Raw genomic sequence first — 144,179 nt, forward strand, 5'->3', positions numbered from 1 at the left:
GCACTGGGGAGTGAAACAGCAGGTGGAAGATATTCTGTCACTCTCTCTCTCTCTCTCTCTCTGGCTCCATCTTTGAAACAAATACATAAATGTTTTAGAGTGAAAGAGAGGGGGAGAGAGAAAGAGATTGGGCATTTCTAGCTGAAAAGCTTCTTGAAAGATCTTTTGCTTGGCCTCCTGGCTTTTCCCTGCTGCTATTTAAGGAGTTGAGGGTACTAGGTGTGATTGATGGCTGGGTGCTTCAGCTCTAGACCCGCCTGGGAGGTTGGGTTCCTCTTGCTTCCAGAAACATCAGTTTTGCCTCTTCTATGCCAAGCCAATCCCTTCTTGCTAACCAGACCCAGTTTAAGCGTCACTTAGCAGACACCAAACCCTGGGCAGATGCGATGGAGCTCAATGCATACAGTTGATTAAAGTGCCTAACTCCCCCTGAACCAGATGGGGAGGAGGTGGGGGAGCTGTAAGAGTGCTCTGAACAAAGTGCCTGTTACAGGCAGGGAGCATAGGAGAACCAGTGTGCCAAGAGGGAAGGAATTCTGCAAAATGGGGGAGGGATTGCTGGGTGGCCGCGGGTAGGTTTGCCGAACCCCAGACCAAGTTTCTGCATGGAACAGCCACAACTCTGTGTTGCCACATACACACAGAGAGGCGTGTCATGGGGCAGAAATGCGTCCCGTTCCTTGTCAGACACTGCACAGTGCAAGTCCTCTGCTCAGAATGCGTTTATTCTTTAGATGGAAGAAAAGACTGGGGCTCCTTGGAGAACAGCGCCAAGGAAGGGTGTTCAGATTGTTCCAGGGGGCGCCCCTGCTGACCCCCAGGAGTACTTGAGGTCGGGGAGGAGGCATAGGGATCTGAGGGCTTGGGGATCCTTCTCCCCCAAATTCAGAAATAAAGACAGTGACTCCCCCTTAGTCCTTCTCATCGTGGGGCACTGTGTTGGGCAGGAGCATGCATGGGTCGACTAGGGAACCCCCACAATTATTCCGTTCAGGACAACGATCAACTCTGTTTGCATAAGGGGAAACTGAGGCACAAGGATTCAAACTGGCTTCAGAGACCAGTAGTTCTTTTCATCTCGTCATGCTCAAAGCCAGCTTGGTGTTTGATGCTGGGTGTTAGGATTAAAAAAATATATATCTTTTTTTCTTGAAATTTTTTTTTTCCAGATAATACAACTCAAGCCAAAATAAATAATTGGAAGCCCCAGCTCTGTGAGGGAGGAGAAAGGCATTGTAGTTGTTGAGCCTTTAACGTTGTGCTGACCCAAGGCCAACAAGAGTTTCTTTTCTTTTTTTCTTTTTGTTTCTCTTTTTGTAACAAATTGGCGTTTCTGAACGCTAGGGGCTCCCGGATTCTCTGCTTCGAGAGTAACTTTTCCTTTTAGGATTTTTTTTTTTTTTTGGAAGGGGGTGGGGGCAAATGTGGCCTTAATTATCCTACGTCTTAGGCAGCTTAAGGAAGGGGCTGTGCTTTCTCAATCCCTTCGGAGCCAAGTAAGGAGGTCCCTGGTGCGCTCTCTCTCCCTCTCTCTTTTTAAAGGCTCTCGTGAAATAAAAGTGCAGAAAACAAACCCGAGCGACCACAGAAACAGTCGCCGCGGCGGCAGCAGCAGCAGCAGCAGCAAAGCAACAGGAGGCGGCGGCCGGGCAGGACTTGGGGCAGGCGCTCGGAGCTGCCCTGCGCGGCTCCCATTCATAAGTCCCCAGCTGCAGGGAAGGGGCCGAACCCAGCGGTGCTCCACTCGCGCCCCGCGAACACAACTCTGCACAAGTTTGTGGCTCGGGCTCGCGCTCTCCTCCCCGTGGACTTCTGAAGGCTTTGGAGAGAGAGTTCGGCAGAGGCGCCCGGAGGAGCACAGACCCGGTCCGCAGCCGCACGCAGGCAGCCGGGGCTGCATCCACCGCCGCGCCGCGAGCCAGGGCCCAGCCGCTACCCTTCGGCCGGGAGGCGACCCGCGCCCGGGTGTGCGGCTGCTGTCGCGGGACGTCTTCGCGGGATCGGAGGCTCGCTCCGCAGCCAGCGCCATGCAAAACTACAAGTACGACAAGGCGATCGTGCCGGAGAGCAAGAACGGCGGCACCCCTGCGCTCGGCAGCGACCCGCGCAAGAGCGGCAGCAAGCGGGCGCTGCTCGTCTGCCTGGACCTCTTCTGCCTCTTCATGGGTAAGCCTGCTCCCCTGGTGCCCGGCCCCATGGTTCCCGGCGCTCCGGCCTGGACTGCGCCCCGGCCCGCGCCGCGCTGTCAGTTCCCGGGGGGGGCCCCGCAGCCGCCCCTGGAGCTTGCGCGCGGCTACGGCCGCAGGGCTCCGGCCGTCCTTGAGCCCACCGATTTCCCGGCCTGTGAATTAGTGACTGGGTGAGCTCCCCGCGAGCCATATCCAGCGTAAAGCTGGCTGCTCCGTGGCGGAGAGCCCGCGTGCAGCCAGGCCCTCCGCCCGAGTCAGATGGGTCGCCCCAGCAGCCCGGCTCCTGCCTGGAGACGCGCTGCCCGCCCCGGCTGCGAGTAAACATCGGTTGTCGCTGGCGCCCGGGCTGGCCTGTCCTGTCCCCCCAGCACACCCCATGCGCTCCCGGCGGCGCCCCCGCCCCCCAGTTGCGAAGGCCCTGGGTACCGTCTCGATAATCACCTCCCCAGTACCTGCTGCATGCCAGGCGGTGGGCAGTTTCGCGAGGATCATTTTCACTAGCCGCCGCCCTGTCCCAACTTGGTGCGAGGAGGATGAGGAGGCCCATTTTACCGACGCGTACGCCGAGGTCTTGTTTAGGCGCCACAGTGTAATTGCACTGGCAGAAAGTTGGGGCGGTCATTTGCTTCTGTTTTCCAAACTATTTGTGAAGTGCAGCTGGGAAGGGGGTGGAGTGGGTTGAGTTAAAGGAATTGGGAGTGGGAGGTCGAGGAAGATTCACGAACTTGGGTGGGGGGGAAATGAGAGAGGTTTTGATAGGAATCCACAGGAGTTCCGAGATTGACATCAGTGTAGGACATTTTACTATTGTTATTTAGGTTCATTTGTGAATGAACCGTGGTGTCATGTAAACGCAGGGGACTTGTCATCAGAACCCCCGGCCCTGCAGCTCACCCGTGTGCTGCCTACCTGGCCTGTTTCCTACTGATCTGAATGAGTTGATTGCAAGAGATGCTCTCCAAGGCCCCTTCCTGCATGGAGAACTCGGATTAGGTCCAGGAGCTGTTCTGCCAACTCTACTAACTGAAGAAACATCTGTGTTCCCATTTCGGTTCCCTTAAAATAGAAACTCCTGCAGAGAGACTGGAGGCTCCTTTGAAATGGGTTTATCCCTATAGGGCCTGCAAAACCCATGACTTCTCAGAGAGTTGTCCTGCCTTCACAGCTCCTTTCTGCTGTGCTGGCCTGGGTGTGCAGTGTTCTCCTGTCCGTTGAGCTCGATTCCCCCCGCCCCCCCGAAGAGAGTCAGGGTGACCAGAGTTCTTAAACACCAAGAGAGACAGCTGAAGGGAATCCTGTGCTCTGTGGCCCAGGACTCAGACCCAATGGCGCAGGTGGCAGATCCTATCCCAGCCTCTCAGGCTAGCAATTCGGCATTGAAGATGCTTTGTAGAGGAATTGTCACTGGGGGGCCTCCTGAAGGCCACTGGCTTACTGTCATACACAATGGGACAGATTAGCATTTAAAGTCTTGTAACCAAGCTATTGAATTTCTAAAAGGCTGTCTTTCATCCTAGGGGAATATGGGGAAACACTCCCCTTGGAGAAGCTGCTTGCTGCAAGCTGGCCCGGGCTTTCCAGGTGAAGCTTGGGCAAACGCAGGCTCCTTGTGCTAGATAACCTGCTACCCTCCCACCCCTCAACCCTGTTATTAGGACAACAGGGCCGGAACATGCTTGACAGCCTTTGTACAGTTTCTTTGTCCTCCAGTCTTCACTCTTCTGATTTCAGAAGGCAGTCCCAAGAGATGGTGTATTCCTATCAAAAGAATAAGAAAGTGAGAGCTTGCAAAAGGGACTTCCCCGGGAGCTGTTAGGGTAGCCAGGGACACACAAATGCCCAGCGGGTTCTGTTGGGATGCAAAATGTGAGTAAGGGGCAGGATGCGCCTGCAGTTCTTCGCTCCCCCCTCCCTGAGTGAATGTTCTCAACCTGCCTTCTGGTCAGGCTTGTGTTTGAACAAATGATTTGTTCAGCTCAAAATGCAGTCACCTCAGGCCCATGTATTGTATCCTACAGAGCTTTGAGCCACCTGTTTTCAGGGGTTATGTGTCTTGCCATAAAAATTGTGGCAACAAAGTCATTTTCAAAGTCACCTGTTGACCAAAGTTTCCCCTGAGCAGGGGCCAAATTAGAATATCACCCATAAAATGCCTTCCTGACACTTCTAATGGGGAAAGACTGCTAGTAAGACAAACAGCTATCTTGAGATATTTATGCGAAGGAACTCCTTGGCTTCCAAAAGAAAAAATAATAGCACCTCATGTGATTTTAATAATCCACACACCACAGCCATAAAAAGAATCGTTTCTACTTAGTACACGTTTTGCCCAAGACTGTCAGTATGATTTAATTTTTATATAGTTTATTGATCATATGGTCTGGATTACAGAGCACTAATATATTAAGAAGAGAGACAGTTTTCTATTTGCTCTCCCCTAGGAATATATACCCAGCTCCATCTCCTAGTCTCTGGTTAAAATAAAAGCTGATGTGCTCTGTAACTGTTGTGCAAGTCGAAATGCACAAGTTTAACCTGTTTCACATACCTGTTTGGAATGTTCAAATCTAGAGGGGAAAAAAAAGTCCATTCTTGTTGGAAGGCCAAAAGAAGCTGGTGTCACACAACCTTCAAAAGGAGTCCGCCTCTTGCTGCAGAGCTATTTATGGGAAGGAATTGCTTTGAAATACAATGATTGAATCTTTGCAGGATACTTTTTTGTGAAACTGAGTCTATTTTTATGGCAATCTAGTGGTTTGCATCAGCTCGTGCTTTTTATGCATTGTTTCTGATAAATGGGGCTACGCAGGGGCAGAGACTTGATTCCCAGACAAAAGGGAAGTACTGATGGTCTTGTTAAGCTCTGTTAGCCTCAAGGATAAACTACTTTATGTTCTCTTCGCTATAACCCTAGGAAGAAGTGATGTCTGCTTTATGGACCAGGAAACCAAGTTTCCAGAAAGGGCAACACAGATGTGCATTGCAATCCCCGTGCTGCCTGATTTGAGCGAAGTGCTTTCCTTACATGATGGCAGTTGGCACCTGAACTCATCAGGAGTATGTGCAGCTCAGATTGCAGAAATCCCTGCCCTCTCCTCAGTGGCCAGTTATCCATGTGTAGCAAAGCAGGTGGATCAAGGTGGTCAACTCCTTTGGCTCAGAGACAGAAATTTTGGGTGGTAACCAAGAACACTTTTGGACATTTTGTGGCTGGCAATTAAATGGGGGATAAAATTCTAGGCCTTGTTCCCTATAAGGGATAAATAAGAGTAACTGGATATTTGTATGAAACTATTATTTTCTAGGAGTGAGAGAAGGGCAATAGGATGTCTTGAAGAGAATGCGAGACTTGAGTCAGTATCTAGTGGATAGGTTGTGGATATGTCGGTTTTCTATGGATTTCAATGGTGCAATGACTAGTTGGCTGGAATTATTTCTGATGTGTATCGATTTCTATGGAGAGCAATGGCACATTTGTTGAATATGTCTATCTCATGCATGCATGCACTTTGTTGAACTCTTCAGTGCTCTGGGAGTCATCACAAAAATGAGCAGGTGAACCACATGAGTTCCAGTTTGTTCTGCAGTTACGTTGCTGTGCAACTTTGTGGAAATTCTCCCAACATCCCCAGGCCTCACACTTTATGAATTATGTAAATTAGTGGAAGGGACTGGAGTCTTTGACCCACTTCTAGCTCTGAGAATCTTTTGAGTCCACCTTGGCAGATATTTTGATGGAGTAGCTTGGACCATTTATCATTAAGTGAATTGCTGTTTGCTTGATCAAAGACTATAGCTGAAGTGAGTTTAACTTGGTGTTAGTTCTAGATGGAAGACCAGTGCTCTTTTCACCATAGTTAATCCAACCATACAGGGCAATTTGCTAGATTTTTCATTGTCCAAAATATGTCCTTTTACCTGCTTCCTGATTTTCTTGGTAATGAGAAGCAAACAAGCAAATGCAGTGATGGTTTTCTCTCTCTCTTTTTTTGCTCAATTGTTGTCATGTTCATGAAGTGTGTGTTTTAATAACTCCGTGGGTTTTTACTAACCTCAGCTACCATGTGAATCACAATAGAGAAACAGATTTTCCATTAATTAGCCTAATATCCCTCATGGCTTGCAACAAAGAAGGGAAGCTCCACTTAGTAGACAAGCCCTACTGACTTTTCTATTTCCTCTTTTTCCAAATGCTTAATTGTTTTCATTTGCTTCTCTCATTTCTCTTTCTTAACATGTTCTTCTGCTTCAGTGATCTACCAGAAGATAGCTACTTTTGTGGGAGACTGCTAAAGCCCTGAGTTGGTGGCCTTTTCCAATTTTAGCCCTTTGGGTTGACTGTCAGTTTTTGATTCCTGCTTTTCCCCTTCCTGTGTAGTTGTTTGGGCTGGCAAGCCCAGTTGGTCACAGCTTGATGCTAAGGAGACTCTAGAAGGAGCTGCTTCCCTGTGTAGACAGCTACATTTATGGAGAAAGCCTACCCTGTCACAGCTCTGGTCCACCTACTTTTCTGGAGGAGCAGACGTTTCTTTGGGGGACAGTTACCATGTCAATGTTTTGTAAACTCCCTCAATCTGACTTGAAATCGCCAACTCCCTGCTGCAATACTCAGGTTCAGCAGGCTTTGGGCCAGTTCTGTGTTTTAGAAAAGCCTGCGGTGATTCTTATCAGACTGATTTTAGAATCACTATGTTGTTTAACAGACGATGTGTTAATAGCTATTGAATTACGAAGTGGCCTTTTTGTATCCCACAGTGAGTGTTCTGTCATTTTCCCCATTGTTAGGTTGTCTGAACTTTTCTGGTTGGTATTTGTGGCCAGTGCACCTGTCTTTCAGTAAAGATACCGAACCTTGCTAGAATTCTTTCCAAAGGAAAAATTACTTCTGGGTGAAGGACTGTTGGTGCAAGGTCTTAGTGTTGTCTCTAATTGCTATAAGACTAAAATCTTTATTTATTTATTTAGTTTCTGCCCCTAAACTGAGTTCTATGCCATGGGAGTTGCCAGCCAAATGACCACCTTTGATAAATGAGGTGTTGAGTCTAAATATTTTCTTTTGAGATATTGAAGTTTGTGCATGAGTGCAAGGTGAAACAGGACTAAATTAGATTTCTACAGAGAGCCTTTAAAAGTCAAAATTTAATTTAGCCAAGTCTCATAGAAACAATACCTCACTTTGGATTTACCCAGGTCTGAGTTTGAATCCTGACATAAAGCTGATGCCCACAGGTGTGGTGTGGGAAAAAGTTTTGAGCCTCACCAGGCTTCAGTTTTCCTTATTTGTAAAAATAAGCAAACATGAGGGACATCCTTGTGGTGTGAAGTGCAGCTGAGATGAAAGCGCTCTGCAGAGTTAAAAAGCACTGAATCGTTACCAGGTGCAATGTTGTCATTCTCAGAGCAATGGTCCTAGTTTTCTTCCCTTCTCAGTTTCCTTACTCCTCACTAGGTCTATGCAATCCTTGTTTTTTGGCATCAAAGTTGTCTGAAATACGAGGACCGTCCTAGGAAAAAACCAGGCAGAGAGTACGTAAATAGTTTCCATTCACTGAGGAAAGACAGTGGCAGGTTTCCTGACCTCATGGGGGGGAAGTTGAAGTTCATGAGCCTCCTGGGCCTTGTGTGCTGGCATTCATCCCTTGGAAAGGAAGCTGACCAGAGCCTCTTAAGATGAAGATACCTTAGGAAGGGCTGGGGAGGATGTGGACAAATGGTCTGGTTGGAGGTCCACCCTTATCTGTAGCTTGACAACCTGGAAGAAAACCTAACTAAAAAGGCCAGCCATGATTAGAAATGACCAAATGCTCGTTATTCAGGGAAAGGAGTAGTGTGCTAGTTACCATGGTTAGTAGTCAGGCAAAAGTTACGAGGTATTGATATCGGGAAGAAACTGCAACTCAGAAAAGCAGAACTTACCCAAGGGTACCCAGCTAGTAAGTGGTCATCATGTTTTCCAAAGTTCTTGTCCTTGAGAGCTAATGTCTTGCTGTCCACTCCTCTATGAAATTAATGTGAGAAAAGTGATGGAACCTAAACAGATGCAACATATTCTACAGGGCTCAGTATAGATTATAGATATGAGTCTGAACTCAAACATCCTATTGGTCTGTGAAGTACAGAGTTAGACATAAATGATTAGAAAACAGCTTAAAGTGTGATGGATTAACCTCTCTCTGGACATAGTAAGGCAAATAGCATTGGGGCAATTCTTCACTGCCTAGATTCATGAAATTTTTAGACTTTGCAAATACCTTGGAGATTTCATTATCGATAATATCAAGGTCAGTTTTTAATGTTGGTCAGCAAGACAGGCTTTTTTGGGCCACGGGACAGGTGGTGGTCTGAGGGAAAAGCACAAGTTTTGTCATCAGGCTGATTTGGAATTTGTTTACTGTTACTAGCTACGTGAGTGTAACTGTGTTATTTCATCTCACCAAGGCCTAGGTGTTCTTGTTGATGGGGATGATCCGCTCATCATGAGAGTGTGTTGGTGTGGTGTGTTGTGTATTGACATTCCACAGGCTGGTGTGATGTCCACCCTGACACCACATCCCGATCAATGGTCTCAGCTCAGTTGGGACCTGAGGCTCCTTAGGCAAGCTAGAAATTAATCAATGACATGGAAAGAGTAGCACCTAGAACTAGGCTAGTTGATGTTTATTTTTCTGTTTGAAATGTGCTATCGTTCTTGAGGTAGGATTCTCTAGAGAGCTCTTTTTGTCTGTATCAGTGAAAGAGAAGACAAACAGATTTAACTTAATTGGATTTAAAGGAATAGGCAGTCTTTTGGGCATGTTATTTTTCTCCAAACTGGTACTTGTTCTAGAAAGAGCTTATTGCCAAGGGATCACTGTTAATTGATCTAAGAATGATCGGGAGCCACCTGTCTCAAGCATGCCAAGAGAATAAAGAACCTGTGCTGCTGTTTTTGCTTTTCAAAACTTTTCAACAACCTTTGAATTAGAAATGATTCCATTTCAGGTTGAGTGTGAGTCTCAGATTAAATATTTTTCTCAAGGTCATGAATTAATTAGCGGTGCCAACATTCACAGGAGGGCTCCACCAGGTTCTGGAATCTCTGTATGACACCATTTGTCCGTAAAGTCCAGGTTAAATCACAACATATAATCTTCATTAAACCCCCAAATCTCAGAAACAACTAAACACAGCACATACAAGACATGGTCGAAAATCTTTGAAAGAAAGCTTGTTGATGTCTGCGTGCTTTGAAAGTATGCATTGCAATCAGGGTATTATTGATGGTAAGTGTGTTTTTGAGGTTTGTCAGAAATTAACAAAATTATATGCCTGGAGAGTTCTACAGAGAAATGCAAATCAATGTCAGCACCTTGTTATAATAAGCGGGATGCTGTAGTTCCGGTTTATGCGTTCCCAAAGCACATAACAGGCATGATCATGCTGATGTGAAGGAAGCTGTTCATATTGATGGTTTCTCTATACCTGGCCCCCAGTTAATTTGTGGTGTTAATCAGTGCACTTTCTAAAGACTGTCTAAGTAAGCCTGTGTTTGTACTTGTCTTGCAAATTTGTATCTTTTCTTCTGCAGATTATCTTGAGCACCCACTGAGTGCTAACTCTGAGTTTCCTTGCCCCTAAGGAAGCCCTGAAGGCTGGTGAAAGGAAAAGACAAAAGGACTTTTGCTAGCTGATTCCACCTGACCCTTTAGGAGGGGCCTAGGGCAACACCGACAGGTGTAGTAAACTTTGTGGGCCTGGAGCTGCATTCTGCAATATAGAGAAAAGTGGAGAAGATACTGCCCAGCAGGGAAACAGCCGCAGGTGCTCTGACGGGGAAGCAGGGAAGAGGTCTTCAAAATGCAAAATATGAAGAAAAAAATGCATAGATTTCAATTTTTTCCTTATACACCAAGATATACTTCTCTTTAAAAAAATATTCTTTTGTGGGCTTTTAAAGGTACTTTCCTAAAAATAACAACAAAATAGTAACTCCCTATGTAGGAACAATGACTAGACAGCAGGGGCTGGATTTAGGTAGTGTGTGTTTGCTTTGTGTTATGGGGGAGAGAGAAGGAGGAGGGAGGCTGTTAAAGATGAGGCTAGAGAGCCGGGTTGAAAAGGTGGGTGTACATGGCAGGCCCTTAAGTTGAACCAATGGAGAAAAGAGTTTTAATTTTTCTTCTTAATGTGGAAAATTCTGTATAGATACCAACCACAGTATGTACCTAGGTGTGGAATTGCTAGAAGCTGCCAGTTTTTGTTTGTGACATCCACACTATCTTAGAAATGTGTTAAAATATGTAAGGAAAACAATGTGTGCTTTTAACCAAAGAATGGAATGCACATATTTGTGAAACGTTTTGGGGAGAGAATTGATCTGTCTTGATTAGGGTTTGCAAGAGTCACTGGAGCCCAGTTTGAAGCAGGTGAGAGAAGCGAGAAGGGCCTGGGAGCAAAGAAAAGGATGGGTCAGAAAGGCATTCATGTCCTCCCTGGAATAAGGACTCTCCCTTCACACACACTTTAAATGAGATATGTGTAAGAGAATTACTAAATCCATGTGATAAGCTTACCAAAGGCTTCCACGTGGTCTTATTTCTGTTGTTGTTCTAAGATGTTTAGTTACTTTTGGAAATTAAGGTTTGATTTTTTGAAGAGGCAGAGAGGAAGCTCACACCCCCTGCCTCACCCCCTCCCAGATGCTGACAATATCAGGAACTGGACTGGGCTGAAGCTGGAAGCCGAGAACTCAGGTTAGGTCTCTCTTAGGAGGGGCAGGACCCCACGTGCAAAGCCATCACTACCAACTGTAGGGTCTGCAATGGGAGGTAGCCAGAACCAGGGCTGGGCCAGGGTCAGAGGCAGAGCACAGGCCTCACAGGCAGCCTCTCAGCAGAAAAAAAGCCTCTACCTGGGACTTATCTATTTTTCAAATGTCCCTTAAAGTAAATGAACTGAAATCCTCTTGATGTGGAGAAAAGATTTTTCTTGGGTTGTGATAATATTTTTTGAAATGGCTTGATTGTGATATAATTGACATACCACAGAATTTATGCACTTAAAGTGCACAAGTCACTAGATTTTACTAATTTTCACGGAGTTAGGAAACCAGCACCACAGCAAATGTTATAGCATTCTCATCATGGCAAAAAGCAGCTGTGTTCTTAATGACCAGTGCTGTTCCTGCTCTTCCTGCCCTATCCCAGGGCAGCCACCAATCCACATTTTTTTTTTTCCTCTGTATGTTTGCCTATTCCAGACACTTCATGCAAGTGTGACCATACAAATGTGATTTTTCACTAAACAAAATGTTTCTGGGGCTTTTTCGTGTAATAGCATGTGGCAGTACTTCATTTTTTTCTTTTGCTAGGTAACTCATTGTATGAAGATATCCTATTTAGTGTACACATTTGTCCCTTTTTTGGATAAAGTTATCAGGTTTATTACCATCTTTTGGCTAAGATGGTTAATGTACCATGAGCGTGCATATACATTTTTTCATTTCTCTCCCTTGGAAGCTGTTAAATCACATGATAACTCTGTGTTGAAGAGTTTCCCATAGTAGCTGCACCATTTGAAAATATCTTAAGATTAATTATAATATGTAAGGGAAGAAAACTCACAAAAGTTTTACTTAAGATCTTTGCAATTAACATATTCATGAAATTCATGAAATCGCATAATGTCACTTTGTTCTTAGGGGACTTTTCCACAAAGAAACAAAATTTTTAATCAGTTTAGTAAGGTTGCTGGATCTAAGATGAGTGAAGAGAGAACAATAAGCTGTCTGAAAAACGATGCTGGGTGGTCAGCCAGATCCACTCACCCGCTGAGTTGTGCTGCCACAAAGCAGGTGTGACCCGCTGGCATTTGTCTCAGCAAAATGAACAAGGGATCTTTGGTGTACCTTGAAAACTGTCAAGAGTGAAAGCATTCAACTCTGGGTGCCCTGTGCTGCAGTGTATTTAAGACCATGAAATAAAAATCTATCTTCAGTAACTGGTAAGGCTGACTCTTCATCCTTCTAAAATGGAGACTTCGTTATGCTCTCAGATACTAACCTGACTACACACAGACCTTTTAGATTCATGTGCTGGATACTGGGCAATAATAAAGAGGAGAAAACCTGAGCATATATTATGAGGAAGTAAAAACCAAGTTGCAAATGCATGCAAAATTATGCCAAAAATAGTATAACAGGGTAAGGGAGGGTATTCACCTTAATTTGTAGATGCTTCACTTAATCTTTTTAGCAGCAAAATAAGGTCAATGTCAGTAACTTAGTTTTGCAGCTCAGAGAAGGTAAATGATTCCCCTAAGCTCACACAACTAATTGTGCTAGCACTGGAATTTGAACTCAAACCTAACTCAATAATGCCAATTGCTAACAGTTTCTGTGTGTTCATGCTGTGCTTTGCAACCAGGCTGAGCACTGTACATGCATTCTCTGATTCAGGAGCCTGTGTGTTACTCTTCTCTCTCTTTTCCATATGAAATTGACAGAGGATAAAAGTAACTCCTTGGAGACCGTGCACCAGGTGGAAATGAGAGCTGGGTTTGGGAGTCTCTGGTGGACTTAATTCAGTTATGTTCTCCAAGCTCCAGGAGCCACAGCTTAGCCCCACCTTCCCTTGCAGGCTTTCGCAACTGCAGCATCAAGTGAAGGGTTATCCAAAGTGAGTTGAATTTGTCATACCCACTGTGGGTTCTCTCAGCCCACAAGATGTGTTCTGACAATCCTGGGCTATCCTCGAATAATTTCAGTTCCTCAGGTTGATGTGCTTCTTCCACTAATTCTCAAGGCTGTTGCTAACTCCAAGCATTAGCCTTGACCAACACCAATGAGAGCATCAATATCACTTGAGATGTGAGTGACACCTGTTAGTTCACTCTGTTATTGCTACAAATGAAGTCTTGACACTTTCAGTGCTTTGATCAAGCAAACAGGAGAACTGATTTGAGATGCACTTTACTGAGGAAGTAAAGGTTCCTTCCAGATGTCACGGAGGAGCAAGAATGAGTTTGGGGGTTCTTTGTGAGGAAGATTGCACACCCAGAATGAACCTACATTCCTATAAATTAGAAGGAAAGTTGCCCTTGGCCTTGAAGCCCCCTGGGAAGGTTCCCTAAGGGGAAGCCGACCATGAACTAGGACTTATGTTACTCCAGGGAGTAGTACTGAGTCATTCTGTCAGGGACCCTGGGTTCCATCAGCTGTCCTTACTGTCTGATGTAAGCTTTGTCTGGGTCACACTGAGAAGTGGTGAGCTGCTCTGGTTAGTGGCTGCAGAAGCAGCTTGCTCATTAAATGCAGTGAATGGAACCTCCACCAGTAACCTCTTCTCCGCAAATGACCCACATTGTTGTAGAGTTAGCAACCACTGACAGGAAGTGGCGGGCATGCTTCTCAGCCACACGACAGAGTTTATTAGACAGTTGCCCAAAGTAGCTGTTTTGGTCAATTTATCCTCTGTAGACTTCTCGGGAGGAAAGGCCAAATACATTATTCCTCATCATTGCATTTTTCTTTCTGTCGTCTTGGTCTGAATGGATATTTGATTAAATGCATAGAAGCTTTTTTTAAAAAAAATAATGGCATACTGTGCTCTTAGACAGGAACTGCCAGCAAGCTGAAATTTTTAAAATATTTCCAAAGGTGCTACCAACTTACTAGAGGATCTTTTGTTTAGCCTTCTCGTTTAAATATGTTTGGAGAGAATCCCTCTTCCTGTGACACTGCAGGAGGGATGGAGGGCTCCACTCATTGTTGTGAAGGATTGTTCAGAGAGCTCCATCCTATAGGTCTTGTAAGAACACGGAATTCCCCAGGACTAGCTGGGAAAATAAAATATACTTCTTGCCTCAAAGCATTGGAAATACAAGGCTTTCAATCTTGGGGAAAATAAACTATCTTGAGTTTTAGCTCTGGTTTTTCTAAAGCCGCTGGTGGAATTGAGGACCCTTTAATTATCCTTTGCCCTTCAATTGGTTGTTTGCAGTTGTGCTGGCCCAGCTGTGAGACACAAGGATTTGTTATTAATAATGTCTTTCATCAAATAGTTCTACCAAATGACAGTGTCTGTACCTGAGTGTTCGGATTTAATTATTGTTTCTTGTCTCAGTTAATTTTTCTCATTGTAGATCTCTAGTCCCCCAGCCTCAGAAAGCAAACAAAATGAAGCACCAGATCAACACACCCGGAATATCATTTTTCATATGTCAACTGGAAAAAGGCTGGAAAGCGGACATTTTTGAACACTTGCACTGTAGTCAAGAACATGCATGAATCTCATCAAATCGTACAATCCCAAGGAGAGTTCTTCCTCTAACTGCTTTTATGTATCAGGTTATCTTTACTCATTAGGGGCTGAGTGACTGACTGGCAGGGAACCTTAAAATAGAAATTGGTGGTGCTCCTGGTATCCTACCACCCAATACCCAAGCCCCTTCCTTTAAAAGAGTGGAGACTGGCCTTTGAATTTCCATGGGCTACTAAGTGGAAGTTGACATGAGTGAGCAAGCCAGAACATTTTTAAAGGAAGCTATCAGGCTTTGTCAGGTGCTCGAGTTTGATTTGGGGCTTCAAGCCTTTTCCCCATTTCAGAATTTCCAGCTTCTTTGTAGTGTTAGAGGATCAAGGTTAAATTCTGAGCCTTCAGGCTGGAGGGTAAGGGCATGAACTTGACGGAATACTTACTATGACAGGCAGTGAGCAAGGGGCTTTTTATGCACTATTAACTTACTTGAGTTTCACAATAAGGCTGTGATGGAGGAGGTTGGAGTTCGTTGCAGTTCTCTCAGAAGCAGCTCAGCAGTGCCTGCCTCAGCTTGTATGGGTGTGTGGTGACACGCCACATTAATAATTTAGCCAGTTAATCTCTAGCCGGGATCACTTACCAAGATTCTAGGGAAAGTACTTTTCTAGAATCGGCTTGGAGCTGGTCACTTGGCCCAAGCTCCCACTTTGAGAAGATACCAGATTCTCAGTTCCAGTGCTACTGGGAGCCCTTAGGAGAACAGTGACAAGGGCGCCATGGGAGGAGAAATCTTTGCTGGATTTGCTGGAGGAATGGGGTGGGTTTTCTGCAGGGGGGGATAGCAATTTCAGATTGAATTGTTCATTCTTCTGCTTATCAGTCTTCACCAAAGGAGTTAAAAAGCCAGAGAAATGCAACATGGGGAATGAAGGAGCCTGCACTTTGGCAGAGGCTCCGTGTATTTCCCAGGCTTTTGAAGGGCTTCTATTCAGCTGGGATTTGAATGGGGGTGTGATTAGCATGAGAGCAAGTGTATAAAGTAAGTCCTTTTTTCTCTCTTTCCTAAAAGAAGTTTTGTGGCACTTTTCTTTTTTTCCTTTCTGACAGAGTTGGCATGAAGCTTTGACAAACAGAGCCATGGAAAAGTTAAATAGGACTTGTATAGCTCTGTCACACTTAGGATGCAGGACAGCTGGCCAGAGACGCTCACACCATTGGAATCATGGCAAGGGCTGTCCCTCCCGAGTGGAGGGCAGATGAATAACAACACCCTGCTGGACCAATGGGAAAGGACATCCTTGGCTGTTGATCATTCTCTATTTTCAGGAAACCACAGAAGGGAACATTCCTGGGAGGCAGCCACCTATCTTCCTTCTGCCTCAGGATTCATTGAGATAAACACCAAGTGTGGAGGGTGGTAGAAAGACACACCAGAAGTGCATCCCGCCCTCAGGGAGCAGGCGAGAAGATGCTAGGTATATCCCAAGGAGAAATACAGCGAGGTGTCTTGAGCTGATAATTCAAAGAAATGTGTAAAATGTGGGGTCCGAGAAACTTCTTGATGCTGCTCAGGGCTCTGGTCCCAGTTTTGCTGTATTGACTTGGGTGACTTTGGACAGACTGTGCTCACTTTCCAAGTCAAACAAGATAGAAACAGTAAGTAGGTTTTTACCTTCTTTACTGGGCTGTTGAGACCAAAGGGTACAGTGCCTGTGTGTCAGCAGCGGACTTTGGATCAGTAAACTCATTTCCGTGGAGAACATAGCATTTTGTTTTCTTTATTCCCCCCTTTTCTCTTCCATTTGGGTGCAACCATTTCTTTACAGGTTTTCAATTTTTTTATTTATTATTTTGAAATATGGGCAGGCAGAAGGAGAAATACAGTGACCTATCCACTGGTTCACTTCCCCCAAATGCTCACAGAAGCTGGTCTGGAGCCAGGCCTAAGTTGGAAGCCCAGAACTCAATCCAGGTCTCCATGTGCATGGCAGGGCCTCAAGGACTTGGAGCCCTTGCGGGCTGCCTCCCAGGGTGTTTGGTGGCAGGAAGCTGGAATCGGGAGCGGAGCAAGGACTGGAACCCAGGCACACAAATAGGATATGCGAGTGTTGCAAGTGGGGTCTTCACTGCTATAGCAAACACCAGCCCCTGGTTGCAGATTTTATCTCCTAGGGTGAGTGTCCTCATTCGTACATCCTTTATACAGTGAGTGTACAAGAGTCACCTGCTGAAATTGCATTTCTGGTCACATAAACCCTTCACAACAGGACTTGGAAGACCTAGCAACTACAGAGTACCTTTCTTTGTTCAAAGGGACTTCAAGGAGTTTGTGGAAAAGTAAAATTTGAAAAGGAAAAAAAAAGTCTATTTTGGTGCAAAACAATTGAAATTCTTGCCAAGTTTTCTTATAAGTACATTTCCTTCATATGTAAGACCCATGATGTACCTCAGTTACCAACATTCTTGCCCTTGTATAATCTTACCTCTTAATTCTATGTTTCTGTACGGTTTTGGAGTGTCTTTGAGATCTTTTAGAATCTGGCTCTCATCTACCCTTTTGTGCTCGGTCCTTTGGGCTGCCCTTCCCCTCCAAGTTCCCACTGCACACCTTCCTCCCAGACACCTGCGTGCTATGGCCGTTCCCAGTGTATTTTCTGCCATGTCTTCCTGTCAGCTTGGCGTATGTGGCTGGACCCAACAGTCACTCAAGAGCGCCCCCTTTCCTGTTTTCCTCCATGCAGGAACACTCCCTGGAGCTCCCATAGTACTTCTGTTGAACTCAATAAAGTAGAATTCCTTGGTGTCTTTTATAGTTTTGTACAAATCTGTCTGAATAGTTCTTGAATGCCTGACATAAAATAGGTGCTCAAACACTTTTATAGAGAAAATTTTAAATAAAAAGTAATTTTAGAAAATATATACAAGAAGCAAAAAGAAAAAAATAAAATTTTATAGCCCATAATACCACAATCTTGAGGTAGCCACTGGCACAGCATTCTCTTTTTCTATAAATAGATGAGCTATTATTAAATATAATTATAAAGGTTAACACGGGATGCTTAATACCAACGTCCTGTAAGTCAGTGTGATGAAATGGAAAAAAATCCTTCATTTACTAGACTTTGGAGCAGACCATAATAAAATATTAACTCACCTGAACAAATTGGGAGAAAGCAACTCATTTAAGAACTGCTCCATATTTTGAATTCAGTGCTGTGTTAGCATGATGTTTTGATCTTGGTTAGCAAACTGAATTTGTGCTGTCATGACTTTTTACCAGTGTTAAACCTACTTTAAAAGGTGTGTCTGCACTTAGAAGGAGGGTTTTTTCTTAACCGCGCTTTGCCTTAAAGGCTGCTCTGTATAGGGAAAGGAAAACTGTGTGGAAAGACACCCAACCTCAGAGGGGTATCTGGGCTGAGTCTCCCCTTCGTCATTCACTTAGGGGCTTGTTTTGGTGGGGTAACTTTCTGTGGGGCTCTTGTTGCGGTATCTGTGAACGTGGTCTCGTTCTCGTTACCACTGGGGTGCTGCCTTTGAAATCCCCGTGGCTAACAGAGCACACTGAAAGTGGGCAGGGCAATCATCTTTCCCTTTCCCCTCTTCTCTGTCTGACCTTATTACCATACTTGTTCTCACTTTTAGCAGCTCAGAAATCATCGATTCATGGGGAAATTCTTTAAACATGATCTATCATATATGTGTCTGTTCATTGGGATCAGCTTTGCTTCTCACAGTATGGAGAGAACTAAAATACCAAAATGTGTGATTCAGAAGCGCAAAGAGCTAACATTACAGCGCTCTTAATAATGTATTCCTCATGTGCCAGATGTTTTATTCGATCCTCATAATGCTCTCACAAAATGGATATATTAATCCAATTTTGCAGATGATGAAACTGAGACATAGAGAGGTTAAGACTTACACATTAACCTTGGGCCTGTGTTTTGTTAGCATGTACTCAGTCTTCCCACTCTTGCCCCTAGGAAGGCCCAACCCCTTTTCTTGGATGATAAAAGACCTCTGCTTAGCATTTCCAGTAGTGGGGTCTCCTACCACTCAGTTCTAATGATTCACAAGGTTTTGTTACTGTAGCATCAGCCTTCCTGTCATTTTAATCTAACATCACTTACATTTGTTACAAAGTTAGTAACTACTAGTGTTAATAATAACATCCATGTAATGATTAGGCAACACCTGAAGAAATGGTGGTGATCTCAACAAACGGGCACTGAGCGGTTTTAATGTGCTACATACGCACTTTGCTCCGTGACAGTCATCCTAGGAACAGGCCACTGCTGGGCAGGTGCAGCTCCAGAATTCCATAGAGAAGTAGCACAGAGGAGGCAGTTATTATTAACCTTTGTTGGAGCAGTGCAACTGGGGAGAAGGCTTCCAAAGGCAGTGACATCAAGTTGTTTGAACGGGCAAATTAGGAGAATTTTGTGTGGTTTCACCACCACGGAAGGCACTGCACAGACAGCTCTTTCCGCAGGGTGGTTTTACGATGATCATCTTTAGCCTAATCCTAGAATGCAGGAGGAAGAGGAGGAGGGATCCAAGCATCAAGAATTCTCTCTTGTCCATTCTCATTTATAGATGGGGAAATTCGGCTCAGAGAAGTTAGGGATCTTTAAAAATGGGTAAAGTCCACAGGAAACAAAACACTTACCATCTGTAGACTTAAGTTCAAGGCCAGTTAATGCTATAGTTAGAAAGAAGCATCTCATTACACTGTGAATTTGGTTTTTTTTTTGAATCAGAATTGGTTCCTGGTGTTAGTCACCTACAAAGCCTTTTAAAGTTTAATGTAACGTGCCAAAGCACAATAACACATTATTGGGGAAACAAATTTAAAAATCTGATTATCTTAAAAGGGAAGGACTTTTAGCTTCCAACTCTACTGTCCAGAAACTTGTACTTTAAACTGTCTGTGGCTCCTGTCTACCTCATTTTGAATGCACAGGTTTTCTCTATAGCATTTAAATTGATGTTACCGCTTCCAGGAAGCACCGTACACATGCTTGCATCCTGGCCTTTGTTCGTACTCTTCTTTCTTCTGCTTATGGGAAGATCATCATTCTTGAAGCCGACTCCTGCTCATTCTGCCCTCCTTATGACTCCAATCTGAGGCACTTTCACATACTGATCACAAGTTATTTCAGTGCTGACACTAGTCAGTGACCTAGAACAAGTCATTTGACTCCCTTGGTCTAAATTTTCTTACCTAAAGAAAGGGCAGTTGAATTAGATGGCCTTTGTGAGCTACAGAGGTCAGGTGTAAAAATATTCAACCCTTGGGACATTGCTTGGCTATGGGAGATTTGTTTTTTTTTTTTTTTTGGACTCACTATTTATTTGAAAGGCAAAGTTACAGAAAAAGGAGCAGAGACAGAAAAAGACCTTTCATCTGCTGCTTCACTCTTCAAATAGTCACAAAGCCTAGAACTGGACTTGCCTAAAGCCAGAATTCCAGAGCCTACAGTGACTTGAACCTGTGCCCATTTGGTTTGCTGGCATTGCAGGCAGAGGGTCTACTTGCTATGCCACAGTGTAAGCCATTAGAGGTGTTCATTTTACAGAATTGTCAGGTGCAACATAAGAGGAAATGTTGAGATACTGGCTATAATTTTAAATGAGTTTTGCAACTTAAAAAGCCAGTCTAGGGGCTGGTGCTGTGGTATAGTGCGTTGAGCTGCTTTTTACAGCATTTGGTTACATATAGGCACCAATTGGACTCTTAGGTATTCCACTTCTAATCTTGTTCACTGCTAATGTGCCTGGGAAACAGTGGTGGACAGCTTACGTGTTTGAGTCACTGTGCCCACATGGGAGGCCCAGAAGAGGCTGTAGCTCCTGACTTCAGCCTGACCCAGCTGTTGTCATTTAGGGATTGAACGACTGGACAGAAGATCTTTCTATTTCACTCTGTCTCGTCTTCATTCTATAATTCTGCCTTTCAAGTCAATAAATAAATCTTTGAAAAAAAATACACTTTGTTTTGTTCTGTTTTGTTTAAGGTTCCAGAGAAATAACATGTGTCTTGGGACAAGATAGTTCTGGATTCCAATCTTTGACTCATTGTTGGCTTGTAACCTTGCTGATAACATGTGGCAAGTGTTGAATCTTATCTAAACTTTAGTTTTGTCGTCTGCAAAATTGGGGGCAATGATTGCTGCTTTATATGTTGCTTGGGGATTGAAAGATGCTTGTCAGACAGTAGGCTCTTTGACATAAATAGACGCTGACCTCCAAGTGTTGGGAAACTACTTCCTGTTGTAAGTGATTGGCAAGTTTTGGAACAGATAAATGCATAGGAGAGTGTGATCTGGGATTATTGTATGTGTAATGAACAATGTATGGATTCGACACAGTTTATCTGATCTTTGTAAAGTAACTTGGACGCCCTTCCAAGAAATCATGGCAGCTGCACAGAGGTGGCTACCTTTTCATCTGCACTTGCTAAAGGTGTTTTCCAGTTGGGAGGAAACATGTTGGAAATTTGTCTTTAATGCATTCCAGTGTTCTGAGGCAAAACCTGCCTGGGAGATTGAGCAGAGCATATTAACCTATATCATTTAAAGTTGATTAAAACTATCATCTTAATTAAATACATGAGAACAAGAAGTTCTCAGTCTTCTGGTAGCAATTAAGGACTAAAGAGTCAATTTGAAGTTGTTTTTGCTACTCTTAAAATAATACTCCTTCTCCTCCCTCCCATGGAAAGAGTTTCTAGCTATAGACATGCCCTCACATTGAGGTTTTTGCAAGTTGTTAAGGACCACAAACCTGCTGGCAAAGTCTTCAACTGCCAAGGCATTGGAGTTTTCAAAAGCAAGGGGGTTCAAGCTCAGGATATGCTGATTCGGAAAAGCGAGTCCAAACAAAGGGCCTTTTGAGGCAGGAAACTGGGCTTTGGCTTCAGCACAGAGCAATGTGGGATTGGAAGAGCGCCCTGGGACTGGCCAGGGAGAAGAGGGGCTGTGAGATCGATGGAGGAAGTATAACATTTCTCCATACAGCGAGGGTTTCCATTTCAAAACCCTTAAAAGTGTTTCAGAAGCCATTATCTTTTGTCTGTCAGCCTCATCAGCAGACTGAGAAAATGTGGACTTGACAACATTGTCTGTCTTTGAGCAGAAGAGGGAAATGATTCTGTCATTCCCCTGCTCACTTTGCAGCCTTGAGTAGTCCTCCACTATATGCTAGGTTGAGGTAACCATGTGAGTTAAATGGATACAATTCCTACTCAAGGACTCACAATCAAATTGAGCTAAACTTGAGGATTTGAAGGGAAAGAGACTGCCTCTGTTGTTTATTCCACTTTGTTCCCATGCACATGATTTTCCACTCCACGTCACACCCATCAGTTACTATTTGTTTTCATTTGATTTGAAAGGTAGAGAGAAAAAGAGAGATTTTCCATCTTCTGGCTCATTCTTCAAATGCCCGTAACAACCTGGGCTGGGTCTGACCAAAGCCAGGAGTTTGGAACTCCATCTGGCTTTCCCATGTCAGTTACCACTTGCTGTCTCCCAAGGTGTGCATTAGCAGGAGGTGAGAGCAGAAGGGTAGGAGCTGAGCCCCAACCCAGGTACTCTGGTAGAGGATACTGGATCCCAGTAGGGAACTTACCTCTGCTGCACCACGTGTAACTCACTGGTTTGAATCTGGTTTTCTCTGAGGAGAAACTCGCTCCTCACCTTCACAGAACTTAGCAATAAATTCACCAGCTGTGAGTGTGGCAACAACAGTTCTGTGAGACGAGGGCTATCAACCTACATGAATACCCAATTACTATATCTCAAAGAACAAAAACAAATTCTGGTGGATTCCATTTTGTGTTTTTTTCCCTGCTCTTCATTTTTGGAAATCTAAACCTTAACTTTTTAGCAGAACTCAAGATCTGCTTCCAGGTCACACAGAGGTGGGGAGCGGGGTAGGTGAGACACTAGCCATCACAAATAACTCAGAACCATTGCCTGCAGCACTGAGATAGAATCTACTGACACTGCCCCTCCAGGGAGAAGGGCATGGCTCTGATTCAGACATCTCAGACAGTAGGAAAACCAGTTCCTCTGTCTCAAGAGGGTGAAAGGGACCACTTTTGTAGATTAGTGATGTCCATACATCGGTTATCACCCTATTTAAAACTGCTGATTGTGTACCCTGAATATGATTCAGTGATTAGCAAATACTAACATGCTTGAATTCATAGGCACCAGGGTCTTGGACCTGTTTAGAGATAGCCTAACATTACAGAAGTTGCCATGAGCTTCAGGGTGGCCTTTCCCCCAGTTGGAGTTCACACTGTGGGTCATATTTTTGACAACTAAACCTCATCAAGAGAAGCCACAATAGCTGATTAGTTACATTCAGAAGCGTTTTTGATGAGTTTATAAATGCCCAAACTGTGTGCGAATGTTTTCTCTCGAGTTGGAGTCTTTGCACAAGTAGATTGAGATTTGGGGAAAATATTGTGTTTCTATGTACAATAGGAAGTATATAGATAATATAGACAATAAACATGGGTTCTGTATGGAACAATAAAATCCGAAGCCAAAATCTTTTACTTCATTTGTGTTAGTTCCTAGCAGAGGGCCTACTAGATCTAAGTGGCTTTAGAAAAAGGGAACAAAATCAGAGTCCACTAATGTAGTTCTTCAAGACTTTGGCCTGAAAGGTAAGTTTGTTTACCATTACTGATGCTTTAAATGGTATCATTTAGCTTTGGGAAAGACTTAGAAATTCATCTGTTATCTGCCACCTACCGCAAACATGATGACCATTTGGGCATGTCTCCTTGGTGTCATTGTGTTTGATTGCCTTTTGGTTATTGAGGTCCGCAGACATGTGGTTTCTATGTGACTGATAGTCTCCATGATTCAGATGTCCTTATCTTGCCTTGACTAAGTGGCCCTTTCACATCATTCAGAATTAAGCCTCACCCTTAAACACACGGAGTTGCTTTTTCCTTTTTCACTCCATTTTATTCCCCGTCCCCTCTTCCCCCATGAGAAGCTCTCTGGGGTGGATTCTGGTGCCTGCTGTGTTCACTTGCTGGGGTATCTGTACCGAAGGTCAAACTGTGGGGACGTCGGCGATGAAAATGTTTTGTGTCACAGCTCTGCAAATCCGAGATCAAGAGGGTATAAGGGGATTCTTCCTGGGAACTGGGCGGCGAAGCTAGTTCCAGGTTTCTGCCTCTGACTTGGAGAAGGTGGTCGTTGTGTTTACATAGTCCTCTTCCTGTATGCCTACAAACATGTCCCTTTGTCCAAATTTCCCTACTGATGAGGACACCAATTCGACTGAATTAGGACCCACCCTAATGATGTCATTTTAACTAGCTTACCTCCAGCAAGACCCTGTCTTTAAATAGGCAAATATTCGGAGGTAATAGAAGTCATGACTTCAACATCAGAATAGCCACATAACCACCTTTCCCATTTATATGTGAGGAAATTGGGGCCCAAACCAAATCACTTGAGACCTGACTCTACGTTGGTCCATTTTCATTGCATCTGCTTTCCTGCTCGTGAAATGAAAATGTCATGACCAAGGGGCAAAGTTTCCCTTCTCTAAATTTATTTCTGTGAAACCCTATTTGATGGTAATTAGCTGCTAGCTTTAATCAGATTTGGCCTGTTGGAACCTGGCTCACGATGTTATTTAACAATATTAAATAAGCCAGGGGAAGGCGTTGTGGTACAGTTGATTACGCCGTGAATGCTGCCTGCATTCCATAGCTGAAGCTAGGTCAAGTCTTTGCTCCTCCATTTTTTGTTCAAGTTACTACTAGGACATCCTGGGAAATAACAGGAGCTGGTTCAAGTGTATGGGCCCCTGCCACGTCTGTGGAAGAATTGATTGAATTCTGGGTTCCTGCTTTGATCCGGCCTAGACCTGGCTGTTGTAGGCATTTGGGCAGTGAACCAGTAGATGAAAATCACCCCCACACCCTCTCTCTGAAATAGATGAAAGAGAGAAAAACGAAGTTAAGTGTCACAGTTAACTAAAACTTCTGCTTGCTGTAAAACATTTGCTATGTCTATTGGAAATAGATTGCTCCATTCTTATTTCAAGGTACCGGGCTCTGGAGTGACCTTGGGATTAGAGAGCAACATGCCATTCTCTGGCAGTGGACACATTCCACTGGAAAATAGTCACTATTAAATACTGACCATTGATTTTTCTCTGTTGTTTTCCATGTACTTTATTTATTTGTGAATTCTTATTTTTGGTTCTTCGTTTGCTTTCTTTCCCATCCATGGCTATGGTGAGCTGACACATGGACACTTAGGCTCACACACACACACTCACCCTCCCAAAGGCCCCAGGGAATAACATCAATAAAAAAAAATAACCAGTGAGTGTACTGAGCCAATCCACAGCACGTTTGTGTCCTTGCTCAAAGAAAGGAAGCTTCTGCAGCGTCATTGAGTAGAAGGTACTGGATGGGGCCTGCTCAGCCTTCTCCACTATGGCTGCAGCTGGAGCCTGAGGGTGTCCCCTGGAGTTGTCCCCCGGTGCATAATCACTTGTACTTCTCTTTTACTATGTGTCACTGGGCAAATGATGATTTTCCCCCAATTTCCTCACATGAATACAAAGCAAAGGGCTTGCACTGTTCTTGCTGCCTATCTCCCACTGCCCTTAGACTTTGCTCATTGTAGGGATAGAGGAAATACTTACTGGAAAGTGAATGATGAGAGTAAATATCACCATGAGACAGAGATGGAGACTCAGTACAGTCACCTGGGGAGTCCCTAGGGACATTGCATTTAAGCCAGTGTGGAGAACATAGAAAATCCCCCAGATATTTTCCACACTGGAAATAAGCAAACATTGAGAAGACTTTGGTATTTTAAAAAAACTTTACCTACACCAGAACACGTGGTTTGCTTGAGTTGAGTACCAGCTGTAAACTTCAGTGATCCTTTAGGATTGGCTACTGATGCCATTTTAAGGTTGGCCAGGAAAGGTTGGCCACTGGCTCAGTGTTACAGGACTAAGAAGAGGCAATCCAAGCTTCAAAAGCCAATCTGTCAGAACCCAGAGCGTGTGCTTTTCTGGTCTTCGTATTTCCAATTATCTCTTCAAGTCTCATACACAACCAAAGGCATGACAGTTTTCATGATACAAGTATACTTTAAGAAGTTTCTTGGTGAAGGAAATTAAAGAGTTAATTTTGTTACTAAAAAAGGAGACTTGAAATCCATTCTTATGAGATATCTTCAGAAAGTTTGTGGAAGGTACATGTTGTATAAAAATGCATGGATTTCAATTTTTTTGCACCAAAAATAGACTTTTATTTTAATTTCCTTGTTCCAAGAACTTTTAAAAAAAGATTTATTTTATTTTTGAGGGGGAAGTCAAATATACAGAGAAGAACATCTTCCATCCGTTGATTCATTCCCGAAGCGGCCGCTACAGCCTGAGCTGAGCCAATCCAAAGCCAGGAGTGAGGAGCCTCCTCTGGGTCTCCCATGTAGGTGTAGAGTCCCACTTTGGATTGTCCTTTCCAGGCCTTCCCAGGCCCCAAGCAGGCAGCTGCCAGGATTAGAACCGGCATCCATATGGGATCCCAGCACATGCAAAGGGAGGACTTTAGACGCTAGGCTACTATGCTGGCCCCCCAAAGACTTTTTTTCCCAAAAAAGCATTTTTAAGAGTTCTTGTACATATTTAGTTAACACTTGTATGTGAAATGAATAATGAATGTATTTATAGACCAAGATACCTGTTGCCTCTCTCTTTCAGAAAGCATCCCATTCCATATTCATCAAGGTAACATTTATTATTATCTCTGCAGGCGCTGGATGGAGCATTCACACAGTCTTCTTCCTCTCACATCACTGTTAGGTTAGGATCCCGGTATGTCTGACTCTAAAATCCACCTGCTTGAAGAAGGTTCACCATTACTGCTTTTGCTGTTGTATCTCAGTTGCCAACACACAGATTGCCTTCTTAATCCACTGAATTCTAATCTAGACTTAGGTGCACGCCTGGTCGGGCTCTGTGTTGCGATAACCCTAGGGAGTCTGAGTGGGGAGACTCCAGCAGTTGGTTTCAGAGAGGTGTTTGAAGCCAAAAGGCGTAGACACTCCTGGAGAGCAGGCAGTGTTTATTTGAGTTGTGCTGTCCAGGACCTGCTGTGGCGTCATGGCTGGGAGAGGCCTTAATGCATCTCATTCAGGGTGGATGGGGAGGCATCTAAAAATGCAGAAGGCTTTTCCTGGGGAAGGTGGTTGGTCACACCTCACTGAGCAGGAGTCAGCTAACTAAAGCTTCTTACGCCAGCCCATCATGCGCATGGCCACCAGAGTGACCTTTCCAAACACAGCCTGGCCACACCGCTCCCTCCTTCCATAGTTTGAGTCTTCACTGTGTATCCAGCACTGTGAAGAAGATAAACATCAACACTGATCCTGCTGGCTAGGAAATCAGACTCAGTGGAGAGCTGTATGCATGAAACCAATGAGGCTACTTCCAAAAGTTCTCTGGAAAATGGCGCTACAAGATGGCAGATGTTGTTGGAAATCCAGGCATAGTTTATTTCATGGTACACATTTTCATGAACTTTTTGATGATCCTTCATTTGCATGGTTTTCAAACTTTTGTACACTAAAAGAAGCTTATTTTTTCAGTGTGATTTTCTTTCAACTTTTTTTTTGAGGTTCCTGGTAACTTTAGCGTCAGTTATGTTGACCAACACTTCTTAAACAATGCACTGAAACCTCAGTTTTTCGGGGGTGCATATGTTTGTGGTGACACTCAAAATTAAAAAAAAAATTGATGAAAGTTTCAGGGTAAAATGTTCAAACAAAATGTCCTTGGAGATCTGACCTCCTTGTTCAACTTCCTCTCTTTTTAATAGATAATAATAAGACTCAGCAAAGCAAAGGGGCTTTTTAAGTCACAAAAATAATCCAGCCTGGCTCCTGAGACCAACCCAGAGTGCTTCCTGCTGCTCAGGAGGCCTTCTGACTTCTTCCCACTCTATTCCATTGCTGTCTATAGACAAAGCAGTGTCAGGCAACTTCTCCCTCTTGTGTCTTGAAACCATATGTTTCCCAGGGCTTCCTCTTCTCCAAGGATAGGCCTCTGATATTTGGCATTTGAAGTCATCTGTTCTTGACTCTGTCCTGGCAAAGATATTGGAAAACTGAATTCACAACTAGGCAGACAAGAAAGGAAGAGAGAAAGTGACATTTTGTGTCCTCACAGCAGGGAAGCAGAGGGAAGACCAGGTTTTCTATTCATATATGGAGTTCTATGAGGGCAAGAACCGATGACCCAGAACATGTAAGTACACAGCAAACGTTTGATATTTGGTATGGCCTAAATCTGTTTGGCACATCCATATGAAAATTCCATGTTGTATAGTTTATAGATCAAGTTTTTAAGAATCCCCTTGTATTCTTTTTTTTTTTTTTAACGTTTTAGAGCAATGATTCCTAAATGACCTTGGGATAGAATCTTATTGAAGGCCATACGGAAAATAAAAATTTGGAGTGGATGCTTAGCTTACTTGTTAAGGTGCTGGTTACGATGACTGTATGCCATAATGGAGTATCTGTTTCCTGACCAGCTTTGGCGCCCGACTCCAGCTTCCTGATGATGCACACCCTGGGAGGCAGGGGATGACACACACAGATTCCTGCCACCTGCAGGAGCAACATGGATTAAGATTCTGGCTGCCATCTTCCATCCAGCCCAGTCCTAGACATTAGACATTTTGGGGAATGAGAGAAAGGGTGTGTGTGTGTGTGTGTGTGTGTGTGTGTGTGTGTGTGTGTGTGATTTTTTTTCCTTTGCCTTCCCCCAAAAACTTTCTTGGAAAGAAAAGAATTCTTGAGCTTTCCCCTGAGAACTCTAATTGAATGACTGAGTGGGTCTGGGCAGGAGCTAGGTTTTTTTTCCCCCTAAGTAGCTCAGGTGCTAGTGGACAAATCTGAGAATCCCTATTCTTAGGATAACCTTGTTCAATCTCCGATCTTACTCTTTAAGGCAGACATGAAAATGTGCACCAGCTTTCAGATGTGAAACCTTACCAGAACAACAAAATAACAATGCATAGAGAATATGGAAAGGATGTTTCCGTGACAATTGGCTGGGGTGCCTTATGTGAGATTGTGAAGAGCGATGCAGAGAAATGATTTGCAAGTCTAATTAGACCTGCTCCCCATCTCTGAAACCTGCAGCTCTAAGCCTCCTGCTAATTGGCAGTCCCTTAATAGATGAGGACTTGGCATCGGCCTTGCATGTTATTATAAACCACACACAGAAAAACCCAGTGGCTGAGCAACTCCTGCCAAGCCCAGGCCTGGGTTTTTGTGAAGCTTTTGAAGTGCACTGGCCTTTCAGTTTCTTTGGGGGGGTGGGTGGGGGGTGGGGTATAGGCAGTGTACTGAAAGGCATCAGACCATTCCTTTGGATGGGATTTATGAAGGGCGAATTTGTTAATTAATTCCCCCAGATCTGTTCTGTCATCTTGATGGACAAGCAGGAACCCACATATGCAGCTCTGTTCTCAGCAGCTCTGAGAGTGGTAGGGGAGATTCTTCAGGACTCTGTCTTCCTCCCAGGAATCTCAGTGGGGAGAAAAAGGAAGAAACTTGAGAGCACACCTGTCCCTGGGAGGCTCGGGAAGTCCGCACAACAGCCTTTCCATGCTGCAGGGCTTGGTGACAGAGAGGGAAACTGAGGACCCAAATGTCCCCTAGCCTGGTGTCACAATGCCCTGACTTGGCAGAGATGGGAGAAAGTTGCATCTTGGTCTGCTAAAGCTAATTTGATGCTGTCACAAAACACAGCAATATCGACTGTGTGTGTGTGTGTGTGTGTGTGTGTGTGTGTGTGTGTGTGTGTTTCTTGGGTGGATCATGACTCGCTTTTCAGAAATTTTCACAGAAACATACATGTTTGCATCTGTAAATGATGTATGTGCTCTAAAGACTCCTCCCCTCATTTAATGGAGTCCTCATTCTGAGGTGAGTTGACACACAACAGTGCAACATTGAGCAGAGGGACAGAGAGAGAGAGAGAGAGAGAGGGAGGGAGGGAGGGAGGGAGAGGCTCTATAAGAGGAGGCCAAGGCTGGTTGGTTCCCACAGGCACAGTCCAGTGTCCTCAGGCCTGTGGGTAGTTCAGGGCCTTGCTCGTCCCTGTCATCCTCCCAGATGCCCACTGTGGATCCTTCCACTTCTGTTCAAGTCGGCTTCCACAGACAGGGGGCTGTCACAGAGGCTGAGATTTTCATTTCTCTGGCAGACATACCAGGCAGCCCTCGTGGCAATACCATGGTGAAGGGGAGTAATGTGATTTGGCATCTCGCCCTTTAAAAAGTGCATGTGTGTGTGGTAGAGGGGCTGTGGGAGAAGGATGGGCAGAGAGAACAGTGGGGGCTTTGTAAGAGAGAGGTCAGGTGGGCAGGGTCATGAGGGAAGGGGGTGGAGACAAGGCCAGGACCCCCCCATTGGGTTTCCCTAACCTCTTCTCCCCCTCCTCTGCTGGATCTGCATGTGTTGAGAGGTTGTGAAAGAGGAGGCTGGGGGGTTTCAGTTTTGATTGGGAAGAAGGATTCTAGACATTTAGTCCCTCTGAGGGAAGCTGGCTCCTGTGCTGCTTTGCAAGGATTAAGGACCTGGCTTCCAGAACCATTGAAGAAACAGCCCAGGAACTGCCCTTTTCTCTCAACAGCTGAAAAATGCATCACAGAGCATGGCTTCCTGGAGAGTTTTGGCAAAGGAGCCTCCCTCTGAAACAATAGGGTTCCTATAGCAAACCACCTATGAGTTATTTACTGCAGTGCCTCTCTGGCAGGCGGTATCTGAAGGCTTACACTGGGTTACCCTCGTCGGTGGGGAGGGGTGGCACTGCAACTGAGGGCGGTCCCAGAGCCCCTGAATAGCTACCTACAGGAAGAAAGCTGCCACCTCTTCTCAGCCGTGGTCAAAAGGACTTAAAGAGTGAGCTGTTTTCCATGGGAAGTCAGCCTGTCCCAGCGTCATTCCCTGTTCCACTGTGCTGTGACCTTGTCCCCAATCCTCAGTTCCGGCCTTTGTGTAATTGAACTTGTTCTGCTTACCTGCAAATGACTTTTGGGCAGGATAAAGGAGGCACAGTTTAAAAGCTCCTCCTAGAGCTGTATCCAAAGATAGATATTTGGTGCCGTCTTTAAGATGTCATTTGGGTATCTGCACCCTATACCAGCGTGCCTCGCTCCAAGGCCTGGCTCGAACCTCTGTTCTGGCTTCCTGCTAATGTACACGCTTGGAGGCAACAGTTGGTGGCTCAACCACCTAGATGTGTTTTACTCATGTGAGAGCCCCGTGTTGAGATCCCAGCTCCTGTTGTGCCTCTTTCTCTACCTAGAAAATAAAATCAATCGATCAGGTGATTAATTTTAAAGGACAGCATTCAGTTTGTAGAAGCCAGTGTTAATTCTTCTGTTGCTCTAGCCCAGCCCACTCGAAATTTTGCCAACTACTCTGTCAGAGTCATGAGCAGTCAAACAGCTTTTATCTAAAAGTCTGCAGATGTGGTGGGCTGTTTTGTGGAGCTGTGCTATATAAACGAACATATTTGAGCTCTGGAGATCTCTACTGGGCCAGCTTCATTTCACAAACTCCAGAGTGGGTATCTCTGACGTCAGCTAGGGTAGGTAGCATTAGGCAGAAACGAAGACTACCTGGGTAAAAGACCCTCTACACTGCTTGCATGAACAATGGCACAGTCCCTAAGACACCTCCCAAAAGGATTCCTTTCATTTTGTACCCAAAGTGAAAGAGCCTTAAGGAAAGTGAGATACTACAATCACATGGTTGGTTCCCAACAGAAGTGACACTGAGCAGCCCAAGTTACTATTATTCTTATTGGTAACTTTTTGCAATTGTTGACAGCTATTTGTTTTTAACAACATGTTGGCAATAGAAACTTAGGCAATACTCCCAGACTCACTTGGGTAATCATTTTTTATGTATTTTCCTTATTATTATTATTATCATATTCTTATCATTTTATAATATAGTTCCATAGGCCCTGAGATTTCCCCTACCCTCTCCTTAGGTTCCTCCCCGCACTGAGTTCCCCCATATTATTACAGCAGTATAGTTCCTCATAAACAGTCCTAAGTCCATTATTGCAAGCATGGACAATGGCAGAGAGTCCAGCATCCCATTGTCAAGACACATCCAGCAATTTTACTGGGAGTCCATCCTTGATCCAGAAGTAGAGATGCACACTGCACCACGTCCTCACATCTGGATGTGTTAGTCTCCACTACACAGTCACTATAAACCCCCCACTTGGGTAATCTTAAGGGTAGCATATATTTCTTTACTGAACCAAAACCTCATGTTGAATTATCTTACCTCCTAGGATATTGGCCAGATTAAATCTGCTCAAACCATGGGGCTTGCCATCATTCAGGAGGCAAAAAGTTGAGAAGTTTGGTAGACCAACACACAAAACCGAATGGTTCCCAACAAGCTATTGGCCCCAATTTATTTCACTTTACAGCAACGTAAATAAGGAGTCCAGTAGAAAAGTTTCTCCCCTGAAAATTCTTCCTGATTTGCCTGTAATGATAGCTCCAGCTGCTAGTTGATTTCATTTTTGGCACACGTCTTTTCAGCACCTATGCTTCAGGCACTGGGTGGGCTCCCTAAACTACTTGTCTGTTCCTCCAGGGGGTTGAGGGTAGAACAAGTGTGGTTTTCTTAACTTCTAGAGGGAAAGCGTTTTCGGTCTGAGGTTTTGCTTGTTGTTGGTGTTGTTGTGGTGAAGATTTCAGACTTGAGTGATTTGCTGGCATTTTTAGGTGACACGTAGGAGTCTCTGAAGTACATTTACGGTGTTGGTCAGCACCCAGGGACGGCATGCCTATGAACTGTCAGTTGAGTCACAGCAGTGCTCTCGCTGAAGTTCTTGTCCTCCTGCTTCTGAGGAGTTCTTCCCAAGGTAGTCACGTTTGGAGGATGATGGGCCTCCTATAAACTTCTGTAGCCCATGGTTCTCTCATGCTGCCCTCACCTTCCTGCCATCCAGTGGCATTTGGAGAAACGAGGGGGGCCTGCAAGCAAGCCCTGGATGTCTAGGAGAGAGGTTCAAGTTGTATTTTAGTCAGGTGTTTAGTAATTCCATTCCCTTCCCAAATATTTCTGAAATGAAAATATAGCCTGTAAGGAGGAAATCAATTACAAATTCAAAAGTGATTAGTGGGCATTTAGGCAGAAGGTCAAAGGGATTATTTTGGACTTTAGTCTTTTCGGCTTTCAGGACTTGTATTCAGTTACAAAATTACATCCTTGAATTATTTGTGCAGGTGGCAGCTGTCAGGTTTAAAGATGGGTTCTGTGCTTCACAAAAGGAACATTGACAGAGCTGGGAGCAGGCAGTATGCTCCTGGGGTGAGGGTTGTCTTATCCACAGCACATTGGAGTGACTCCAGTTGGATTCAAGGCGAGTGACGGTCCTTGTCTGAGCTGACACAGCCCTGCCCAGGTTAGTCCAGGGGCCTCATGGAGGAAACCAGTTACGCTCATTGATTGGCATCGTATAAACAGCTGAATGAAGAGAACTTACGTTAGTTAAACATCTGCCATATGCTATTTCATCCTCATAGCCCTTTGGAGTGCCTGTTGCATTCGCTTCTTATGTTTAGGGTTCAGAAGTTAAGCAACTGGGTGACGATTGCATAGATTGTGAAATGGTAAAACTAGTTTTCAAACCCAAGTCTGAGTTGGCTCCCCTGAGTTCTGGCTTCCACCTCTTCCCTGGAGCTTTATGAAGGAAGGGGTTTCCAAGAGCATTCTAGCCAGTGGGTTGGTGTGTACTGAAATAGATCCCTTCTTCCTTGGGGCAGTTGGGTGGGGTAGCCCATGGCAACTGAATCACTTAGCTTAGTTCTGAGTGCCCTTTATAGTATTTTCTAATAATTTCGCTACATTGAAAAAGGCTGGGAAGCTCAAGATTAATGATTTTAAGAGTCATCAAGCCCAGCCATCCATCTGATACTTGAAGCTGGTTGGATTCCCCATTAGCAATTCTTAATGGAATTGTCTACCCTGTATCAGGATGGGTGAGATTGTGTCGTATTTTAGGGGGTTGCGCTAAAAGGAAACAAAACAAACTCAGAATTTGAGGTATGGAGAGATTCGATTAAAATTCAGAAGGATATACAGGATCCCGCAGGTCATACAGTGTAGTTGGTGCAGAGTTGGCTTCTGAATTTGGGTTTGTTTCTTATACATTCAATATAAATTTGTTGAGCATTCGTTAAGTTTCAGAAATGTTCTAAAAATGATTCTGGGAGAAGATAGAAGATGAATAACAAACAGACTAGTCAGGAGACTAACAGGAAAGGAATATGTGCAATGCTAGACATGGTAGAGCTTGGTCTTCCTATGTTTTAGAGAAGTGAATAACATCTAAAGTTTCTTGTAGTTCTAAAACTTTAGTAGTTCAGCATATTAATAATATAGACCTAATTCCACTTTGAGTAAGCGTTCTCATAGGGGCCTGGCACGGTAGCCTAGTGGCTAAAGTCCTCGCTTTGCATGTGCTGGAATCCCATTTGGTTCTAGTCCTGGCGGCCCCACTTCCCATCCAGCTCCCTGCTTGTTGCCTGAGAAAGCGATCGAGGATGACCCAAAACCTTTGGGAGCCTGTACCCATGTGGGAGATCCAGAAGAAGCTCCTGGCTCCTGGCTTTGGATCAACTCAGCTTCGGCCATTGGGGCCACTTGGGGAGTGCATCATCAGATAGAACATTTTCCTCTCTGTCTCTCCTCTTTGTATACCTGACTTTGCAATAAAACGAAATAAATCTTAATGAAAAGGTTTTTCAAATTAACAAATATCTAATTGGCTCTTATCAAGTCCCTTCTCACCAGGCTTTTACTCTTCAGAATGAAAATCTATCAGGAGGGAGCTATTCTTGTTTTAGAAAACTATTGCTTTTAAAAATAGAGCTCTCTGATATTACCTCTTATTATAACATCCCGAGGAGTTCAAGGTTGTGTCCATTCTTGTCTTTTGTAGTGTTCTCATGTGATTTACAGAGACACGCATCATTTACCTGGCTGGTAAGGGAAGTGTCAGTTCTGGTTTCACCACCAGCCATGTGGAGTAAACTTGCTGAGGATTTTCAACAAGGCTAGGCTTCAAGTGTTTGTTCATTTCCTTCACTATGTGATCTTACTTCCTGAGCTTCAGCTCCTCCATGTATAAAATGCACAAATTAATTGCCTTGCATTGGTGACTTGAGTTGGATTTAAAGCTAAAAAAAAAAAAAAATAGGTTGGAGTTTCACTGTGAGTTAAAATTAAGATATGCACTTGAGCAGACACACACATGTCTAATGTGGCCATTGCCTATTGTGGAAGACATTGTTAAACCAAAAGTTATTTTTATAGGTTCATCCAAGAACTCTTATTCTGTAGAGCAGGGGAGCAGAGTATCCAGTCCATAGGTGGTTTAAGATCCTTGAGACCATTTGGTTGGCTTTCCAGGATTTGAAATTCAGTAAATCTATAGCAGGCTAATTAATTAAGTTGACAGTGTTGTATGGACCATGAATTATGTTATAAATACCCAGATGGCCCTTGGCACAATAAAGGGTTCCCCTGCAAAGCACAGATAGCAAAGTTGAATGTTTGGTGGGTCATGACTCAGTGCAATCAGGTGCAGGAAAATGGACAGTGTCAGCTTAATGAGAAATGGGACCAGCATGCAGCCTTGGTGCCTGGGAGACAGTGGGGAATGGTAGCCTTCTGAAAGACTTGTGCCCCTGCTAATGGGAGGCAGCCATGGTTGTCACTGCCTGAGTTGCCGCATGTAATAGAACTGGTTAAAGAAGCTGGAAAGCTAGCCTGTTATTAAATGTTAACAAGTAATTTTTTAGAAGTGCTGAACCTTGGGTGGGCCAAACAGAATGTCTCTTCATGCCAGATTTCGCCATAGGCTGTCAATCTGTGACCTTTGTTCTGGAATTTGTCCCATATAGTTTTCATGGAACACCTTAGAGTGCTCTGATGCCTAGGCTTGCCCATCCACATGATATTGTTCTCATGGGGCCTACACAAATATCCTCAACACCTCATTTTGGGCACTGCATCTGTCTCCAGGTTTACCTTTTGACTACCTTGAACTTTGACCCTCTCAGGTGTCTGATGTCCTGCCAACCCATGTATTGTTTATTCTACTGCCATGGGAGCATGGTGTTTTTTCACATACTCAGACAGAATAGTTTGGACAGCAGAACATATGCTGATATACTGATGAGTGCATGTTTAACTCTTGGAAAACCAGGAGTACTGTTTTTTTCCCTTCATCTGCACTGTAGACTTACCTTGTAGAGACTCTCATGTGATCTTTTGAGGATATAATAACATGGATTCTATTGTGTTATTTCTTCTCTGACTTTGGGTACAGGTCCTGCTAACCCCTGTCAAAAGCCCTATTTTTTTTTTTCCCCAATCCCAAGAAATCTTTAGAATTACATGATTTTATGAGTGTGCTTTTCTTGGGAGTCAGATTTCATTTGGGAAGTAGTTGGTGGGCCTATAGCTACTTGAGTGAACCTTGGACAGAACTCTGATCATATCTCATCCCCGCTTAGAGCTGCCAATGGCTCCTGTTACATACAGCAGCAAGAAGTAACATTTACTGAACAAGGCAATTATTGGAAATTTTACACATGGTTTCACAGTCCTCACAATCACCTCCGTACACCGAGAACAGTTGTACAAAGTGCTGTTGTACAATGATGAAATGACACCCGAGAGTGACTTGCTCAAGGTCATGCAATAAACATGACAGCTAATGGAAGTGGGTGATGAAATACTGCCAGCCCGACTCCAAAGCTCAGAATAAATATGAAGATAGGAGCAGCTTGTCCATTGAGAGTGACACATTAGCAGAAGAGATACTTGGCTCTTGAAGGATTCAGTAGAGGTTTGGAAAACATTACTTCACAAAGTTGTTAGGGAAGTCAAGTGTAGTCATGTTGGAGCTATGGACAACTGTGCATGTGTCTGTGTGCTAGCCCTGGGCAAATTCTGTAAACTCAGAAGTGTGGGTCCTGGGGGCGAGTGAGGCAGAGTGCTTGAATCTGTAACTCCAGCTCCTCATTTGAGGAGGAGCTTTCCTTTCTGTCCTTGTGCGGGGCAAACATACACTTTTAAGACTTTCATTTTGATTTCATAAATTGCTAATACCTGTATAGACATAGTTCATGTGCAGTTAGCAAGAAACACTAATTTACCCCATCTCTGAATGAAATCTAGAATCAGGTGGTGATATTATATATTTTATTTTATTTGGGATCCTCCCCCAAACTCCCACCCCCCGACAGATTTTCCCCATGTTGCTACAATAGTATAGGCCTTCATAAGGAGTCACAATTCCATCAGTCTCTTATTTAAGTGTGCCCTGACATTACTAGTACAGTGTCAGACAGTATGACATCCCATTGAATGCTATTATATTATCTTGGTGAGACGTCTCAGCAGAGTGGATAGGGAGGCAAATTATAACTTTTCTGACCCTTAATTCTTCAGCTATATGGTAATAAGTCATCTGCAGGGCTGCTTTGAGTGTTAAATCAGTTGATATATGCAAAATCCCTAGGACATATCTAGGGAATATATAATGTAGTCTGTCCTTTTTTTAAAAGAGGAAGGAGACGATGAAAGAGAGGAAGAAGATCTTTGGAAATAACTCAGCTTTCTCTGGGGTGATGGAATTGTGGTCCTGTTGGCTCTGGTAGCTATGTTTTACTAGAAATAAAATTTCATGTTTGTGAAATAAGAGGAATTTTTCAAAAGTTCATGGCAAATTCGTGTTATGAAAAACTATGGATGATTTTCAAAAGATTTTTACAGCAAAGTCAATGTGTCCTTTTAAAATTAATTTTTCCACAGACATTTTGAAGCCCTCACATAGAAAATAGTGATCAAAAATGATCTGAGTCTCAGTGAAAGACAGGCACCATGAGTTATTGGTCAGTGAATGTGGGCACTCTTTCAAAATTCGACTGAAAAGGTCCCAACGGCCAAAGCTGAGAATTTTAAGGAGGCTCATATTAATCAAGCATTTATTAAACAACAATGTTCTCTGAACACTTTCGAAGTAAGAAAGGGCATCCACAGTGCTTCCGAACAGCCACATGAGACAGACTAAAGACAGCTTTCCTTTGGTCACAAAACCCGAGACCTGTGCAGCAGGAGCTCAGCACATCTTCTTGCTGGGTTGCCAGCACCGAGCAAGACACCCAGGGCTCAGGAGCTCTCTGTCCACATTTGCCAGGCTGAACCATGAAGCCTTGGGCAGAAGGTCAGGGAAACCAAACGGCAGGATTAAATCTACCATCAGTTTCTTCATTTCTACCGTATAGTTGCTTTTGGTTCTGACAATCTTCTTTTTGTGAAGAAAGGGCCTGAACTTTGCAGTACTGAAAAATGAACTTTTGTCAAGAAAAACCTCTAGACCCAGAATATTGCCTGTTCACACCAGCCAAAAGCAAGTGTTTTTCATGGCAGCCAGTTTCAAAGGTGAAGAAACGCCTTCATAGTAACCTTAGTTTTGTCTCATCTGGACTGTGTCCAGTGAAAAATCTGGACAAATATTGTAAACCAAAGAAAGTTTGCACACTTCTAAGACCAGTAGCAATTAATTACTTTAAATAGAAACTCTGTCACCTATAAGCAACGTAAATATTTGTATTTTGAGCCTCTAAGTGGTAGTTGGGTTGACCATTCTGGCCTTAAGCTATTAAAAAAAAATCCATTGGCTGTATTTGAACAAGGAATACATTTATAAAGAAAGGGAGGGTCAGGGCATGGAGTAAGCAAACATGTGCCAAAAGGAGGTCCTGGGTTCAAATCCCAGTGACCAATTTACTTGCTTGGGAACTTTGCGTAAGTTATAAATCTTCTGACCTGTTTTCTGTTGGGTGTATATGAAAATACTGACCCACAAGTCTTCATAATTGTCATAGAGTTACCTAAACCTAAACCTCTTGGAAGCAGAAGTCCAGCATCTTTTCCTTACGCGAAGGTTCTTAAGAAAGTTCATACAAGGTACATATTATGAAAAATCTATGCATGAATTGCAACTTTCTTTTGCACCAAATAAATTATTTTTTTAATGTTTTTCTTTGCCAGACAGGGAGAAAGAGACAGACAGCCAAGTAAACACAGACAGAATGATTTCCCATCTGCTGGCTCACTCCCCGAATGCCTCCCACAGCCAGAGCATCTGGCTAAGCCAAAACTCCATATGCATCTCCCAAGTCAGGACCCACCTACTTGAATCATCCACTTCCTCAAAGGGTTCACATTAGGAGGGAACTGGAATGGAGAACACAGCTAGGACTTGCAAACAGCTACTGCAGCTGGGGTTACAGGCTTACCAAGCAACCTCTTAACCACTGTGTCAAATGCTTACTCCTAAACCTATCTTTTAATTCCATTATAAACAGACTTCTTAAAATGGGCAGTATTTCTAACATCTGGTCCACACTGGTGCCCTTAGCTAAATCTGAACTTTTGGTGAGCTGCTTGACCTTTGTGGTCCTCAGGTTTTTTTTTATTTGAACATCAGGAAGCAAGCAGTAGCTACTCAGAATAACATTGCAGTAGCTTCGGTCAGAGTCCTATCAGCTGTGTGATCTGAGTCCTTAGCTAGACCAGATGCCTACACACAGAGTCTTCATCTAGGAGTTTTTGGTGATTTTCTTTAAGTGTTACTTTAATATTACTTTTGCAGATGTTGGACTTGGCCATTTTCAAAATAACTACATACAGATCTGTTTTAAGTGGAAAATTGTACTATATCTATAGGAGAGCTGTGCAGCCCCTCTTTGATGCTATAATTTTGGCCCTGCCACAAGTGCGCCATTTCTCCCTCACATTCCCATCCCTGCTATCGTCCTCCCCTTTCCAAGTACTCGCTAGAAAACACTTTGAAAGGAGGAGGCTGTGTTTAATTTTGTGCAAATGTTGATGCTTGTGGCTACAAGGAGCAGGGCTTTGAGGCTGGGTCACTTTGGTAACACTTCCCACATGACTTTATCAATGGGTGGGCCAGGAAAACTTATCCCATGTTGTTTTACACCCCGCCCCCAAACCACCCAACCTGACCAAGTGTTAGTTTTTCAAAGCCAGAGAAGTTTCAAAGGGCTGAACCCAACACAGAGGCCTTTCTTCATGCTTTGATTTTCTGCCCATTAAGTGTTTGTCGGTGAGTTCAGATTTCCCCTCCTCTGCAGCCTTCATGTCCCAAAAAGTCCCTGGAGGTATAGGAAGTTAATTGATCCTTGATTAAAAGAAGGGAAAATGCTGTGCCTAGGTCTACAATCGCCAGACATTTTTTGTTTTCTTGTTTTGTTTTGTTTTTTGGTTCTGCTCTGCAGAAATCTCACAATGTACCTTTTATTGACAATAAATTCCCAAATATTGGCTTCCGAGTTTTGATATGATTGTGTGAGATGCTTCTGTATCTTCATCAGCATGTATGTGGCACATGGCAAATGTAAAACAAAGCTTAGCTAATGCCACTGCCCTGACTGCTCCAAACCAAGTATTTTTAACTTTTATCTACAGAGGTTAAAAGCATGTGTTAATATTTATAGGTGCTTTCTTCTCTTTGTCTTATGTGACTCACTGTAGAAGCACCCAGGCTCTAGATTGTTTCAACTCCACCCAGCTTCATCATTTACTTGCAGGGTGACTTTGGTAAGTCATGTTAATCTCTTTGAACCTGGAAGTGGCTTAATGTATTAGCTTCTATGGCTGATTCTCCTACCAGTCTGTGGGCCACTTGAACCCAGTGGGTTAATCAGTGCCAAGAACAGAGAAGACAGCTAGAATGGGTAGAATGCAATGGTTTAAGTGAGGAACCTTAATAAAATTTGGGCACATAATAGTTGTTTACTAGATGTTAGTATCATGCTCTGTGCTTCTTTTCCCATTTCTTCATTACATTGTCTACTTATATACTGTTTCCTACTTTGTAACAAAGTTTAAAAATTGTCCCAAAGAGGCCAATGTTGTGGTGCGTAGGGTGAAGCCACTGCTTGTGACACCGGCCTATGCTATAGTAGCAAGTTTGAGTCCCAGTTGTTCTACTTCCAATCCAGCTCCCCGACATTGTACCTGGAAAGTAGAAGACGATGGCTCAAGTACCTGGGCTGTTGCCATCCACATGAGAGGCCCAGCTTGAGATCCATCCTCCAGGGTCTAGTCTAGCACAGTCCTCTCTTCTGTGGCTATTTGAGGATTGAACCAGAAGATGGAGGCTCTCTCTCTCCTCTCTCTCTCTGCTCTCTCTCTCTCTCTGCTCTCTCTCTCTCTCTGTGTGATTCTGACTTTAAAATAAATAAATAAACCTTGACAATTGTAAGTAAAGATTGTTTCATAATACTAAGTTTTCATCAGTTTTGTGACTGTCAGTTCTGGAATCCTTAAGTTGCACTTTCTTATTTCTAGAGGGTGTGTAAGCCCCTAGGTTCTAGAAACCTCTTCTAGTCACATAAGAATAGGCTCAAGCTTTCCATCTCATGTAGTGTACCTATCTCATGTAGTGTCTTTATTAGAGAGACCTTTTGTGCTCTCAGTATATCGTATAGTAATGTCGGTCACCACACTGAAAGTACATTCATGCACCTGTTTTTGCAACTTTCTTACATCTTGATGCACTTGTTGAGGGCAAGTGTTATGATATAGATCACTCGAGAATCTCATTGTCTAACACTGGGAATTATCTTTGGATGAATTGGTAAGGGACTGCAGGGATTGGTGACAAAGATGGTGCCCGTGTTGGGATTCAAAATACTGCTTTGGAAAAAGACAATGTCTTCTCTGTGTCCTGGAGTGGCATGGCCTGCTATTATGTCTCTTGAGGGTAGCTGCCCAGCTGGGGGGAATGTTTATACTGTTTTCATCAACTGAAGGCAACTTGAACTTATCCTCTTTTTGGAGCAAAATCAAGAGTTGACTGGCATTGACCCCAGTAATACTGCAAATTTGTGGGAGAGAGAAAGCCATTGGGTTTCCTGAATACTATCTCCATGCCTTTCAAGAAAATCAACAGGGAATATTCAGCTCCAACTTCTTAGCTATTTGTGGTCACCATCCACATAATCAGAACCGGAAACCCTCTGTAAACCATAGGCAAAGAAAGAAGAAAAAGGATTTGTATTCTTCCCAGTTGAAGAGAAGGCAGAGGAACTGATCAGAGTTTTCCCTCCCAGCCTTCTCTATGGGGCCACAATGTGACCCTGACCCACTCTGCTGAAGTTGCCCTGTCTTTCTTCTAACTGAAGCTTCCTGCCAGGGCTACGGGTCTCCTTCTGCTGGACCGCATGCTCTCGGAGTGCAGGGCTGGGCCACCTTTGTCTCCCTCTCACTCAAGATACATAATCATGAATCAAGAAATGAACAGATAAATGAACTGGTGAATCCTAACTTACTCCATCATGCCAGCAATCTCAAAATTTGGGTTCCTTTCTCCTGGAATTAGATCATAGTTTTAGAAATGTGAAATCACTTGCTCAAGTAGTAGGGTGCAGAATAGAGATCATTAACCCAGTTCTAACTCCAAAGCCCTTTTATATGTGCTTTATTGTCCTTAGAAACATATGTTTTACAGGCCTATCATGTGAACGCTATTAAAAATAGAAGCCGGAGGCCTACGAGAGGAGCACAACTGTAAGGAACTCGGAGTCTGTTCGCTTCCTGAGTTTATTAGCAACGCTTTGGCTCCCAGGCACCGTGGGGTCTGCAGCCAGGCTCGGCCTCGAAGCTGAGGCATTTTTATCAGGATGTGTGGAACTTTAAAAAGCACACTATTAATATCATACCCCTGGCTCCTCATCTACTTTTCATGGCCAACTCAGTCTCCTTTCAAATTGTTTGAGCAGTGCGATGAAGATGGTTGGGGCACCCAGGATATCTCTCCCAGGGCCCTGACCCAAAGAGATCAGCTGACAGCTCTGGAGCTTTTCCCCAGCGCTTCCCTGCCCCCACTGCTCCACGGCTGAGGCTGAGTTTGCAGCACTGCTGGTCACAGCCTCTAGGGCCCCTCTGTGTTTACTTTGAGAAGGTCAGGCACAATACCGTGGTGTGTTGCCATTTTTTCTTTTCAAAGCACTTGTATGAATTTGATAAAGTAAATTGTTGTTCTAGCAGGAAGCAGTTAGGGGGGTCACAAAATAAATAGCTGTAGAATTTAAATAAATTCAAAGAATAAAACCAAATAAATCCATGTGTATATGCACAGTGATCCATAAATATCCTTCTTTTTTTTTTTTTTTTTAAAGAAAGTGAGCAGTTTCATAGCTGCGAGGCTGGATCAAAGTAATTGAAAAATTGTAGAGTTCTTGTTCCATGTTTGTTAGGACAGTCTGGGCCTTCAAGCAATGTGACATGAATTTAATTCTTTTTGAAAAATGTGAAAATGGAGTTTTATCTTTTAAACCACTGAGTACCTTGTTTTTGTTTTGTTTTGGTTTTGCAGACGATGCATTTCACATGGGGATGAAACCAATTTGCAATGTTAACTGAGGGATTAGGCATTTGGGGGTGGTGGTAGGGGGTAGACTAAGAGGCCCTGAGCTAAAGATCATCCTTCAGTCTATTCTCTCAGGAGTGCTTACTGGATGCCTTTGAAAGACCCCTTGTGGACATGGATTCAAAGCAAAGATGAACATCAAGTACCCAGCACGCTGTGCATGCACTGTTTGGGGGCTCTTATTACCATGATGTTTTTTAGATCTTCCTGGGTCCTGAGCCTTGGTGGCTCACTTTTATTTTGTGAGGTGGCATTCACATTTGAGCAGTCGGAAAGGAGGGTTATTTCAGTCTGAGAGGGCAGTAAGAACCCAGTGTCTAGTGCCAGCTGTATGAGAGTGTGTGAAGAGGAGCAGGCCAGGAAGCTGGAGAGGAGGCGTTTAGCTCATGCAGGTTCCTCATTTACGTTTGGAGACTTTTATCTCACCCTGAGCAATCCACTGGAGAAACTTCCGCAAGTCAGGAACATGCTCACGGCCAGAATGCTTCAGGAAATAAAATGGTAGGGGTATATAGGACGCAGTTGGGGCAGCCGACCAATGAGGAGGCTGTTGTCATGTCTACTTGGTGGTTGTAGAACTGTGTGTTGGGCTTTGGGACTGGAAGAGTCTTTTCCTGGCAGGTGATGGCATCTCTCTGCCATGACCTTTGGGAGAATTGCATCTGAGCTGGCCGCTGATAACCCACAGCAGCTGCAAGAGTCGCCTGGGGCTCAGGGTGCGTTGGGCTCCTTTCCAGGATTGCAAAGAGCAGGGCCAGGCTCAACCCTGATCAGTTACGTTGGTGACTCTTTGAACAGTGAAAGGAAAGAGGCTCCATGGAACTAACTGAGCAGTTACCAAGTGCCACACACTGGGCTTTGATATATTGGAGTAGTCGTGCAAACTTAACGTGTGGGAAGAGAGGTGAAGTAGAAACCAAAGGTCACGTTGCCGGGAAGTGGTGGGACTAGTATTCAAGTCCAAACTATCTGATTCTAAGACCTGGATTACTCCATGTAGCAAAGCTTTAGGATGAAATAGTTAAGACTCAGGAAAGGAGTTCTCTTGAAGGCATAATGAGCTCTCGTATTTGAAACTATACTAATAATTTTTGTAAGTTTGTCTGTAGTTTTTAACAGGGCATTGTACAGCAGTGGGACAACTCTTGTCCTGCTTTGTCCAGTGTCCTCCCTGCTCCAGTCTATTCAGCAAGAGAAGTAACCAGTTCCCCTCTTCTGATGAACAGAAGAGAGGGTGTGTGGAGAGAAAGCATTCTGTGGGCTGTCAATGGTTCACATGAAAGGAACTAATGATATGATCAGCGTGATTTAGCATCACTGTAGCTTCTTCCTCTTTGTCTTCCTTGCATTGATGTTTTCCTCTTTCCTTGTTTTTTTTCCGGCTCTGACCAGCGGGCTTGCCCTTCCTCATCATCGAGACCAGCACCATCAAGCCTTACCACCGAGGGTTCTACTGCGATGACGAGAGCATCAAGTACCCCGTGAAAACTGGCGAGACGATCAATGATGCAGTCCTCAGCGCTGTGGGGATCGTCATTGCCATTCTTGCGGTAAGCATTCAGACCGCCAGGCTCCATCCTGTCCATCCTGTCCGCCTGCTTCCTGTAGTGTAGGATACACAAGCCAACAGTGACAGGTAATGTGCCAACAGACTTCCTCCCAGTGCAAACCAGCCAAGCCAGCTCATTTGATCTGTATTCTTTATTTCAAGTAGTTAATACTATTAGAAAAAACTAACATGCTTTATCCTTATGACATTCTGGTGAAGTTTAGATACTTTTCTCCTACCAATTAAAAAAATGAAGATCCATAGAGGAAAAATCATTTACTCAAGGTCACATGGGTCATCAGTTGGAAAGTTGTCTCTTATCCCAGAAACTGAGCTCTGAGCTACCGACCCTTACCAGCTATGAAGGTCATTACCTTCTCTGCACACCTTCCCAAACTGCCCTAATGGTGAGAACGTTTGTGATATGCTCTGGCATGTTGTTTCGTTCTCTTTCCCAGTGGTCATGGTGACATGTGTAATTGGATTTGGAACTCAAAGACATGGTCACTAGACCTGGTCCCCCACTCACCAGCTTTGCTTCACAGCCCCACAGTTAGGCAGAGCTAGCAGGTCTATAAGCTTTGTGGCTGAGTGCTGATTCATCAGAGCTGTAAAGTCCAGACTTGCATGTCCAGGTCTATCGTTATGGACTGAGGATCTTACAACAATGAACTTTGACAACGTCTAGATTATTTTTCAGCAATAGTAGTAGCTCTACAGGAGCTAGGGCAAATTCTCTCTGAGCTCTGCTTGGAGGGTCAGCACACTGATTTGGACGTGTTCACTTGGAGCAGGTCAAGGATACGGTCACTGAAATCCAATCTTGTCATTTGGGAGTCCTGCGTTCACAGCTGTTCACGCCACACCTCCAGTATTTTTTAAGTTTGATCTTTACCTTTGATGCTCTGCCATGTGGGTCAAAGGGAACGGCATCATCTCACCAGGCTCATAAATTCTCTTTTGAGGATCCTGGAATCACCTTTCTCCTGAGCATGATCTGGGCATTTATCTTTGGCATGTATTAGGTATCCCAGAAAAAGAGAGCTAAAATCAGACCACTTAAATGTGGGATATACAGGTTAAACCACTGCCTTTAATGCTGGCATTCCATATGGGCACCAGTAAGAGTCCCGCTGCCTCAGTTCCAATCAGCTCTGCACTAATGGCATGAGAAAGCAGCAGAAAATGGCCCACATGTTTGGGCCTCTGCACCAACATGGGCGATCCTAGATGCAGTTTCTGGTTTCTGGCTTCAGCCTAGCTTATCTCAGGTGTTGTGGCCATTTGAGGAATGAACCAGCAGATGGAAAATCTGTCTCTCCCTCTGTCTCTCTGTAACTCTGCCTTTAAAATAAATAGTAAAAACAAAGCAAAAACAAAAATGACTTAATGTGAAATACGTGCTATTATTCCCATTATACAGATGAAAAGTATGAAGCTCAAAGTCTACAGCCAATAAAAACTGGGCTTCAGGTCTGTACTTGACTTATTCTGAAGCCCTCTTTGCATTTGCTGACTTAAATCTCAGGATGGCTAACCAGTCCAAATGTACCACTCATGGGGATAGGCAGTTAACTTGTCTTGCCTACTCTGGATCAAATAAATGTAAGCTGCTGATGTTACGTGAACCACATTTCATGAAGTTTTTCTTTTGACTTGTTCACTCTGGGGGTTGACTGTAAACTTTGAGACCCTTCTTTGTTTTTTAATAACATCGTAAACTAGGCGCACAATCAACAGTTTGATTGCGGGGAAGGGGGAAGGGAAGCTAGGAGAATTCTTTCCAACCTTTAAAAGAAAAACAGCCCATTGGCAACTGTAGTCATTTCTAAAAGGTGGACTAAGGATCTTTGTGTTCAAAAATTGCAAAAATGAAAGACCTAATTTTACTGTTTGCTCCAATTTGACAGTTGTGGAATTGAGTTCTCTAGGAAGAATGGCCTTTCCTGAAAAAGGCATTTGTCCTGGAAGGCAAATAGCTACATAATATCTTGTGCTTAGGTTTGAACAGGTGTTTTTGACAGTTGAGGATGTGTTAACTGAATGCCTTCAGGGAACTTGCTAGAGTGTGATAAGAATGGCACCATGGCAGGTATGGTCAAGTGCTTGCCCCCGTCTCTCCATGGGATCCCTCCCTACCTGCTTAGCTGGGCTGCTTCTGGGCACAGCTCAGTGCAGTGACCCCAGTGCTCAGAGCATCTCCCAGGTGTGTGAGGCACCTGACTGGTTGCTCTAACTCTCCTTATCCTCATCTGTAATACAGGAATGAGCTGCTTGTCTTCAAGGCTCTTGCCGTGGCAATCCAATGCTGTCATGTGGGAATATGCCTCTTGTAGCAGGGATCTCAAAGGAATGCCCCAAGCATTTAGCCTGAGTGGTGCTGGGTTTCTGACTTGAGTTCAGGGTGGGTACAGTGAAATGCTGAAGGCGCTTCTCTGAGGGGCCATGCTCTTCTTCTTTTCTCTTCCTTCCTTTCGTCCTTCCTTCTTCTACAAATCTGGGGCTCAGCAGCTCATCCCCTCCCGCTTGCCAAGGCCACCCTTCTCCTTTAGAGATGCCAGCATTTCCAAGAAGAATTTGCTCTTGAGAGCTCACTTGTGGCTTGCTGACGTTTTAATTAAAGTGCTCCTTGACCTCCCTGGTTTCCTTGAAACAGTCTTGTGTTGCGGCCTTGGGTGTTGGGTGGGCAGTAGCATTGTTTCCGCATCCTGTACAGTGTCAGCAAAGTACTTTTTGATGTGACGTTTTTAGAGGTCGAGAAACCATAGGCAAGAAAACTTTGCAATATTGTTATCCTGTGGCGTGTGTCCCTGCGTGCTAGAGAAGCACATACATTGTGTTGATACATTTGGCCCTGGAAGCAAGTCCGGACCTGGGTGTTCCCGAGTTCTCCCTTTAGCATGGGCTTCTGCAATCCTCTCTTGTGGGACATAAGGCAAATCAATCAATTCTGTTGAAACTCATTAGACTCATCTGTTAAATGGAGATGGCATACTTTTTTTTAATTAAGGTTTTGAGAACTAGATAAACTGCTGGATATAAGGAACTGAGTGCCTGCACACACAGTATACTCAGTTAACTGCGGTAGAAATGAGTGAACAATCAAAAAGCAGTGAAGTGATTTAGCCAAGGGATCATACCTGTTAAAACCAGGATAGGAACTCCAGCGTTTAACCCCATGCCTCCTGCTCTTTCTCTGAAGTGAATTCAATGGCTGCCAGGTGTCTTCACTCTCACACCTCTTTGCAAAAGGACTGTATTCTCCTGATCCTGCTGTAATGAATGCTCCTACTGGAATCTGACGACTTGCTTACCCAACTGAGCTGCCACGTGTACTCACAGCACAGAGTCAGAGCTGAGACCTCAGCAGCACAGCCTTCATCAGGTCTGGAAAAACTGTACAACTTAAATTAAAAATAACAGCAACACATTGCTTCTTTCCCCTTTGTGATTGGCCGTAGGGCCTGGGGAGACACAGAGGCCTACAGATCAAAAGTGAATCATCCTGCTACTTGCTGTCCTGGGCCTTCTCTTGAGAATGTGAGGTTTGTTGAAAATACTGGCAGAAGCCCCACCTGCTTGGGATGTTCTTGCTTCTGCTCAACAGTTCCTCCAACAAGAAAGTGGAAGTGTGGCAGAGGAGACCAGTGACTGAGGTTTTGAGATGCAGATCACCAGAAGTTATGGAGAAAGCAGACACCTTTCTGTGGCAGGAGTGATGGAAAATCCTGGTCATTTTGACTCTTTTTCAGATGTATCTCAGATTCTGGAATTATGGCATAATGGGAATTCCTTCCAAATCCACAAAGCAACAGTTCCTATCCCAGCCTTCGAAGGCTTGATGATTCTAGCAGCAGTGAGATTAGCAGCAAACAGAAAAACAGCCTTTCCTATCTCACCTCCTCTCTTTCATCTTGCACTGTATTATTGTAGATGATTATGGACAAAGGTTTTGATACAGCACAGCTGCTCAGTATTCTTGTTAAGTCTCTATGGGCTCAGTGCTTGCCCTGGTCAGACCCTGAGAGGAGTTTATATACATTTTTAGTATCTAAGGCATCAAAAAGCTCTTCCGTCCCAGCTCCAGCTTTTATCGGACCCCCTTCAGAATATTCCTAACTAGAGCATAAGCTCACAGTTCACCATCCTCTGACTTTGGTTCACATTTCCAACTTCTGTACTCCCTTGTCCTTCAGTGTCAGGCAAGCAGTGGACTTGGCGCAGCACTTTCCTTTTCTGTCAATGACTGATAACAGTTATCTAATTCCATGGGCTTGTTTTGGTTGTCAAATCAAGTGCCAGTATGTGTGTAGTTGGTGAGGGTGATCCTTTTCATTTCTGTAGGACTGCACAGCTTACCAAGTGACTTTTATGTATACCGTCTCTTATTTGCACCTACCAGTGATCTGGGGAAGTTTATGGTTACAACTAAGACACCAAGGGGCTCTAGGGTATTGAATGACTCTCCCATAACTCATGAGTGGCCGGGACACACCATGGGTCCCCTGCTTGCAAAGCCAAGGCTTTTAAAGCACTGGCATTCATGACTGCCCTGCAGTCTGCCCATTGTCTACAGTCACTCACCAGAGCTTCTGATGCGTCAGATGCTGAGGACGCAATGGTGGGCTTTAGCTTAATTAGCTGGCTGTGGTCCTTCATCATTAAACCACCAGCAGCTGCCCATGCTGAGCAGGCAAGCAGCCCCTTGATGGAAGTTGTAAGCAGGTGTGCTCTGGGTGATAGGTTCTGGGAGAGGTTTGCCCCCAACACATGCTAAGTACTGCATACACATCAAACACACCTCTTCTATAGGTGTTCCTCAGCTGTCTGCTTTTGCTCCCTCACTTCCTGAAGGTCTGCAAGAGTTCTGGGGCCACATCTACCCCTGCACTTACCTTGCTGAGTTGTCTTGCCTGTTTCTAACTAGCTTATGAACTGTACAAGGATTGGATTGAACTTATCTGTTCACTATTACTTGCCAGGCACAAGAATTGATACTCTGTATAGTTTGTTAAAAATCACCAAAAAATCCCCAAATTGTGGAGAGAAATGTCAAAAGTTTTAGACCAGAAGAAATAAGATCTTTGGAGCAGGGAGAAGTTATTCTATGGCTTCCTGAAATCTTCACTGTGCACTACCAGGCACACGGATAATGCCCAGGATTGCATGCTGTTGCCTTGTTGGAGAGACAAGAAGAGCTTAATACCCCCTAGGACTTGGATATTCGGGATCAGGCTTCAGTCTGCCCACATCTGGACTTCATTAGTTCTCCTCCCCACCCCCATCTCCCTTTATCTGCAAAAGCTCTGCCAAGAAAACAAGGGGCCCCAACCTTGCCTCCTCATTAAAGGTTAGTTGAGTTTTCTCCCCTGAAAAAAACAGAAGTTGTGTTGGCCCAGCAGTGTGTTAGTGGGAAACGCCAGTCCTCCAGTTTACAACCAACTACATCATCTGTCCAATTACTGAGACCACCAAGGGAGAGAGGCCATATTAATCTTCAACTCTGTTGTCCCCTGCTCAGATGGCTACCAAGTGTTTTGGAGACTATCTTATTCCTGGGCAGGACATGGTGAGGGTGAATCTATATGTGATTGAACAAGTGCAGGCACTGGGACTGCATTGTCTAGGATTCTATTTGTTCTGTGTCCTCACCAGCCCTATTCGTTCTCATGCCTGCGAAGATATCACAACAGCAATTCTCCCTTAGTTGTATACCGCTCTTAGGGGTTCATGACTATTTGAGGAATCTGTCTCATATAGAAGTGAGTCTTCTTCAGTTTACCAAGCAAATGCAACTGAAGAGTATGTTCTGTGTGCATCAGTACGTGTTGGAGTTGAGGTGTAGCGTTAGATAACACCTGTGAGCTATCTAATGAAAATGTCTTAAATCTTCAGTATGAAGCAGGGATATTTATCCCATTTTACAAGGGAGGGAGGACAATGAGGCTTGCAAAGCTGCAATGATTAATTCCAAGTTCACTTAGTACATGGTAGCAGAAATTGAAACACAGGTCTGTCTGACTTGCAGGCCCTAGTTCTAACGAAGGCTCCTTCCATGCTACATGCTACTGCTGTTTAGTTAGGTAGCTGTGAAAGTTTGTATCTTCTGGCTTAACAGTTAAATGTGTGGAGCAAGACAAAACATCTAGACCAGTAGGCTGCTGACCACCTAAGATGAATTGTCTGTACCCGTGGTTTCCATGAAGTGATTGGTATAGAAGAGGGCAACCTCCTGTACATAGAGAGATGCCTGGGAGTACCTCCACAAGCAGTCATGTGGTTGACACATGGTCTTTAAGCTGATATATAAGACACGTATCTTGCCCTTGGAGCTTATTCTATAAGCGGGGTACAAGGCAAGAATAAAAGGCTGACTACACTCTGAGAAGAGAAATACAAAAAGAAGGGGGTCAGGACAGGAGACGGTGGTGGATCCTGGGAAAATGAGGGCTTCAAGGACAAAACATGACAGATGTTGCAGATTGTCTGCGGTCTAAAGGGAAATGATCAGGGACTTCAGGAGCCCCTTTAAGACTGTTTTCATCAACCAAGGCTTCATGGTCATCATTTAGTATGCTTTGTTTCATTCAGTTATCACAACAGTCTCTAAGTTCCTGGTATTGTCATCATCTTCATTTTTACAAATAAGAAAAGCAAGGCTTAGAGAGCTTGGTTGCCCCACAATTTGTAAATGAAAAGGCCAAAACTCTAGCCCAGCTTGTTGGCACTTGAGTCAATTCAAACCACAGTTTCTCAAACTACAGTGTAAGGGAGCAGATGAAGCTTATGAAGTTGGGTAGAAAAACAAGATTGTGGCAAAGCTGGAGATCTCTGAACATTAAGGCATTTTTATTCCAGGTTGGCTACTGGAGATTGATGATTTAAACCAGTTTGGCCATATCTCTAACAGAAAGTTGAGGCCTGGACCATGAGAGTGGCAGTTGCAGGAGAATAGAAAATAATGGCATAAGAGCCCTAGTGAAAATAGAATGAACACAGTTTCATGACAGTGAGATAGGAGAGAGGAAGGGGTCCAGGATTTTTGGTCTTTGCAGGTTCATGTGTGGTCCCTAGAGCAGAAATAAAGGGAGGAGAAGGCAACAGCAGGAATGGGTGTGAGCTTAGCCTTGGTTAGTTTGATACCAGTTTGATATCCAGTTGGGAGACTGAGCCAAAGCTTGAAATTGGACTGATAAGGATAAAAAGTAGACTGAAATTAGAGAAAAAGAATGACCTTCCACTACATCACAGAGGTAGTAATGGGCGCTATCCACTGAAATCACAACGGAAAGGCAAGGACACACCCCTCTTGAAGACCCACCCACCCTTACATAAATAAGCTAAATAAGCCAGAAGTAAAACCACTCGATGAAGGAGAGAGCAGTTTAGGAATGGAAGGAAAATGCAATGGATGAATATTAAACTAGCCTAGGAAATTCAATGTCAAAAAGAGGTGAGAGCTCTTAGAGTAGGCAATTCTACAACAAGAACAGCCTAGAGGCTCTCATGTGCCCTCACAGAGCTGCCTGTCTGGAGGCCCATCTGGAGTCCTGATTTGGAGGAAGGTGTGTTGCTTCCTGCTTTGTTGCCTGCTTCCTAAGGGCAATCTGCTGACTTAACCATACACAGCTTCTGTTATCTGAGCGGCCCCTTTGCTGCTCACCCTCCCATGGAGCTCAGACTCCATGGTGGCCTTACAGCCATGTCCTCATTATCTCTCCCAGTCTGTGAAGTACTGATCTCTTGCCAAGAGGCTTTGAAAACTGAGAAGAGAATCAAAGGTTAAATTTCCAATCAATTATTTCCAGTTACCGAAGATAGCACACTTTATCACATCGGATTTCACTTTCTGCTTCAGAGAAAAGACAGGTGCATTTCTATTTCCATCCTTAGAAGCAGGATCCAGATACAGAGATGTTCCCTTTCCCTTAGGATTGAGAAAAAAAATTGACAAAATATTTAATGATTCTGTTTAATCCATAACTTCGCATAACTGAGATGAGAAAGACCGAGGACTTGTCTCTGCGAGCACCTTGCAAGGAAACAGGACCTTTCCGGATGTTCTCGCTGGACACTGAAAATGTTGTCTGCTGGGACTGCTAAGGAAAAAGCAGCCTAAAGCCATCAGCCTGGATCCAGGAACTGGAGAAGGTCCAGGCTGCCACGTCAGTGCCGTCTGCCTCATTTCTGAGGAAGGCTCACGGGCTTACTGGCCCTCTCCTTGAACAGGCTTAATGTGCTTCTCCTGAATTCCCTTTAAAATGGCTGGGAATGCCTTTCTTACTCACAGCATGTTGTAAGAAGCCAACATACAGTAGATGTGAAAGTCTTTGTAAGCTTTCAAGTGTGCTGTGCAAATATTGTTATCAAAGCAGATCAGAATGCAGGGAAGTTTGTCCTTCCATCCCAGAAGGGGAAGAAAATGACTTCTCAGCATCTAGTTAGGACTGTTGGGTGACATGACATCGAAACAAAACCAATTAAAAGGTACTACTTTTCTTGAGAAAATGTATAAGTATGATGGAATGCTAAAAACACACAGAACTCTCCTCTTTGTTTAGGGTTTAGATATCCATTCCATTTTGTTCGCTACCACTGCAGATAGAAGTGGTCAAAACCAACATTATCCATGCCTACATTTGTTGGCTACCCTGGAGGGGTAATGCACATTCAGTTTGGAATATTCCCTTCCAATGAGCTCTCAGAAGAATCTGGAAGAGGTATTCTCTGTCAAGTATGTTATCTAGAACTGTGAGTCAAGTCTAAGGATGCTGACGCTAATATCTGAACTACTTTACCTTTCTATTAAAAAAAAACAAACAAACAAAAACAAAAAGCACTTTGGGGCTCAGCATGGAAGCCGCTAAAGTCTTTACTTTGCACTCACCGGGATCCTATATGGGAACTGGTTCGTGTCCTTGTGGCCCCAGTTCCCACCTAGCTCCCTGTTTGTGGCCTGGGAAAAGCAGTTAAGAACAGCCCAAAGCCTTGGGCCCCTGCAGCAGCCTGGGAGACCAGGAAGAAGCTCCTGGCTTCTGGCTTCAGATTGGCTCAGCTCCGACCGTTGTGGCCACTTGGGGAGTGAATCATCAGACAGAAGATCTTCCTCTCGATGTCTCTCTTCCTCTCTGTACATCTGACTTTCCAATAAAAATAAATAAATCTTTTTAAAAAATCACTTTGGTACTTAAACCAAATTTAATTTCGTAAGTACTGTTAAAGATTGTGATTGCCTCCTCCAAAATAGTATTTCACAAGCATCAGTGGACCAATACAGAGCATATGCTGATGTTTTGTATTTTATTCTCATCCTTTCTCCAATGGGAGGAGGGGGAGAATGTCAACACTTGTGGAGGGCTCTCCTTCTAGGTGCCAGGTATTTGCTGTATCTCCTTACTGAATTCTTGGCAGTCGTGCCAGATAGACAGTTGTATTATGATGAGCACATCTAAGTCCAGACAGGTGAAGTCATTTGCCTAAGGTGCTAGAAGGGATTCAGACTGTACTGGCTCCAAAGCTCATGCCTCTTTCACCACCCCGGCTCTGTCCTTTCTAAAAGTCAATCTCCGCCAGTCTGCACATTTCCTCTCTGAAGCCTGTCAGTGTTTGTAAATACGTGGGTAGTTCAGCTGTTTACCACCAGCAAAGACAGGAAGAGGAGCCGACTGATGGCTGGAGACAACCTGCCTGTGAACTGCAAGCGGCTCTCTGCCGACGACTGATCCCTTGCCGCTTAATTGCCATGCTGTCCCACTTTATTAGTTTCCAGACTCTGTGCCAAGTGCTCCTCAAGGCAGGTAGGGGAGAATGGGCCTGTGCTTGCTGGCAGCCTGCCAACACCACCCCCCCACCCCCCAAGAGTGTCTTGCTTGGTGTTTCAGAAAGGGATCGACTTGGAAGGCCTGTTTCTCAACAGTGACATTTCCATATCAGAACCTTGCTGACTGCAGCAGAAATGAGGGCCTTGGAGGGCAGGGGCAGGGCCCTTGCAGGGGGAGGGGAGGGAAGAGCTTATTTTATTACCCAGGAATAAAAACATTGTGAGTAATGAATAAAGTCCGAAAGCAGTAAATCTGGGCCTGCAGATTTAGGTGTGTAACATGTCGGGGAACAATTTAAGCCTTTGCCTCTTCTGTAGAAGTGAGGTATTTGAGCTGCCTTTCACAGCCTGAATTTCATTAAATGGCCTTTCAAGGGTTAGGATTACAAGAAGCTGAGTCCGGCTGCTTCATAACGATGATTTATGACTGTGTTGTCGACTCCACGACCCTCCTGTACAAGGGGATAGAGAAAATACATAATTTGTTGCTCATTAACTCCAAAATCTGTCAGGGCTGCCCCAGAAGCCATGTGGTCCTGGAGTCATGTGTCTGCTAAATGGCTTCAGCCTGGCCCTGTCCTTGAAAATATGGGATCGCCCTTCTGCCATGGGAAATGATTTTAACAACAAGAGAATAATAAAGTTATGATGATGCCATTGCTGTGGGTCTTGGAACTTGAGAAATAGAATACCTGGTCTCTACGTCTAATTTTGGCACCTACTCACTTCCTTCAGCTAAGTCATTCTCTCTAAATGTCTTGATGTTTCCATCAGCAGAATGGGTGGATTTTGCTCAGCGTTGTGCATTAAATGAACTAAAGTACAAAAAGATTAAATCTAAGAGCTGGCTGCTTTTATAGATATCTCTTTAAAAACATTTATTTGTATTAGAAAGACAGATTTTACAGGGATAAGGAAAGACAGAGAGAAAGATTTTCCTTCTGCTGCTGGTTCACTCCCCAAATGGCCACAACAGCCAGAGCTGCACCGATCTGAAGCCAGGAGCCAGGAGCAAGGGGCTGCCTCCCCAATCTCACACAGGTTCAGGATCTCAGGGCTTTTGGAGCCATCTCCTCTGCTTTCCCAGAGCACAAGAAGGGAGCTGAATCAGAACCGGAGCAGCCAGGGCACAAAGGGACGTGCCAGCACTTCAAAGTGGAGGAGTTGCCTGTTGGGCCAAAGTGTTGGTCCTATAAATATCTTTGTTAGGAATTTGAGCTACCGTAAAATGTTCCTCTGTCTTTTAAATCTACCTGTAAGAAGCAGCAGCACTGTAATGGACAGTTTATTATCAATTTAGGTTGATAAACTATTGGAGTTGAAAAGAGTCCCTGAATTGTCAACCAAACCTCTTTCAGATGAGACAAGCAGAAAGGTGACTCCCATGATGTATATCTAAGGCCACTGCTGATAGACTGGCGATAGAAAACCGCATCTTGCTGGGTATCAAGCAGGAAGTAATGCTGATTGGTGCCCAGGCTGAGTCCACTTAGAGTTTTCTTCATTGTTGTCTGTGGCATGATCCTGGGAGCTCAGGAGTGACCCAAGGGCAGGGGATGTGTTCTTGACCTTGGTTCAGCTCCTTACCTGTGGTAATGGCCACAGGTAGCTTCCCCTGGGGTGCTATCAGCTGGTTGCAAAGACCTGAGAAAGGCAGCCTAGAAGAGTTGAGGCTGAGTTGGAAGCAACAAATCATGGAGTCTAGTACCACAATTTGCAAATAAAGAAAGCAGCATATCCCAAATTTACTCAGTGAGTAAGGACAGGAGTCCTGGCCACTTGACTCTTTTCACTCAGTATTCTACTCCCCCTATATAAAGTTATGTGTGTGACTTATAAAAAATAAGAAAAAGTAGAGAAAACATGATTGTGGCTATAAACATCTGGAACTTGTTAGCCTGTAAGGTTACATAGGGTAAAAGTATAAACAGGTTCAAAAGGGGAATTAGATCATGAATGGTAGGAAAGAATGCAGGGCGGATAGTCCGTCCACCTGGGTCTAATCTTCAGATGTGAGTTAATTTGGGCCTTGGTTTTTCTGTGTATAATGGCTCCTTTCATTTCTGACTTGCTGTGCTTCTCAGATTTTAATCTCTGCGACGTGTTATCAAAGGGCTTTTGGTAATATTTAGGGGATACTTCTAATTTTGCAATGAGGCAACTCTTAAGGGCTACTATCCTCCCTCTTATTATTAGTTCCTTTACCCCACAGTCTCTGAGCACCTATGCTGGGCCACAGACTAATTCTCCTCATTCGGCAAATGGCAAAGCTAGGCTACCAAATCTCTCTCATAAAAAATCACGCTTGGTGTAATTTGGGAGAATAAAGTATAGCACTTACAAACATAGAGCATTTAGCAACACAGAATCACTGTGTCAGTGTTGGCAGTGGCAGGAGCCGTTCTTGTTCCTGCACCTGCTCATTCCTGCCCATCCAACAGGGCTGTCCTTCCGCTGGCTTTGGAGCCTGTGAGTGGATTGCTCAGGCCCTGCCCAGCTGTCCTCCCCCACTGTGGAAGAGTCACGAGAGCCTTTGCAGAGGAGTGTCCAGATATGCCAGTCTATTGCTTCCCTTGTGGTCGTAAACACGCTGTCTGCTTTTTGAAAGGGCAAGTGTGGCTCATCATTGCGTCCTAAGAGGAAGTGCGAAAGGGACATTTGTGGTGAATGATGAGTTGACCATTGCTGTCCCCAGGCTGTGGTTGAAGCCAGGAAGTGCTGTGGAGCCGAGACAAGGGCAGTCAGCAGCATGGTTGGTTGTGCATCACCAAAGTGGAATTGATCCTGGGCTGCATTAGACCTCATTAACATTCATTCCCCTTGAGGAGCAACTCTGGGTTCTTTTCTTCCTGTGAACACCAGCACTTTCCAGTGAGGAGGGACTTCCTGTCTTAGGATGAGTTGTGGATTGCACGAAATAAAATATCAAAGGGAACTAAAATAATGGAAACATGGGATGAAAAGCTAAGTTTAATTTTGGTGGAAAATCAGCTTTGAAATCCATAGATTGGTTTTTCACGATACTCATTTTCCATGAACATCCTCAAGATTCCTATATGCATGGATTTCAGAATATTTTTACACCATAATAAAATTTTTAATTTCATTCTCCAGAAACTTCTTGATGAAGCCTTGTATAAAAACATTAGTTGGTATGTACTAAGTATCAACACAGTAACTGGTATCAACTGGCAACTGGTATGTTAGTAGTGACAGCTCTCCTCCCAGCATCACGTGGGACACCCAGTGGGAGAAAGGAAGAACATGAACACCATGACCCCCTGATGTCCTGTAGCACCTGTACAGCCAGGCATGCTGGAAACAATTCACAGGCACGGAAGGGCATGGCACAAAACATTTCTTTGATTTTAAACCAGTGTACTTGTCATCACTCCACAATCCCAAAACGTAAAAGGAGAGCATTATCTGTAATGACTCATTGGGTCATTTCCCATCACTGTTATCACATATTCTATGAAGGTATGAAGGCTGCCTCCTGCAGTGAGGAAGGAAGCTGAATTTGCAGAGGTTGAATTCCTGGGTAGCAGAACCTGGATTCAAACCTAGAACTTGGCCTTGATGTGGTCACGTCTTCCACACCTACCACAACTCGGCGTTAGCACCAGGCTCAGGCCTCCATGGGGTCAGCTGATTGGTGATCCTTCATCCCAGATCCTTGAGTTCCTGGTCACTGCCAACTGTGTCTTTGATTCTTTGCCTAATTGCTTTGTATATAAGTCATAATACCTCTTCTTTAAAAAGGGTTTAAGATTATATGTGCGTACATGTGTGTATATTTACATATGACTGTATTTGGTCATGTATTTTCTTGTTGTAAAGGCCTTGTGTGGCTTTTTAAAAACTAAATAACCACCTTACATCTTGTATCTCTCCTTTCTTGCATATTTGTGTTTATATACTTTGTAAATTGAAGATTTAAATTTTTTAGACTATAAACTACAGCTGGTATTCTTTATTCTTTACAATATTAGTTTTAATGATGAGTACTGAGCCTGTCTAATTTTTCTATTGGTTTCCTTTTAGATCATCACAGGGGAATTCTACCGGATCTATTACCTAAAGGAGAAGTCTCGGTCAACCATTCAGAATCCCTACGTGGCAGCCCTCTATAAGCAAGTGGGCTGCTTCCTCTTTGGCTGTGCCATCAGCCAGTCCTTCACAGACATTGCCAAAGTGTCCATAGGGCGCCTGCGTCCTCACTTCCTAAGTGTCTGCAACCCTGACTTCAGCCAGATCAATTGCTCTGAGGGCTATATTCAGAACTACAGGTGCAGAGGCGATGACAGCAAAGTCCAGGAAGCCAGGTGAGACATGACTCCTTCACGGCCACAGATGGCATCTCTTTGATGCTATGCACTTCAGTAAGCATTAACTGAGCCTTGGCCCATTCGGTGCCAAGGTAAGCACCGGGCTATGGTTTAGATGGATAAATCACACATAGCCCCTGTACTCGAACAACTCAGAAGCAAATGATTGAGATAGATTTATAAACAAACTGTTATCATATAGCTTGGGTGAGTCTGTTGTTCACTAATTCTTTTGTTTATCCATGCATTCCTGGATGCCTACTGTATTCCAGGCATGTGTCCAAAGCACATCAAGTTTGCAAAAGTGAACGAGACACAGTACTTACTCTCAAGGCAGGGAAGATCAGAGATGTGACTATGACTCTCTCTTACTCTTGCAGGAAATCCTTCTTCTCTGGCCACGCCTCTTTCTCCATGTACACTATGCTGTATTTGGTGGTGAGTACCTTCCCCCTGCTCCAAGCAGAGTTCAGTCCCAGCTTGAATCCCTTCTGATGTCATAGCCCTTGGAATAGCTAGGCGTACACCTTATCCTGGAATCCTTGAAAAAGAGGCTAAAACTAGAAAAAACCAGATTTCATTGTGGGCTCCACCACAACCTTGACATTAGTGGCTTCCTTTCCAGGCTGTTTCCATCTTCCAAGTAGTGATAGCATTTGCCACGGGTGCTTGATAAGGAGCATGCATCCTTGCTAAAGTGGGAAAGTGATGACTATACTTGGGATAAAACATGTTTTCTGAAACATTTGCAAACTCGTTTGATTCTTAAAACAATCTAAACTATATTTTCTCTATTGTGGAAAAAGATGATTAATTAAGGCTCAGAGCATTCACATGAACTGCCAAATTTTGCATAAATGCCAGATCTGTTGATTCACATTCAAGGCTTCTGATCAAATGCCAGGCAATGTTCACTTGCCAGGCCTCCCCCCACTCTATCCATGGAAACTCATTGTTATCTGACTACAAGGGGTGGCTCTGGGAAATACTTCCACAGCCTTGAAAATACACAGTTAAAATACTCAGCTGACATCCCATTTCTCAGGTGCAGCAACCGAGGCCCAGAGATGTTAAACACTGTGAGGTCCATCAGCTGGGGCTAAACACGTGACTTGAGTTGGCATGTTGCCCTTCCCTCTGCCGTGTCTGCTCTGATTTCCTGGAGCCGTTTGAACAGTGCCGGTGAGGGCCCAGCCCCCCTCCAGCTGCAGGACAGCCAGCTGCTGGGCTGTTTTCCTTTGTCAGTTCAGTGCGGGCTTCCCTGCCTTTCCTCTCTGCTTGAATGAGGCCCCAGTGCCAAGGCACTTCCTGCTTTCAGCTGCCTTCATGGAGTTCAGAGAGAGAAGGTGCTGAGAGGTCAGACGTAGCTCAGAGGAGTGTAAGCGATTTGGCAAAAAGAACGTTTTGATTTCAACTTATTTGAAAAATAGAATTAGGAATTGGAAAAAGCAACAAGAGAGGTTGTGTTGTTATGTTATGTGATTTGCTCCCAAGCCTTTCCAAAGCTGGAGGCACTGGGCTTCCTGTTACCTACGCTGAGAGGTGGGCCCCATCTATAAAAACATTGGCCCTGGCGCTTATTTATTCAGGGATAGCACTGACCTCCATTCTTCTTTTTATTTTGTTTTTGTTTTGCTCTTCGAGAGAATAATTTAGCACAGAGGCTAGGCTCTGTGCAGTGTGTATATTTTACCCAGGGCTGGAAGCAATTTTACAAATGTAATTTCAGTGTTTTGTCGAGGAACTTGGGGGAGTAGGGTATGTGTTCATTTTGTATGTGTTCTCTTCATTTTATTCCAAAAGAAAAGCACTAGAGAATTACCGTGCACCGTGTCCTTCCCAGCTGCCCTGAAGGTCAAACGCTGACTTGTGTGGGTGCCTTCTGTGTTTCTAGCTTGTGTTGCAACATTTCTTCTCTGGGTGACAGGAAGTGTGTTTAGATTAAATATGTTTTCAGATACAAACAAATATACAAGCCTAATTCTAAAAACTGAAAGGAAGTTCTGCAGTCAGTAAGAGACCAGAGATACATGTGAAAGCTTGACCTTATGACCCCAGTGTCATGGTAGAGTCTCCTCATTGTGTTCCTCTATCATGGTGATAACAGTAATAATAATAGGAGTAGTGATAAAACTGTGTTCCTCCCAGATAAACTTAGCATACCTCTTCCTGACCCTGACTTGAGTTTTCCCGGAAGATCCGCCTGAAGACATGCTTTACACGTCCCTCCCTCTCACCCTGCTCCGTTACCTGCTCAGCAGCTCCGACTCCAGCAAGAGGGCTCTGAGGAGTGATACATGAGGATGCTGCTGAGTTGAAGATCCATGGGTATCTCTAGGAAGGAAAAATTGCTGTGCCTTCCTACCGCTGGAAGGAGGGAGGGTAGATAGATGCCAAGGAGAGAGACTCCTACACCCATTGCAATACTACACCCTGCCCTGCTGTGTGCCCTCTTGGGAACCCTTGCTAACAGACACACATTCAGCATTCTCAGTGAATAGATGCCCATAGAGCCACATATGAGTGTGCTGCGTGGAAAATGCCCACTTTGAAAAAAAATGTGGGTTTCATACATTTTGGGCACCAATTAAGCTTCTGTTAACTCAAACTTGTCCATGAACTTTTGAAGTCCCCTCTTTTATATGTACAGCTCCACCTTCATGCTTATCTAGCTTTTACCTCTAAAATTAGGGGAAAAGAATGAGGACACAGTCCTTTGCCAAGGCTTGCTTTTAGGTGCTGTTGCATAGAAGTCGCGGTCCTTATACTGTCCAACTTGCAAAACTTTCCAGAGAAAGTTTGCTGCGCACCCCCTGTTGCCTGCCAGCGGAAGTGGGACATCCTGCTGTCAGTCAAACAGACCCTTGGCTCTTCCCACTATGGCTGTTGTGTTGAGTTTCAGGAAGTGCTGGGTTTGAACTGGATCCTGGCCTCCTCCAGTGGCTCCTCTCCCACCACTGCAACCCCAGCCGGCTTTTGTTGATGTGGCCTGGTGCTCACACCTTTCCTGGAGGGGTTGGGAGAACCCATTTGTGTCAGCTGAGTGTGTGAGTGTAGCATTGTCAACTTTTGCCTTGAGAAGCAAGAACGTGAACTCCAACTTGCTGTCCCCATGGCTCGCGATGAAGGGTTGAGTGCCTGCTGAAGCTTTAAAGGCTCAGGTATGGTTCTGGACAGTGGAGGCAGTCAGGCAGGGCTGCTTGGCAGAACTGTGGCTGCTTTCCTTTCTGCACCCCAAAACAAAGAATGGAGTTAGATTTGTCTGTTTTTCAGCATTTCCACAGTTCTATTTGAAGAGGTTTGCGCTGCCTAGAACTGGGAGACCATCAGGGACAAACTCATGCCTACATTGCCATAGTGTTCAAAGAGAGCACATGCCAAGGACACCAGCATTTCAGCCACCATCTGCTCCTGCCATGGTTTTGAAGGGTACTTCAGATTAGGTTTTAATTTTCAAGATGGCTAGCTTGGAAAAAACATGGCCCGGACACCCAATCATCTGGGCAAGGAAGCTTGAGAATGAGGTTAAGCCTCGGTAGAGATGAATGGAAACCTAACAAGAAAAACCTCGCAGCATATATAAGCATAAACTGTTTACTACTTTTGGGCTTTGGCCAACATCCCAGAGGGACCACATCTGAATGGGTCCTGCAAGTCATGGACAGGAATTGAAGATGATGTGGCTGTCTGGATAAAATAACAATGCAGACAGGCATCAATTCACACAGCACATCTGATAGTCTCTGCTACCTCTTGTAGCTACTAAGATGATTCAGCCCTGGGTTCTACCCTTAAAGAAACTCACCTATGCATTTTGCATCCAGTAAATATTTAATGAGTGACTATTATACCCCCAACATCATGCTAGGAGTGGGAAGGTGGAGATTAGAAAGGCATGGTCACAGCCTTTGGGGAAAGAACAATGATAACCTTGTACTTGATGCCTAAAGGTTGAGGAGCAGTACGGGCTATTGTGAATGCTCAGACTCACACTCAAACCAGCCTGGAGCAGAGGGTGGCAGAAGCCAAGGAAGACTTCCAGCATTGATAAGCATATAGAGATGGGGGAAACAGAAAGAGTGACCGGTATGCAGGTGTAAAGGAAGGTGATGATTTGGGGAAACTGCAGACATTTAGTTCAGTTGAGTTTGGCAGCTCGGAAGAAGCAGGTGGTATCCAACACACTCAAGAGCTGGTGAAGCCTTTGGATCCGCCTCGTGGGTTGGATCAGACAGCAGCAAGGTCATGTCAAGCCTTTACCCCAGCAACTGTGTTCTTGCCCTGGGAAGCTGCACCTTGCTCCCTTTGCCTTCTGTAGGTCCCTTTTTCAGAGAGGCTTTCTCCAAGCACCCTATTTAAAATGACAGCCCCTGTGGCGATTCTGCTACTCCCTGTCCCACTGGGCAGCCTGACTTTCCCTCCAGGTTCTAACCATTTGGCATATTAAATACTCATTTGTTTGTTTAGTCTGTGACAAGGAGCTGTAAGCTGGGGGGAAGGATTTTTGTTTCTTGAGTTGCTGCTTACTGTATCCCACTTCCCAAAACAGTGCCTGGTGATTGGTGGATGGATGGGTGGATGCCCGAGTGAGTTCCAGGTCTTCTGACACTCAAGCCTGCACTCCTTGCTGTTCATGTTGAGACTTTCTGTTGTCTCCTCCTCATGAAGGGACCACCTGATGTGGGGAAGACCTCTGCTTCCTCTTTGTTGAACTCTTTACCTATTGGCTCTTTCCTGTGCGGTTTTATGAAAGTCATTTGTGTGTTGGTCTCTGGTACCAAGGAAGCAGCAATGTGGTTGTCCTTTGATAGTCATGTTCTCTGTGTTGAGGTTTTTAGTCATTGAGGTTTTGTTCAACATTTGGAATCCTGGAACATGGGATCTGATGTGCCTACAAGGCATCCCTATGGATCTTGGCAATATTTGTTGAGATCCCTTGCAGGAATAGGATGGCTATGTGCAAGAGAAATCATCTATGGTAGCAGATACTGTTCCTGCTTCTCCCTGTCCCACCACCAGTCTATCCAAGTACCTGCTCTGTGCCAGAATCTGTGTAAGCTCTTGTAACACCACAAAAGCTCATGATTTTGGGTGAATAGCAAAGCCAATAGCTGGAAAACAGCTGTGCAAGACCGCCCCTCTGCAAGCCCCAAGGCAGGATAATGCAAGGGGTGGAGCAGAGGAAAGGACTATAGCCTCGGTGGGAAGTATGCTAGCTCAGTGCCCTACTGTTGGCCTCACATCAGCCTGGTCAGGCTTCTCTGTTACCGGCTGCAGGCCTGTGTTTCAGGTTGAACATTTTGGTGGTTGACTGAGCAATTTGAAGTTTTAGTATCCCCTGGATGTTGTCCTTTAGTCTATCATAAATATGTACTCATCTCAAAGTGCTTCTTTCCTTCAAAGATGTGGCACAATACAAAAACAGATCAACACTTGGCATGTAAAGTAGTCATTCATTAAGAAGTCTGGATGGTTAGGAGGTGAGAGCATGGACTCAAAGACGCAAACATACTCAGTGTAAATCATGGCTCTCTTGCTGTGAGAAAATGGCATGGCCTCTGTTAGCCTTGATTTTAGCCTTATTACCTTGACTTCTCCATCTGAGATGATGGACACATTAGTGTCTTTTCTGGGACTACTGCAAGCAATGTAACTTAAAGCACCAAGTACAGCATCCAGAACAGTGCTCAAGAAAGGTTAAATTCCTTTCTTTCCTGATAGTGGCAGAAGACCAAGGTTTGGTTTTCTCCTAAAGCAGGAAAAGTGGACCAAAAATTTGTCATTGGTCTTGGGAGCAATTCTAATTCTACATCATATCCATGAGTCACCAGGTACACAAAACCAAGCAAATGGGAGCCAGGGAGGAGAAAGTTACTCCCTGGATGTGAGTGAGCTAGAGCAGCTTCCAGGAAGAGAGTAGGCAGAGGCCCAGGGGAGGACAAAAGCCTCCTTTTCACTCTTACCTGGGCTGTCCCTTGAGCAATGGAAAATGGAAGAGAGAGGACAGTACAGACCTGTTTCACCAGTATGTAAATCAGGTAAGGAAACACAGGTGACTTAACAAGAACAGGGGGTATGATTCACCCACACATCTGACTGCTGGTTCTGACCAGAGGAGCAGGCTCAATGCAATCTGAGGAGGTTTTATTCAAAATTCACAGGACTGCAGTCTTGGAGCTAAGTCAGGAAAGACACAGGAACTCTGTGAGTTGTATGTATCGAGGATTTTCATGCAATTATTGGAGGGGAGAGGAGGCAGACATAAACCCTTCAACTGTCACCAGCAGTTTTATTAGTACAAGGGATTTTTTTTTTAAAGATTTATTTTAATTAGAAAGGCAGATTTACAGAGAGAAGGTTCACAGGTTCACTTTCCAAGCCAGAGCTGAGCTGATCTGAAGCTAGGAGCTTCTTCTTGGTCTTCCATGTGGGTGCAGGATCCAAGACTTTGGGCAGTCCTTTACTGCTTTCCCAGGCCACAGGCAGGGAACTGCATGGGAGCTAGAGCAGCCAGGATACGAACCAACATCCATAAGGGACCCCAGCACATACAAGGTGAGAACCATAGCCCATAGACTACTGCGTTGGGCCCAGTAGAGAGGAGTTTTAAGATCATATGTATATATGGAGCATGCATTATTCGTATCCGTGCCATGCAGTTTTGAAAATTACAGATGCTTGCAATGTTAAAAAAAAAAAAAAGAAACAAACCAATCTCATATTACATATGAAAAACAAAATCAGAGGAGCAGCATGACTGGCTCAAGGCATGCAGCTGATGTGTAGCAGAGATTCCAATCTAACCTTAACTGTGGCATCCCAGTGATGCCTGGAAATGAATCCCAGATCCTGAGCCTCTGGAGCAGAGGTCTTTGTACAGCTTGGGTGAGCAAACACAGACAAGGCAAAACCTTAGAAAGCAGACTGTGAGAGGTAACTGTCACTTAGACTTTCTGATTTTGTCCATCTCTGCTCACCCTTTTTCAGGGTGTTGAGGATGTTGGGAGTCCCCTTCAGGCATTCTGAGCCTTGGAAGGTGTCCTTGCTCTTTTGGTTAAGGATAAGACCATGGCATCTTCCTGTTCAACATTATTTGACCTTCTCTCTTGAACAATGTACACTTGCCTTCTGTGGATGAATGGAGCTCTAGGACTACCTGTTGTGATAGACTCCAGAAGGCATGTATATACTGATTACAGTGAGGTCCCAGCTCCAGCTTGGGGTGACACGTGCTTTGAACCAGCAACACCCAGTCCAGTTAACCATGAGAGTGGTGTGGGCTGCATGGGAGAGCAGAGCCTGTGATCAGTCTTGAACCCTCGTGGCACCACATGACATCCCAGATCAGATGTAGCCACCACGTGGAAAGTCATTTTGCAATCTCCTGTAGTAACGCATGCTTCATGGTGAAATTACAGTCAGTAAATCTCTTCCAAGGCAACAGTGTCTTTGATTCTGAAGTCTTGGGTGTTTGTCCTCTGCAAGTTTCTTCCCATGTCTTTTCTTTTCATCCCAACCACCCCACTAGGGAGATACAGTTCAACCTATTTTACGGATGAAGGCACTGAGACTTAGAAGGGGTACAGGACACCACTCATTCCAAGTGGCAGAGCCACGACAAGAATCAGGGTGACCTTTGCTTCACAAACTATGATCTATCCTGACCTTGACACATCCCTCCATGAGTGTTCTGTACTGATGAATACCGCAGAGCGGGCTTGAGTCTGCTGGCTGGAATCTCATGTTGCATTGCTTCCTAAAGGATTTTTCCCCCCAAGGTCCCCTATTTCTTTCTCATTCAGAAGCATTCCCTTCCACCCTTCCTGAGGCCTCTTCCTCTCCAAGTTCCTCTCACATAGGCATTTTTTTTCCCTCTTTGATTAAGCCCCAGACTTAAGTCTCTGAGTCAGTGCAAGCAGTGATGTGGGCCTTGTCCGGTTGGAAAACCCGCCCTTCCTCTGCCCCACCCTGGTCTCCAAGGCCTGCGACTGAGAATCTGCATGTAGCAGGCAGAAGAAGGGCTGGAAGAATCTAAACATTTTCTGAAGACCTGTGGAGTTTTCAGAGAGGGAAATTAGAAGCTCCTGGGCCCAAATTAAGACAGATGTTAACATCTGTTATCAACCAGTCCATATCACAATGGCGTGAAAGACAATGATTGTGAAGTTTATTTTCTTATAAGCAAACTGAGGCTCAGTGAGCTTTTTCCAATGGAAGCCTATATGTTCTTTCTGCAACCTTTCCCACACCCATCCACTGCTAAGAACAGCTGCAGGAAGGCCAGACCATGATTCTTGTGCTGCCGGCGAGCCTTGGAGCGGTGGTTCAAGCATCATGCATCCCTCCTCCCAATAGAAAAACTTCTTTTGATTCACAGTAGCAAAGTCTACTGATGGCTCCATTCACCAGAAATGAAGGAGTAAACCTTTGGCCTATTGCTTTAGTCCTTAAAAAGCATTTTTCAGGGTATTTAGTGTCTTACTTAGGACCATTTCATCTTTTAGGATTGTTGACAACACTATTTTCCAGTTGTGATTCACTAGATGACTGTTCTAGAAAAGCAGTGATATGAGGTCTGATAATTCTTTTTGTTTCCTGTAAGACTTCTCAGGGATTTTTATTAATCTTACAAGTATTCGAAATAACAAAAACAAGAGGACATCAGGTCTCCTGATTAAGACCAGATTCTCCAGTGTGATAGTCAGAGCGCATCAGGAACTGGCCCGAGCTCGCCTCTGCAGCTCCATTTCTCATCACCCATGGGATGCCATCATCTTGGGACTGTTTGAAGTTTGGGCAGCTGTGATGGCAGGTGTCTGCAGAATCCATATCTGCCTCCCTTCCCCTTAACTCCCAACATGTGTCAAGTCCTCTTAGAGATCCCAGTCAAGTAATCCTCTTCTTTTGTAATTTACCTTGGCCCCAAATTTCTTTCATGACTTCTTTGTTTTCATATGACCCTCATCTATATGCTCCATGGAGCAGGAATTCCACATCTCGTTTCTGTGTACCTAGCATTTGTCATGGTTCGTAGCGTCTTCCTTTATTTTTCACAGGCTAGCACCATAAATTTCATCTTTTATTTTATGTTAGATTCGTTTATTTTCAGATTTCTTTTCCAGATATTTTAGAGTATCTGTGGAAATCTAATTGAAGTTACACACCAATGTCTCAATTTACCAGTTGATTTTAGACTTTCTTGCAAAAGATTTCAGCTCTCTTTATTAAAATTGGCCCTTTATTTCCTTTACATAATAAATGTCCTATGTGGTTCTTGGTAAATTCATCATTTGTCATATTTGCTTTCATGATTTTATCTCTTCTTTTAGATGTTTTTAAGCGGATCATTATTTACACAGAAAACCATTAACATTTAACACTTGTTGGATAGCCAACAACATCAATACAGGCGATTATCCATTTTTCAGTTATAACTGTTAAATTTTCCCAAACAATCACATAACTTTACAATGACTAGAAACTTGCCTGCTGTTTTTTCTGGCCTAGCTTTTTAGAAATAGTTGCCCCAAGTAGCTGAGGATGCAGTCCTCCATTACTCCTGCTCGGCCAGATGGCGCTGGCACCTTCTCCTCCTTGACCTCCTGAGGGCTGGCTGCTGGCTTGCCCCTTCCTGTCCATAGGGAGGAAGGTGTTGGTCTTATCTCCGGAAGGACAGGTCCCACCCTTGCCACTGCCCAGGGTCTATCTGGAGGCCAGCCGCCCCTCCCTGCAGCTCTTCCTTGGGAGCTTTGCTTTGCAGGAGGAAGTGGCCCTGGTCCTCTGCTAGCCTCTTCTCCCTCCTTTCCCAAGTTCCCACAGGAACCTGGGAAGTGGCTTGTACCCGGAGGTTAGAGCGGAAACGGCAGTCAGATAACTCTGAGGGGACAATACCCACTTGACGTCATTTCACTTCAACCTTTTTGCTTGAGCCTGAGGTGGTTTTTGTTTTCTTCCATATTTCCTCAGGTTGCTCTTCTGCCAGTAACTGTCCCTCTCTCTTTGACAGTTTGTGTGTGTTTCCTGATATTCCAGCATGGAGTCAGTGGCTCCCAGTGGTGTCTCAGGACCCCGCCCTTGGATGGAGTCACCTCGGGGATGCAGAAGCACCTCTTGTGACCATAAGGCTCATTCCCTGTCATCGGGATGTATTTTATTTCCACACCAATGCTGAGGGGCAAAGAATACTGGGATTATACTGCCACAACTCTCACAGAAACAAACATATACATATGCTAAAAGAGTTATCATTAAAAAAAATAATAATAACTTTCCCAACCCTGGTGATTCTTCTCTCACTTGATTAAGAGGAAACTGATAGTGATCAGGTGCCTGCTTTGGACCAAGTAGAATACTGAGATCCCTAGATCAATGCTGCTTCTAACTTTTTAGTATACACACCAAGACTCAAGCCACAGGCTTAAGGCCAAATCCAAGTTGAATGCTGCATTGAGACCATGCTGACCAGGATTTGGATAGCTCCATGTGGCAGAAATGCAGCACGTGTCGATCTGGTGCTTGTGGGTAGGATGTCGCTCACTGTCTTGTGTTGCCTTCTCCCTCCAGCTGTACCTGCAGGCCCGCTTCACGTGGCGAGGAGCCCGTCTGCTGCGGCCCCTGCTGCAGTTCACCTTGCTCATGATGGCCTTCTACACGGGCCTGTCTCGCGTATCTGACCACAAGCATCATCCTGGTGATGTCCTGGCGGGATTTGCTCAAGGCGCCCTGGTGGCCTGCTGCATAGTAAGTAACAGCTTGTCCTTAAAATGCCAACACAAGTCCTCGACTGTCACTTGTGAAATGTTCCCAGCTCAGGGACTGCAGCCAGGAAAACCTCGTTCTTAACGTCCACTTGGTATCTGAAGAGTCACCCCCAAATTCCTCAGTCAAGCAGAGTTCCTGTTCAGCTGTGAAGTTGGACCTGAGAGTCTTTAAGTCTTTGTGTGCGTGTGTGTCTGTGTGCACGCAGACGCTGGTTTGTGCTCGTAAATCATTGCAAGGCAAGAAGTCTTAGATCCTGTCCAACTTGCTCACTTTGCAAATGAGGAAATCTAGAGAAGGCACTTGCCCCAGGTCACATGGCATGCATGGTCCTCTTGAATCATGCATGGAGGCTCATGTTCTGCTTCAGTAGCCACTAGCCACTGGAGTCAGCCTCTTGGAAGGCGGCTACCCTTCCCACCATGGCCTTGTGATGACTTAGTCACATCCTGAGCTCTGTGTGAGCTGGAAAAGAGGAGATTTTCTGAAGGAAATGCCCTCTCCCAGCCCACAACCCTTGCTCAGAGTTCTTCAAAGACTAACCTAGGGGCAGGCCTCATACTGCTGTGCCTCAAAGGCACGGCTTGTCCTTGTGGCTGCTTGCTCCCTGCTTCCCAACAGGCCTGAAATGCGGCCTACCACCTGTCTCAGTCTCCCTTCCTAATCTCTGCCTGTCCAATCTACTGACAGTTCAGAGGGGCTAACCTAGCAAAGCTGTGTGAGCACCTGCTGTGGTGCTGTGCCTCTCAGGCTCCTCCTCCCGGGAGCTGGCCCCAACCCAGCAGGAGTGGAGCAAACAGTCAGGGCTGCGTGTGTGAGCAGCACATATGGGGGCTGCACTGCTGCTAGTATTATCCATGCTCATTCACAGGAAAAATGAAGGACAATAGCGAGCTGGAGCCTAGCTCTTTGTCCTGTCCGGGTTTTTGAGCCTGGCCTATGTCTCCCTGTGGTGACGTCCCTTACTTTCCACTGAAACAGCACTGGTCACAATGTTGATGTCACCATCCTTTAGGCTGGGCATTCGTGGAGCAGGGACTGCATATATAGCACACATATTATTCTCCCTGTGTCTCAGTGCGAGTCAATGTGTCCTCAGTAAGTGAAAGGCTAGGGTCCATGAGTGGCTCTAACCTTTCTGAGGTACATTCCCTGGAAAGCACAGGTGTGAAGCAGACTCACTACCTTTGTTCACAAGCTGATCCCATTGTAGCTACTTAGGGCGGCCTGGCAGGGTGCTTCAGCAGGTGGGACGGATCTGGTCCAGTGTAGTCCAGAAGAGGGGATGGGAGTCAGAGCCTTTGGAGCAGGGACCATTGAAGAGAACAGCACCTGAGCAGCTTGCCAGCCTTGATATAGGAAGGCTACCCTAAGGACTGGCTGCTTTCACTGCCTTGCTTGCTTTGTTATTTTTGTTGTTGTTTTTCTTTTTAAAGTAAAGGCCAAAAGGGAGAAAAGGGAGCACGCTGTTAATGAGAGCAGCTGTCACAGTCCAGCTTGTTTCCTGCGCCTGGTCCTTTAATAGGAGCTGACAGTGGGGGGTGGGTGTTTGCACTACAGGGTAACCCTTTCTTGACAGTGCCCTTCTGCGCACCCCTCTCTCTGCAGGAAAACATCTCAGGGGCCCTGCTGCTGCTGTTGCCTTCTCTGTGCTGCCACTGCCCTAATTGGGAGTCTCCTGTACCCCCAATTAAAAAAATTAGAACGGGAGATGGGGAGCCTTCCTAGCCTTCCTCTCTTTTATGTCCTGGAGCACTGGCCAGAAGCAATTAGACAGAATGTTCAAGAGGAACAAGGCGGATTTGCAAGAAAGGAAATGAGGGACCTGACTTTTATCCTGTTTGGCCGTTGCTGATGGAAGCCTGGGATAGGAATTGGGTCTCAGTGTTTGTAAGCACCTATTGTGTCCCGGCACCTTTCTAGATATTGTCTCTTGCTAGCCCGAGAAGCCATTTCACAAATGGGGTAACCTCAGAGAAGACACTCAAATTTTGCAAGAGCTGGTAGACAACTGAGTCACACCTCTGCCCCTTAACACTCTGCTAAAGGTCAGCTGGAGTTGTTACCTGAGGCTCCGTTGTATGCACAAACACATACACAGCCATTTAAATGTGTCTCAGGGTGCGTTCTACACCTCCAGGCACTGGGTCAGAGAAGCTCTGTAACCGTGTAAAGGGGTGGCCACTCCATTTACCTGTTTTTTGCCCACTCCATTATGAAGAAGAAAAAGCAAAGCCTGTCTCTTATTTCTTACCTCTCTCTGACTTGCTTACTGCCTGGGCCAGGTGCACAGTAGCTCCCCGTGATCTCAACTGCCACAACATCACAATACTGAGGAATCTGCTTCTTTGACATCCAAAATGATAGGGCAGAAAATTGCCTGTGAGTTGTTTCCACTCAGCGGAACAGGTTCTGGGGCTTCTCAGCTGGGAGAAGTGGAGGCGACCCACCCACTGGGGAAGGCCAGCCTGCAGCTATGCCAGCTTTCTCTGCCATGAAGGCATAGCAGTGGCTCAGGTCTCTGGCTGAACTGGAGATGAACAGGTCCAAGAGGAGTTGTAGAGAAGTGAGGGACGTCTGACAAAGTCACAGGCACCTGCAGGAGGGATGGTGGGGAGGAATCGGGTCTCTTTGCCCAGTGGGGAAGTGACGGTTGTACTTCTCTGGCAGTTCTATGTCCTCTACACAAAACTACGACCTACCCTAACAGAGCCAATCTTTCTTCTTACCCATGAGAAGCTCCATCAGATGTTTCTTGAAATAGGGAGACATCGTTGAAGTTAGAAAGATTGAGAATAAACAGGAAAATACAGCATGGTACAAAAGCTACTTCCCCATGGTACCAAGAATGCCAAAACCCATTTCCCAACCTGTCAAGTATGCTCCTAAGCCAAACTTACACATACCCCCACACCAGTTCACTTGACAGGTGCGAAATCTGAGAGCCCAGCACTGCATAAAGCACCATACACAGTGGGCTTCTCTCCCTCAAAGCCCACGTTCAAGTTTCTGAGAATAAATGGGGGCAAGCGGGCGACACACAAGTCGCTTAGAGAAATGGCAGAGTCTCCAGGGCTGACTCAAAGGCTGTCACAGAGCAAGTGTGTCGTCCCCCTCTCCCCTAGCTTCTATGGGCCTTCATCCTTGGCACCCGCCACATGCCTCATTCCAGATCTCCTTAGACAGCTGGCTTCCTTGGAAGGAGCGCAGTGCCAGGTTCACCCCATTCGTGGTGAAACCTCTTTAATGGTTGTTTGCAGCTGCTACAGCAGGGTTCCACAAGCTCAGGGACCTAAAGCAACACAGGCTTATTTTGTTACGATTGTGCCAATGCAATAGGAAAATGGGGCTCCTTCAGTAAAACCCATTGATTCCCTTTGGGTTGATTTCAGTGCCACCTGGAAACAGAGAACTAGATGAAATGCCCTCTTTCCAAAATCTCTTTTGCTGAGCAATGCTCCCTCCCCCACAAAGCTAAATTTACACACTAACCTGAAGAACCTGTAAGGTTGACTTGCCTTACACAACAAAATGGATTTTGCAGACGAGATTAAGTTAAGGATATTGGGAGAAGGCAATTATCCTGGCTGTCCTGGGTTATTGGGAAGACTCCACTATAATCATCAGGGCCTTTATAACAGAGAGGCAAGAGGCCGGAACCACAAAAGGAGTTGTAACAATGGAAGCAGAGGCCAGAGAGAAAGAGGGAACCTGAAGATTCTATGCTGCTATTTTTGAAGATGGATGAGGGGTACATGAGCCAAGTAATGCTGCGAATTGCTTCAGGGCCTCTCAAGCCAAGACTTAGACAAGGGGCTGTTAGTCACTGAGCTGGACCTGCTGTCTTTCAGAGCACAGGTGTGTGGTGTGTCACCCTAAAACGTCAGCTTGGTCACTGCAGAGATGAGGGCCAAGGGCTGTGACAACCCATCAGCTTTATCCTGGTTAGCTGAACACAGGTCTTGTCACTGCAGTCAGGCTTGTCTAGATAAAAGTCACATGCCAAAGGGAAATGGGCTCCTCTCCTCTCTTGTTGCCTACCAGTTGAGTGGTTTCCAGAAAGGGAAGACAGTAGAACCTGACAGATAGGAAACCTTCATGGTGCCAGGTACTCATTTGAGAACACGGGCTCATAGGAGCAGATTGTCCTGATGCACACAGGACAGAGGTGGAGAGTCACTGCCCAGGCAGACCCAATGGCAAGTGGATAGAGTTGCTGGAACCCCATTGCAGAGACATCTATTCTCCCTCTTCTGCCGGAACTCAGAGCCAAGGACTCACATGAGGTACATTCCCACACACAGCCAGCCTCCCACCTCTACACCCACCAAGGCACACCCCGCAACCATGTTAACTCTACAGTTGGGTCCTCCCAGGAACTTAGTTGAAGGGACAGACATCACATTTCCTATCTACTGACAACTCGTGTATCTGGTCACCTCCTCCCTGACCCTCTGACAGATGGCAGATTGGGGGCTATAAGAGAGGTCAGGGGAGGGCCAGGCCACCATTGCTGTGGGGTCAACAGAGGAAGCAGCTGCTCGTGAATGTCATAAACACACAGCAGAGTCTTTCCTGGTTTTCCTCTCCCCAGGGGTGTGGCTCAGCCAGCAGTGGTTCTTTTGTGTGCTGCTATCTTCCTCCAGGATGTAGGGAAGGGCAAGGGCATTCTTTGGCTCTGCCCAGTGGGGTGATCTTGGGAAAAGAGACAGCAAGAATGCTAGTATTAAAAAAAAAAAAAAAAAAAAACGAGTTCAGTGATGACAGTGAGGGGAAACCGTGGAGCATGGAGTTCTGGACATGCCCAGTAATGCACAGTAGGGCTAGGTCCCAGCAGGGCAGTAGGGCTAGGTCCCAGGACACTTGGTTCCATCTTCAAGGAATCAAACTGTACATCACAAGTACACTTTGGCCTATGCCAAGAATTTGACAGACCTTTTCTTTTTCTAACAGGGGACATTCTCAATCGATTGTCTTGGTATTTGTCCTAGTGCTGGCTCAGGTACTGTGGGATGGATAAATGACCTCCCCAAATCCCTTTTGGTCCTTTGCTCAGTGGACCCTGGCCTTGCCACCACAGGCACTCACTGAGATGGGCAGGGATGTGGGAGAAAGAAAGAAGCTAAGTCAGAGATCAACTTTGACCTCTAATAAATGATGACAGCATCTTTGCCCTGCTCCGTAGTCGGCCAGGTGCCTCTCTTCTCCTGTCTTGTTGTCATGCTGAGATGAATGAAATGAACGATGAGAGACTTGTAAAGGTGTGTTGTATTCCAGACACTTGCTGATTATGCCTGTTGGGCAAATCAGTTTACCTGTCTGCCACCTTTTCCTGGTTTGTGAGGTGGAGATGAACATTCGTTACATAATTTTTGGATAGAAGGTTGAGTGACTAAAAGACACATAAAGCATACATAATCGCTTCTCAGCCTTTTGGCTAAGATCAAGTGTAGCAGCATGCATACACATACAAAGTTTGAGGTGGCCTGAGAAGTAACTTTGGGATCAGAACCTGCTGCTCTGTATAGTATACTACCCTTCATGTAGTACCCAAACCAGTCAAACATATGTTAGGAAATCAGTCAACACAGACTCTGGCAAATCCCCAGTAGCAAAAGCCACTGAAACCCGTTTACTGAGGTCAAAAAAGTGGTGATTAAAATTGAGTAACCTCTTCTAGTCAAAAGGCAAAATTACCAAAGATGACTTTCCTTTAGACAACACTTACTATACTCAGGGCATGAGAATGAGCCAATTCTCAAAGCTTTCTCCTCCAAAAAAAGTTATTCTTTACTTAATCTGTGAAATTGTTCAGTATGGTAGACCAGGAAACCAAAAAGAAGTCCCAAAGCCAGGGCACATAGGAACACATGCAACAGGAGCAGTAGCCGTGGTCTCTCTACACACATGGAAGATGTACCAGCTATACCGAGAGCTGTAATTTCTGGGCTCTGAGTAGGGGGATGACTCAACACCATCCATGCCCTGCAGTAGCAGTGGGAAACATGATCTAGCACTTGAAGCACAACACATCAAAGACTATGGGCTAGCATGAAGGCACAAGGTCATGGCAAGTTCAGCCTGGGTACCAGAAACAGGAGTAAGGGCAGCTCAAGGAAGGCATCCTGGTATTCAAGATACAGCAGTGAAGCTCCTCTCCAGCAGGTGCCATGTTGTCTAAGGCTCACAGCAAGAAGTTGAGCCCATCTGTTCATCTTCAGACTGTCCCTGAGTGACAAACACCCATAGTGGTTTTCAAATGTAGATGCTAGGACATTCTCCCAGTAAGGCAGAGCGAGGCCCAGGAATTTGCTTTTTTCAAGAAATATCCAGGTGATTTTGAAACAGATGATTTGAGGACTGCACTTTAAGACATGCTTCTTGGATTCTTAAATGTTTTTGCTTTTATACTTATCAGCCGCATGCTGACAGCTAAGCTTAACAGGTGCTTAGAGAAACCTCAGTGGGTATGATTCCGATCTTCCAAGAGTTTACTTACACAGTCATGAGTTGAAACACTCAGTGTCCAAAGAAGCATTTGGAGAACAATTTTGTTGTCATAATCTGCCCTTAACAAAAATGACCCTCAAAATTTGCTGATTTGGCCACTCACCACAAAGAAAGTAGAAGCCTGACTTTTGGCCGTCCTCTGGCTTCGGAACTCTTTGGGACATCGTTCTGGGTAAGACAGAATAAGCTGTGCATGCTGACATCTCTGGAGCACGTAAAGGCTGACCATTCCCCAAAACCGCCCTAAAAATTGTAAGATCCAAAAAGCAGATACTAACTGTCCAGTAGGAACATCCACATGGACTCTGTATCCAGCTTGAGTTGGTGTCTGCTTTTATACATTCATTCACATTCTCAATTATTCCTGTTGTGAGTTTACTTTCGCTAATTCTTATCCTTCTCTTGGCATGTTAGTTGCAGAGGAAAAGAAGTAGTTTTGTGTAGGGATGCCCAGAACACGCAAGTCAGTGGAAATTTTTCTGATTTGCTTTTGAAGCACTTGCCACTGTGCCATACTTGTGCCTTTTATTCCATCTTACAATCCTTACAGTAATCTCTTGAGATAGATATCATGACTCATACCTACATATTTTGCTGAAAATGGCAAAATTTAGATGTAGAGACTGGTCTGTCCTTGAAAGAGCAACATTTTCTCCTGCCACTGTGAGTTTTGAATGGGGTGTGGGGGTTGGTGATGTGGTGTTGCCAGAGCAGTAAGAGCCATTTGTACACCTGCTTGTCACAGGGAATGGAGCTCCTGTTGTCACAAAGTGGTGCCTTGTTTGTATGCAGTCTTGCTTTGAGGGAAGAGCTATGCTATCTAGAGGGCTTGACTAGACCATCTTCTGTCCTCACATCTCTGGATAGCCTGCCGTTCTGACTCAGCAGGAGGTCAGCACATTTCCTCAAGGCACTTTGAGAAAGAGCCAAGACATCAGAAGGCAGAAGAATGCAGAACTTTCCTCGTTGCTCCCTGGTATAGTTACCCCAAATTTTAACTACTCCTAAGATGGAAAGGGTGAGGTCTGAACTGCTCACCATGTCCTAGGAGGTTTCCCGTAATCTCCAACCTCCCTGAGCTCCCCACACTGAATGTGCTGCCCTCTCTCACTCCTGGGTCTTCGCACTGGCTCCCTTCTTGCACTTACCATCTGGCTAAAGTCTTCCTCATCCTTCAGGACTAAGCTCACGTGTAAATCCTTTGCGGGCAAGGCTAGTAAGGTCCGCTTCTCATCCCTTCAGCTTGAGTTAGATGTCACATTTTCTGTGCCTCTCCATCATGTAGCTTCCAACACTGTGTGTGTGTGTGTGTGTGTGTGTGTGTGTGTGTGTGTGTGTGTGTGTGTGTGTGTGTGAGCTGACTATCTCCCTCATTGGCCTGTAAGGCTCATGGAGGGAAAAAGGCTGTTTCCTGATGACAGTCATGTTTTTTTTTTTTTTGTTATTGTTTTTCAAAACAAGTAATTTATAAAATTGAAGGAACTGAAGAAATAGAACTGAAATCAAATGCCCCAGGCAATTGAACAGATTCCTTTTGCTGTGCATAGATTGTATTTATTTTTTTAAATAATCGCTTATCTGGCAGAGAAGATATGTGGAGTTGGACTGTGGGAGGGCGGTGCATTTGTTCCACAGACAGAAGAGAGCTACTTGGTCTGCACTGATCCTCCCCAGCCTGGGCTGCTGTTTCCATTCTGGGTGGAGGTACTCCTCGGGAGGAAAGGGAACTGCGCCAAGCCAGGGAGCTCTACTTTTCCATAGTCCCTTCTGTATTCTGCTATTCAAGCATTAGGAAGATTGAAGCCTATTTGAATCTTCAAAGGATCAGGTTTCATGTTCCCAAAAATGTGTTTGTGTAACTTCAAGCTGAAAGTGAAAGGCAGCACAGGGCATTCTGTAGGACCTGATTCAACTCTTGATCTTGCCGCCAGCCTGTGTGTATGTGGTGTTTCCCAGGGTTGCCCTTAGGTTGCCCCAAGGAGTTGAAGGAACCAGTAAGAATGAAGTCCAGACCACATACTTTCTAGTACGGAAAGAGAGGTTTAGAAATCCAACACCAAGCATTTATGGAGCTCCTGAGATGCACACAGCTCAAGGCTGAGTTTGTGGGTGGCAAGGACTATAGCTGCATCTTCTAGAAGCCTCTGAGTAAAGAAGAAAGTCCTTTAAGCAGAGTTTAGGATGCATGGTATACCCTTGTTCTAACAATTATTTTGATGTCAACATTTTTTTAAAAAGGAATGTCTTTGATTGAACCATATACCAATTATAAGTTTCATTTGCCTCAAATCCATTACTACATTTAACATATGTATTATTTCTATCTCTTAGTAAGTTAGGAAATGTGAGTTCTGGTATGTAGTGAACATGAGCCTAGAAAATTAGAATGGAAATAAGCCAGTAGAAGAAGGCATGGTAGGCGGTTTGAGATTGGACAGAGGAGGTGTTTGTTGGGAATAGGGAATTGTCTTGCTTTTAGCAGGTGGATTGGAATCTAGCAGAAAGATCTCTACGAAATTCAGATTCTAAGAGCCTTTCTTTCATGAATCTAGCAAAACTGGAATAAGTACAATTGAGAGCCAGTTACTGGGGGAGAGGGCAGGTAATCAAAATCTTTTCCTAAGAAACGAAGGATGAAAGAGAGGATAATTTTCTGGTAGAGATAAAGACATTGTCTCTGCACCTGTCAGATGATAACATCATTTTCATACAATAGGACATAAGGCAACCGGGGAGGTGAAGTTTAGTGTGGGTTTATTTTTCTATCCAATGCAAAGCATGAATGTTTCTTACTCAAATAACTCATCAAGTTCTTGAACTTTCTGCATAAACACATTAAGAAAGAAAGTATACCTGAGCTATCCTCATAACCCTGCAAGGATTTTTCATTAAATCTTTTGTGATTCTAAGAGACACTTTGTGGGGTCTGATACCCAGGAGGTGGCAGGATGCTGGGGATGAGCCATAGGAGACTTACTGTTGACCTTGCTGCTGGGTGAGCTGCTGCTGACCCTCAGCAATGAGACTGGCATTTTGCCCTCCCAACAATTGGCTGATGTCATTGGATTTTCAAGGGGGGAAGAATGTCCACCACTGCTTCCTTACCGAACTCCTGGTGATAGGAATTCATAATGGCTGGTCTTGGTTGGTTATACCCTGGATTTCTTTGTGAGGAAAGTGAAAGTATAACAGGTTAATGACTGTGACTAACTATGACTGACTTAACTCTCATTGGCCATTTGCATTGAAAAGTAAGGGGAGTGGGAGAGGGGCACTGGCCTGAGAGTCCATGAAGCTGGGTTCTGCTCCTCCTGTGGTTATGCCACCTGTGGATGCTACCCCTTGTCCTCCTGCTCAGTGAGAACTGTACCACACGACCTCTTCCCTGCTTAAAGATCTGTGGTGTGACGCTCCCTTTTCCCAAAGTTTGTGTTCTTCTGACCTCCCCCTTGTCTCTGCCTGTGTCCCAGCACTGGAGGTCAATTGCTGATCTGCATCTCTGATTTATGCTTCTAGGTTTTCTTCGTGTCCGACCTCTTCAAGACCAAGACGTTGTCCCTGCCTCCTGCCACCATCAGGAAGGAGATCCTGTCCCCTGTTGATATTATTGACAGGAACAATCACCACAACATGGTGTAGGTGCTGCCACCTCCTAAGCTGTTTTTGTAAAATGACTGCTGCCAGCAAGTTCTTGCTGCTCTCCGATCTCATCAGACAGTAGAATGTAGGGAAAAAAACTTTTTGCCCAACTTGATTTTTAAAAAGAAAAACAGAAACAAAAACAAAAAATCTTATTTGTGGCCTTCAAAATAGGTAGTGTTCACCTATGAGGAAACAGCAGCAAACTAACCCCAAGTGCCAGCATCCTGGATGTGCAATTGGCTTAAGTGTTCATGTTCTAGTGAACACGAGCTAGTTCAGGAACAAACACGAAAACAGTTCGAGCAGAGTCTGTCGGTGACCTTTGGTGACCCCAGAGATCCCAGGCCTGTGTCTACAGTGAGAGTGCACACCACAGTACACACACCAGAGAGAGCACTGAATCAAGAAGACAGCCTTTGAGGGGTCTCCCCTCATGCATCTCTATGTCCACCCCACTCTTCTCCACTGTGACTTTGATTCAGGATGCTTTGTTTGTCTGTGTGTGTGTGTATGTTTTTAAGCATAAAATAAGAGCACATTTGCTCAGTCAAGTGATCAGATCTCCAATTTAGACTCTGAGTCCTAAGGCCTTCTTATACCCCAACCCCTACCCACAGGCCAGCAAGCACAGTCCCCGAGCTAGAGGTTAGGAGACTCTTTGTGGATGAATAGATTTTGCAAATAGCACAATTTCTGAAGAAACCGAGGCCGTGGGCCCTCCTTTGTCTCCTTTTGACGCATCATCCCGTGCTGTTGAAATGTTGACTGCAGGATGCTGATGTTGCACGTCAGTCGCCAGGCACTTGCACATTTTTAGAACCGGTTAGACTTCGTGTCACTGCTTCTCCCTCAAAATTCTTGCTGTTTGCCTACCATGGTTTCCTGGATGAGCAAAGGCATGTGCCGCCACCGGCTGATGGAACGCAGCCTGCAGTACCACGGAAGGGGGAAGGAAAGGGGCAGAATGGAAAACAAACCGACTTTGCGGCTGCTTAGAGTCAGAAGGAGCCAGGCTAGCTGACAGTCTCGTGCCTGAGAGGCTGCCCTGCAAGGGATGGGAGCTGACAAGGAACTGGTGGGAGTTGTTCCTGCTAAGCTGTGTAAAGCACTGTTGTCTCCGGGTTGAGCCCTGAGGCAGTTCTTGGTGGGTTCTGCTGGGCAGAACACATGGGTTAAACCTCCGCAGAGACTTTTCCTCATTCTCTACCCGTAAGTGCCCTTCCGAGCAAGGTCTCACCCAGATGGTAGATGGGGACCCCTTCTACTGAACTGTTGAGGGAAGGAAAAAGGAAGAAATGCCTTTAGATCTCGGATGCAAACCTTTCAAAGGGCTACACTTAACCACATGGATCAACCACATGCACATCCTTACTCCAGAATCCTCCGTCCTTTCATTTCAACTTTAGCAAGCTATGATTTTTATATATAAATATTATATAAATAATGTATAAAACATTAAAAGTTAACTATGTAAAATATTATTTCTGAAACAATTTTAGCTATATCCACTATGATTATAAACTGTGTTTCGACCTGTGTTATTTACATTAGCTGCTTAAAAAAGCATTGAGTTAATTTTTTTCTCTAATATCAACTAAAATGTAGTTCTGTGGTAGACATTGTTTTACAATGAAAGGAATAACTACAACTAGAGAAAACTGTATAAAAACATTAAATTGTCAGTATTTTTGTAAGGTTGCATTTTGTAAAGAGAATAATATTCAAAGACTTTTGTAGCATACAAAGTGAAAACTTGTATCTGCGAAACTATACTTGTATTAAATGTGCTTTTTAAATAAAAGCTCATAACACAACTAATTAAGGAATTGCAAGCCTGGGATGTTTGGAGGATCTTGGGGTGAGGGAGTGGGGTTGGCGGCGGGGAAGTTGTGGGAAGGGAGGCTGGCCGCTCCATGGCTTGCCGTGGGAAATATGGCAGCTGTAGTGTAGATACTGTCAGCTCAGCTGCTGTTTCATCTCTGAAAGCCTGTTTGCCCAGTGAGGCTCCTTAAAAAGAGCTTTGTGTGCTAATAGGGGTTTTCTTCAGACTGCTACAGCTGTGGGTCCCCCCAAAGATAGATAAGGAACCAGTGTTTGAGATAAAGTGGCTTGGGAAGTTCACCCAGGGAGTCCTGTACAAAGCTCCCATCTGAGAATGAGGGTGGACCACTGAGAGTGGCACATGGCTCCTGCGTTCCTCGTGTTTCCCCAAGCCAGAAACAAAGCAAAACTGGAAATTCACATTTATCATGCACCTGTATGCCAGCCTCTCTAGTTTTTCATTTTTATCCTCACAGCAGCTCTTATTTTGAATGTATATGATGTTAAGGAATGCAAAAGGAAATAATTTAAGATCCTAAAACAGTGGATCGTAGAACAGGGTTTCTCTCAATTTCCTGTGGCTGCTGGGTGCAGTCTGAGGGGCCTGAGGCAGTACTGCTTCTCTATGTTTTTTTGCCACTTGTACCCTTGGCTGGTGACCCTCTTTCTCCACCTTCAAAGTCAGCAGCAGTGAGCCTAGTCCTCATTCTGCCCTCTCTGGTCCCTTTCTGCCATCATTAATTGTGCAATGAATGGCCTTGCTAAATCCCTGGGCCACTTGAACAGTCTAAAATAGCCTGTCTATTTAAAGTCACCTGAGGAGCAAAGTTAGTTCTATCTGACTTAATTCCCTCTGCTGAATGATTTTACCTTCAGATTCTGAGAATCAGGACATGGACATCTTTGGGGTGTGGCTGACAATCTGTGCCTCAAAAGCTCATATCTATCCTACACACACAGTAGACATACCGCGTCTACATGTTGTCCAGAGGACCAACACACTGCAGCATCAACTCAATCCAGAATCTCATCTAAATCTTCATAACTTCCACATCCCAAGGCTCAACATCAAGCATCCCAAACCATCTCAAGCAGCCAAAGATGAAATCCTGGGTTTAATCTTGACACATTTGCTCTCTATCTGTGAACCTTCAAAAACTCAGGAAATAAAAATAGTCTGTTCGCAAAATTCAGTGATAAGACAGGCATAGGATAACATTGTTAGACACGGCAAAGTAAACTACTTCAAAGCAGAAGAAACTGTATGTCATGTGAGCTTAAAGAATCAGTGGACAGGCACCTTGGTGTCTGCACGCTGGTGATGAATGACTGTGTCAGACAGAGATATGGATGTATCGTTGGCTGTGCCAATTAGTGGCTATGTGATATGCCTTTGTACACGTTTCTTAACTGCTCTAAGTATTTCCTTGTTCTTCTATGAATACAAGGTTTCCAAGACCAGCTTTCAGGCCACTTTGCTCATGACATTTTCCCAGCCTAGATTCTTAAAACGTGGTGTACAAACTGACAATATCATTGACCTTGGGAAACTTTGGTAGAAATACAAGAATACGATCTCCTTTATCACTTAGGCCTACAAAATTGGAATTTGCGTTTGGACAGATTTCCGGGTAATTCCTATGCACAATAAGGAATACCTCTACATTTTGCTCCCTGAGCTTGTAAATTCTGTTTAAAGGGCATTGCCCCAACCATACTTTCAAAGATTTAGCTCAAAAGTGTATGCTGTGCAACGCTGTGCAAATTTTCATAATCTCTGCTTTACGTTCCAACATCACATGTGATTTTACCCTCCCTGCCAAATCCTGCCATCCCACTTGGCATCAGTGAATTAATTCTTAGCTACGTCAAAAGTTAAATGATTCTTTGTAAACATCCAAGCTCAGGGATATGCTTAACCTTAACCAAAGACATGTGAGAATGCATATTGGCAGCATAATCCAATACTAAAATCAACCCACCATCATTTGAACAGACAGCTAAATTTTGAAATTAAACATTGGTACAAGGAATACTATTTAGTAGTTAAAATGTACTACTAACTCCTATACATATGATATGAATGAATTATGCCACATGAATGCTGAATGAATAAAACCAGGCACAAAGCGATATATATTGTCTGAACATAAGGTTTTGTATAATGTTCAGGACAGGAAAAGCCAATCTATGATGGTAGGACTCTAGCAGTTAACTTTGGGGATGTGGATTTTCTGGGAAAACAGTGTTGATGGTGGTCAGTGTGTAAGAAGTGATTGAGATGGGGCCCGGCGCGGTGGCGCAGTGGTTAAGGTCCTCGCCTTGCACGCCCGGGATCCCATGTGGGCGTGGCCCCACTTCCCATCCAGCTCCCTGCCTGTGGCCTGGGAAAGCAGTCAAGGACGGCCCAAGGCTTTGGGACCCTGCACCCATGTGGGAGACCTGGAAGAGTATCTGGGCTCCTGGCTTCAGATCGGCATAGCATCGGCTGTTGCGCTCACTTGGGGAGTGAATCATTGCATGGAAGATCTTCTTCTCTATCTCTCCTCTTTGTATATCCGCCTTTCAATAAAAATAAATCTTTAAAAAAGAAAAAAGAAGTGATTGAGATGTACACTCAGGATTGATCACCTGTCAACTTATATCTCATACTTTGGCTGAAAAGGGGAAATGGGGAAGCTTATACAATTATTTTAAATAACAAAGATAGGCCTTTGTGCAGGTGCAGGGACATACCTTTGAGCCTGCGCCAGCAGGCTTATGAGGGCTTGGGAGTGCAGGCTTGCAGGGAGCCTGGGGTGGCCTTGATGGAGACATACAGGGACCTGGGGGCTCACACTCAGGTAGGCAGAGCATACTGGGAATTTCCCCACATGCTTGGTCATGGGCTGAGGCAAGGAGGGGCCTTAGGTTAGCATGCTGTGTGTGTGCCGATCGGTGTGCCGATTCACCGGGCTTGGAGTAAGGGACTATGTTGCTGGTGAGGAATGACTTCTGAGGGATTTCCATCGACAAAACCACTGTACTTGCAGGTAAGCAAGGGGGCCAAGACTGAGAGATTTGGAGGGTGGAAACTGGAGGACCTTTCTGGGTCAGATCAATGCACCAGTCAATGTGGGAGACCAGAGTTAGGCTAGTCAGCATGGACAACAATTGATCACCGTCAATCAGGGACCTGACTGGCAGGGTTAGGTCACACTATATGTCAGTGAGTGCTGTAGTAAGGAATGGTGATTATGTTGGTCCAAAACACTAACCAGCATGTGAGAGAGGCAGTTCTAGGAGTAGATTCTGTTGGGGTTATGTGTGCTCACCCCTGTGGAACTTCAATTTCCACTGGGTTGCTAAGAGCTGGAGGTAGTGAAAGGCTGAGCTTCCATGACCATGGAACCCTCTGACAATCTGACAATCGTGCATAATGGGGTTGGAAACAGGCTAGGTTGGTCCAGGCTGCAACACCCGCAGGCAACCCAAGAATAGGGTTTGGCGCAGGCCAGGCCACAACATCCACCAGTTCATACAAAGGCCGAGAAAGAGGAGGAAGACTGGGTAAGGACCTAACACATGCTGGCACATGTAAGATCTGGGTCTGGGAGTGGTCCTGGTGAGGGAACTTGGGAAACCCCCCTGGTGGGCTGTAGCTCCTGCTCGTGAGCATGTGATTCAGGCTTATGTGTTCGTCAGGCCAGGCAAGGCAGTTCCACTTGGCAGCTAGTGTGTAGGTTGGTTCTGGAGGAGGGTGAGTAGGGGTGGATTGGGCAGAGCCAGGGGTTATCCTTAGCCCACTGGCATGTGCAGGAGCCAGGCTGGAGTGCAGGTCATGCTGGGCTAGGGTATCATACCCACCAGTTTGCATGAGCCAGGGATGAGGGTAGACTGGGCAGAGCTAGGCTGTAGCACACACCAGCAGGAGTTGAGACTGGAGGGAGGCCAGGCCAGCAGGATGAAGCATCAGATGGCAAAGGCCAAGACAGGGGCTGGGCTATGCTGGGTTGGGTCAGAGCAACCAATGATATGCACAAAATCTATGGCTGGGAGCAGGCCTGATTGGGGAGCTAAGGGGATGCCCCAGCTAGATTGTGGTTCCCACTTGTGAACGCAAGAGCTGGAATGAGGGTGGCAATCTGGGCTGGACATGACTGCAATGCCCCTAGGTATGATTGTGGACTTGGTCTGGGGTGTGCCAGACTGGGCTAGATTCCGGTACTCACTGGTGCTCCTGGTAGCCAGGGTGAGTATAGGATAATCTGGCTCAGGTCTTGGCATCTGCTGAACCATGTGAGAGCTATGTCCAGCATGGGCCAAATGGGGCTGGGCTATAGCACGAAACAATAAGAATGTGAATGGATGTGTGTCATTCAGGGAAAGCTGCGGCTGTTCCTGCCATGAAAGGATGTAGACTAACTCAGGATGGGCCAAGGACCCACCAGTGTGCATGAGATCTCCAGTGTGGAGGTGACCTAATATCAGAGCTTGGGAAACTCCTTTGTCAGGATGCAATTCCTGCAGGTGAGCACAAGTACCAAGGCTGGGAGCATCCCAGACCAGACCAGGCTACAGTATCCACCAGTATATATGTGGGTCAGATTTGGGAAAGGTTAGTCTGCGCCAGTTTATAATGCCCATTAGCATAACTGAAACCCAGGACAGGGTGCAGGAGCGGCTCATTTGGGCTGCAACAGTAGCCAGTCCACATTAAGGCTGGCACTGGGGACTGGCTGGACTGGGCTAGGCTGCAGTACTCAACAGAATGAGCCGGAAGTAGGAGCAGATCAAGCCAGGCCAGGCTATGGCATCTGCCAGCAAATGCCAAGGTGAGGCGGGCCATGCCAAATTGGGCTGCAGCTCCGACCAGTACACATAAGACTCAGGATGGGGGGTGGCAGAGGCATGAGGGACATTGGGGTCTCCTGTGCTGGGCCACTCCTCCCACTGGTGAACATGGGAACTGGGATCAGGGGAAAGCCAGGCGATGCAGGGCTACAGCACCCATTGGCCCACATATAAACTGGGTAGGGGGTTGTGCCAGGCTGGACTAACTGACTGTATCCACTGGTGCACGCATGAGCCAGAATAAGTGCAGAATGGTCAGGCTTTGTAGCATCAGCTGGCAAGTGCTGGGGATGGAGACAAGTCCTGTCAAGCTAGACTGTGGAACCACCTGGAAAGTGCAAGACCTGGGGCTGAGTTTAGCCCAGTAGGGAAACTGATGGGCTGCAGCTCCTACTGATGAGCATGAAGACCAAGGTTGGGGGTGGTCGGGCTGAACTGGTTATGGAACCTGCTGGTCATGAGTATGGCTGGATATTAGGGTCGGTTGAGCTGAGGTTCCAACAGCCATTAATGTGTATGAGAACCAAATGGGATGTGGGACAGACTGGACCAATCTGCTGCACATATCAGAATGTGCAGGAACTGGGGCTGGGGGCAGGCTTGATGAGGGTTACTGTTCCTGCTTGTATACATGAGGGCTGAGTGTGTGGTGGACGGGGTTGCGTTTGGCTGAGCTGCAGCCTCCATTGATATGTGTAAGAGTTGGAGTTGGCAACAGAACTGACCCTGCAAAGAATCTTGTATACACGTAGGTTGATGTAGGTGATGAACTGAGCCAGATCCGATAATGGCAAGCACACATGAGTTAGTCTGGGGTCACCTCAGATGAGGTTTCTTTGGGGAACCCTCCAACTGAACTGCTGGATTCAGAACGCCAACCGTGGGGAGAATCATATGATCTGTGGTCTGAACATGGAGTACACTGTCTGAATCAGCCCTCCTAAGTGGTTAAGATGGAGCATGTGATGACATACCCAAACACACATGGAGGATATGGAAGTCTATTGGGGCCTGAAGAGGACATCTGGCAGCATAGCAGAGGGTGGAGGAAAGATAAAATTGGTCAACAACCTCAGCCAAGTACTGACAGCAAATATCTGTCAAAGGACCGTGGAAGGATTTCCTCATCCTTAGATTTGCGAGATTGACTGCATTGCAGAGCTATCAAAACCACTTGAATGTTTGCTGTGGCTAAAAGGAGCCCCAGAAGCAAGTCCTGAACTAGGCAAACCTAATCAAGCAATTTTCTTTTAAAACTTCTGGGTTCTCTAGGCCCAGCGCCGTGGCATAGTGGCCAAAGTCCTTGCCTTGAACGCTCCGGGATCCCATATGGGTGCCGGTTCTAATACCAGTAGCTCCATTTCCCATCCAGCTCCCTGCTTGTGGCCTGGGAAAGCAGTCGAGCATAGCCCAAAGCCTTGGGACCCTGCACCCATGTGGGAGACCTGGAGAAAGTTCCTGGCTCCTGGCTTTGGATTGGCGCAGCACCTGTTGTTGGGGTCACTTGGGGAATGAATCATTGGATGGAAGATCTTCCTCTCTCTCTCTCCTTGTGATATAAAGAAAATAAATCTTTCAACCCTGGGGACTGCCAGATCCTCACCAAGGGCTATCAGTATGGGCACCAAGGACTACATCCGAACTGCCAAGGAGACCACAGGGAACTGGAATGCCTTTGGAGGCCAAGAACTCTGAGGTCATCCACTCCCATTTGAATCTACCACATGGGATGGAAGAAGCCCAAACCCTTCCTTGCAGGATCCAAGGTCATCAGAACAGCAAGCTTCCTTCAGGACCAGGGAGAGGAGCTTTCTCTGGTCCTCAGTTCCAACTTTGAATCCTCACTCTATCTTGCAATGACCATCAGGGTCGCTCCAGAGCCCCTCACCCCAAAGCGCACACACACACACACACACACACACACACACACACACACACACACACACACACACAAATTGGAATAGACAGAGAACAACAAGGAAAGCTTGGAACCAGACAGGAAACGGTCAGTGTGGACTCACACATGCCTTATTAGGTAGGACACAAAGATTAGTTATTCCTCACTAAGGTATTGAAGATTTCTCTGCACACCCCTCCTAAAACTGTTCTGCATTACAACTATTGACATTTGCCTTGTTAGAGTTATAAGCCAGTTTAGACTATCCCAAAATCTGCCAAGTTCAGCAAAGTTAAGCTTCAACACTATAAACTGCTGAATGCTAAAATGAAAATAGTCAAGAGACAGCTGACAAGTACCCTATAGCCATTTTAAGGTGTATAGCAGCTGATTCTGTGTATAAATTAAAATTGAAATGTCAATGAAGTAGTCACAGGATGTGGTTAAGAACTTGCGTTTTTAAACATTTGTTACTCAATACCATGTCAATTAATATCATAATTTTGTAAATTGATGTTGATGTTATGTTGTGGCTTTTAATTGATCGGGATGATATTCAGCCAGCTGTGCTTTCAGACCAGAGATGGTGTTCCCAAGAAACCATTGAATTTATCCAGACAATAAGTTGCTGGACTCTGTGCTTGCAATGGAAGAATCTTGACTGAATTTGAAATGTAATACTGCAACAAGGTGGAGGAATCCACCATGGGGGGAATCCCAGAGCCTATGAAACAGTGCCACATAATGTAATGTAATCAATAAAAAATAATATATATAAATAAAAACTTCTGGGTTCTCTGAAAATGACTTCTTGGCTAGCTAAGCAAGACTGCATGATTAGGCCTCTACTTATTTTTCCTTTAGATATTACTCAGGTTGTATTCCTCTTTGATTTCTGATATGTGGAATTTATGTCGGTGTTTTTTTTTTTGAAAGAAGTTTTTCTGCATCTGTCAAGTCTGGCATGCTTGCTGGATTTGTACTTTCAGTATTTAGACTCTCCATAGATCCTTTCTTGATCTAAGATTTGTGTATCTCTCCACTCCTCTTTTTTTTTAATCTTATTTTATTGAAAATTCAAATATATAGACAGAAAGAGAGACAGAGAGATCTTCCATCTGCTGGTTCATTCCCCAGGTGGCTGCAATAGCTGGAACTGAGCTGACCCAAAGTCAGGGGAAAAGGAGCTTCTTCAGGGTTTATCACGTGGGTACAGGATCCGATGGGTGTGGGCCATCCTCTACTGCTTTCCCAGGCCACAAGCAAGGAGCTGGATGGGAAGTGGAACAGCCAAGGTATCAACTGGCATTTACTTCTTCCACTGAGTATATTGAGAGAAATGGATCCATCACTGTCTTTATTGGGAAGACTAAGAAGTGCAGTTGTGATGGATTGCTGTGCTAGCCTGCTAAGACTCCCTCCTCTGTAATTATTGATTCTATACATATCTACCTACCTTGCATATTGATTGTGAGCGCTTTGTGCATAGTGACAACGTCTTAACCTTTAATTTCTTTTCCTTAAGATGGAGAACCGTGGCCAGTATAGAGTAGGTACTTAATCAACTTTTTTGATTAGTGAATGCCTACAGGGTCCATCCTTTAGTTTATGCGTGAAAATGCATGTATGCACTTACATGTGTAAATAGACATGTGTATGTGTATTATAAGTATGATTGCGTATGATTGGATATGCACACAAATGCCATGTGTATACAAGTGTGTCCAGGTAGATACATGCATGCACATGCTCACTCTACTTGTCATGAGTGGGTGACACAAACCATTAGGTGGCATGTATGCAGATGCTGCAATGTCTGTGGTGAGTGTGGAGAGGGGAATAAAGGATAATTGCCATGTGGGAAACCAACTTGCGGAATATGTGGTCCAAGCAGCTCAGTCAAAAGCTCTTGCTAGGGAAGGTGCCTGTTATGGAGGGCAGAATCCTTCAGAAAACATAACTCAGGAAACAACCACACTGCTGTTATGTTCATGGTGTTAGAAAGAGGGACACAATGGATTTTGACTTTACAGAGACAAACTCGGTGGACAATGATTCCTTTGGAGCTTATCTCTTCAAATCTTGTTGAAGTTTTCACTTTAATTTCTTTTTTTCTAATCCCTGGAGGAAAGTTCCTTCCACATACAGGAACCTCTTGTTTCTCATTAAGGCTCTACTTTTAATTTCTGTTTCCGTTCCTCTTTTTCTCTGATATAGGTGGGCACACAGAATTTCCTTTGGCACTTTCATTTGGCATCTTTCATTTCTGCTTGATTTATGGGATGCTGTCTGCGGTCCACCTTTATTGGCCAAGTAGCTCCTTGGCCATGATGTCATCTCTGCTCAGTTGGAGGAACTCAGCATGTATCAAGACATCAGAGGAAATGAGTGGTGTTCCCCCAAGGACACAGGCTCATGAAGTCATCATCAGTGACAGCAAAGGAAATTAAGGAAAACCGAGATCAGAGTTACGAGAATACAACTGGTGTTTGTTTATTAATTCTTTATTCATTTATACACATTAGCTGAGACCTACATTGTGAATCAGATGCAGTTCTTACCCTCAAAGTGAAGGTAAAAAATCTCTTAGTAGAAGAAAGACTGCTCCCTCCACAAAACACATAAGATTACTTAGGAAAAATGACTAGATCAAGTAAACACTTATGACGAACAACTTTATTATTGAATGCAAATGGTCTAAATTGGCCAACTGAAAGATACAGACTAGTTGAACTACACATCCCAAGGATTTAGAAAAACAAGAGCAAATTTTGCCCATAACTAGTAATAGAAAATAGTTGATATTAGATAGGAATTAATAAAATTGAGACAAAAAATCACAAAGATCAGTGAAACAAAAAACTGACGTTTTGAAAAACGAAATTTTGATACGACATTGGCCTAACTAACTGATAAAAAGGGGAGAGCATCCAAATTAATAAAATCAGATGTGGAAAGTGAATGTTACAAATGATGTTACAAAATAAGAAGAATCATCAGGAAATATTACAAATAGTTGTATTACAAAAAGTTGGAAATTCTAAAAGAAATGGATAGACTTCTGAATAATATATAATGTGCTAAACTGAATCATGAAGACACAGGAAATATAAATACACCAATAACCAAAACAGAGATGGAATAACAAAGACCTTCCCAACAAAGAAACACCTAAGACTGGATGGCCTCATTGATGAATGATACCAAGCTTGTAAGGAAGAAATAATTTTGTTCTATTCAAAACAGTTCTGTGAAGTCACCATCACCCTAATCACAAAACCAGAAAAGAATGAAACAAAGGAAAAGAGCTACAGACCACTATCTCTCATAAACATAGATGAAAAAGTACTTAACAGAATACTAGCTAATCTACTCCAGCAGCATATCAGAAAAATCGTTCACACGGACGAAACGAGATTTATTCCTAGTATGCAGGAATGATCTAGCATACACCAATAAATAAATGTGATATATCACACTAACAACTGAAAAATAAAAATCATAATTTTGACTCAATAGCTGCAGAGAAAGTATCTGATCAAATACAACATTCTTTCATGATAAACCATTTAGTAAATTTGGCGTAGAATGAACATTCCTCAACACAATAAAGAGAGTATATGGAAAGTCCACAGGTAGCATAAGCATTCTCACTAAGAACCAGAAACAGAAAAACATGCTCATTGTCACCAGTGCTATTCAACACATTACTGAAAGTTTTAGCCAGATCCATTAGGCAAGAAAAAAAAAATAGAAGGGATATATATTAGAAAGGAGATAACAAAAAAAAAAATAGAAGGGATGCATATTAGAAAGCAGATAATCAAATCATTCTTGTTTGCAGAGCACATGATCCTGCATAAATGTCATCAAAAGACTCCAACAGGAGAATACTAGAATTTATTAGAAAGTTTGGGAAAGTTTCAGGATAGGCAGTGTCATGGCTGAGACATGTCATTGTTGTAAACAGTACTACTGAAATTACCACCCCCCCCCAAAAAAAAGAAAAATTCAACATCTTGGAATAAATTTAACCAAGTATTTTAGGAATATCTACATTAAAGAAAATGAAATTCCACAATGGTGGGAAAATAGTCTATGTTCATGGATTGGAGGAATTGATATAATTAAAATGTTCATACCTCCCAAAGCAATTTATAAGTTTAATGAAATCCAAATTAAAATAATGAGGACATTCTTCTCAGATGTAAAACAAATAATGATAAAATTCATAAGAAAACGCAACAGATCCCTAGTAGCTAAAGTGATCTTAACAAAAGCAAAGCCAGAGGTATCACAATACCAGATTTCAAGACATATTGAAGGACAGTTACAATCAGAACATCCTGATACTTTCACAAGAGTAGACATATAGACCAGTGGAACAGACTAGAAAACTCAGAAATCAATCCATGAATCTACAACCAACTAATCTGTGATTAACAAGCAAAAATCAAGCCCTGGAGAAAGGATCAAGACCTTAGGTTTACAGCCTGAATCTATCAAATTATTAGAAGAAAACACCAGTGAAACTGTAAGACATTAGCATAGGAAAAGACTTCTTGGATAAGACCCCAGAAGCACAGGAAATAAAACCAAAAATATGAAAATGGGATTACATCAAGATCAAACACTTCTGTGCCACATAGAGGCGAAGAGGCAATTAACAGAATAGGAGAAAATATTTACAAACCATGCATTTGGTAAAGGGTTAGTGTCCATGATATGTAAAAGACCCAAGAAAACACTATGCAAGCTGGGGGCAGGCAAGCCAGAGGACTCATCTGTGGAGGCCATGACAGGTTGTATTCAGTGATGTTCCACCTCAAGGACCTGAAGTCGGGGTCCTGAAGGGGGCCCCACCAGTGGCCTTTGGAAGGCCAGGGACTTGACAAGTCGTAGGCAGGAACAGCAGCCTATGGACTTTGTGGGTTCTGGACATGCTGTACCTAGGCTTAGAACAAACCGGCTGGGGGCTTCGCAGTTTCTAGGCAGGTCATACTGAACTTTCAGGTGCTAATCTGCTGCCTTGGTCTGTCACTCAGCTAGTTGTCCTGCTGGGAAGGGCCCACTGGTGTTTATTGGTAGAGCTGGGGGCCTGACAGGTCCTAGACAGGAAAAGCAGACCAGAGGGCCAATGCTGGGGTCCCAGGCAGCTTGCACCTGCACACACCTCCATGATGATCTGTGAGCAGCAAACCAGGGGGCCCGACTGGTTCTAGGCAGTTGCACCCGCAGTGTGCCATATACTAGACCAGAGACCTGAGGCTGGGGTCCTGGGTGGCAGCTGAAGGACCTCCCTTCAGATGAACTTTTGCATTGTCAAGAAGTCTTGGCTTTCATGCCCAGTTTTCCACAGATGCAACAACAACTCCAATCTCAGGGAGGAGAACTGGCAGACGTATGCCCTGGCCTTGCAGCACACAGTTCATATGTTGCTGCCTTCTAGGCTGACTCTTCGGCAGGAGAGAGGCTCTCACCCAGGTGTGCACAAATGACAAGACAGCCTGTTGCTTTGAACCAGTGAGTATCTCAAGTTTGTCTGGAAAAAGAAAACAAGAAGATAAGTGGGGCCTTTGCTTTCACTATATCATGGCCATTGCACTTGCAGGCAGACATGCTTTGGTTCTTCTAAGAAAGTGCTATAGGTGGGAGATCTCCTTCGTGAGTTCCTCTAATCTAATATTCGTAGATAATGGTGTGGCACCTGAACCCAACCCTAGAAGCCTGTGCGGTAGGGGGGAAGCCTATGCAGTGATTGATAGAGTCTGTCACTTACACTCTAATGGTGGGTGTAAGGGATAAATTATTTTTCAATCTGCATAGGGACAGTCTATCTTCACCCAGCATTTAGGAAACAACAGAAGGCAATAGTTTTGTAGGGAGCACTATGCCTATACTTTATTTCTTTCCAATTCTTCATATGATAATTGATGGTTATGTCTAACCATCAATTAACCAAGAGGCAAACAACTTCTCAGAGTGGCAATGATGATGTGGAGTCACAGCCATTGGCATTGGATGGAATTTCTCTGGCTCATGAGGTAGACCCATTAGACAAAACAGGAAGAGGTTTCTCAACTTGAGACTTGCAAGGCCTATGTCATGAATCTACATCCTTTAACAAGTCTTAAGAATATGTGTTGAAAGTCTTCTGGAGGGAGGAGGATGAAATGGCACAGGTAAAGAGCTAGCATGGAGTTAAGAATTTGAAGCCAGACCTCTCCTGCCCTATGTGATAGTATCTGCCTACCTGTCAAGCACATCACCCCTTTGTCATTATGTACTATCTCTCAGCTGGGACTTGGGGCTGATACCATGCAATCACTCACCTTTCCAGGCTCATAAGAAGCTGTGCAATGGGGAGAGGTGCTCTCTCTCTTCCTGCAGATCAAGCTGAAAGCAAAAACATCTCCCTGGTACCTTCCCCTCATTGCACATTCCATCTTTGTATATGGCCCATGTGTACCTGTGATTTCCTCTACTGAAAAAAAAAATTAAAGTTCTAGAAACTCAACAACAGTAAAACAAAGAATCTAGTTTAAAAATGGGCAAAGGACATGAACATGTATTTTTCTAAGGAGGAAATACAAATGGCCAATAGAGACATGAAAAAAAATGTTCATGATCGCATCTATCACAGAAATGCAAATAAAAATGCAATGCAGTTTAACTTCACCCCATTCATAATGGCTACCATTCAATAATCATGAAACAATATATACTATTTTTTTAATTTGTTGTATATTATGGTTAGTGCCAAATTAAGTTTGTAAAAACACAGTGGGTTAAAATGATGTATTGGAAAAAAATGAAGGAAGAACAGTGGTGGGGGTATAAGGAAGGTTGTCTTCATGTAATGCATGAAATCTGTTCTCTATTAATAAAAAATTACTTTGCAGCAACTTGGTCTAAGGAAATTTATCTAATTCTACCTAATAAGATGCTAGGAATTTTTATAAGAACATAACAAAAATGAAAATAAGTCTTATATACATGATTGTAAGCTGAAGCCTGTTTTGTAAAAAAGAAACTGGGAAAGCTAAATATTAAATAATTGGAAGTGATTTAATTATAACATTCTCAACTGATATGATATTTTTTCTTTAAGATTCATTTATTTTCATTGGCAAGGCAAGCTTAAAGAGAGCAAAAGAGACACAGAGAAAGGTCTTGCATGTGCTGATTCACGCCCCAATTGGCAATAAGGGCTGGAGTTGAGCCAATCTGATCCGAAGCCAGGGGCCAATAGCCAGAAGCTTCTTCCAGGCCTCCTTGGTGGGTGCAGGGTCTAAAGGCTTTGGACCATCCTCCATTGTTTTCCCGGGCCTCAAGCAAGAAGCTAAATGGGAAGTGGAGCATCTGTGATGTGAACCACTGCCTATATGGGATGATAGCATCTGCAGGTGGAAGATTTGCCAATTGAACCATTGTGCCATTCCCTTGATGTGATATTCTAAAGTGTTTGAATATATTCAATATTTAAATATGTAAGAAAGCATTCATAATAAAATGTCAGTCAAAAACAAAAATTCAAAGCTTAAATACAGTGATTCAGTTACTTCTTTTTAAGATTTATTTATTTTTATTGCAAGATCAGATGAAGAGAGGAGGAGAGAAAGAGAGGAAGATCTTGCATCTAATGATTCACCCCCCAAGCGACCGAAATGGTGGTGCAGTGCTGATCTGAAGCCAGGAGCCCAGATACTCTTCCGCATCTCCCACACAGGTGCAGGGTCCCAAGGCTTTGGGCCATCCTCGACTGCTTTCCCAGGCCACAAGCAGGGAGCTGGTTGAGAAGTGGCACTGCCGGGATTAGAACCGGCATGCATATAGGATCCCAGCGCATTCAAGGCAAAGACTTCAGCTGCCAGGCCACGGCGCCAGGCTCAGAGATTCAGTTACTATTAATGAGAGGAAAGAAAAGAAATGCCTGTACACCTAAATTATTAGAGAAACTGTAGCACAGACATACAAAACCACTGCTATTTCTGCAAGGAAGGTTTTTTCCCCCCCAGGATTTTATTTATTTTCTACTTTTTTTTTTTAGCATGGATATATGACTTTTATAATTATTTTGAAAAGAAATTTTTATTTAGTTACTTGAAAGACAGATTTGCAGAGAGAGAGAAAGATGTTTCACCCCATGGTTCACTTCACAAAAGGCCAGAAGATGAGGGCCGGGCAGAAGTCAGGGGTCCTGAGCTTTATTTGGGTCTTTCTGTGGGTACAGGGACCCACAGCTTTAAGACCTCCTGTACTGCTTTCCAGGCGTACTGGCAGAAGGCTGCATTGAAGATGTAACAACCAGAATACAAACGTGCATCCACAGACCGCGGATTAATCCCCTGCACCACAACACTGGCTCTGGTTTTCACAATTTCAAAAAATAATTTGTAAGTTAGGGTTAGCAGATTGAGAGGAAGTTTCTGTAGATAACACAGAAAGACATGAAACCATGAGCTAGTGTTTTTCTTTTTAAAAAGATGTTTTTATTTTCTTATTTACTTATTTATCTAAAAATTGGAGTTACAGAGAGAGGGGGAAAGAGAGAAAGGGATTTTCCATTGTTTGGTACACTCCTCAGTGGACTGCAATAGCTGAAGGGGTGAGGGGGGGGGTGCCAGGCCAAAGCCAGGAGCCAGGAGCCTCCTCTTGGTTCCCAGGCAGATCCAGGCACCCAGGTACGTAGGCCATCTTCTGTTGCTTTCACAAGTGATTAACAGAGAGTTAATTCAAAACTGGAGCATCTGGACTACGAACCAGAACTCACCTTGGATGCTGGCACTCCAAGAAGTTTCACCTCATGGGCCAAAATGCCAGCCCCATTAACTGCTTTTTCTCATAACTCAGGGAAGACAAGATAATGTTTCTAGTCAAAGCGTACCCAGAAGGAACGAAGAAGGCATTATGGATTCTAGAATTATGAAGAATACAAAATAAAATATCATATGTTGGTTATCAGTGAAAACAAAGATGTTCATGTTTCCAATTTGAGCAGTGCATAGGGGGCAGTGTATACTGATCTCAAAAAGGGAGAGTGTAAGGATGAAAGACAGAGAGGGAAGGAAATATCTGCTTTACCAGCATCCCATATAGGCATCGGTTTAATCCTGGCTGCTCCACTTCCCGTTCAGCTCCCAGCTGATGCAACTTGTGAAAGCAGCAGAAGTTGGCCAAGTAATTTGGCCCTTGCACCCATAGGGTAGACCCCGAAGAAGCTCTGGGCTCCTGGCTTTGGCCAGCCAGGCTCTGCTTATTATAGCCTTTGGTTAATGAACCAGTAGATGAAAGGCTTTCTCTCTCTCTCTCTCTCTCTCTCTCTCTTTCCCTGTGTGTGTGTGTACATACATGTGTGTGTAACTCTGTCTTTCAAATAAAAACAATTAAATCATAAAAAATAGAAGTTTGGGGAAAGTGGTATAGGTAAGATGAACTCTGCTTTGGATATGTTAAATGTGAGGTGTTTGCGGCAGCAGTTGATTGATCATTGTATGTTTTCATTAAACAAATATTCATTGAGCATCTACTATCATGCTCTGGCTATGGATACAAACCTGTGGCCAACACAAGCGAGAACTTGCCTTCTAGTTGAAGGCTAGAACCTACAGCTCAGAATAGACATCTGGGCTGGAGGTAGATTTTTAGGAGTCAACCACCTGCAAATAGTAGGTGTAGAATGCCATAAAAAGTGGGCATGGCAGAAGGCCTGATTGGGAAGTGTAGGATGAGAAAAGGAGGCTTATTCTGAACCAAATCAGCCAGGTTTTTCCTTTTGTACAGCTCACAAAAATGAATAGTTTTGATAAATATCTTCATCCCATTCAATGTAATAGTTTCTGATTATGTACAAGTCTAAACCCAGCTATTACTTAAGTGAGAAATGTCCAAACCTCTAAAGCTCTTTTTGACTTGGTTGTCACATCTCTAAAATAAGAAGACAACCAACTTGCTTTACCATAGTTCCTTCTGCCTGTGGCCTGCCCTGCTTGGCTTCTTCTTGTCATTCAGATCTCTGCCTAATAAGCTCTTGGGCTGGGGAGATGGCCCTATCCTCCAGGGTAAAGCAGTGTAAAGTCACACCCACGAGATATTAGCACCCTCACCCAGACACCATCTGGTATTACTCTTACTGTGTTTTACTTATTGCTGATTCCTTTACACAAAAACCAGAATGTTGTCCTGAGAGTGTGGGTCATGCTAATTCTGTTCCTTGTTGCAGCCCCCTCTCCTAGAACACAGCTTGACACATGGTTAGCAAACAATACTTTATGAGCTATTTGAAATTCAAATATAGAATTAGTTGAATAATTTTAAGACAAATATATAAAACAATTATTGAGTGTTTCCGTTTGCCAAGATCCTTGTTAAACACCAGAGACAGAGAATTGAATCATAGTTATTTTTTTGGTTTAAAAAAAGAACATTTACAAGCCTCATCAGAGACATAGACGCATATGCAGTTATTGTGGGGGAGTGAAGAAAAGTGAGGCAGAGGTTTGAGTTGGTCCAGGAAAGGTTCTGACTACGTGTTGTATTCAATGAGGATGGAATGAAGGAGTTGGAGGGACTGAGACTGATGAACACAAAAGTGGGATCAAAGAGTGAATCTACTTTAAATCTACACGAGGTCATCAGTTTCACATCTCTCTGGTTCTCCTTGCACAATCGTAGACGTAAATGCAGAAACAGTAGGTGCTCGGCAGATACTTGTTTACTAAACAAAAGTGCCATCTCAGTGTGAAATAAAACTCAAAGTATATGTATATGGTGGAATATTGCTCAGTGTTAAAAACGAAAGGAATTTATCCCATAATATAAATGAATCTTAAAGACAAAATTCTTGGTGAAATAAGCCTGAAAGACAAGAACCATATGATCGCACTTACACGAGGCGTTTAGGACAATCAAATTCATGGAAAGAGATGGTAGTGGTTGCCAAGGGCTTGGAGGAGAAAAGAACGGATAATTGGGATTGGAGTCTCAATTTTGCAAGGTGAGATAGTTCTGGAGCTTGTTTATACAACATGAGTCTACTTAATACTGCACAACTGCACTTAAACATTCTTAAGATGGTAAATTTTATGTGTTTATCACATTTAATAATAATACAACATTAGTAAGTCCTAATGTGTGTCCGGTGATTCAGCTGCACAGGGATCTTGTGTTATTTTGTTCTCCCAAAATGTTAAACTCAAAAAAATCTGTTCATATTGAATGGGTTCCTTCTGCCTTCTGTTATAAATTATGATACAACAGAGTCAACAAAAGACTTTCAATGGCATAATTTGTATGAGGTTAAGATTCTGGAAGGGATGCACAGAAGGAAATTATAAGTTCAAAGAATTAAAGGAGCTATACAAATTTTCTAGATGCTGAAAGGGAGTTCTATCATACAATTCCTAAATGAATGGTATTAGAATTGTTCTTAAGTGCAATTAGGAATATTTATGCCTAATTAAGTGTTTTATTTTTAAAATTTCAGTATTTACAACTCACCATAAATTGTATTCTTTGTTGCTGTTTATACTTATAAGGAACAGTTTGTTTTGCTCCCTATTTTTATTTATCTATTTGTTTGCAAGGCAGAGTGACAGAGAGGGAGAGAGGGAGAGAGCGAGAGAGGGAGAGAGGGAGAGAGGGAGAGAGAGATCTTGCATGCACTGATTCACTTCCCAGATAGCTGCAATGGCTGGGACTGGGAAGGGCCAGGCGAAGGCCAGAGGATCACTCACTTCTGCTGCTTTCCCAGGTGCACTAGGAGGGAGCTGGATGAGAAACAGCGGTTGGAATGCCCATTGTGGGATGCCAGCATTTTTGAAGCGCTATCTTAACCTGCTATACCACAACGCTGACCCTTGTGAGGAATAGCTTTAGATGTAACTCTAAACTGTGTGCTAGAGCACCTACTTTTTTTCAGAATGCCTTTTATTCACAGCTAAATGAATCAAACACGTTTCAAGAATATTCTTGATGGACTATCTGTTAATTGCAGCTGAAAAATAGTAAGTACCTGGGGGGAAGGTATGAGGGTTTTGGATTTTGCTCCAGTTTCAAACTTTGCTTTTAAGGAAGGAAGAAACGACCCAGTATTAGCTGCCCACAGAGGGGAAAAATGAAAGTGCAAGAATAGAGGGAGGGCTGCTGAATTTGAGAAGTGTGTGGGCATGGAGTGCAAGCAGTATGACCCATGCTGGTCAAGGCAGTGTACTGATGCAGTCACAGGACTGGGAGACTCGGGTCTGTGGTTAACTGAAATGCTGTTAAAGAGCAAAACTGTTATATTACATATACATTGCTATACGCATAGGACTGTAATGAGAATGATGGAACATAACTCTAGGTGGGGAACAAGACAAAGGATAGGTGAAGCGTAGTGAAAGGAGGTAGGATCGATGGCTTATTGAATCCTGTGTGCTAGGCAATTGTTGAATGCAGTGCTGATTTTTTAAAAAAGAGATTTATTTATTTTTATTTGAAAGGCAGAATTACAGAGAAGAGAAACATGAAATCATCCATCCAAATGGTCACACTGGATGGAGCTGAGCTGATCCAAAGCCAAGAGCCAGGAGCTTTCTCTTTGTGGGCTTTTCCAAGCCATAATCAGGGAGCTGGACAGGAAGTGGAGTAGCTTGAACACAAACTAGTGCCCGTATAGGATGCAGGCAGTGCAGGCAGTGCAGGCTAGTCTGCTATGTCACTGTGCCAGCTGCAGAAATTTCATACTTTGTTTCCATGTACATATTGGGTACATTAAAAAAAATTGTGGAAAATTGAACTGAAAGATAAATTTGGGATAGGCACTGTGGCACAGTCGGTTAAGCCACTGCTTGGGATGACCATGTATCATCGTAGACTGTTTCCTTAGAATTCCAGCTACTGAACTCCAATCTAGCTTCCAGTACTAAGAGACAGCAGAGGATGGCCCAAGTGCTTGGGGCCTTGCAACCACTGCGGGAGACTTGTTGGCGTTACCTTGGCTTACTCTGGACTGGTACAGATTTTGGGGGACTGAACCAGCGGATGGGAGATCTCTGACTCATTCAGCTTTTCAAATAAACAAGTGGGCCCAGTACAATAGTTCAATGGTCAAATCCTGACCTTGCAAGCACAGAGATCCAATATGGGTGCTGGTTCACATCCTGGCTTCTACACTTCCCATCCAGCTTCTTGCTTGTGGCCTGGGAAAGCAGTCGAGGACAGCCCAAAGCCTTGGGACCCTGCAGCCATGTGGACGACCCAGAAGAAGCTCCTGACTCCAGAATGGCTCGTCTCCAGCTGTTGCGGCCAACTGGGGAGTGAACCAGCAGGTGGAAGATCTTTCTGTCTCTCCTCTGTAAATATTATCTGCCTTTCCAATACAATAAATAAAAATTTAAAAAACAAACAAACAAAAACTTCTAGAAAGTTAAACTTAGGGGCTGGTGTTGTGGTGTAGTAGCTTAAGCTGCCACCGGTTTTGCCGGATTGCTCTACAGGCAGAAGCCTGCCACCCATGTGGGAGAGTTTCTGCTCCTGGTTTTGGCCTGGCACAGCCCCTGCCATTGCAGCCATTTTGAGCAGTGAGCCAGTGGATGGAAGATTGACCTGTCTCACTCTGCCTTTTAAATATATATGTTTAGCCTGGCATGAAACATTGAAATAATGCATAGGGGGTTTGGTTTGGTAATATGCAAATTCCATCTGCAAGTTTTTGGTGATCCCTCTTACACATGGATTTCAAGTGGTTTTTGGCAGCCAAATACACTAGTGATTTCTTTTTACCTGACCTTTTCACAGTGCCCTCACCGCAGCACTTTCAATTCTTTTTAGAATTTTTATGTATTACTACTTATTGTTTATTCATTTGGAGGGTAGAAAGAAACACACAGAGAGACAGAGATCTTTTGCCCACTGGTTCAGCCAGGGCTGGGCCAAGCTGAAGACGGGAGCTGGAAACCCGATCCCAGCCTCGCTGGTATCTGCGAACTAGGGAGAACCCAGCAGGTGGCCGGATCCCAGCGAGTGAGCGCAGTGCTCTGTCCTGCTGCGGGGCGGGCCCCTGCGCTCCCCGGACCGCCTGCACCGCTGCGCTTTTCCAGTTCAGCCGGGGTGTTTGTGGTCACGCGTGGGTTTGGGAAGAGGTGGCCAGGAAAGGGTATAAGTGTCGGGCGTTTCTTCCTAGAAAGGATAAGCAAAGGGGGAGGAGCGCAGCGCGCAGGCGCTGGGCGGGTCCCTAGGGACAGCTTCTAGGCAGCGTGGCTCTGAAGGTCACCGGAGCGGTGGCTGGTTCTTGGCAGGGGGATGTTTGGGGTTTCCGGAGATACTGGCCAGCAGTACGCAGTGCACCGACGCTTTATTTCATACATAGTTTGTATCACCCACTGTGGTTCGTTTCCAGGCCTTTCACATGACCTCCTGCCCCCAGCGTTGGGACAAGCCCAAGATGCAGGAATTGCTGTCTTCGATGAGGAGATGTGTAGTTGAAGCGACTTAGTCATGTCAGCCAGATATCTGGGGACAGATTCCCTTTGGACTGGATCATTTTTAAACTCCATCGCTTTCTGTTACACCACACCGGAGGGGCGGGGTCACAGCCTGGACGGTGGGAAGAGAACAAAGGAAATTACTGATAAAATCTGAATAGGAAATGCTGTGTCCAGGTGCACGCTATAGGTGATGAGTGAACCAGTGGCGCGAGTCTCTGTGTGACTTAAGGAAGTAAATGAGTTTTTGTGAGACCTAGAGAAGTAACGGTAAAAGGAAGCTGATCTTGCCCTGGCCACTTAGAAGGCGAAAGGCCCAGAGAGCATCAGGTTGGCAAAGACAGGGACCCACAGACTGAGAACAAAACCGTCATTAGTAAGGTGGTGCCATCTCCCGATTCTACTGAAGGACTTTCTGCACTTTAGCCTTTGTAGTGGCTCCATGGAGGATGTTATCTTGCAAGGAGAAAGCAGAAACGCAGCGAAGTAATACATGCAGGATCACATTGGGAAGTCCAGAACCCAAGGCTTAACTATGATGCTGAGAAGTGGATTACAAAAGGAAGGTAATGAATGACTTAAGATCTCAAGGCAAGGAGTGGCCAAAACACTTTGCAACATGGACATTTTTACCTCCTTATTCAGATGAGAAAGCTGAGCCCCAGAGAAGTTCAGTGGCTACCCAAGCTCACAGAGTGAGAAGACAGTAGAGTTGACATTGGGGACCTGGCCTGGGTTCCCCTAATTCCTTGTAGCTCAAACCCATCTTGGATGGAGAAGCAATCACAGTTGTTCTCGGGTGGTCTCCAAACCCATCAGTGACAGCTGTGTTTTGGATGTGTTGGCATCTGCAAGTGATGTGGCTCTAGGCCTGATCCTGTGGTGTCACTGGACCTCCTGCATCTTCTGTGAGAACAACACCCGGGTCCCCTGCTGCTGTCCTGTGATGTGCCAGTCGGTGCAGCCTTGTCATTAGGGAAGATGCATCACAGTGTTCTAAAGGACCTAAATGTATGTCTCTTTTGATTTTTGGACTCCTTAGAGAAACCACTTGGCAAAAATCAACTTTGGTTTAGTGTTCAGAATAGAACTGAAGGGACAGGAACAGGTGTTTGTCACAGAGGTTAGGAACTGTTTGGGACACTCACATCCCCAAAAGGAGTATCTGGCTTTTGCTTCTAGGTGCTGGCTCTGCTTCTGGTTCCAGCTTCCTTCTGATGCATGCCTTGGGAGGCAGCAGGTAAGAACTGCAGGATTTGGGTAGCTCACATGTACATGTGAGGCTGGGATCGAGTTTCCAACTCCCATCTTCAGCTTGGCCCAGCCCTGGCTGAACCAGTTGGTAAAAGATCTTTCTCTTTCTGTGTGTTTTTCCTACCTTCCAAACGAATAAAAAAAAAACAAGTAATAATAAATAAAAACTCTAAAAAGAATTGAAGGGGCTAAGTTGGATTGGGGCAGTTGGCATTAGAGGCATAAGGACTACTTGAATCTAAGAATGACAAGCAGATGGGATTATGCATTGGGGGTAGGAAAATGAGTCTCCTCTGTAGTTCAGTGTGCTAGCATCCCTGCTGGCTAGATGAACAAGATGCCTGAGAGTCATCCAAATGAACCAAGTTCCTTCAGCTTCTGCTCACTGCCAACCAAGGTGTGTCTGAGGGCTTCACTTGCAGAAGGCGTGTTTTCAAAGTGAGCTTCCAAGGAGGAAGGAAGCTTTGAATGCCAGGAGGTCTGGGGGGTGCTTGAACTAGCCCTACTGCTTCCTGGCTGTGTGACTCTGGAAAAAACCTTGGGCATTTTTCCTTCATTCATACTGTAGTTCAGGACACGTTTCTGGAACCCCAACTGTGAGCCTGGCATGGTGTGAAGTTGGCTTTGAACACCACATCCCCTGCTGTTGCTGTTGAAAAACTCAGAGTCTGAAAGAGGAATAGACAAGCCCCGAGGTTGTGAGTGGGCTCTAAAGTAGCTAAGCATATGAATGAAGGCTCCCAGAGACACTTATGCCAGTAGAATCACAGCTAGCCATCATGAGACCTTTGTGAAAATCTGTAAAAGGTTCCCCTTTTTCTGGGACACTGCAGTACCATGCCAGCATGTCCAGCTTGGTAAGCAGGATACAAGCAGAAAATGTTCACCCCAGACTGGTAGCATTTGCCTGATCTGTAGCCCTGAATACCAAGGTTGAGACATAAATGGTTAGTAAGGGCAAAATGTAGAGGAGTCCATTTCAGACCGAGTAAAGAGTATGCACAAAACACAGTCTGGGGAAAGAGCAGCCTACACTTGGGTACCCTCACATATAATTAGAAAGATTGAAGAGAGATGAGGTTAGGAAGATAGGCTGGAGCTGTGTATTCCTCATTCATTAAACAAATGTCTCTGGGATATCAATGCAAATTAAGGGCGGTGAACAATGAGGAAATAGAGTAGTGAATAAAATAGAATCACCTGCCCTGAGGTCTAAGGTTTCAGGGAGGCACCTGTAGAATCTCCAGTGTCATGGTCAACTATCTCATGTGCCTGTTGATTTCTGTCCCACTTTCCCTCTACCATTGTATGAACCCCCAGGTGACAGAATGTGTGCCAATCCTTTTTTTGAGAACTGGGAACATCTGGCTCATGCCTAATGAGGGTAATAGATGCCAGTGCCCAGAATTTTGAAGGTGTCTTCCCAACTCTTCCTTCTGCTAGGGAGTGATGTGGCTACAGGACCTATCCGGACAACCTTTGGCTCCCTGGGGTCTGTTGGAAATCCACCTTCTCATTCTCAGGCTATAGTACCTGCTCTAGTCAGACTGTCTTTGGGGTGAGCTATGTTAGGAGGCCAGTGCCTGTTGGGTACAAATGAGCTGAGGACCTGTCTCCAGGAGATCCCAACAGATGAGTCCCGGGCTAGAAGCTGGGAACTAGCCTGCTCAGTAGGTCTGATTCCCCAACAGAAGCTGGGTCCTAGGCATGGGGAACCCAACCTTTCCCTCACAGTGTGACACTGGGCAAGCTGCTTTCCTATTCTGGATAGGAGTTTCTTTCTTTGTTAACAAGGAGTCTGGATGTATTCAAACTTAAACAACAGATTCCTTTGAACTCTTCCATAAATCTCAGTTTATAAATAGGATCAAAGCTGTGGTGCTCTGGTTGAGACTCAGCAAGGACCTAGCCTCTGCCTGTTCTTCCTCTGCCGTGTTCTGTCTTCTTCTTTCAGCACTTCTGCCACTACAAGTTACTGTCCTGAAAACGTTAAGGAATTTTGTTAGAAATTATTTTGTTTTCTTCACATGGGTTCCTCTGCCTTTCAGACTTAGGATAAGGTTGAAAGCAATGTAAAAAGCACTGGTGCCGTGGTATAGCACGTAAAGCCACCTCCAGCAACACTACCATCCCATATCTGTGCTGATAAAGTCCCAACTGTTCCACTTCTAATCCAGCTCCCTGCTAATGTGCCCGGGAAAGCAGCAGAGGCTGGCACACGTTTTTGGTCTCTTGTACTCATGTAGGAGACTTGGAAGAAGCTCCTGGCTTCTGGCTCCAGATGGACCCAGCTCCAGCTACTGTGGCCATCTTGGAAGAAAAGACCAGTGGTGGAAAGATGGAAGATCTCTCTCTCTCTCTCTTTCTCTCTCCTCCATTTGTTCCTATAAACTCTATCTTTTAAATAAAGAAATTGCTTTTAAAGTGGCTCTGTGAGAGGAAATAATGGATTTTTTTGGTGGTGCTTGCATCTCATTACAAGTGCCACTTTGAACCTTGACAACTCCACTTCCCATCTGACTCCCTGGTAACAGACCTGGGAAGGCAGAGGAAGGCGTCCCAAGAACTTGGCCCCTGCGGGAGACCTGGATTGAGTCTGGCCCAGTGATACTGTTACAGCCATTTGGAATGTGATCCAGTGGAAGGAAGAGCTCATTCCCTCTCTCTGTTGTTCTGCTTTTCAAATTAATTAACATTCTTTCAAAAAGTTCTGGAATAATGGATCCAATTTTGTGCTTTCACTGACATGATATTCCAAACTTCTTCCTATTTAATGTAAACATTCTCTGAAGGACCCCTCCCCATCACTGATTTCCATTTATAGATGTGAGATTTCAGTGGCTCCGTTTGAATTTCTACTTACAAGACTGTGGTATACGTGGAAACACCTAGAGTGTTAGCATTAAACTGTCAATGTGATGGGTCCCAAAATCTGAAATCTGCAAGTTTTGTTTGTTTTAAAAGGACATCTTTGTTAGTGGACGATAACATAAAAAATGTGAAATAATTCTCCCTCAACTGTAAAGCCCAGGAAGGGGTTTTGGGGTTTGAATATGGTTTCCCAATCAACAAGACCTTCCTCTCTTGTTGCTGTGTGGACCTTAATACATCATTTCTACCTTATGACCCAAGAAGGCAGCTCTAGCTCCCGCCATCCAGTCTGCGTTGCCTCCAGCAGAAAAGAAAAATGGGAAGAACCTTTCATTTTCCTTTAGGTACAAATATTATACACATTGCTTCCTTTAAAAAAAGATTCATTTATTTTTATTGGAAAGGCAGATATACATAAAGAATGAGAAACAGAGAGAAACATCTTCCATCCGCTGCTTCACTCTCCAAATGGCTGCAATGGACAGTGCTGAGCCTATCCAAAGCCTGGAGCCAAGAGCTTCTTCTGGTTCTTTCACATGGGTGCAGGGTCCCATGGCTCTGAGCCATCTTTTACTGCTTCCCTAAGCCATAAAGAGGAAACTGAAAAGGAAGTAGAGCAGCCGAGATATGAACCAGTGCTCATATGGGATCCTGGCACATGCAGGATTTGGCACTGAACTATTACGCTGGGCCTGTATATATCACTTCTTTTCACATGCTGCTACCCAAATTTGGCCATATGGCTATACTCGACTGTGGGGGAGGTCAGAGATCTCTTTAACCAGGTAGTCTGCCAAGTAAAAATTCTATCACTGTACAAAAGAAAGGGAATGGCAAACAAACAGCTAGCTGTCTGCTGCAGAAGTCTCCCCATTCCTGAAGCTGGAGAAGCACTTAACTCCATAGTCCTATCCAGGGTTCAAGTTCTGTGACATGTTCAGGGTTTTTGAGCTGGAGAGGAACTCAGAGGTGAGCCCAGCCAGTCTCCTTTGTCTCAAGAGGGACTCATTGGTACTGAGAAGTGTCCTTGTCTCTATTGCTTAGATTCTTACTCTCATGGAAACCTGGCTAGTGCTGTTCACACTCTGCCTCACCACTGTGCCATCACCTAGGGTTTAAAACAGACTCTAGGAGCAGGTGTTTGGCCCTGAGATGAAGATGCCAGGTGGGATGTCTATGTCCCATATCTGAGTGCTTGGGTTTGATTCCCAGCTCTGGATCCTGACGGTCGCTTCCTGCTACTATAGACCTTGGGAGGTCCCTGGATTGGTTCAAGTGATATGGCAAACACAGGTTGAGTTGCTAGCTCCTGCATTCAATCTCCTGATCCAGCACTGTTGTGGGAGTTTGTGAAGTGAACCAGTGGATGGGAGCATCCTCTCTGCCACTCAAATATACAACGATTTTAAAACAAACAAGCAAACAAACAAAAGATCAATGAGAACCAAACTTTACCCTAGTGATTAGGACATATTCCTGATGAGAGGAGCACGAACTTTGGACTCAGACGTGGCTGGCTTTGCTGGTCGTGCCTCCTGTAACTCTTTGCTCTTGCATAAGGCAATGCATCCCTCAGCTTTAGTTTCTCATGCATATAAGGGTCACATCCACCTCACAATTTCTGTCTTTCCTTCCCTTTCCTCTTCTTTCTTCCCCGTCCTGTCTTCTCCTTTGTCTTTTCTCTGTTCTCTTTTTTCACTCATGGGATGATGTCAGTGAAGGAACCTGGTATGGATTTAGTATCTAGAAACACACTGAAGTTTGTTTCGTTTCTTCCTCTCCTCCATTTCTTTGCTTTATTCTTAAAAAAAAAAATCTTGTGTTTTAGGTTTCTTTCTCCCATAGTTTTTAAAGCTCACAGGACCAGACTGAATACATTTTCTAGTTGGGGAGCAGGCATTTGGCCTAGTTCTTAAGATGCTGCTTGGGAAGCCCATATTCCGTATTGCAGTACTTGATTCAAGTCCTAGCTCTGCCCCTGAGTCCAGATTTCTGCCAACGCATATTCTGGGAGACAGCATAGTAATGGCTCAAGTACTTGGCACCCAGTCATCCATGTTTGAGAACCAGATTGAGTTCTGATCTCCCGGCTTTACCCTGGGCCAGTTCTGTCCGTTGTTGGCATTGGAAAATGGTCCCTTTGCTTGTCTCAGGAAGAAATAAAATAGATGACTTGATTTAATTTAAATTTTAAGGAAATTACAATTTTAACTTTTATTCAAGAACTGTAGTATTTTGTGCACGCTTGACACTCTTCAGAAAGTTTTGTGTCCTGAAATAGTTTGCCCTAACTGGTGAACTTCTCTTTCCTGTAAGTATGTTTGCTTCTTTTAAAATCAGGCAACTACAGTCCTTCTTGGGTTTCCCCTCTGACTATCTCATTGCTGAGCCCTGACGTGGCGATTTTCCCTTCCTCTACATGACTTCTGAACTCCTGAAGATATCATTTTAAACTTTATGCATACTGTGAGTATTTCACAGTTTTCATGTGAGTCCCTCAAAGCCAGGGAATATATCTGTACAGCTTACTTAGTTCAGGATCTGGCCAAGAGGAGGTGCTCAATACTCTATACCTAATATGCGCAAACTGCAGAGAAACAAGACAGAGGTTGAATGTATCTGGATAAGCTCCCTGTTTGCACCTGCGTGTTTCGTAGATGAGGAAATCAAACTCAAGTTGGAGATCCCCTTCCTTTGAGCAAAGAGTCCAGGTTGGACTTCATTTCGTTCATCACAGGACCTATTAAGAACAAGTGGAAAAAGAATGTGAAGAAAAGAGAGCGGGGGAAAGAAGGAAGGAAGGAAGGAAGGAAGAAAGCGAACATTGACCAGCTTTGGGTACAAGCTAGCCTACTTGTTGACGCAGGTGAGATCAGTGTTACATAATGCTGCCAAGGTAGGTCAGATATGTGGAGTCACTTGTTCAAGTTCACACGGTGCATAGAAAGTGAAATTAGTCATGGATGTGAAGTCTGTGGAATGGAGGCCCACCTCATTGGGTGTGCAGAGAATGAGCTGGGTAGAAAACGGGGTCCAGCCTCAGGGTTCCTTTTCACATCAGTGAGAACAAAGCTGTGTGACCTCCAGAAACTTGATCAATATCACTGGGCCTCAGTTTCCCCATCTGGAGCAAAGGATGGACTCTGTGTGCTGTGACCTACGCTTCCTGAATCCCTCAGCCATCCGTGGGAATTAGAATTTTCGTTTAAAAAACCTAAGCTTCTTCCAGGAGGGGCAATGTCTCTTTAACTAGAATTGTCAGGGTCAGGTCAAGCAAGCCTGTTTGAGGTTTTGATAGGATCTCTCTTAATTGATTGGGGTGAAGAGTTCAGAGCTAAGTTAGAGGGTTGGTTTTTCAGCGCTGAGCTGAAGGAGCCTGGCCTGACATGATTTGAGGTTGTTCAATGATGGCTGTGCTGTCCTCCAGGTGACGACGGTGGAGGCCTCGGAGCTGAACCAGCCATTGCAACACTCCACGTCCCTGGAGACTAGGAAGGGCGCCGCTAAGAAATGAATGCAAATACTGTCTTGGCCACCTAAGGAACGGTGTCAAATTCCCCGGGCTTTTCTGTGTTTTGCTCTGCCTACTGCCTGAATAGTTTTCAGTGTTGTTCCAGTGTATTTAAAAAGGAAGGCTTTTATTCTAAGCTTAGAAAGATTTGGGACAATAAGTAATGTTGAGTTATTTTGCTCTCCCGACTGTAACAGTGATTTTTATCTCCTCGGATGTTAGCGTTTTCTTTTTTTTGTATTTAAACAAGATTAATTAATAACAGTAATAGTGACAATTGGAAGGACTGTCCTATCCACCAGGCACTGCTGTTTTGGGGAATGGGTGACACTACAGCCTTTCAAGTGGTCAATACTAGCAGTGTCCTAGAGCATTCAGCAGTCGCCAAGGTCACGTTCCTTTGTTTTTGTGGGGGACACAGACAAAAGGCAAATGAGCAGATAACATATCCTCAGGTTGTCAAACTGTACCATCTCAGCAGCCTCTTTGCACATATGCAGATATTCTGAGATTCAGATAATAAAACCACCTGCCCTGAACTATATGAGAAATTGGCCTTCAACCCAGCCTGTACTCTCCTAGTACACATGGAAGCTTCCATCGTAATCCACCTCTACTGGGCCTGGAGGCAGCTGAGCTCCAGGAACTCAGAGGCCGCCCACTTCTAAATTCACATCATACTTAATCTGTAATCCTTTGCCCAATGACAGCCCACCTCATTTTGAAAGCCGGGGATCTTATAAAACCTGAAGCAGACCTTACTAAACTGTGGATTCAAAGGCATTCCTTGTTCCCTCAGAAGCCAGTGGAAGAGACACACTTGAAAAGCAGCAATATTTCAAAACATTCATTTAGTTCCTTGTTTCAAAGGCAGAGTGAGTGATGAAAGGAACATACGCACATGGAGATTGTGTTGGGATGCAGTGAGATGGGGGAATCATCAAGGCAATCCCACTTTTTTTTTTTCTTAATTATTTCATTTATTTGAATGGTAGAAAGACACAGAGAGAAACAGTTCTTTTGTCTACTGGTTTACTTCCCACATGGCTACGGCAACTGGGGCTGAGCCAGGCTGGAGCCAGGAAGCAGGAGTTTCTTCTGGATCTTCCATATGGACACAGAGATCCAAGCAGATGGGCTGTCCTCTGTTGATTTTCCAGGCATATTAGTGGTGAGATGAACTGAAAGTGGAGGAGCTGGGACTTGAAGCAGTGCCTATAAGGGATGCCAACACTGCAGAGGTCAGGTTAATCTGCTGTAGCATAGCACCAGCCCCCTAGCACCTCTGTGTTAGGGCCTATGTCTTATGCATTGATAGCACTGTGTGGGGGCAAGTGTGTTGGCACTGCAGGTTAAAGTGTGTGCATCCCATATTAGAGGACCTGGGATGGAGTCTATCCTCACTTTGCGGTATAGATCTCTACTCAGTAACCTGGGAGGCAGCAGGCAATGGCTTACATGCTTGTATCTCTGCCACCCAGGTGGGAGAGCTGGATGAAGTTCCTGTTTTGAATCTCTGGCCTGGCCCAGCCCAGGCTTTTGTGGTCATTTGGAGGTCTAATTTTAAGAACGCTTGGGATGCTTATATTTCTGAGAAATATCAGGTGGAGGTATGCTACATAGAGAGAGATACCATCCCTGTGGTTCACTTTCCAAATGGCCACAATGGCCAGAGCTGGGCTGTTCCAATGCCAGGAAGTTGGACCTTCTGGATCTCCCACTTGAATGCATTGGTCCAAGGACTTGGGAAGCCATCTTCTGTTGCTTTCCCAGGCACATTAGCAGGGAGATGGATCAGAAGTGGAGCAAGCGGGACTCAAACTCATGCCAATATGGAATGCTGGCACCACAGGTAGAGGCTTAATTTACTACACCATGGCATTGACGCTAGTACTATGCTTCCTAAAAGAGTATTGGTTTTTGCCTGTCCCTTCCTTTTTTGTTTTGTAAACCTGAAACCTGGGCTAGGGAAGTTATAAAGTCTTGAAAGGAGTCAAGGCCAAACTTGGAAACTACCAGGATTGAGGAAAGGAATATCTCCTCCCTATCTCCAGTGTTGGTCCTGATTCATCTTGCTGTGTTCCAATCTTACGTTGTCTCTGGGTTGCAGTCTTATCTTCTCAAAGAGGAACCATTTGGCAGGGCATGTGTTTGGCACAGTGGTTAAGGTCCTGCTTGGCATGCCTGAACTCTATAATACAGTTCCTGGATTCAAGTCCTCACTCTATGTCTAATGATAGTTCTCTGCTCATGCACACCCTAAGAGATAGCAGGTGAAGGCTCACGTATGAGTCAGCCATTCACATTGACGACGTGGATAGAGTTCCAGGTTCCTAGCTTGTGTCTGACACACTCCTGGTTGTTTCAGGTAGTTGCGGAATGATGAAAGAGCTCTCTCCTCTTTCTCTCTCACTCTGCCTTTAAAATTAATAAGATACAAAACTCTTTTAAAAAATGAACCATTGATTTAAATGATTCTCTTAGCATAAATATTCTAAGCACCAAAATTTTATCAACTCACTTTAAAAAAATGTACAGCTATTGAGAGCTGGGGTAAGATCAAGGCCTTAGTTCCAAAGACAGTGCCTAATTTAGCTCTGAAAGGACAAGCTTCAAATTCTTAGTCATTACAGGTTAACTGGGAAGCTCAGACTCATAGAAGACTCTAGAACAGGCAAGGAGGTTGTCCCATCTAACTTTTTAATTTTTTTTAAAATTATTTTATTTATGTATTTTAAACTTCTTTATTTTGTAGTTGAATAGACTGAGAAATGGGAAACACTTTATTCAAGGTCATTTATCTGGTAAATAACAGAGGTACAAATTGAACCTAGGACTCCTAACTAGGCAGGGCATGCCTCACATGACTCTATGGACTCTCATGTATGTGGTGGCCCCTAGAGTAGTGCAACATGGAAGTACTAATCCTCACTCTCATCCCAGCCTTCCAGTCATCCTATACATCCAATTGTACCAACCATCTCTTCTACCTAGTGGATACCTGGCCCCCTTCTATCTCCCTTGCACCTGCCTGGAAAAACATCATCTTCCCCTTGTTTTACTTTGCACATACCTCTCTGGTTGTATGTACTTGACATATCACATAGGAATTGATGTCTCCATTTTGCTGCAGAAGCTCCTCTTACGAATTCTGAACTACTTATCTCTGTATTTTTAACATCTAGCCCCAGTGCTCAATTTTGGGCCACCAAATTAACAAATACGGAAAATGTTAAGCAAAAGAATGGATATAACTGAGGTGGTGGAGAATATAGAATCAAACAGAAAAGGCCTAGGAAGCGTGTAAATGAGACTAGATTTTCCCTCTCGCCTTCTTGTCTTTTTTCTTTTTCTTGGATTTACAGGTCATCACCCTCATTAAGGGCAACTCCCCTAAGCTATAAGCAGGAAATGCCTCAGTATCAAGCGTGATGGCCCATACTGAAGACATAATGCTTTGGCCCATGACTCACCAATGGATTCCAGAAGGCACAGTGTGTGTGGCCTCCTCTATCAATCAATGGCTGGGCGTCCCAACTTGTGATTGGAGCTCCTTCTTGCCACCCAAGCTTATCGAGCTCTCAGTTGAAGCCTGTATGGAGACCTCTGGCCGTGAGGCCTGCTCAGTGGCTAACCACCCACCAGGAGATGCAGGGAATCGCCCATAAAAACTAGTTTTATGATCACTGACACCCCCTTGAGCAGGGTCATTATAATTATTTAACATTTATGAGACACCATTGGTGCAGTGGGGCAGGGAAAGGCAGTTTGGCAGCCTCAACACAAACGGATGTTTCCACATAAGCCCCCAAAGGTGCTGCCTCCCACTCAGATTAGCTCATTGGAGACTACATTCAGGAGCTCCTTTAGGTCAGGAGAACAGTCACTGCATCCTGTGTAATAATAACTCAGGCATTTCCAATGGAACTGCAGTTCACTGAAACTTAACAGAGGCGGACCCTCAATTAACCAGATTTTTCAAGTTGTGTACATCCTTTTAAAATGCCAATTTATTTATTTATTTATTTTTAAAGATTTATTTTTATTATTTTTTTTATTGGAAAGGCGGATATACAGAGAGGAGAGACAGAGAGGAAGATCTTCCGTCCGATGATTCACTCCCCAAGTGAGCGCAATGGTCTATACTATGCCGATCCGAAGCCAGGAGCCTCTTCCGGGTCTCCCACGCGGGTGCAGGGCCCCAAAGCTTTGGGCTGTCCTCCACTGCTTTCCCGAGCCACAGGCAGGGAGCTGGAAGGGAAGCGGGGCTGCCGGGATTAGAACCGGCACCCATATGGGATCCCGGGCGTGCAAGGCTAGGACCTTAACCACTTGCGCCACCGCGCCGGGCCCCATTTATTTATTTAGAAAGACAGAGTTAGAGAGGGAGGGAGAGAAAGAGAGAGCACAAGATAGATCCTCCCCAGATGGTTTCAATGGCTGGTGAGGCGGGGTCGGGGTATGGGACTCAGGACAAAGATAGGCACCAGGAGCTTCATCTAGGTCTCCCGCCTTAGTGGCAGGGGCCCAACCATTTTGCCAGCTTACAGTCCTTTCACAGGCTACTAGCAGGGAGCTGGATCAGAAGTGGAGCAGCTGGATCCTCACTTGATGCTGGGATTGCACGGGCGGCTTTTTGCACGATAGCACAAAAAACAGTCCTAGGTTTGCACTTTTTTTAAAAAAAATATTTATTTGAAAGGTTGAGTTAAAGAAAGGGGTGTGGGAAGAAATGGCGGAATCTTTCTTTTCATTTTTTTCTTTATTTTTTATAATCTTTACCTAGTGAATTAAAGCACAGAGTTTCAATGGCTACAGAAAAGTGAGTAAGACTATTATTTCCACATTTCTCCCCCTGTATCAGGGGTAAAGGGGGAGATAAAGGGAGAAGCCCCACCCAGCTTCCCACCATCCCAGGTCCCAGATATGGGGCTTGCTCTGAAAGTCCTGCTCAAGTGATTTTGATAGTTCACCAGTTATGAATTGCTGCCAATCTCGCCACTCCAAGCACAATGAAGTCACTGCAGAATCCACTGATTGACATAGCCCACCTTAGAGTCTCTGTTTGCCCAGTTTTTCACTGCCAACATATGGCTGTGGTAGTTGATTGATTAGTTCTCTGTTGTGGTGCCAGGTATCCTCTGCAGGTTCCGACGGACTGCCATATCCTCCATGTGCACCTGGTTATGCTCTCCACTGCTCTCCACTGCTCCGTCTGAGCCTCTGAGGAGGCTTGGCTCTGGCACTTGTACTCCATGGCAGACCATGGAACCTGCACTTCTGTTCATGGTTGGGGTTCTGAGTCAGACAGTTCGACTGGGGAGATCCCAAAAGAAACTTTGTCTGAGGTGATCCCAGACCAGATTCTTGTGTGTACTTGTAAGTACAGGGCCTGGTACAGTCCATTGCCCCAATCAATTCATGATTGCAATTGGTGGGTCAGTTCTGAGAAACAGAGGAATCTTATAACCACTGATTCATTCCCCAAATGGCTGAGAGCTAGGGCTGGTTCAGGCCAAAACTAGGAGCCAGGAGCTGCATCTTGCTCTTCCATGTGGGCGGCAATAGTCTAAATACTTGGGTCATCCTCAGCTACCTTCATAAGCATATTAGCAGGGAATTGGTTCAGAAGTGGAGCAGCCAGGATTTGAACCAGTACCTACGGAGGATGTCAGTGAGTTTCGCACTTCTATTTATTCTCTGATATTGATGTGTGATTTCCTTCCTTCATTCTTTCTCAGTAAAATATATGGTTTTTTTTTTTTTTTTTTTTTTTGGCTAGGCTCTGTATGGCCTTGCCATAGAGATACTTAAGGTAATTTGAGCCCCAGAGAATGCAAATGGTGAAGAAGAAAGGCGTGGAAACAAATCTGCAGTATTACAGGTGTTGCCTAAGAGACCAGTTCACAGAAGATTAGAGGAAAACAATCAATTTGGCCAACCTGGCAGGGGCCGGTTAGGAAGGTTTTAGAGCAGGAAATCTCAAGGTGGCATTTGATGAGTGAAAGCAATTTTGGGATATGACAGTATGATCTCTGAACACAGAGGGAATGACTGAGCAAAGTAATTTAGGGTGAGATGATGTGTTCAGGGAGCCCGGAGCTATTCAGACAAGCTGGAGCCATGGAGTGAAGGTAGGTAGAGCTAGATAACAAAGTGCCTTGCGTGTTACTGAGGAGGGGCAGCCATGCCTGTTGCCTTTGGAGATCTTGCTCACTCCTGTTGGGCTGCACCTCCTCCCCTTAACTTGGAGTGGACACCACTGTGCTCTGACCTTATAGGTCATTTCCTTCTATTTATATGAGATTGTCTATTCTGGTCATCCCGCAATGCCAATCCGCAGGGTTCCCTCCAATGTTTCTCTCACTCTGGACCCCTTTCTGAGGACTATTCCCACTGTGGTGATTCCCTAGGGGACAGCAGTTAGCCAGATGAGCTCCTTCCTGAACTGCAGATCTTTGCACAGATCTAGTGTCTCCCAGGTGTCTCCATCTAATTGGAGCAGCCACCTGCTCCTAAGGTTTCGATCATTCTGTGTTTCCGATATTTATTAAAAGGCATCCATACTCAGCCATTTGTCATATCCTCAAACTTTGATTTATCCTGAACTTCTCCCTTTGTCCCATAGGCTACAATTATATCCATTGACTATCCATTCATTCATTCCTTTGATGTTTTATTAGTTTTTCCTTTGTGCCAGGGTTTTGGCTAGTATTAGGTGGGTTAAGATCAAGTTGTGACCTTTTATGAGTTCAGAGCCCCGTGAGAAGAAAGGCATATGTAGGTGACCACAGGACAGAGGGTAGAGGGCCATGAGAGCATGAGGAAAGTACTGATGCCCTTGGAGTGAAGGAGGTCCAGCAAAGCTTCCTCCAGGAAGTGAAGCCAGACTTGAGACTCAAAAGATAAGCAGGGGTGAAACAGACCAGTGGAGAGTAAAAGATGGTGGGAAAAGCAAGCACAGAGACTAAAGAGAGCAAAACAATGGGAGGATTTGATAAATGACACCATGTGATTTCAACTACAAGCAGTCAGAGCTGCTGCAGAAAAAAATGGAAGTGGAAGTGGCCATAAAGGAGACGAACTTAAGCTATACAGAGTCTCCAGTTCCTGAATAAAGGGTTTGGACAGATCCTAAAAGGAATTAGGATCTAACAGTCAGAAAAGTGGACTGATTTGACCAAGTGCAGGGCAATCGTGCCAATGGGTAGGGTAGGTTGACAGGGGCAGCCGGGGGAGCATTGGCACTAAAAAGACCAAGAAAGAAGTGATGAGGCCTGACCTGGAGAAGGTGCTCCAGGAATGGAGAGAAAATGACCCTGGGAGATATTTCTCAAGTAGAGTCAACTGGGAGTGACACAGTAAAGGAATGGAAATCTTGCATATTTTTCTGTCTGAATGATGCATGGTTATCAGTGTCAGTCCTGGGAACGTGGGAAGGAAGCAGGCTTCGGAAGGTGAGTATCTTCAATTTTAATGTAGTTTTGAGATATCATACCTCAAATGCTTTGTAAGTTTAAAAGATTTTTTTCCCCAAGCTTTAGATGGGCTAACAGTTGATTCTGCATCTGATTTTGACTCCTCAGGGCTGAATCCATAATCCTGAAATAAGCACCTAGGCTTAGGACAGAACAGGGAACCACTGTGTTTAAGAGATGGCCAGGATTGAGGTTTCAGTGACGATGACACTGACAGGAGGCCTTGCTGTCTTTGTTGATCCTCTGTTCCCTGCTATGGTGGGATTTCTGCTCTCGGCCACTTCCTGCTAGGAATTCTGGGAGGGTGATATGCACAGCAGGTGCCCCTCCACACCAGAAAAGGGTGGAGCTGGTTGAACTCTGTCCATCCCCGCCATCAGTCGCCTCCACCTCCACGTGTTTCTCATTAAGGAGCTGATGGCAGGGACTGCTGTGGTTGGTAGATTTATCATCTCTCTGTCCTCCTTCTAACTGATTCCTCCAGAAAAGCTCATGATCTTAAAGGGGAAGTGGCTTTGAAGAAAAGAAGTGTGATTCTTAGGAAACACTGGATTTTAGGGCTTTGTCTAATATTGGTTTCTCTCTTTGTCTTACTGTTTGTTTTGAAGGGGAAGGCATTCTCTGCTGCCTTGGCCAGAGCAGCTTCTCTGGTGTTCCTTTGGAGCAAGTGAAACAAGACTGGTCTGAGATTGAGGGTGGTGATGCCAGTGTGGGCCACCCTGAGCTGCCTCTCCTTCCTGTGCGACTTTTACTGAGTGGTCAGGGGGTGCAACACAGCGTTTGTGCCATGCAGTCCCAATCCTAGGAGACTCAGTTCATCAAGAGCAGGACTGACCTGTCAGCAGTTTGGGCTGACTCCATCCTGTTTACTGAGGGTCTCATGTACACAGCTTACTCAGCAGGTCCTTGACGGCTATGTCTCATAAGAGGTCTTTGAATCAGGTTATTTTCCCTTTGTACCCCAACAATAGGCTGCTTTCTGCCCTCTGATAAACGGTCTATCATTCACGACTGAGATCAGGGACAGTTTGGTGGAGGTTCCGGAACATTCTGGTATGTTTCCTTTAGGGTCATAACCACGGAGACATAATTTCTGACTGATCAACCCATGTGATCCAGCAAGGTGGCAGCACAGAAATAGCAAAGGAAACCAAGATTAATGTGGAAATATTCCTGAGCCATCAGGGTAGGAAGTTTTGAAGGAGCCAAGAGGGCTGCTGTGGTATGAACTGGAAGAAAAGGGGGCTAAGCAAATAGTGAAGTGGCAGGAGGCTCTGGTGTTAACGTCTGATAAGAATCCAATGAACAAAACTGGGGGATGTAGGACAAGGTCATCTTCCCACTGTGAGCTCAGTTTCCCCAGCTCGAGGGAGGAGATGCTGCAACCCTCACCACTGTGGAAATGGGAGAGAATGCATGCGAATTGAACATCTGGTCTGGCATTCAAAAGAGCTCAGTGTTTGGCAGCAATAATCAAAATGGCTCATACCAATTGAATGCTTACAAGCCAAGCATTGTTCTGAATTATTTGGACTGGGAGGTCAGTACAATCAGAAACTCACCTTGCAGCTGGGGGACAGGTTTGCAAGGTTTTAAGTGATCGCCCAATCACGTAGCCACTAAGTGGTGGAGCTGGCATTCACACTGACTGTCTTAGAGTCTATGATTTTATTCTGCTTGGTGATTGTAGGCATGATTATAAGTAATCATCTTATTCAGTTAGAAGGTAAGAAGTTGGCACTTCCTCAGCCAAGAAAACCTGAAGGAAGATAAATCATAGGAGGTATTAAACAATTGCCACGTGCTAGGTGTTAAAGTCCTTACATTTTCTCCGTGAACCCTCATGTTTAGCTAGGGAAAGCTATATTAGCACCCACACTTTAGAAGCATGGAACTCAAGAGGTATTGCACAGCCAAGGTTCAAATCCAAGTCCTAATCTTACTCCATCGCCCCTGCTGTGTGCATCCAGGAAATTCACTGGAGGTCACACAGGGGCTGCCTGACATCCTAGAGCTCTGGCTGTAAAGGATGACTAAAGTCCCACAGGATTATCCTGACTTGCGTCACAGCTGACTGCTAAGGAAGGAGGATCAGGAACAGGTTCATGAGAGTCCAGGTTCAAGATGAGTAAGAAGTCAAATCCTCAAAGGCAGTTAAGAGGGCACTTGGAAAACTACTGCTGTGGTGTGATGGTCCACAGTGTCGAGGAAACGCGGGAGAGCAAGGACACGGATAGGAGAGCCTATATTTAAAGCTGGCTCAAGGTAAGGAAGGAAGCAATAGAGCTAATTTTAGAAAGCCTCAGACACCAAGGCACCTAAGGTGGGAGACGTGGGAACGTGCTGAGGATTATTTGTCATTTATCCTTCACTGGCCTCCGGGGAGGGTCAAGGTGATTCAGTCTGAGGTCTCTCCCAGCAGAGTAGAAAATGGATGTGCTTGAAAAAGTCAGATTGTGGGTGGAGCTTAAGTCAGCCAAGTGGCTTATTTCATTTCTACAAGCCTTAGTTAACTTATTTACAAAGATGCGACATTACCATCTGCCTGGCAGTTTTGGTTCAGTGAATGAGAAAAGATGGAGAGGACTCGGTGAGTTGCCTGACCCCTGAAGACCCTCAGTTCATGTTAACATTCACTGGATGCATCTGGTGTGGAGAGAAATGTTTGTGATGGTTTTGTTTTCAGTGAATTGTACCAAGAGAGTTGTCAGTAGATGTTGGGCCTTTTCCTTATTCGATGCCTACCATGTACTAAAGGCTGGAAGGCTATGTAATAACCATACGATCCCACACTTGCATATTCAAACTCTGCTAATTAATTAATACACTCTGAAGCTTAAAATAGACTTATAATGTCAGGCTGGAAGCAATGGCCTAGTGGTTAAAGTCCTCACCTTGTATGTGCTGGGATCCCATATGGCAGCCCTAGCCCCATCCAGCCCTCTGCTATGACCTGAGAAAGCAGACAAGGACGGCCCAAAGCATTGGGACCCTACAACCGTGAGGGAGACCCGGAAGAGGCTTCTGGCTCCTGGTTTCACATTGGCTCAGGTCTGGCCATTGCAGCCACTTGGGGAGTGAATCAACAGATGGATGAGCTCTCTGTCTCTGCTCCTCTCTCTATATCTGACATTGCAATACAAATAAATAAATCTTTTTTTAAAAAGAATTATGCCGCCATATTTTTGTTCAAAGTTGAGTAATAGCATAGGTGATTGCCCTAGCAGTTAAGCCTCTGGTTAAAATGTCTTTGTCCCACACTGCCTACCTGCATTAACACCCAACTCTGGCTTCTGACTCAAACTTTCTGCTGGTGTGCTGCTGGTGATGATGGGCCACGAGTTCCTGCAATGGAGCACATGGGAGCCCTGGGTGGAATTCCTGGATCCTGGCTTTGGCCTGGCTCAGCTGAGGCCATTGTGGGCATTTGAAGAATGAACCAACAGAAGGGAACTCTCTTTTTTGTGGCTATAAGGTTTTTTTTTTTCCCATTGCTTCACAAGTACATTAAGAAATGTTTTAAAGTTAACAAAATTAAAATGCCAAAAACGTATGGAGTTTGAAGAATATACAACCTAGCTTCATTTGACAAGAGAAATTTGTCAAATTCTACATTGTAAACTTGACTCTATTTGACAAAATACTTACATAGTGAAATTACACATTTTAATTTTAACCTTAAACCATTTTTAACTACCCCCATGTTTTGCCTTCTACACACACTGTCACATACCGTCACAAACATACACACTCTTAGTGCAAGGATCTTGAGTTCCAGTTGAACACATTCTGGCAGATTACATTTCCTAACCTCCTTCTGGCTAAAAGTATCTGTTTAGCCAAGTTCAGGCCAATGACAAAACAGAAGAGCTGTTGTGCAGCACTCAAAAGGGGATTCAGAGGTGCTGGCTTAGAGGGCTTCTGTCTTTTCAGCTTTTGTCTGCTTCCTGCTTCTGGTTACCTGTCAATGCATTAAAAATGAACCATATTATTTTTAATGATTATTTATGTACTTATTTGGAAGTCTGGGTGTCAGAAAGCGAGGAAAATACATAGTTTTAGAAAAAAGAGATTCTATTTGGTGGTTCACTCCGTGAATACCAGTAATGAGCAGGACTGGGTCAGGAAAAGCCACGAACCAGAGACTCCAACCGGATTTCCCATGAGAGTGATAGGGATCCAGGTGCTTTGGTTTCCATCTGTTGCCTTCTCCAGCACACTATTAAGAGGCTGGATTGGAAACAGAGGAGCTGGACTCAAATTGACACTCTGCTATGGAATGACAGCATCCCAAGAGATGCACGAACCATTGTGCTGCAGTGCCTACTGCTATCATACTCTTTTTAATGGCATACGTTTGTACGGTCCATTTGTATGGATTTACCATAGTCTACTCAATTATGTATTGATAAGGCTCAAAATTTCTAATTTTTAGAAGTCATAAATATTATGAGGCATAAGTCTGTGCTTTATTCTAATATTTTCTTGGAATAAGAGGAAAAACTAAAGCTAAATGATTTGTGCATTTTAAATTAATAATTAATGAAATTGATAGTTGTTTGTATATTTTAATTGACATATATTACAAAAAATTTCCAGAAAAGATACTTCTTTAGTCAGAATTTAGAAGACATATTGAGATTTTTTTTCATATACTCAAGGTATAATGAATCCCAGGAATAAGGTATAAGAGACACTGCTGGGTTATGGCTTTGTGATGCTACAGTTAACCACCCCTTGGAATGCCAGCATCCCATTGGAGGACTGTCTTGAGTCTTGGCTGCTCTACTTTTGATCTAGCTCCTTGCTAATGTACCCAAGAAGCAGTAGATGATGGTTCAAGTACTTGGATCCCTACCATCTGTGTCAGGACCTGGATGGAGTTCCTGACTCCTGGCTTCAGCCTGGCCTAGTCTTAGCTGTTGTGGTCATTTGGGGAATGGACTAGCAGATGGAAGCTCTCTCTTTCTTTCTCCTTCATTTTCTCTGTCACCATGCCTTTGAAATATATACATACAAAAAAAAAAAAAGAGAAAGAAATAGCTATATACTCACTAGCAGTGTGAGAGATCATCATCAGCCTCTGAAGTGCTATGTGTGTTTGATTCTGGTTGTGTCACACAACCCTCTTTACACAGCATGCTGGCCATGCTGGTGCCTCTTGATCTTTCAATGACACCTGCAACAAGTGGGACACTTTTGCCAGCCAGTGGTAGGCAATTGCCCACCCTGCTTCTTTGTTGGTTCATACAACTTTAGTTTCCAGAGAAAAAAGTTGCCAAGTTTGGCAGAGGTGGCGTGGGGGGTGGGGTTCAAGGGATGTCATTGGTACCCTGTCTTCTCCGCTCTCATCTTCTTTTCCACGATGTTGGCATTGTTCTGTTTCCACATGATGGCAAGCAGTTCCAGGATCTAGGCCTTCATTCTCTTGGTTCAAGTCCAACAGAAACAAACAGTGCATCCTGCAAGCGGCTCCCATGGGAGATCTGGAACCTCTCTGATAGATGAACCAGGTGTCCTGCACCAGTCCTGATCATATCCAGTTCCCACAATGGGCTTGTCATCTGGAATCTATGTAAACACTTGTGGTGTTCATTCATGCTTTCTTCCCATATTAGGATACAAAACCCAGGCCTTACCACCTTCTTTTGTAGTATGGTCTCTGGCAGAGGACAATATAAAGATTTTTTTAAGTGGGTTTTTTTTTTTTTTTTTTGCTTTCCTTTCCTGATTGTCGGGGGCTATGCCTCAGTCTTTCCCAACATGGAACCTGCATGCTGGGTAAGATGCCCATTTTACAGAAGAGGAAAATTAAGTTTTGAGCTCACACAGCTTGACTATGTTGCATCTGGCACTCAGCCCTGGGTTTAGCTCATTGCAATGTCCAGTGTCTTTGGCAATAGGCATGTGCTTGCCTCCCAGGGCTGTTGTAAACTGCAATGTGAAAATGCTGTGTTGACTAAAATGCGTCCCAAACACTGGGCATTGGACATACTGACATGTCCTAAATTTACCTCCTTCAAGTTCCCAAGGGCAGAGGAAAGGGGATAGGCTTGGTCCCATCATCCTGGGTCAACCGATGAAGTCAGGGAGGAAAGGGACATGTTATTCCCTGAACTGTTTGCCTTTATTTTTACAAATATGCTTTTGAAAGGACATCTACAACCCTTTGAGATTTTATGAATAATAGAAAACATGCTATGAATAATAGGAGACATTTTAAAAAGTGTTTGCTCTGGGTAAACAATGTGCTGGGAGGCCTGTGCCAAGTATGGCAGGGAGAATTGGAGTTCAGGTGGACAGGTCTGAGGGCCAGCCTGCTTCTGCTTGTTGTTAGTCCTATGATTTCCTCAGTTTCCCCAGCGGTGTGGAGTGAAGGAAGATCTCTCCAAACATGTTTCCCATACTAAAGCTTTTGATCTGCAGAATAAATTGGAGATCAAGGTGACTAGGCGGTCACCTTAGCCTGTGATGGCGATCACAGGCTTCCCAGGTGTCACCTTGAGGATCTTAAGAAGACTGTTCCCCATTGTCCTCCCAACAACCTCTTTGTGGGTTGAGGAGCAGCCCAGGAGTGGGACCCTAGGGGCTTTCCTGACTCTAGAAATATCTGGATTGGCTTGTGCTCCGGCCACAAGCTTCATGGCTCCTGCAAGGAGCGGCGTGGGGTGCATGGCCAGGCGCCTGGCTGGATGTCAGCAATGTGGGTCATTAGCAAGAAGCTTTCATGCTCCGCAGACTGGTGTCCTGGAGCAGAGCAGTGAGACACCCAGCCAGCTTACAGCCAGGTTTGGAAACAGAATGAGCAGATGTGCGATGTTAGGCTGGGCAAGCATACTCCTGGGAGGCTGGAATTTTAGCGCAGGCTGAGAGATCGGTCGGGGCCTTGTTGTCTTTATGTTTAAAATGACAGGCAGGGTTGTATATGCCAGGGGGCTTGGTGGCTCAGATGAAAAAAGGCTTGTGAATTGAAGCCACAGCTGTTGGAACCGCTGCCCAAGCTGTCACTCAGTCCTGCTGCTCACTGTCACTAGGTGGTTCATTTAAATGGAGAAACCTCAGTTCTCTCATCTTTAAAATGGGATGTTAATAGTACCAACAACATGTGTCTTTGTGATAATGAGGCATAAAATACTTAAAATAGCATCTGGCATATAGTGGTAGCCTTACAAACCCACGCTGCCATGGTGACGACACTGTGGTGGTCCCCGATGAAGGCCCTCAGCGCAGGTGGGTAGGAGAGAAGTGTCCTGCTCTTGGGATTGTGGCCCCTCAGGTTCCAGCGTGGCACCAGGATCCCTGTGGCAATGGGAGGAGGATTTTCTGCCCATCTCCCCCCCCCCCAAGAGGAGGGCCCTCTCGCCAAGCAAAACTTTCTGAGGTCAAAGTTCAAGGCCTGTCTCCTGGCAGGAAGCAGGAGGGTCAACGAAAGGCAGGAAAGGCAGCTTGTCCACTCTGTGCAAAGTAGGAGTAGGATGCGTGCTGGGTCAGGCAGGGCTGGCCGATGTGGGTCGAAGTCCTGGCAATGTTGCTTACTTGTTGTGAAAGCCTTGGATTAGTGTGGATTCATCTTAATGCGCATGTTCCTCCTCATTTATTTGAAAGAGAGAGATAACTTTTTTCCATTTGTTGGTTCACTCCCTAGATGGTCACGATGGCTGGGGCTGGGCCAGACCAAAGTCAGGAGCTATTTTGGGTCTTTTATGTGGGTGTAGAAGCCCCAATACTTGGATCACCTTCCTTTGCTTTCCCAGGCTATCAGCAGGCAGCTGAATCACAAGTGCAGTAGCCTGTATGGAATGCCATTGTCACAAGCAGCGGCTTTTCCCGCTGCACCATTACGCTGGCCCTACGAGTAGCACAAGATGCAGGCTACAAGTATGTGTGGAAAACAAGAATTCAGGGACCTAAGAGATTATCTGGTCCAGTGTCAGTCACTGCAGGGATATCCTGCAAGGCTGAGCTCATCTGACTGAGAACGAGCGTGAGTGTTTGTGGGGTGGTGTGAAGTCTGTGTGTGTGTGTGTGTGTGTGTGTGTGTGTGTGTGTGTGCACATGCGCGCGTACCATCATGGGGGAGGGGAAGAGCAAAGGTTTCAATATTCTTGAAATTTAAGAGACTCTTACTTTAGTGACCTAAGTCTCTCTCTACCATCACAATGACTAAGGCTTGCAGATCATCTCGGGTGGGCATCAGCCACAGCCTCAGAGCCACCTGCCTCATCTTGATGCTTTCTTGTCACCCCACATTGTCACCAGAGACAGCCTTCCTGCAGTAGAGCTAATGATGTCACACAGTGCCTGTCACTGTCCCCCAGATAAATGATAACCCAGCGTGGAGGTGTCTTCTGTTGCCCTGTGGCTCCACAAGCCCCAAGGTGTGTGTCCCAAGAACCTGCCCTGTATTAAATTTGTTGCTACCTATTTAGGTTCGTGTCTTCAGTTAGGCTCAACCAATGAAAGAGGTGAGGTGAGAGAGAAGGAGAAGGGTGGGCAGCACTGAGGTCCCTGCTCTCCTTCCCTAGCAGGGGCCCAGCTCCCATCGCCCCTTCCCTCACATGGGCCCTTCCCTTCCCTTTGAGGTTTCAGCTTCTATCCTTGGTTCCCTCTTCTCTGCCTACATGTCGTCTCAAGTTTCTTGATTGAGTTTTGGGTTTGAATTTTATTTTTCTATCAGAGACAGAGAAACAGAGACAGAGAGACAGAGAGACAGAGAGAGAGAGAGAGAGAGAGAAGATTCTATCCTGTGGTTCACTTACTGCCTTCCAGGGTTCCAGGGTGCACATAAAGGGAAAGCTGGAATTGGTGCCACAACTCAAAGCTAAGCAGCCGAGCACTCCCATATGGGATGTGGGCACTTTAATTACTGCACTAAATGTCTGCTTTCCCTAATCTGATTTTTCTCAGTCCACTCAGGACAGCACATACTCTGCTGCTTGCCCCCTTACTGGCAGCGCTTTCAAAGAATCACATTGTCATCTCTGCTCCTGGCTGCCCAGCATTTGTCTTTTCTCTCAGGCCAGAAAGTATCAGAGGGCAATAGCTGTATCTTGCCATTGGAAATGGGTGAGGTGAGGAGCAAGGCTCTGGAGCCCGAGTGCCTGCTTTGCCACCCACCAGCTTGCCTCATCACCCGAAGCAAGTTGCCAAGCTACCATACGGCACGTTGTCCCAACCGTAGAATGAGGATGCAGCTGATATCTGCCTGTGATGTTGCTGTGGTGAACACATTGGTTAATATATACATAAAGCATTTAGTGATATATGTGAAACTAGGATGAGGTAAAATCTAAGCATAATGGTTTGTTTGTGGATATGAAGTGCATGTTCCTAAGAGAAGGAATGGATTCTATTTTGTAAGTATATTGTGGCCCAATACTGTATTGTCCCACTGAGTTTTTATAGCACTCTGTGGGGAGTGGTAGAAATTCCTTCTCCACTGTACAGATGAGGCCACTAAAGCTGGGAAGGACTTGCACAGAGACTCACGACTCACAGAGCTTTGGAACCTGGGTGTTGAGACTCTTTCCTGGGCACACGCCCTGGCCCTCCTTCTGCTCTGGGACATAGGAGGCTGTAGACAGAGTGCAGAAGTCACTCAATTCTGCTCACTTTCCCTGAAAGCCTCTGAGTCACCTCTGGGATTTTCCAGGCCACAAGCTCCTGCGGGTTAATGAAAATCCAGTGTGTCGCAAGTGCTGCCATCAGCTGCACGTACAAGGTCTGCTGGCCCAGGTGTAGGCCTGAGAACTGGAAGGAGGGTGAGCCTTCATGTTTTGCTGAATGGCCCTGGGATAATGGATGTGAGGGTCCTAGTGACCGGCTGCACTTACCCAGGGCATTGCGGTGTGCATATGCGTTCTCCTATCACTGATTCTGGTGAGAATTTGAATAGGTGCATCTGAGCCTACTGTTTTTGTTGGTGGAGACACTCCTTTAGTTGCCAAACCCCAAGCCTCACTCAGTGCCTGCCAGACCACAGGAGCCCCGCCCATGGTCATGGAGTGACTGGCTTGAAGCCTGATGGCTGTAGCACTTCCATGGGCACTGTGCTACTCCCTTTGAAAGATAAGGAAACTGTGGTTAACTCCTTTGACCAAGGTGATCTTTCTGGGTCCAATTTCTCATGGTTTAGAAAGACTTCAAATTTTTAGGTTAAGCACACATATCCCTAATCTGTAAGCTGCCAGCTGCATGGAGCAGCAAAGTGGGTACATTAATAATAAACATTTTATCCAGCTCTTGTAAGAATTAAATGATGTATGCAAAAAGACATACACATGAACACAAAGAGCTCCACGAATGTTGATTACGTTATCAGTTTTGTTCTATTTTCTTTACTATTATTTTCCTTCTTGTTATGACTAAGGCATACTGCTGTATTTGTAACTTTCCTTATTGAGTAAGGGCTGGGGCAGAGGGTAGGGCAGGTGCTTGGTGTAGTGGTCAAGATGCTGATTGGGATGCCCATAGCCATACTAGAGTGCCTGGATGCCAGTCCTCATTCTGTTTCTGACTCCAGTTCCTACTTTTGTGGGAGGCAGCAGATGATGGCCCAAGTCATTGGGTCGCCATCTCTCAACATGGAGGCCTGGATTGAGTTACAAGCACTAGGTTTTGACATGGTCTAACAAGGGCTGTTTTGGGCACTTATCAGGGAGTGCACCAGAAGGTGTGTGTTTGTGTCTCACTCTCTCTGTCTCTCTACCTCTCAAACTTCAAGATAAAACATACAAATGCGCAACTAAACAAATAGTGCAAATGTCTTGTGCGTGGTAGGACAGCCACAGGCTAATATGTGCTCCAGGAGTTAGTCCTGCATTGTGGCCTCTACTCTTCATTGTGGCTCCCAGGACTAAATGTTTGAAGAGGGTTCAAGAAGCTCTGACTCTTGCAGGTATGAGGGAAACAGGAAAGAAGGAAGGAAGGAAGGAAAGAAAGATGGAAGGAAGGAAGAAGAAAGTGGGGATTACAGCCTGAGTGTATCTTTGCTATAGACAGAGAGACAGAAAATATCATCCTGCTTCTTAGGAAGCCCAGAATCCCTTCGTCACAGATCCAAACTGTCCGCGTTTTCCCAGCTCTGCTGGGGTGAGTGAGGTGCCATGTGAGCTACTTGTTTCAGGGACTTTCCATGAAGCGCTGGAGCTTCTTGCCTCTCTCCTTCCCTCATCCACTCCTCGCCTCTTCCCAGTGCCCACAAGGAGTGGCGTTCACTGTTTTGGTATCTGGTAACTTATATTCCTTTTGCCAAGACAGCAGAACCAGGACACCCACTTCACAGTAATTTATAATCCAGGGCCAAGACGCCTGTCCTCCCACATGGAGACTGCTTCATAGGGATTCTGAAATCCTGTGCTTGCCAGGTTGGGAGATGCCCAAGGTCTTTTCATGACATAGAAGAGTAAAAGGAGGCCAGGAGAGAAGTGATTTGTCCCACATCACCCACCAGTTAGGGGCAGGTTTGGGGAGAAACACAGCCTCCAGGACATGGCCTCCCCAACATGGAGGCGGTGGGAAGCAGTGGGAGACACATATCGGGGCTCTAGCCTGCTTCCACTCTGTTACCTGAGTGACCTTGGGTAAAGGTTCCGAAGCACAGGACCTTGGCTTTTATCTGTTACTGGTGAAGTGGGCTTAGCAGTAACTACCAATGAGAGTGGTAGAAGATACTAAAGAAGACATAGCACGGTGCTGAGCATGAAATAAACCCCCTGTCCCTCTGTTCAACCATTTTTTTCTGGAAGTGAAAGGGAACACATAGACCAGGGTTGAAATCTTAAGTACAGTTGAGGAAAGTATTGATGTTCCTGGTCCTCTCGTTTACAAAGCAGCGCTGAGCAGGACCATGTTGAGGGTCTCTGAGGGTGTGTCATGCAGAAGCCATCTTGACAGTGCTGCCCGTGTGGTCCTTGGAACTTGGGTCCTGCCTCACAGGAGAGGATTCCCAGCCCTAGGCCAAGATGGGCGATTGTGACTTTTCTGCCCCTCTTCTGGACAGGGTAGCTGGCTTACAGTCTAGTCAACAGAGCTTATGGTGCTGTGGATGGAAGCATGCCCTCCAAGCCCCACAGGCAACTTCAGGACAGGGATCCCTTGGGGGACATCAGATCCAATAAGGGTCACCACTGAGAGAACTTCCAAAGGGGTGGTGGGGACCTGGGAACATCTCTCCTTCATGATGAGACAGGCTTTGGCGCTCCTTCCTGGTCGGGAGTAAACATGACGTTATTCTGAGAGACACTTGGGTTTCAAACCACTTCATATTTAATCAGCAATCACACTGCCTTCCAAAAACCATTCCAGGAAAAACATCAGCTCAGTTTTTTGACAAGAAAAAAAAAAGTTTTGAAAGTTCGCACAGCCCCAGCCTCTAGGGACAAACTCATGGCTCCATTTGGAGAAGCCAGAGGTGGCACCCAACCAAGGTTGCTGGGGCTGAAATGATGCATGCAGCCCTGGCGGGACACAAAATCCAATGTTTGCAGCAGTCCCGATGTGGGATTGCTCAGCAGTGGAGGGAGGAGCTGGGCTGTGACCTCTGAGAGACCTGCCTCTGTCCACCCGTGCCTCCTACTTGAACATGATCCTTAGTGAATGGCTAAGCTCTCTGAGCCCAGGTCTCTACTTTAGAACAGGAATTATGGGGCCCGCTTGGAAGCTTGTGGTCAGGTTTAAACCAAATAGATCAATGGATTAGGCTCACCACTTGAAAGTGCCATTTTTTTTAGAGATTAAGAATATTGGTGCTTTTATGTGCTTTTAGTTATTATGTAAGGTATCCGGCATATGGAATACTCCACATTTTTACAGTGAGTCTTGAAACTTAGTAAGCTTAACAGTGAGGAAAGTGAGAAGTGTGTGAAAAGGCACTGATTTTGAGTTTTTGCTAAGGTCTAGAAATCTGCATTTTAAGAGACTTGTAGCAATTGCTGCATTAGGTGACTGTGCCTATGTGACTGATGAACAGCACTCAACCGTACTCACCTTTGATCAAAGCTGAGAGAGTGAATGGAACAGGAAATGGCCATGCCATTCCCTCCAGTCTTCTGCCATCCCCCTTCACCTGGGGCTCGAGGAGCAGGAGTCAAAATGGACAGCTTGCTCTGTGTGTGTGTGTGTGTGTGTGTGTGTGTGTGTGTGTGTATGAGAGAGAGAGCACGCAAGAGAGTCCGGACTGCTTTAAATCTTCGTACCATCCTGAGGTAGATGTCAATTTCCTCCAGTATTCTAATATTGAGAAGGAAACTTCCGCTATTTCAAAATGTCCTTACCTCTTGGATCAGCCATCATAAGCCAGAGAAAGGATGTGAGCATCAGATTTTGTGTTTGATTCTGAGCACTTTGGATGCCAGCTCTGCACATGTTGGGTGAGAAAGGCATGAGCCAGGAGGGAGATGGTTCTCCCAGCATCAGGTGCTCTGAGTTGTGGCAGAGGTGGATCTTGCACTCAGGTCCTTGAGAGCTAGATTCTTATTCTCCTGGAGCCTTGCCACTAACATCACCTAAGTCTTCTTGTCACTCTTCAGACTTAACAAACCCTGGCTACTTATTTTGAGTTTCATTCATGTGTGCTTGGCTCAACAGCCGATGCTGCTCAATTGCTCCTCCTATTGCTGTTCACGCTGCACACACACTCACCAGGTAAAAACAGTACTATTAATTCTCCTATTCATTCTACAAATAGAAATCAGCTTCCCTGAGGCTACAGTAAAGAACAGATTAGACATATTTCTTGTCCCAGTGAGTTCCACAACCTATATGTCCCTGGGATGAATAAGAACTCTAATTTCAGTGCAGGAGCTTGGAGACGTATGAGGAGGAATCAAGACCGTATACAGGTTTTCTGTTCCTTACTTTGTAATGGGAAGCTGGTAGTGAGGCTAGCTTTTCTTTCTTTTTTTTTTTTTTAGCTTGAATCCACACCAGTTCCAGGCACCATGCTGGCCTCTATAGTTCCATTGCAGTTTGAAAAAACAAAGTGTAACTCACGCCCAAACCAGGCTGAGTTTGGCAAAGCCTTGCGTTACCCGTTATTGGAGGTTGGTCTTCATCTTACAGTTCCTGCAGGAAAGTGTACTTGGGATTGCTATTTTACTGCCAAGGAAACGAGCTCTCCCCAATTCCACCACTATCCATACAAAAGACAGTAAGAATCTCCAGTACAAGTTTCTTAAAAAATTAACTGAAACATGGTGTGTTAGGATTTATCAGAGGCACAGCATCAACACAATAGGTAACTAGCTAGAGGAGAGGGAACTAGGGGAAATGGCTCATGTACTAACAACCGTTGAGGTGTCCCCATGAGAGCTTGGCTGAATGGAGAACCTAAGGATATAGGTAGCATAACTCAATTCAAATCTGAAAACCTCAAAGAGAGAAGCAGATGGTGCAAATCTGAGAACCCAGGGCCCACCCTCTTCAGGATGGGTTCAGGGAAGGCCCAATTCACCCTCTATGAATTTACTCTGTATGTGGTCTCCAGGAACAGGCTGATTGCATCTGCTTACTCATGTTGAGGTTTAGTCTTCCCATTTCATCCACTCATCCTCACAGATGCACCTGGAATAATGTATTTCCAGGCCCTCATGCAGCCAAGCTGACACCTAGAAGGAATGATCCCAATGTGCAAGCACCTGGTGCCATGTCTTGTGCTGTTGTGACTGAGGCACCTCTACTGGTTGCTTCCAGAAAACTTGCCCCACATATTAGCACCTGGGTAAGCTTGACATAGGTTTGGGTGACTCTCACTCTAGAGCTCTTGGTTCTCATCATGCCACCAGCTCTGTTCAGGATAAATTATGGAAAATTTCAGGTGACTGTATTTAGAATTTGAACTTCATTTTGGGAGACACTGGAGGCCCATTACGCTCTTTGAGTGAACCATCGTGTGGCCTAGCTTTTAGGTGATGCATGACCAGAGGAAATGTGGCACCTAGAAGCTGTGAGTCCACTTCATTTTGGCTGTTTCCATGATTTAGTTCTAGAGGAAAGTACCTCTCCTGAGCCAGCATGGGGGGTGGCTGGGAGGACAGATGGGAGCATGTTCTTCTCCCCCTGGTTCTGATGGATTTTGTGTGACTCATCGGCTGTATCCACGGTCCATCCCTTGGTACATGCTCACTGCCTGTTGCCTGGGAGTGATCTTGTTCCTCCCTTTGAAGAGGGCATTGGCTTCCAATGCTATTAAATTGCTGCTATTGAAGTTCAAGGGGAAACCACGCTGCCAGTCACTCAGCAGAAATACTGTCACGGTTGCTTTCCTGCAAGGTGCTTTCCAGATGCTGTCTTTAATGCTCTCAGTACCCCTGAAGCACGGGTATTACTATTTGCATTTTACAAATAAGTAACTTGCAGCGCAATGCGTTTAACTATAAAACAAGGTGTCAAGGAAGCACAGTTTGCTAAGTAAAAGAAGTTAGAAAAGAAACCCACTTTAGTGAGTGTGAAAATCTCATCTTTGCTTTTCAGCCACTGTGTGTAGATGCTCCCCCTTTCCAAATGAGTACCCTAAAGCTGAAGAAAGCAAAGTGAATGATTTCAGATCTTGCAGCTAGTGCAACAGTTAAGGAATGCTGCTCAGTATTTCTTGGGTAGTGGCTTGAAGGCCTAATGCACACTCTCATTAATCCACATAGCAGCCAGCTGTCCATCACATAATAAACTTCAGAAGTGTTATTTATGATCAGATTTACCTGGCTTCCAAGCTTTCAACTGCCCCATTCGCTCTCTGGAGCCTGAACCCTAAGCATCCTTCTTTGGAGGAAAGGCAATGTGGACTAGGAAAGACCTAATCAGGATTTATAAGGTGAAGCTGCTATAAACCACCCCTTCCTCTGAATGCAGCCTCTGCCCATTCTTAAATGATGGATGGAAGTCTGCATAAGCAGACCACTGAGTGTCTGGCTCCCAGTCCTGGGCATTTAGGTAAAGAGCAGGAGTGACTTGCGGAGATCCTAGAGGAGATAAACCACAGAGGCATGGGGCTACTGATACCAGACAGTTGAGTGCAGGCAGGTTGCCCCTACAGGATTCCTCCTGCCTAGGGAAATTGATGGAGGATGTGTCAGGCCCAGCCCAGTGCCTTCTTCCCCTGAGGGTCAGCTATCCAAAACCTTGGAGTACTCCACACTCAGAGGTGAGGGGGTTGAGAAAGGGGCCTCATAGTACCCTGACCCAGTTGTAGACAGGAGGGCACTGTCTGCTCTCTGCATGCTGCAGACATTCCTGGGAGATGAAAGACAATACCACAGGCAGCCCCGCCCCCCAAAGCCCATGCAAATTTAGGATGTGCTCTGGCCATCCTGGGTAAATCTCCCTTTAGTTGACACTATAGCATCCAGTGACTGCTGAGAAGGGTGGCTGAGGTTGGCTGGCAGCAGTGTGATCATCAGGTGCACAATTTATTTTCTACAGGCAACCTCAGGAGACTCTTCTCAACACTAAGTTGGAACAATAATACTGTAAAATCCATAGACGTTGGTGGAAAATTGTGTGGTTTACATAACTACCATTTCATCTATCCCTTTTAATAGTCCAGCAAGGAGTCTGTTATTCTGGTACCCATTTTACGAAGTGGGTGACTGAGGTTTATAAAGGGTAAATGCCTTTTGCCTGTATCTTGGCTGGCTGCTAAACAGTGAGGCAAGGTGTTTTCCTAGGACTTCTAACTATCTGGCATATAGTATGACTTATAGAGTAACAAGTCCAACTTATGTCTGCCTACAGCACACGTTGAACAGAGAGCTATGCCAACACTGCAGAACACGCAGCACAACCTTTTCTAGGGTTAGGAAACTGCAATTTAGTGTCAAAAATAACAGTGGCTATATTCTCAGTCTCTTCATTAGACCAACCCCTGCACCACATACATATTGCTCTACTCTTCATTTCATTCTTAAATGGCATAAATGTATTGGGAATGAGTTTTATAGAGCACAAATGACTTGCCAACAGTTAAGCATACTGTTGGTAATGGATTAGGGATTCAAACTGAAGTCTGTCTTTCATCAAGGTCCCTGACTTGTTCATGGCATCACACTTTCTCCTTACGTTGAATGGAAATCATCTTTGGTTCCCCGGCAGATGTCTGACTTCCTTGCCTGCTTGCATCTGTACTCCTTTGTTGGTCTGGCAGATGCTAGAAGAGATCTTTACCTTCTAAGTCTTCTGTCTTCCAAATGCAGGACTTCCAGTGCCCCTAGCTGTGATGGGACCTGGTGGCCAGAGGGTTGAGCTCCCATCCTGTACCTTTGCCCATATAGGGGAGATCTGCAGGAAGAACACGGGGCTTGACGTCTGAAAGACTGGGTCTGGTTTCAGCTCCAGGTTTGTCAGCTGTGTTTCAGCTCATGGTCCCTGTGATCCTCATCTGTTACATAGTACTACTACTTAATTCTCAGGGTTATTTAAGCATGTAACATATGAAACTCAAGATGTGATATTTCCCCTAGAAAAAGGTGGATGACATAGCGGATGTCCATGGTAGCATTACTTAAAATAACATAACCAGTAAATGAAAAGTTATGCAAAATAAAAAAAGAAAACAGAACCAATCTAAAGTTCCCAACATGAAAATGGTTATGATAACTGTGACACACAAAGTTAGTAAGATAGTTTGCAAGCATGATTTTTTTTGAAGAAAGAAAAGCCTTTGATATGATGTTTGGTAGAGCAATGAAGCTACAAAACTTTTCCTCTAGCCTTATTTCAACTTCCTAAGAAATAATATTGGAGGGCCTAATGCAGTAACCTAGCGGTTAAAGTCCTTGCCTTGCATGTGCCGGAATCCCATATGGGTGCGGTTCATGTTCTGGCTGTTCCACTTTCCATTCAGGTTCCTCTTTGTGGCCTGGAAAAGCATTAGGGGATGTCTCAAAGCCTTGGGACCCTGCATCAGCATTGGAGACCTGGAAGAAACTCCTGGCTCCTGGATTTGGGTTGGCTCAAGTCCAGCTGTTGCGGCTACTTGAGAAGTTTATCAGTATATGGAAGATCTTTCTCTCTGTCTCTCCTTCTCTCTGTAAGTCTGACTTTCCAGTAAATAAATAAATAAATAAATAAATAAATAAATAAATAAATAAATCTTTTATAAAGAAAAGAAATAGTATTGGAGCAAAATCTACCCCAACACTAATAACAATTATCTTAGGATATTGGGGCTTATGAATTGTATGCTGTCTATATGTTCATGGTTTGTAAATATGTATAAATATGTGGGTGTATACACATGCATGCACACACATAGGTATACTATAGTGTGTGCCTTTGATTCTTCTGTTTTCCAACTTTTGTTCAGTGAACATGGGTTATTTTGAAAATCAACACAAAATAGAGGTCTCAGAATGGGGCACAAACAGTTCTCCCCAATGAGGCCACACTGGCCCGCAGTGAAATGCGGACTTTTTCAAATTCAATCTGTTTTGTTTTCTGTGCAGAGCCAAAGTGCCATTTCAGCATCTCTCCTGTGCTCACTCATCTCTTTTGGCTTTGCTATCTTGATTTGACTGGCTTCAAAGAGGAAGCAAATACAATAGACTAAAGCCAGTCTTTAGGGACTGCCTGGGCCCACGCTGCAAATAGGATGTGCTGATAGTCTTTAAAAAAATAATGAGACCAACAGTCTCTTTAACATCTCCCTCCCAAGTACTACGATGGGATACTACCTTTGAAGGCTACTTCAAAGGTGATATCTCGGATTTGCCACCTGTTTTAGAAGGATTAGCTGTTCCAGGCATGCCAGGGCAGAGCAGGTGGCCAGCTGAATAACTCAGGGTGAAGATACCCATCAGTGATCCGGGGCAAGGGGCCTTGCCAGGATGTTCTGGAAGACCTGTCTTCAGTGGTTGATAACAAGCTGATTGCTTCCAGGGGAACATGCTGACACACCCTTTCTAGGGAGGGTAGTGAGGGAAAGGCAAAGCTGGAGTTGCTTCTCTTCACATGTTCTAAAGCAGCAGCTTCAGGAAGCTGAGCAAATGGCTCTGTAAATGACAGGACCTGTGTCTCCTTCCTGTCCTGCCCTTGTGTGGCAAGTGCTGTGGCTCACCCTGGTTCTGCATTGGAGGCAGAGGGCTGGAGCGCCTCTGTGGTTCCTCCTGGGTGAAGGCGTTAAATCTCACCCAGGTCATCAGGAGACAAGGGGTGTCGGGGCCAGTGCATTGGCTCAAACCACTAATACTCCACCTCCAAGCACAACACCTCATGTATTTGTGTCCTGACTGCTCAGTTTTTAATTCAGCTCCTTTAATTAAAAAGTCTGTAGAGAATGGCCCAAGTCCTGCCTGAGAAACTTGGAAGAGGCTCCTGGCTCCTAGCTTTGGATTAGCACAGCTCTGGAAGCTGAGGCCATTTAGGGAGTGAGCCAGTAGATGGAAGATTCTCTCTCAGTCTTTCCTTCTCTTTCTGTCTTTCCTTTCCAATATGGATCAATAAATCTTAAAAAAAAGAAACTGGGGTGTCCTTAAATGCCAGTTACATATTGGAGTACTGGCGGCCATCTGTTCTGTAATCATGCCTTGCAATATCCATGCCAGTAATGTTTACTATCTATGCTGTGTGCTGGACACTGCAGAAATCAGAAACTTATATCTGGTTTGGCTATGGACTTACAGCCTCTAGAGCTGTCAGAAAATAAACTTGTTTCATTTCCTGGTTTATGTTCCTCTGCCCTGGCAGCTCTAGCCGACAAATCAGCATTCTAACTACAGCTCTGCCAGGAGAGCACACTAGGCCTACGTGGCAACTCATGACATAGTATGTCCAAGGTCACAAGAAATAAGACTTAGTGAGAACCCATTCTTATTAACTCCAAAACCTGGGGCACGACCCTTTTGGGGAAAAAAAAAATGAGACCACTTCTATGAAAGTGCATTGTAAACTATAAACTGTTGTTGATTGAGCACAACTTTCCAAAGCATCACTTATCTTTTTTGCAGCATTGCTGCGGATGCCTCTTAATCTCAGGATGCCTCTCTCCAGTCTTCCCAGTCTGTCTTATGTGTGGGTAGGGGAGGCAGTGATGCAGAGCTAAGGCTCTGTTACTCTCCAGCTGCCAGCTGCGTGGCTGTGGCCTTGAGTAAGACACACAGTCTCTCTAATCCCTTGAGTCTGAGCTTTAGACATTCTGGTTTGCTCTGCCAACTCTTTTGTCGAGTTCTTTCTGTGCATTTTAGTGAGCTACTCTATTTTCCTACAGGAAACCCATTGTCAATCATAATATGCCTTTAGTCTTTTCACCCTCTGCTTTTTGCCCCGATAATGGTGACACATCTCTTAGATCTCGGCTCAGTTAGACTTCCTCTGGTAAGCTTTCCCAGCCTGGACTAGCATGCACTGTTATAGGGTGGGTGAATTCTCTCTGATACCTGATATAAACTTCCAGTACAAACTGGTGCATAAATTAATATATTCTTTTACTGCCCTGTCCTGTATTCTCCTTTCATAGTACTTATCAGAATTTTATTTTTATTGGGGAAAAAGAGAGATGCAGATAAATGAGTAAGCTCTCATCTGCTGATCCACTCCCCAGATACCTACAACATCCAGGGCTGGATCATGTCTAAACGTAGCAGCCAGGGGCTGGGGTCACAATCCTGATCTCCCACCTGGGTGGCAGCATCCCAAGTAGTTGAGCCATCACTGCTGCCTTCCAGAGTCTGCACTAACGGGACGCAGGAATTAGGAACTGGACTAAGGTGTTGAAACAAATACTCTTATATGGAATGAAGGCACCTTAACCTGTGTTGGTACTGTTAAGCCAAATGCACATCTTGCAATTTTTTTAAAAAAAGATTTGTTTATTTTCACCTGAAAGGTAGATTTACAGAGAGAAGGATATATATATATATATATATATATAGATATGTATACAAATATATATGTATATATATAGAGAAAGAAAGAAAGAGAAACTGTCATCTTCTTGTTTACTTCTTAAATGGTTGTAATGGCTTGTTGGAAGCCAGGATCCTGGAGTTCCGTCCAGGTTTCCCAATTGGGTACAGGAACATGAGCCATCCTCTGCTGCTTTTCCAGGCCATGAGCAATGAGCTGCATTGCAAGTGGAGCTGCAGTTGCGAGCTGAGATTTGAACTCACCCACATGGGATGCTAGCAGCGCCCTGCAGAAGCCTAGCCTACTACACCTTGGCACCAGTCTCTTACCTTGTCATTTTCTTTCTTTCTTTCTTTCCTTTTTTTTTAAATTTATTTATTTATTGGAAAGTCAGATATACAGAGAGGAGAGACAGACAGGAAGATCTTCCATCTAATGATTCACTCCCAAGTGACCACAATGGCTGATGCTATGCCGGACCAAAGCCAGGATCCAGGAATCTCTTCTGGGCATCCCACACGGGTGCAGAGTCCCAAAGCCTCGGGCCATCCTCGACTGCTTTCCCAGGCCACAAGCAGGGAGCTGGATGGGAAGTGGAGCTGTCGGGATTAGAACTGGTGGCCACATGGGATCCCGGCACGTTCAAGGCGAGGACTTTAGCCGCTAGGCCACGGCGCCAGGCCCTTACCTTGTCATTTTCAATCTTGTAGTTATGAATGTGTCATTTTGCCTCCCCAGCCAGTGGACTATAACTCTACGAATCCAGGAGCTGTTTACCTCATCATTCTGTTCTTAGCACTTAGCAGTTCCCTGATGACAGTAAGAATTTTACAAGTATTAGCTGGACACAATGAAATGAAGGAGATAGAGAGGCCAGGGAGTTTGGGGTTCATCCAAACCCTGTAGTGTTCAAGTGCATTTCCAGGCTCAGGAGAGCACACTCTACCCCATTCATGATACGTTTGCCTTTACCCACCTCTCTTCCCTTGCCTGGGTAAAGGCATTTACCAAATCCATAAAATATCACTATGGTCTTCATGGTGCTCACAGGCGTGTGGGAGGGGCAAGCTTTGGAGTGGGAGTGACAGTTCAGGGTGACCAGTACTATAATCAGAGGCAGGAGCGCACTGCTGAACAGGAATCATTCCCAAGGGTCCCATGACAACATCTGAGCTTAAATGCTGAGGACTGGGTTGGAGCACTCAGAGGAATAGGTGGCAAAAGCCATAGCGGGCAGAGGAAGCCCTGGAGCCCAGCACAGGGCCCGTCAGGCTGCACTGAGCTGGGGGCTGGGTGGGAGAGCTGAAGGTAAGGCTGGGAAGGTGGCTGGGAGCCCTTTGTGTAAAGAGGGTTGTCATTCTTCTCAAGCTGGGACTCAGCTTTTGTCCCCAGCCCAGGCCCAACTCCTTTGATGCCCAGCGAGGCCATTGTTCACCCAGCCCCAGCCTCTCTGTTTCCCGGGAGAAAATGTGGCCTTTGTTCGACTGAGACTTTCTATCCAAGGCCTGCACTGGTGAGGCCCAGAGGGGCGGGGCTCCCCAGAGGATCCAGTCCCTGGCAGCTGGGGGACAAGGGCAGCCCCTGTCTCGGCCTCGTGTGGGTAGCACAAAGCGCTCAGAAATCCTCTCGTTCAGGACAAATCATGCTGTGTTGGGGGTGGAAAAGGAATTATGGGCAAGCAGTTTCAGCTTCTCTATTTGGAAAAAAACTGCCTTTGTTAACATTTCCAGCTGATCAACGTATAAATCAATTGCAACAGCAAGGCCTGGTGAAAACCTATGCTTGAATCTGAGCTCAGTCCTGCTGTGGCTGGGTCACTTTCAGCATGGTGTTTTGCTTCTCTAACTCTCCATAACCACTTTTTTTTTTAGCAAAATCTGGAGAACAATACGCCATGAGGTTGATCGATTGATTCACTCATTGATTCAGTGAGGATTCTCTAAGCACCCGTCTGGGTCAGGTGTGTGGTAATTGCTAAAGAAATGTCAGAGTGTGGGATTGTCTTGATTGTGTCTGTCCCTGAAACTTACTAGGGAAGAAAAACATCACATACTACTTGTAAGTGTGAGTATTGCCAGGAGAAATACATTGCTAAGGGAGTATGCAACAGGATTTCATTGAGTGGTGGGGGCAAAGATCAAGGAAGTCGTGTTCATGCTGAGATCGGAAAGAAGCACACAAAAGGAGACAGAGCCACGCGCGGCAGACAGTTGGTGACTTGGGGTGTCTGGCCCCTCTGCAATGAGGGTCAGCAGCATCTATAGGTTTAAGCAACCACCAACCCCCTTGGGGAAGCCTACTCATCCGAAAAGCAGCGGATACTAGCAGCTGCTTCCAGAGGCTTGGAAATTGATAGAAGATGCACACAGGGCCAGGAACACAGGGCCAGCTGTGCCATTTTCTGTGGGCTCTAATGAGAAGTGCTGGGACTCTACTACCTAGAGCTGAACTCTTGGCCCAGCACACCAGGTTGCAGGAAAAGGGGGAGCCGCCTCAGACTACAGAGTTTTGGAAGGGGAAAACAAATGGGTCTGTAACTCGATCCAGGCAGCCAGGAGGAGGGAGCTGTGAGGATGAAGAATAGCTTTCACTGCGGTGTTGGGGGAGGAGGCAGCCTCTTTCCTCCAGGGAAAAGGATGTACACAGCAGAGCTGATTCCTATAGTGCGTCCAAACTGGGACAGGTGGATGGCATAACTCTGGGCAGACTTGGGCTGTACTGGTTACCTGACTCAAGGCTTTCCATGGGCTAAGGAAGTTTCCAAAAGGCATGAAAGTTAGCCTTGCCCCAACATTATTTGGTGAAGGTGAGGTGGGACTTTAACTCCTATTTAACAAATGAGAAGGCTGAGTTACAAAGAAAGCAAGTTACTTGTCTGAGGCTTCACAGCCAGTAGGTGGTGAAGGTGGATGCTATATCCAGTTCTGTATGACTTCAAGTCCATACCTGTTTTCCCTAGGAAGGCATGCTCTCAGGCAGTAGACAGTATCCCCTACTGAGTTTTCTGCCTATTATGATGATCACAAAAGTCTGTTTTATGAACTGTGGTTTACAAAGCACCAGGCAGATGCCATTTCATGGGTCTTTAAGGCATCTGCCCTCTGAAGTGAAGTTGTCTAATCCTTGGTGCTCCAGGAAGCCCACCGGTTCCTGATGGTGTGCAGCAAGGAAGCCAAGGAGCTGGGGGCAGATGCCTGGTCCTAGGCACTTTCCACCGTTGAAAGTCCAGGAAACCTCTGCTGGAATCTAGACCATCTTCTGATCCCCAAATACAAACACCCAAGCACAAGCAGTTTGCTTTCCTAACTACTTCAGAGCCTTTATTTTAAGTTAGATAAAGCCAGCAGCTGAACACCGCTTTCCTGGGGCCCCTCTTTCTGAGAAAGGGATGAAAGGCCACGTGTCTTTTTCACTAGAGCTTCCAGGGACTGCTGAATGTAAAAGGAAGCACATGTTGCTAGTGTGAGCCCAATGCCCTTCCCTGCACACCAGAGTGTGGCTTCTGCAGAAGTCATGGGTATGTAGAGAGAGCCATACAAAGTCCCTGCCAGAATGCCTTACTCCTCCAAGGCAGAGCTGGGCACAGCTTCCTCTGCTCTCTCCTCACTTCTCCATTGGAGTCCTTGCCCCGCCACATTCTCATTCTTACTAATGAATGGTGGAAGTGGGACTCAAGATAGGTGTGTCTGAGGTCAAACCCGAAACATAGCATGTGCTGCATACAAATCAGTGTGGTTAATTAGAGAATGAAAGAGGAAGAGCCGTTCACCTCCTGTTGCTGCATGGCAGGTGCTCTGCAATGTTTGTTGGAGTACAGTGCTTGTCTGCTGTGAGGCGGACCTTCCCATTGAGTGTGTGTGGTTTTGGAGAACTCTGAAATAAAAGGAAGCATTCTGTTATTTTGTCCTTTCCTTTCTGAGGAGATGGGATTGTCAGGTGCCATGGTCCTTGAACTTGAGCATGAATTAACGTCACTTGGAGGGTTGTACCAAGCTCCATCGTCTTTCTGATCCCTAGAGCTAAGCAGTAGAAGTTGATGTGATACTGTTGGTTCAGAGCCACACTTTGGGACATACTAGTTCGCAGGAAGGAGGATGGGAGGGTGAGAACAGCATAGAAAATTAAAGTCTACTGTGGTCAGAGTCACCTGTCTAAAACTCAGACTCAGAACTGTGATGAATAAGCTCAGCTGACTCCAGGGCTGCCCACCCCATGACCAGGGCTCGGTAGCTTCATCTGGCCTGCAGGGTGCTTGCCAATCAGGTTCTGTTTTCTGCTCAAGTTCTTTGGCAACTCCATTCTCCCATGACGTCAAGCTTTTCCGCTCCTTGTCTTTGCATGTGCTGCTCCTTCTACCTTAGCCAACCTAGTTCTCTTTCCCAAACCTGGAAAACTCCTTTTCCAAAAACACCCACCAACTGTCACCTCGTGTGAGAAGCCTCTCCTGATAGTCCCACATTGAGTTTATCATCCTTTTCTGCACTCCTATTGCAATGGGCTGGTTCCTGTTCCTGCTATAATTCCGCTGTCTCTTGTCTTCTGTAGCCTGGAGTCTAGGTTAAAATACTGATTTTAATTTTGATTGTCATTTTATCCCAGGGACTAGCCTGGTGCCTGACAAAGAGTAGATACCTGATAAATGCTTGCAGACTAAAGGAGTTGGTGATGACATAATGCTCATCTGTTTTAGACCATGGGGTGTGAGATAGTAAATGGTAGATCCTTCATGCACCTGCTTGGGTAGACACTGTGCTGAGAGCTGAGGAAATAACTGAAAAAAAAAAAAAGAAAGAAACAATACCTGGATCTACCATAGTTTCTTGTCTGATGAGGAGGAAGATATAAACTGGTTAATTTCAGCAGTGACAGATCAGTAATGGGAAAGCACAGGGAGCTCATAGCAGGAGGAGCAGAGCTGGAGCAAGGGACCAAAGAGGTGATGTCTGACCTAAGGCCTGAAGGAGAGATGGGGAAGGTAAACCAGAGTGTGGCACTCTTAGGGAACTGAAATTGTCATGGTAGTTGGCACAACTGAAGTGACTTTGACTGAGACCAGAAAGTGAGACTGGGCTCGGAACAGGTCAGGGAGGGGTCGTGGGAGGGCCCTTGGAGGGTGCTGATGCAGGGGAAGTGAGAGACCAGATGTTCCTTGCTGAGCAATGTGAGAAAGCAACCAAATAAGCTGAAAAAGAAAAAGAAGAAAGACAGGGTCGGAGACATGTTGAGAGCTTGAGATGGCCACAGAGTAACATGGTCAGGAAGGACTTCTTGAAAAACAGGAGTCAAGTATGGGGAGCATTTGAAAATGAAAGGAAGAAGGGAGCACCTGGGGTGAAGGGGACTGGAAGGGGAGCACAGAAGTGGCGCTGAGAACAGCATGCAGACGAGGCTGGCCTGGCAGAACCTGGAGGACAGAAGCTGCTTCTTTCCTTAGCACTCTGTACTTTCCAATCCATAGGGTCCACACTCATGGATGGCCCCAACAGGCCTGCTGGGGCTGGGGTCTCCTCTCCATTTTCAGAGGAGGAACCCTGGCATGGGAATTACAGGGGGAGGTTGTGGGGCAGCTTGGTTTGGTGCTTCGTGCTCTTGTGAGGGACT

The 144,179-nt window shown here is 44.9% G+C and overlaps 1 protein-coding gene across 1 annotated transcript; it reads left to right on the forward strand.

Annotated features, from left to right (window-relative positions):
- Positions 1-1,616: 1,616 nt before the first annotated feature.
- PLPP3 (phospholipid phosphatase 3) lies at positions 1,617-81,428 on the forward strand. The gene is made up of 6 exons (XM_040978484.1): positions 1,617-2,166; positions 44,399-44,556; positions 58,420-58,700; positions 59,084-59,141; positions 69,267-69,443; positions 79,488-81,428. The coding sequence occupies exons 1-6, from the start codon at positions 2,028-2,030 to the stop codon at positions 79,608-79,610; spliced, it is 936 nt and encodes a 311-aa protein (XP_040834418.1). The 5' UTR covers positions 1,617-2,027; the 3' UTR covers positions 79,611-81,428.
- Positions 81,429-144,179: the final 62,751 nt, after the last annotated feature.

The sequence above is a fragment of the Ochotona curzoniae genome, unplaced genomic scaffold (genome assembly GCF_017591425.1).
Source record: "Ochotona curzoniae isolate NIBS_2020 unplaced genomic scaffold, NIBS_Ocur_1.0 contig_291, whole genome shotgun sequence".
NCBI classification, from domain to species: domain Eukaryota; kingdom Metazoa; phylum Chordata; class Mammalia; order Lagomorpha; family Ochotonidae; genus Ochotona; species Ochotona curzoniae.

What these genes read in the sequence shown, in the direction of transcription:
- PLPP3 (XM_040978484.1), top strand. Translation starts at nt 2,028, where the DNA reads ATGCAAAACTACAAGTACGACAAGGCGATCGTGCCGGAGAGCAAGAAC. An exon ending in CCTCTTCTGCCTCTTCATGG is followed by an intron (nt 2,167 to 44,398) that starts GTAAGCCTGCTC and finishes GGCTCTGACCAG; the next exon opens with CGGGCTTGCCCTTCCTCATC. An exon ending in AGCAAAGTCCAGGAAGCCAG is followed by an intron (nt 58,701 to 59,083) that starts GTGAGACATGAC and finishes TTACTCTTGCAG; the next exon opens with GAAATCCTTCTTCTCTGGCC.